At 48.2% G+C, this 109,245-nt stretch overlaps 3 protein-coding genes across 3 annotated transcripts; all 3 read right to left on the minus strand.

Annotated features, from left to right (window-relative positions):
* Window positions 1-6,858: 6,858 nt before the first annotated feature.
* LOC142774459 (uncharacterized) lies at window positions 6,859-10,104 on the minus strand. The gene is made up of 2 exons (XM_075874804.1): window positions 8,349-10,104; window positions 6,859-7,217 (listed from the first exon to the last, which is right to left on the minus strand). Exon 1 carries the CDS (start codon window positions 9,304-9,306, stop codon window positions 8,563-8,565), a length of 744 nt encoding a protein of 247 aa, XP_075730919.1. The 5' UTR covers window positions 9,307-10,104; the 3' UTR covers window positions 6,859-7,217; window positions 8,349-8,562.
* LOC142774310 (uncharacterized) lies at window positions 9,858-71,849 on the minus strand. Its single transcript, XM_075874706.1, has 6 exons — window positions 71,428-71,849; window positions 68,110-68,304; window positions 66,461-66,676; window positions 60,876-61,110; window positions 25,728-25,938; window positions 9,858-10,008 (listed from the first exon to the last, which is right to left on the minus strand). Exons 1-6 carry the CDS (start codon window positions 71,617-71,619, stop codon window positions 9,858-9,860), a joined length of 1,200 nt encoding a protein of 399 aa, XP_075730821.1. The 5' UTR covers window positions 71,620-71,849.
* Window positions 71,842-92,168, minus strand: LOC142774311 (uncharacterized). The gene is made up of 5 exons (XM_075874707.1): window positions 91,682-92,168; window positions 83,297-83,440; window positions 75,512-75,740; window positions 72,876-73,026; window positions 71,842-71,850 (listed from the first exon to the last, which is right to left on the minus strand). The coding sequence occupies exons 1-5, from the start codon at window positions 92,112-92,114 to the stop codon at window positions 71,842-71,844; spliced, it is 966 nt and encodes a 321-aa protein (XP_075730822.1). The 5' UTR covers window positions 92,115-92,168.
* Window positions 92,169-109,245: the final 17,077 nt, after the last annotated feature.

Below are 109,245 nucleotides of genomic sequence, written 5' to 3' on the forward strand. Positions count from 1 at the left end.
GGGGACGACGCACTATAAAAGCCGAAGGCATTTTGTAAATAGGAGCTTAATCATGGGCGGAATCTCTGTTGTACATAGCTGAATCTTCTGATTGTCTGTACAGTTCCCATCTTTCAACTATCATGTAAACAAAAATTTGTTCTATCTCTCTTACGAACGCGTCTCCTCACTGGCGAAGCTCGGCTATGCGGACGACGGCGGGGAGCCAGCTACCGCAAAGAAAACCCCCGTACATGCTATCGACCTCGAGCCCTTAACACCGTTTTGGTGGCTCAACATATACCAAAGTTGATATTACGTGACGTGAATAGACGACGAAGGTAAATGGCCCGTCCAAACACGATAATCGTGGCATGCGTGTCACTCAAATCTTGACCCCAAGCTAAGCTCATAGCACGCTCGCGGACGTTTCACTAGCTCAACATATACCAAATCTGGTATCAGGTGACGGGAATACGTGACAAAGGTAAATGACACGTCCGAACATGATAATTATGGCATGGAAGTCATGTGTGGCATAATTTACCTCCGCTTCGTTACGTTGTGCTCATTTTAAAGTGGCATACTAACCTTCCTCATTCGTGCTTCGCATATCATCGATTCCCACTGTACGTGGGATGTGCCAAGTTGAGTGGCCGTTGTGTAAGCGCTTGTCTCATTCTCGTTGCACGAACGTCTCGCGTGAAAAACATTGTGCGACGTTCTTCAAACCGTGATATGACGCACGCTATTTATTATCGCTTCATTTATCGTTATCGTTGCAGCAATAAGGATCAATTACGATCAGTTGCATCGACCGTGATTGTTACAGAGGCGACTCCACTAAACCTATTATTGAACGTGAAAAAAAAAAGAAAGACATCGTTATTAAGGCACTGAACGATACATAAATAGTTCTATCTTTATTAAAAAGTCCTATTTTTGTCTAACAATTTTTTTTTGCATTTCGCCTGTATTCTGCACACGTATTACGTAGTGATAACTTGTTTATATTAAGTTAGAACCCCGTAAAAGAAAACATGAAAGACGCATCGCATTCCCCCGTGAAAGCAAAGTCTGACGCGTAATTCGCTCGCATTCACTGGAGGGAGAAAACCCTCTTGCCAGCACAGACACATTTTTGTACAGACACATTCATAGAAGGCAGTGGCCCCTGGTCGAACAAAATAGGGTCGCGTTTTGAAAACGTTGAATATTCAAGGACTGACGGCGTCATGGCAATCCATCGAGTGCAAGCTGTCAAACCAGAAGTATAAACAATACAACGTACACCTTTTAGTGGCCGCCATTTAGCCGTGTACATCGCCTTGTATGCAATGACTCGCACTGTTAAGCACAGTGTGCGCTACGCGCTTTTATTTTGTTTAAAGAAGACGGCAAATGAAATTTTGGCATTTACCTCAAACAGAACGACAAGCAGCTAAACTCGAGACGCACATTTGGAATTTATGGCAGCACAAGAACTAAAATTCACCAGTCAATTTCAGATAACTTCTCCATTGTTTGCTTTTAGTGATAGTTGCCATAGTTACAGCAGATAGCGAAGAAACCTGGTAGCGAAAGTTTCATAAAACAACATAAAAATTGCAAACGACCTCATAAAATTTCATTAATGCCCGTGTATCGTTTTCTTCAAAAGCACCAAAGAAGGATTATTTTCTTTTACACTTTATTTTAACGGTGGCATTGTTTGTTGTAGTACCACTATAGGTACCGCGCAAAAACGTCGCCTTCGAGAGATGTAAATTTCTGCATCACGTATTCCGAGATGACCGTTATAAGGGGTGCGATTTAAGCAACAGATATATTTCTAAGCCGCTATAAAAAAACAGCAGCAAGCACAGGACCGGGTTGACTGGTGGAACAAGCGAGAGGCCTTTGTCCTGCAGTGAACGTAGTCAGGCTGATGATGATGATGATGATGATGATGATGATGATGATGATATATCTAAGTTAAAGCTGAACTCCGTGCCCTCACAAGTTTTCTTATTGAACTTTGGTTTTTTGTTATCTGACGATCAATGATGGACTGCAAGATAATGGTTGTATGCGGGAAAATTATTGTCCTTGTTCGGGAACTACTTCTATTGTAGCGCAAAGGCATGGAAAATAAGAACAATGTGGCCTCGTGGGCGAGTTCTATATTTATTTTTTGGTTGATTGTAAGGAGGTTTAAAGAAAAATTGCTGGAGTGGAAGCTATCGCAGTGCCTTGCCAGCATAAGTGAAGACAGCTTTTGTCACTGCCAGGATGGCGGAAACATGCTCTTTTCTGGTAGGAGGCTTACTAAGCAAAATGAGTAACATTAAGCCGCACTTGGAGCACTATGTGACCCGAAAAAGTTTCCACATTAAACTCGCTGGGCGTGCGAGGGAAACACTCCGTTCTTAATCGCTGAACGGCGACACTTTATAATGCCCCTAGAAAGATGGCCGCCGCAGCCGCCATATTGCCATAGGCACGGCTTCACTCCTGGGCAATCATTTCCGCTCCAGCAATTTTCACCAACTATATATAGTTCACGCGGCACTCTCCGTCAGAGAGAGTGTGGGGAAGCGGGCAGTTGCTCCGAATTGGCCTGAGGAATGCAGATTCTGGTTTCCGCTCTGCAACTCGTTTTCGCTCGAACTATAATGAAGTTTTCTCTGTTAGAGTGCATGAGTAAATAAACGTTTGTAGTTGTAACCGACAACAGCACGTTCGACCGAGCGAAAATGTCAGAATCACTGATGAAACTTTCAATAAGACGTTAAAAATTCTGAACTAACACCAGGCACAGAAGCTTGAGTTTGTATGGTGAAATTCAGTTATCGAAAACTCTGCTGATGCGTTTGATGGTACAAAAACTGCTGTTCTCATCTTCCCTTTTTCTCCCATAGTCGAGTACCTATAGTACTCTAAATCGTTACCCACTTTTTCTAAACACAGGATAGGGACGGCTTACTGCTCTTCCATAGTTGAATGACAAGTACTCGAAGTCGTTAAACATTTTTTTCTAAACAAGTGCTCACTGTAGAGAGTAATTAGTAGGCAATCTTGTTCGTGAACTCAGTCACGGAGAAATAATCGTAAACACGGCCTCGTGAAAAGTACTCGGAATTGTTATCCACTTTCTATAAACACACGTTCTGTAGAAATGTTCCGTGCAAAAGTTATCGAAGTCCACTGTTTGTGAATGCATTATTCTAAACACTTTCATTCGATCAGCGTTGAAGACGGCTTTCTGTTCTACCATAGTGGAGTACTTGTACCCTAAACCATCAAACACTTTTCTCTAAACACCTTTGCGTTCGGAGATGTCAGTGCTGTTGGTCGATTGCGTCCACGCAGTTCAGGTATTGGATACGAGGTAAGTAGCACGCTTCAGGGCATCCTTGGGCTCGTCGGCGCCCATCATGGCAAGACAGCCACCGAAGAAGGCGTTAGCCTTCGATGTCGTCGTCCCTTAGGGGGCAAGTCCTGAAGACGTTGTTGACGCAACGTCTTCAGTAGTAGGAATCGAAGTATACTGTGTGCACCACTTTGAAGGCCAGAACTACCAGGACGCTCTGGCCCAAATGGTGGACGCATCCCACCTCGACATCCGAAAAGAACGCGTCGCTATTGTGCCTCCGGGCTCTTAATTTATGCAAGTCACCATTCTCTTTCTGCCATGCCGCGTCTCTAGTGAGGCCCTCGTGCAGGTGTTGTCTCCCTATAGAAAAGTGCTCTACATTACTAGAGGACTGATAAGGTCCGGCCCACAATGCTCACTGGAACGCGGTACGTCCGCGTGGAGATGAAATCTTCGGCCCCAGTGTAAAACTACCTGAGGTGCCAGGTCACCGAGTGCCTTGCCGTGGTGGTCTAGTGGCTAAGGTACTCGGCTGCTGACCCGCAGGTCGCGGGATCGAATCCCGGCTGCATTTCCGATGGAGGCGGAAATGTTGTAGGCCCGTGTGCTCAGATTTGAGTGCACGTTAAGAACCCCAGGTGGTCGAAATTTCCGGAGCCCTCCACTACGGCGTCTCTCATAATCATATGGTGGTTTAGGGAGGTAAAATCCACATATCAATCAAATCAGGTCACCGAGTGATCTCCGACTACAAACGTATTCAACGCGTGTTAAATAGTAACAGCACTGTCATTTTCGCCACGGCCAAGTATTTACACCTCTGCATACAGTTCTATGTGCGAGAACAAATGGAATTCGTTCTTTTAGGAAATTAGTACTACCAGAAAGTAAGACACCATGCATACACACTTGTTCATATATAACACCAACTGTGATGTGGAATGCAGGGTAAAAAATTGGCAGATTCCACGTTCAGTGGGAATCGAAAATATGCGAAGCATAAATGAGAAATCCTGATATCTCACTTTAAAATCAGCACAACGTTATGAGGTGGAGGTAAATGACGGCGTACATAACTTCAATGTCATGATTGTTATGTTTGCACCAGTCATATATCTCGTCCTCTATTGACGCCACGTAATACCAAACTTGGTATATATGACGCTAGCAAAACGGCCGCGAGCGCATCAGAAAGGGCCCAATATACTGCAATGTAGCGTTGACGCGTGCGCACGATGGGCACAGCGACGCTACGTTAGCAAAACGCGAGCGCTCTATAATCTTAAGGCCAAACCACATAAGCGCGAAAATGCACGCGACAGCGACGAGCGACGCGACGTAGATCGTCTTCGCGCGATCAGTCGCTAGCGTAGGCAAACCTCATTCACGCGACAGCTTCGGCGAGCGAATCCCACTGTTGCTGGCATGAGGCCGCCTATTCGCACCAAGAAAACCGCGTAGCGAGTGGTATGCAATTTAAAAATAAGATATATTGTTGTGTAACGAAACGGAAAATGTTTATTATTGCCTTGCAGCACTTTTTAGATGCACGTGCGTAATAAACATTGCGTTATTTCTTGTTGCGCATCCGTGACTCGGGCAGGGTCACGTGCACCTACGTAGTCTTTGTCTTTTCCGGTTTTTCGCTATTGGTTGCTTGAGCCCAGCACTTCCGGGCGATGAGCGACGGTTTCCAAATCTGGAGAACCGAGCGATCGCGCGAAAACGAGCACGCGACACGTCGCGCGAACGCCCTGTTTCGTCGCTCATAGCGTCGCTCGTCGCTGTTGCGTGCATTTTCGCGCTTATGAGGTTTGGCCCTTACTCAGACAACACCGCGTTGCCCTCTTTTCGTGACGGAGGGAAGCCGGACGCGCCCAAACGCGCATGCATCAAAGCAACGCAGTGCGGCGCACGCCTGCGAGTATGTGGCAAAACCGGTGCCTGGCGTGGCAGCGCCGGCGTGACGCGACAAAATGAACGCCGGCGAGCACGCAAACCGCGTCTCGTCGAAAAGTATTTTCGTCTTGACTTTGGCATGTAGTCATGTTCTCAGATGACACGCATCTCATGATTATCATGTTTGCACCAGTCACATACCTTCGCCATCCATTGGCGTTGCGTAATATCGAGCTTGTGAAGCTAACGAAATGGCCGCGAGCGCATCATGAGCGTAGCATGTAGTCATGTTGTTACATGACACGCATCTCATGTTTATCATGTTTGCAGCAGTATCATACTTTCGTCATGCAACATGCCGTGTGAACTGCGAGCTACAGGACCATGACATTCATGACATACATATCATGATGTTCATGTTATGACTAATCAAACATGTTCTTCATACAGTCATGTTATGCCATACCAAGTTTGGAATCGATACCAATATTGAAACAGCCACGAGAGCTGTAAGTCGTAGGTGGATAGATAGATAGATAGATAGATAGATAGATAGATAGATAGATAGATAGATAGATAGATAGATAGATACGGTGAAACTCACCGAAGTTCACTAAGAAATGCTTCGCATTTAAAATTTAAATGACTCCATTACCTCTGGAGCCGCTTCCAGACTCGATTTAGACAACGTTATTGCAAGGTACAAGGTATTGCAAGAAAAATGATGCCATAACTCTATTTATGTGATCAAATGCAAATATCGTTAACAAAGTTTCAATTTAAAATATCTATTCACCCTGAAGACACTCACTTTCTATCTTTTTTAAAGAGAATCAAACATCGGACTCGAAACACGGTGTACACGTTCGTTTTCTGTTACGCTAATTATGACCAAGTAAAACAATACATTTGACGCGGCTGGCACATATCGGCACGGCAACGACTCGTGGAACATGGCGGAACCTTCACAAATGATCGTGTGCAATAATAGTACACGGCAAATTGACGCGTCGTCAAGACACGCTTATTACGGAGGGGGAGTTCATTTATCCGGCCCTCGCTGCGTTGTACTCTTTCATAGTTACTAGTGGACCTAATTAGCAAAAAGTAGTGTACGTACAAGGCGTCTGCCAGGGTTATTGTACACCCATGCAGCAAAAGTATACGCGGAGCACGGCAGGTCACTCCGAAATAGCCGTCTACGACGAGCTGTTTGTTGTCGAGAGCATCGCTTTGAGGGAATTTCTGTCGAGAGCTTTACCTTGACGTAATTTGGAAGCCAACATCTCCTTATATATCATATCAATAAAAAAAAAAACCTTGACGTATTTCGTCACAGAAATGTCTCGCCACTGTCTCGCCACGCAAATGTCTCGCCACGCAAAAGAAATGTCTCGCCATGCAAAAAGCGAAAGATTACAGACGGAAAGGGCTCGTATACTTTTGCTCGTGGGTGTACTTGCGTTCATTTACGTTGATTCAATGTTCCATCGACTTAAGCTAGTACGCCTAGTGAATAAGCATCATCTTATATGTCCCGTGAAAAAGCACGAGATGTTAAATAGCATTTGAGTTCATGGCGCCCGCAAATTTCTTGACCGGTGAGCGATGTAAAGCAAGTCAAGTATGTGCGTTAGTATTTATTTTTGTTCATTTTAGAGGTACATATCAGTCAAATGAGACTAGTCGAAAGTCCGCAGAATCACGGCAAAACACAGCTCCCCCGTTGCTAGACGGGCGCCACAGGTTTTGCCTGTGGCGCAGTAGCTTTTGTCGCTGACTTCTTTGGATCCGTTTTTGCCCCATCTGTCGTCGGTGCGACGGACGCGCTGCCAGAGGCTGCAGGGCGCGGAAAGTGCACTCTGACTGGGCCCCCCTTTTTTGTAGTTGCCGCTCTTGCTTTATCCGGCGGTTTTGCGACATCCGGCTGGGCTGCGGCTTGTTCTCCGGCTTCGGCTTGCTGTCCGGCTTCGGCCGCTGTCGGCTGCGCACACAAAAGATCGGACTTGGTAATGTATAATGATTTGATCACGATGTATTGGCGAACCACCTATAAGTACATGTCCACATTAGTGAACGACAGCAACAACAATAAACTCCCATGGTGTTCTCGAAAACGAAAGGAATCTTCTCTTTCGTCGCATTCCATGCATTGCGATATAGAGTGCTATCGCAGGGCTTCACAAGCTTTTGAGATGGAAGGCCGAGTCACGTGAAGGTGACATGGCGAGGGCTGCACGACTAGTTGGTGAGAGGTGGGTGGGGGGTGGAGCGTCTCTAAAAAATGACAGTAATGCAAAAACGGGAATACTGGCTGATGGCGGCACTGACTGAAGCTCCCACTTTCAATGCCCATATATTGCCCATAAAGTAAACGGGGGGGGGGGGGGGGGGGGGGGTAACGACCATGGTAGCTCATTGGTAGAGCATCAAACGTGTTATTCAAAGCTCACAGGTTCGGTTCCTGCCTAGGTCAAGTTACCTTTTCGACCACTTTTCTTTTACATTTACTAGTATTAACATTCTCCATACTTTTCTTGCCTTGTCTTGTAGTTCTCAGTTTTGTGCCTTACAAAAAAAAATAGCCTTTAAAATTTCCACTTCTAAACTATAGGAAGCCAAAGCAACACATGGAGGCACTGCAACTCTGAACAGGCAGCGCTATCTTTGGTAGAAAAGTAGAAATCGGGAATGTATACCACGCGTTTTCCCCTCCCTCCAATGCGCTGCCGCTCGCTTACGTGCTCGTGCAGAGAGCGCACACTCCGTTTGAGTCACCTCTCAATGTACTGCCTGCAATGCGGCTTCATAAAGATCTGAGAGGCGAGACGGTGGCGAGGAGCCCGGGGCGAGGTCTCAGCTTTATTTTGGGACGCAGGCGTAGCCGGAATTGCCGCTGCAGCGTGCAGCCAGGTTCCGAAGATAGGCCGTTCTCCAATTACTCGTGGCTCGCGCCACACGAGCCATGCGGCTCGCTTCTTTTTCGGCGCGGCCAGCTTGCCAAATCTAGCGTGGCGCTACATAGCCCCCCCCCCCCCCGTAGCACTTTGCGTGATCGAAAACACATTGACAAAAAAGAGAGAGAGAGAGAGAGAGAACGCCAAATACTATGTACGTGCACGGCAATCCGTAAGGTGTCCATTGGGAAGTCCAGGTTGTCAACGTGGAGTGGCCGTCGATAAGCTGTGGGTCTCCGGTGGGTGACTCTGGGAGAACTGCAGCGGGCGAGGCTCACGACAAAAGCACACAGTTCGTTGTAGCGAGTGCAACGAACAAGCTGCAAATGGGCACCAGGCCGTGAAGTTACATAGTGCAGCACAAGAAAACTTTCACCGAGACAGGCTGTGGCGATGGTGGCGGTTCTCGTGCGCAGTTGGGCACTTGGGGCAGGAGACGCAGGTGTCGTAGTGATGGTGCCGGAAACTGCTGTGAAGGCGGTATATTAGATGCTGTGGCTGCTGTCTGGTCTGCCGTGTAGAGTGCAGACGAGCCACGCGAATTCCGCTGGAGATGTATGTGCAGCGACCAGTCGTGCTGCGATGACGAGCCGTGTTGAAAGGACTGGAAGGCATGTCCACTGTAGTTGCAGAATTAGCTGGCCGAGGAGAGCGCACGTGTGAGGCGGCTGGCGGACTGTCTGCCTGAGTGCTAGGGAGGGCGTACGCGGCCTGCTCTACCTGTTGCGGGCCAGGCAGGTGGTCCTCGGGATTTCCTGTCATCGTCGCAGCATCGCGCACGGTCGGCTGCAGATGGCTGGTGGCGCAAACTACTTCTGTGGTAGACTTCGAGCACGATCGCTGTTTATGCCGGCAAGATGGGCAAAATGGCAAAGTCGGTGAAAGATTGGGTTGCTGGGACAACGTCGACGGCGATGCCTCCACGAACGAGGGGTGAATAGCGGGCGGGAGGATGTCCGTGGTCGTGGCAGACTCCAGGGCATGCGGCGATGTAGTGGTCGTAGAGTTTGACATGTCACATGAGTAGCGGGTCGAGGAAGTGAGGAAGGACGGCGAAAACTGTGCGGTTGGGGGCCGAGTAGCGTGCAGGCGTGAAGACGTCCCGGGTCGTAGCATACTCCAGGGTGTGCGGCAATGTAGCCGTCATGGAGTCTGACATGTCCGAGAAGTCGTGGTCTGTGGAGGTAGGAAAAGACGTGCGGGTGGCGAGCGTGCCTGAAGGACCATCGGCAGAGGACTTCGAAAAAACGCACTTCGTGGCAGACTGATCGTCAGCAGCAGGAACGTCTTGAACCTCGTCGGGTGGGCAGTTGGGCGCGGGAATCGCATCGCTCGTGGCCGGAAGGTGGTTGAAGGAGACGTAGCCGGACAATCGAAGGCTTGGTCAAGGCAGGGATGATGGCCGGTTGATACCGCTTGGTGTGAATCACGAAACACCGGGAAGTCGCGGGTGAACGAAAACGGGTGGTAGATGAAGCTGTAGGAGGCCAGCACCGCAGAGCGGCGGTCATCGCAAGGCTGCGGCTAGAGCTTGAAGTGGCAGAGAGATGACGCAGCTCTACCAAAAGGGCGTCGATAAGAATGGCGTGCATCAGCGGCTGGTTCATGACGCCATTCACCGCAAGAACAGCGTCAATCTGCATAAACTATACTTTGGGGTAGGTCGATTAGAACGGCGGCACTGGCGGGCAGAGTCGCGAGATCATGGAATCCGATGGCTCGTCGAAGGGCGCGTCCGTCAGGTCACCAGGTCCATCAGGTCCGGAACGGCAACAGAGGCGAGTTAAATAAAGTCCGGCTGCAAGAAGCTTGAGCTGGCTGGAACATGGCCGTGAAGCTCAGAGGCAGCGGTGCAGCGCCGGTCGCTTGTCCGTTGGTCCGGGGTCACCATATGTTGAGGAAGGAGTTGCGAGAACGGTGGCGATGAGTCCGTGCCGAGGTCTCATATTTATTTTGGGACGCAGGCGTAGGCGGAGTCACCGCTGCAGCGTGCACACAGGTTCCGAAACTAAGCCGTTCTCCTATTACTCGTGGCTCGCGCCACACAAGCCCCGCGGCTCGCTTCTTTTTCGGCGCGGCCAGCTTGCCAAATCTAGCGTGGCGCTACAATATCTGAGCTGGACAAGCATTTCAGAGAAGCGAATCGAACAAAAGGAGTAAAGCTCATTAGTCATGGTTATGATGTGGAGCAGACCACGAAAGACGAGGACGCCCGAGTCACTGCGAAATGTATTTCTCAGGTCCTCCGTGATAGTACCGTGTACAACGTATGCCTCGAGGTGAGTCTCATTCCACCGACATGAAGCTGCGCTCTCTATCAATGTGCTGCGCTGACGTTTATGGAAACCATATAATTGTTGTTTTGATGTAGTATCTAGCAGTAGCAGCCGTCTGCTGTCATGTGTAAACGTTTGCGGCGTGCTAAAAAATAAATAAAAGTAGAGTTATAAGGTCATGGTATTCAAATTTCCGAGAAGTTTTAGAGTCATGCCCTTCGTGCCGTGGGAGCATCACCCGCTGACGTCGCCGCGAAGCAGCAAGTTGAAGTTTCATCACGGTGAGTCAAGTTGAAGTTCTCGCCTCTTTTTTTTTGCTATCGTGTCATGTTCGTTCTAATTTTAGCGAACGCGGCTGTGTTCGCCGGCTGTGACTTGCTGGGAAACTTATACAGCTTTAGGCGTGGAAAGCACCCCTTGGTGTTGTCTGCATTGCTGTGGACAACACAACAAAACTTCGGACCTCGCCGACGCTTCTGTGGGGCTGCTCATTCCACCGCGAAAAGGCAACTTCGCACAGCGAGCGTCTCGTTTTAGCGCGCCAAGCTGACGGCACGGCACCTAAGTTCCCCGCGCCGACTGCAGAAAGCATTGCGCGCGTGTCGCGCGCGCTCTAGTTTCGGCGGAACACACTGACTCGCTTGCGACCTCTCCCGTGTCTCTCCTCAAGTTTTCCGGAGCTCGCCGCCAGGGCCTGGCGCGGCGTTGTCGTCGCTCCACAAACTTGAGCTTTAGTTCCCCATAGAATAGGCTTTAAATAGGAGCAACGTGAGAGGCTCCTCTCGCTGGCTCGGACCCGGAAACGGAATTCGCGCTCTTAGATGAGGTCCGCTGGGCGCCGAAAGCTAGCAACTCTCCGGCCCTGCGGCACTATCCATCAGAAGGGACAATTGGGTGAGTTGGTGCACTTCCATCTTAAACGAATATTAGCGCGACGAGAACAGGGACGGGAAAGAATAGACAAACTACAGCGCTGACTCGCAACTAAAGTTTATTCCTAAAAGAAGCGGAATATATGACATCTGAAAAAAGCAAAGCAAATACAAGAAAAGAACCATCGCGAAAGCTAAAAGTAAAAAAAAAAACACTACATAAATTGCTATGTATAGCTAATGAAACATGCAAGCTATCTGTGAGATATGAAACTTCGGCGCCTGATAGTGTTATGGAAGGCTGGCTGATGCAATTATCATCTTCCAGTGACATATAAAAAGCTTCCATGATTTCTCGGGATCGTCGGTCTCTGTGGCAACGCAAAATTTCAGTCTTATCAAAATAAGGATTACACCCATTTCTGTGACAATAAATGCCCAAATGAGAACCTGTGCCATTTTTTACATTACGCGAATGTTCTCCTATATTAACGCATCGACTAGTTTGCCCAATGTTAACCTTATTGCAAGAACATGGTATGTTGTATACTGCATTGGTTCGACACTCAATGAATTTACTCGTATGTTTTATTGTGCATTTGTTCCTCTTGTTGCAATTTTCTTCGTTTAATTTCCTTTGCACAGCTGGACAAACTTGCCGCAGTTTCTGGCCAAAGCTGAAAACAACATTAACTTTGTATCTACTGCCCACGTTTTTTGGCTCATGCGACAACCTATGCAGATAAGGAATCACGGCTATATTATTCATAGTTGTGGGATGGTTACCTTCTGTTTCCTTCTGCACACCCTTTACTTTCTTTGCCACTATTTCGCAGGCCCTCATGATGACCCATTCAGGGTAATCTGCTTCCTTAAGTCATGAAGCCTGCTTTGCAAAGCTCTGTTGCATTTTGTGGTGACAGGTTTTGAACAATGAAGACTGAATGCATGCAACACTTATGCCACGTTTCAAAATTTTTGAGTGATCAGATGAAAAAAACAAGCAACGGCTTATCGGCCCTAGGACAATACTCCCAACAAAGGTGATCTCCCGGAGCAAAAAAATAATCTTTCTCGTTCCTGTGTTCGTCGCGCTAATATTCGTTTAAAATGGCACTATACATGTTAGCTCTTGAATTCCTTTTATCCTCATCCATGGAATAAGGTTTTTTCTTCCTCCGATTGCGTCATTTATGTTAGAAAAATCGTGCTTCCACCAAAGTTTACTCCCCGAGAGTACACTTCGCTTTCTCAATTGACACAGTTTTTGCCATATATAATGGAAAAAATTCGCAGAATTCGTGCTAGAACTATTCCAATGCCACAGCTTGCGGTGGTCTGAGGGACGCAGTTGAAAACCTTCAGCAAATAATCGGCGGGAAAGAGTTGGTTTTTATTGAAAATAATACAATAGCAGGAATACTAAAGTTAGAAAAAAATTTCCCATGTTTATAATGTACGTCAACCTGAAGTGTGGTACATATCGAAGTATAGAACAAGTTACGGATATCAAATGTTAAAATTTGAAGTGCCTACACTTGTACACCACATAACTAGATAACCTAATATTCGAATATCTAGCATGTCACCTGAAAAACTACGATTGGTGTTTCAATAATGATGTAATGTGGCAACCGCCTTCTTTGTGCCTGCGTCGTAATCTTATTTTTAAAGCATATTATGATGCGTACTCTTCTTTTGTTCGATTGTACTTTGATGCCCACCTTCGGTGCTACCTTGTGTACTAGGGCGTTGGTGCTACAAGCTGCTGTCACAGCTTTTACTTACCCTCCTCGTCACATGTTGTTGCGGAATAAGTTTCAATTTCCATTTTATTGCGATAACACATATATGGACGCTCTCTACTGGTTTTGCCGTCGGCGTCAGCGTTGATGTGTATCGCAGCAAATGTCATATATATATATATATATATATATATATATATATATATATATATATATATATATATAATTGATTGATTGATATGTGGGGTTTAACGTCCCAAAACCACCATATGATTATGAGAGACGCCGCAGAGGAGGGCTCCGGATTTCGAACACCTGGAGTTCTTGAACGTGCACCCAAATCTGAGCACACGGGCCTACAAGATTTCCGCCTCCATCGGAAATGCAGCCGCCGCAGCCGGGATTCGATCCCGCGACCGGCGAGTCAGCAGACGAGTACCTTAGCCCCTAGACTACCACGGCGGGGCCATATATATATATATATATATATATATATATATATATATATATATATATATATATATATATATATATATATATATATTGTTAGGAATTTGCTGTGTCGCGAGGGTAGCAGTGGCGAAGAGCGGCGAGCCGTCGAGCGGACTTCGCTGAAGCCGTTGCCCGAAGGCGAAGCAGGGAGGCAATCTGTTTTGAAAACAGCAACAAGAAGGAGCGTTTACTGTAGCAGGTTGTCGTTTGTACAGAGCCAGCCAGCACGACAACGTCGGCTGGGGCAAAATCCTCTAACATGGGGCCGGCTCGGCCTTAAATAACGTCTTTGGTTCATTCTCTCAGACCAGTTCCCTGGAACGGCACAGTGGCTTGGCTGAGGAGACGCAGCCATACCCGCAACTGCAATGTGGTTCGGCGGAGGAAGCGACGTTATCCCCGGAACTGCACGGTTCTCCTGCACGGAAGGCGGCGCTGGGAGGGGGGAGGCAGTTCGTCGGAACAGCGCTCGATCTCGTGAGACGTGCTCCCGAACGAGGAAAATGTCTGTGGCATAACAATATATATATATATATATATATATATATATATATATATATATATATATATATATATTGTCGCGGTGCAGCGCGAACCAAAGGCAGATGAACGTTGACACAGCGACTCTCAGCAGCCGAACAGCAAGATCGCCTTCTTTATCTTCAATCAGCCAGAGCTCCACTACCTGGTGTCCGCCAAATCCCCTTATTGTCATTTTGGTCCACCAGTACACACGCGTCATTTGCCCCCCTCTTAATGAGCATCGCCCCGATGCTAAACCAGTAGTGCAGTTTTTTTTGCCTGTTCTTTAAGAAGTGTCTTGCGCAGTCACTACCTTTCATAAGGCTTCATGCGCACAACGTGAACTAGTTCAGGACGGTGCTGGCGAAGCCTCGTACTATATGAAGTGTCGGGGACGACCTCGTAGGTAACATCACTCAGTCGTCGCAGTACTAGATATGGCCCAAAGTATCTCCTCAGGAGCTTTTCAGAGAGTCCTCGTTTCCGTATGGGCGTCCAAACCCATACTCTGTCACCGGTCTGGTAAACGACTGTTCTGCGGCGAGAATTGTAGCGGCTCGCGTCGTACTCTTGTTGCTGGATTCGCAGGCGTGCTAGTTGCCTTGCTTCTTCCGCTCGTTCTGTAAACATCTCGGCGTCCGGTTCGATGTCGTCCCATTCGTGCGCTAGCATCGCATCTAACATGGTTCGTACTTCCCTTCCGTGAATTAGGCTGAACGGGGTCATCTGGGTTGTTTCTTGCTTGGCAGTGTTGTATGCAAACGTGATATATGGCAAGATTTCGTCCCAATTTTTGTGTTCGACGTCTACGTACATTGAAAGCATGTCTTCAATTGTTTTGTTCAGACGCTCTGTAAGCCCGTTCGTTTGCGAGTGGTAGGCGGTGGTCTTGCGATGGGTTGTTCCACTCAGCATGAGGACTTGTTCCAAAAGAGCTGCCGTAAATGCGGTTCCTCTGTCTGTGATTACGATGCTTGGTGCACCATGCCGCAGGACAACGTTCTCGATGAAAAATTGTGCCACCTCCGCTGCTGTACCTCTCTGGATAGCCTTTGTTTCAGCATAACGGGTAAGGTAATCAGTCGCGACAATAACCCAGCGGTTCCCAGCAGTAGAAGTAGGAAGTGGGACCAAAATATCCATGCCAATCTGGTCGAATGGTGTTCTTGGGACCTGCACGGGCTGCAGGAGGCCAGCTGGTTTAGTCGGCGGTGACTTCCGTCGCTGGCAGTCGAGGCAAGTACGAACATGGTGTTTTACGGCTACGGTCAGTCTTGGCCAGAAGTAGCGCTGCCGTACTCTGGCCAGCGTTCTTGTGTAACCTAAGTGGCCTGAAGTCACCTAGTTGTGGCATGCTTCGAGTACTTCGGAGCGAAGGGCTGCTGGGATGACGAGCAAATACGCAGATCCTGTTGAAGAGAAGTTTCTTTTGTATAGCACTCCGCTCCGTAAGCAAAATGATGACAGCGCTTTTACGAAAACAGTTGGTGCCTTCTGAGATCTTCCCTCCAGGTAATTAATTAGTGCAAGTAACTCAGGGTCACCACGTTGTTGCTGTGCAATAGCGGTTGAGTCAAGCACACCGAGAAATGCTGTTTCCTCCTCATCGGATAGAGTTGCCGATTGAATGGGTGAGCGGGATAGACAGTCGGCGTCCATGTGGCGCTTTCCTGACTTGTGTACGACATTCATGTCGTACTCCTGCAGCCTGAGACTCCAACGCGCTAATCTCCCGGTAGGATCTTTAAGATTTGTCAACCAACACAGTGAGTGGTGGTCGCTGATGACTTTGAAAGGGCGGCCGTATAAATACGGGCGAAATTTTGTGACCGCCCATACCACGGCGAGGCATTCCTTCTCGGTTGTGGAGTAATTAGTCTCGGCGCGTGTTAGTGTTCGGCTTGCATAGGCGATTACTCTTTCTGTGTCTTCTTGCAGCTGCACAAGCACAGCTCCCAAACCAATATTGCTGGCATCCGTGTGTAGCATCGTTGGGGCTTTCTCATCAAAGTGGGCAAGCACTGGAGGCGTCTGTAGTCGCTGGCGGAGGTTCTTAAAAGCAGCTTCCTCTTCGTTGCTCCATTGGAAAGCAACGTCTTCTCTCGTGAGGCGGGTCAACGGTGATGCGATGCGTGCGAAGTCCGCGATGAATCGCCTATAATACGCACATAGTCCGAGGAATCGTCGGACAGCCTTCTTATCAGTCGGCACCGGGAACTGTGCAACAGCTGCGATCTTTTCAGGATCAGGACGAACGCCTGCGTGACTGACAACGTGGCCAAGAAATTGCAGCTCTTCATAGCAAAAGTGGCATTTTTCAGGCTTCAACGTCAAGCCCGCTGACCGTATGGCTTGTAAAACTGCCTCAAGTCTTTTAAGGTGCTGGTCAAATGTTGCGGCAAAAACTACGACATCATCAAGGTAGACCAAGCAGGTTTTCCACTTCAACCCAGAAAGTACGGTATCCATAAGTCTTTGAAAGGTAGCAGGCGCTGAACATAAACCAAAGGGCAATACTTTAAATTCATACAAGCCATCTGGTGTCACAAAAGCAGTCTTCTCGCGGTCTCTTGGGTCTACCTCGATTTGCCAATACCCACTCCTTAGGTCCATCGATGAAAAGTAACGAGCATGTCGAAGTCTGTCGAGAGAGTCATCTATACGAGGAAGTGGATACACATCTCTCTTTGTCACCTGATTGAGTTTTCGGTAATCTACACAGAAGCGCAGGCTGCCATCTTTTTTTAACGAGGACTACAGGTGACGCCCAGGGGCTTTTTGAGGGCTGAATGACGTCATCTTCTAGCATTTTGTCGACTTGCTCTTGTATCACTTCGCGTTCCCTTGCAGCCACGCGATAGGGGTTTTGGTGAATTGGTCTCGCCATGTCCTCGGTAATTATCCGATGCTTGGTTAGAGGTGTGCGGCCAACTCTTGATGTTGTCGAAAAGCAGTCTTTGAATTCGGCCAGTAGCTCAAGAAGCCTCTTTCGCTCGTTCTTAGGCAAAGTAGTGCTAACGTTAAGAACTGGTGTCGAATCAAGTTTTGGCGCCTCGTCGACTACTGCCAAGCAGCCTTCTGCGTCTGTGATATCGTCGAAGTAAGCGACGGCCATGTCTTTTGGAAGGTGCCGGCGCTCATCACTAAAATGTGTCAGAAGCAAGTCCGTGCGTCCAGCGGCGACACTGACGATACCTCTTGCGACGGAAATGCCGTGTGTGAAGAGGAGCGAGGTTATTCGGTCTGCTACTCCTTCGCCGTCAAACTGGACAGCGGCTGCCACAGAAACAAGCGTGCATGACCGTGGAGGGAGAACCACATCGTCATCAGTTAGACGCAATTGGTTTGGTCGCGCTTGTGTACAATCAGGTGTGCCCGAACTGTTGCGGAATGTAATCAAACTGTCTGGGATATTGATGACGGCGCCGTACTCTCGTAAGAAGTCCATACCAATAATTAGATCCTTGCAGCATGCGTCGAGAACGACGAACGACGCAACAAAAGAAGAACCTCCTATGTCAATTCTCGCTGTGCATCTCCCAGAGGGCATCAATAACTGACCACCTGCCGTCCTTATTTGAGGGCCTGTCCACGGTGTCTTCACTTTTTTGAGGCGCATGGCGAGGCCCTGACTGATGATAGAAAAGTCGGCACCGGTGTCGACTAAGGCTGTTACTTTCTGGCCGTCAAGAAAAACACTCAGGTCAGCGGTCACAATGTCGTCGCTCTCACGTCTTGTCGTATTTAAAGCGTCGTGTAATGGGGGCTTTTCGTCGTCATCTTCGTGGCCTGCAACCTTACCCCCGGAGGTCGCCGCCCTCAGTTTCCCCGTCGCGGGCTGGGTGACCTTCTTGCGTTAAGGTCCGCGGAGGTACGTCGGTGTGACGAAGGTGAATGAGCGGGAGAAGGAGAGCGGGATTGACGTCCCAGACCTGGATGGCGGGTAGGTATTGCCTCCTCGTCAGAAGTACGGTATTCGTAAAAGTGAGAACGGGCTCCATGGAAAGAGGCGTCCTCCCGGCGTGGTATGTATTCTTCGTTCGCACGTCGATCGTCAGACCATGTTCGAAGCTGGCGGAACGAATCATTGCGGTGCCAGCAATGACGGGCAATATGACCTGCGCCTCCGCAGTTAAAGCATAGTGGACGTCGATCGATTGTGCGCCATGCGTCTGTTCTTCGGAGCGGTGGACGTCTGAGCCTCCCTTCTTGCGACGATGTCCATGGTGCTGCTGTGGACGCCTGGTGGTACGTCGGTTGGCTTGGCGGTCGGCTCAGGGTCTGCTCTTGCCGCGGTGACCAAGGGGCCGTCGGCACTGGGTGATATGGCGGCGATGTACCAGATGGTGAACGTCGCAGAGCATCGGCATAGCTCATGGGACGGTGCTCGTCACCAGGACCAGCGGTAGAAAAGGCGTGGCGGATTTCGTCGCGTACCAGTTCAGCGACGGACGCAACGGGGGTTTGAGCAACTGGATTCCGGAACTTTTGAAGTTCTTCGCGAACTATCTCCCTAATGAGGTCTCGCAGGGAGCTTTGATCCTCAGGTATGGCGGCAGCATTGATTGGGGCGCTGCTAGACATTCGATGATACTGCCTGCATCGTTGATGGAGCGCCCGCTCGATAGCCGTAGCCTCCTTGATGAAGTCAGCTACGGTACTTGGAGGGTGGCGCAGTAGCCCGGCGAAAAGTTGCTCCTTAACGCCGCGCATGAGGTAGCTCAACTTCCTATCTTCGCTCATGTTCGGGTCAGCTCGACGAAAAAGACGAGTCATATCTTCAGCAAACATAGTAACGCTTTCATTGGGTTTTTGAACCCGTAGCTCCAACAGCTGCTGCGCACGGTCGCGTCGATCGACATTGGTGAACGTATCGACAAGCTGTTGTCGGAAGTCGCCCCAAGTTAAGAGACTGGCTTCTCTGTTTTCATACCAAATTTTCGCACCGCCGTCAAGGTAGAAATAGGCGCGCGAGAGCTTTTCTTGTTCAGGCCACAGATTAATCTTGGCGACACGCTCGTAGTGCTCAAGCCAGTCGTCCACGTCCTCATGGGCGCCGCCACTAAAGTGATAGGGAACCAGCGGTTGAAAGATGGTTACCTGTGAAGGCTGTGTTGGCAGGGGGCCTTGGGGCGCCGGTTGCGGACTGGCGTTGGCCATTTGGAGAGGTAATCGGCACTTGCGAGGTTCCGTAGAAGGCGTGAACTCTGGAGCGAGGCCTATCAGCCGCCGACTGAACCGGTGCACGGGAGTTGCAATGGGTGACAATGCGTCCGAGCTAGATGAACGGCTCCCAGTGGGAGTATGGAGCATTAGGTAGGGTTGCGTCCCAGCACTTCCACCAGTGTCGCGGTGCAGCGCGAACCAAAGGCAGATGAACGTTGACACAGCGACTTTCAGCAGCCGAACAGCAAGATCGCCTTCTTTATCTTCAATCAGCCAGAGCTCCACTACCTGGTGTCCGCCAAATCCCCTTATTGTCATTTTGGTCCACCAGTACACACGCGTCAATATATATATATATATATATATATATATATATATATATATATATATATATATATATATATATATATATATATATATATATATATATATATATATATATATATATATATATAAGGGAGAGAAGTGTATATCTAAGGGCTCGTATTTCCGTGTTTTAACGCAATATTAATGAGATATAACAGACAGTAATGCCAAGGAATGTACAGGGGAAGTTATCAGAACCAATGGAATGTAAATAGGAAGAAAGAAGAAAGAAAAGTGGATGAAAAAATTACCAGCTGGGGGTACATATATATATATATATATATATATATATATATATATATATATATATATATATATATATATATATATATATATATATATATATATATATATATATATATATATATATATATATATATATATATATATATATAGAAAAAATAGAGTACGACGCACGTTGGTTTTGCACGGTATATTCTGACTGACGTTTCGGCTGGTGGACCAGCCTTTGTCAAAGTAACAAGTAAAAGTCAACGCGCTTGCGCTTGCTTATAAATACGATTGACATGGGATAATAAAGATCGGTGACGTATATCAGCGATCAGACAATTCATAGCGTGAAGCCCCGCCGCGGTGGTCTAGTGGCTAAGGTACTCGGCTGCTGACCCGCAGGGCGCGGGTTCGAATCCCGGCTGCGGCGGCTGCATTTTCCGATGGAGGCGGAAATGTTGTAGGCCCGTGTGCTCAGATTTGGGTGCACGTTAAAGAACCCCAGGTGGTCTAAATTTCCGGAGCCCTCCACTACGGCGTCTCTCATAATCATATAGTGGTTTTGGGACGTTAAACCACACATATCAATCAATCAATTCATAGCGTGAAGTGTTCATGACGGTACAGTTATATATCATGCAAAAACATAAATAAAATATATAAAAATATATAAATAAGTATATAAAAATGTAGAACACCACAGAACAGAAGTCACTTCTTCGTGCACACAGCATAACTCTGTAAGAACCGGAGATAGATAATGATAAAGCAACAATAAAAGCATGGATAGCAAAATATCAAAAAACCGCGTGATATTACAGTCAGATTGCGCGTCATATACACAGCACAGTCATTGTGATATGAATAAGATGAGTAGTTGATGCTTTTATTGCGCGTGCGCGTTCAAATACAGTCTTGCATCCACATTCGTGATAGCGGCGGCGATTAATAAACTCAAGTGACTATAAACATTAGATACACAAATATATACAATAACAGAAGCATTAGAGACGGTATCCAACAAGCTTAACCGACCACGCTATGGGCCGTGGGTTAAGGCTGATAATGCTTGGTGGGCACACTATAAAGCGTGCCTGTACTTTCGTTTATGCCTGATGACACGGTGTTGAGTTTGTAGATGAGGTACGATTCACGGATTTCCCGATCGTGGTGAGAATAATTATATATAAATATATATATATATATATATATATATATATATATATATATATATACAAAGTACGAACTTACTAGTGTCCCAGTTGTTACTCCACTGTGTATGAAAAGCGCGCTCTTTTCGCAAATGGGGCCTGTGCAGCGAGCGAAGTGAACTTAGTGTACTTAGCAACTACAACGCAATCGTTTCATTATGCCTTGAAAAATACGGGGTTCCCGTGGAAACATCGGCTGAATAAACAAGTTGTTATGTGAAAGTGCATCTACTTTTATACTTATAGATAGAAAGAAATATAATGTGTTTTCAGCATTATCAGCGAGATGGCCCAATTAGCACGCTCGGCACCCAGGTCGTCGCGATGCGCCAACGCACGCTCATCTTCCACGCGTACACTGCTCTGAAAGAAGGGGGTACACGCTCGTGTGCACGCGCTTATCTTGCGGACGGGGACAATCATGCGCCTTCGACTTTCACCGAAACGATTGCGTTGTAGTTGCTGAATACACTAATGCCACTTCACTCGCTGCACAGGCCCCGCTTGCAAAAAAAGCGCGCTTTTAATACACAGCGGAGTAACAACTGGGACGCTTGTTTGTACTTCTATGTACTAGTCATTACGTTTCGTGCGTCGTTTTTATTTAAACAGCGCGTCAAGTGTCGAACTGTAAAAATCATAGTGCACTCTCGTCCTGTTTGTGTTGTTTTTGTGCGCCATTTGTGCGTGAGCAGCACGCTGCACGTTTCGAACTGCTTGCCGTTCTCCAGGGTTACATTCCAAGTTCTTGCTATCGCAATTACTGCTTCGCCCTTGCAGCGAAACTGTGACTTTTTTTCTTCAAGTAAGTGATATTAGCTTAGAATATTGACACACGTAGGTGTCAGTGCCTATGCACTCTGTCTGGTATGTTTTGTCTAGTGCTGCAATGTGCTCGGGAAAAAGGGATACATTTACGTTAACAGGCAGGGCTTCTATGGAGGTTGCACAAAATGGGGAGAGACGAACTTCTGAGGTATGATTGGTTTTATTCAACGTTAGATGTCGTAGGCGTCTGAGCGAATGTTTTCCCGTGGCTGCTGCTGCTACTGCTGTTACCTAGCTGAATGCATGGACTTCCGATATACCCTACACAGAGCACAGCCGAATGCACTTCACCCGCTTTCAACCAAAGAAATCTAATTAAGGTGGTTTCGCAGTAGTGATGCTAAGCCTGAACGATGAGAAGAGCTGGGTGACCCCCTTCGTTTCTCCGTATTTGTCTCTTGGTTTTTTCTTGATTTTTATTAGTTTTGCTTTTGTTTTTATTTTTTGTTCTCCTTTTAGCTCCTTCTTCATATCTGAATCTGTTTCTCTATCTCTCGATCTCTATATTTGATTTTTCCTCTCTGTCTCTCTGTTTTTTTTTAGGTTTTTGTGTGTATTTTATGAGTTTCTCTGGCTCTTTTTTTTCTAACACGAAGCAGTAGGCGCTTAGTGGCATATATTTTTTTTTTGCTGCGAGTGAAGCGTTGCAAGTTGGACAGACTTTCTTGCGAATGTTGAGTAGTTATCTTATCGTCGTCGTTTCTGTGTTGACACGAACTGCGAATAGCCTGTGGCTCACACCCGCATTCCATGCATTGTGGTATACATGTATGCGCCACACGTGACTGAAGGGTTTAATGGCGTACTCGTTAACCCCCGCATTAAGAAAAATTTCTTGACTTGAACTTGACTTGAAACCGCCTTCAATGCAGCACGTTTAAAACGCGTCTGTGGGTTTGTGCTATCCTGGCACCACTACGGTCCCTAGAGGAAACAAGTTTCCAAGTTAGCGTCACTCATTGTTCTCGATCCATCCTCCTCACTCTCTCGCGTATCCTCCTTTTCCCTAAAATCTGCGTCTGTAATTGGTGCATTCCTTGCATGTGGTCTAGCAAGTGGCTGGTAGTGTTATTTATTATTATGCAAAAGGTTCAAAAAGAGCGCGCATGCGCATATGGCTGCAGCTGGATTCTCACCGTGACCAAAGACAAAATCGTAGCCATGACATAAAGTGGTGAGGAGGAGCGCTTCAGTTGGCGCCAAGTCGGTCAAGGTTATTTCGCAGTGCTCGTTCAGTGCAATATGCGAGTTTTTCAACCATGCTTGGGTGCCGTAAAACAACATAAAACGGTTTTGCTCTCTTCAACTTACCTTGTACTATCCGAATTGAAGCACGCCGTGTAGTGGTAGCTATGAAACATTTCACGCGAACGCTTTCGTGCAACTCTATCGTCGCGGATCTGCGCAGCGAGTTTATTTGTCAGTTCCTATTGAAACGCCAATAGCACGTCTAATCCGCGTCTAGTGCATGACAGTTGTTACAAATACTTGTACGCATGCACGTATACAGAGCAGCTGGAGGGTGTAATCAACGCACCTTCAGAAACATTTCACGCTTGACCAGTTGACCAGAACCACGGCCGGACTCGACTCCTTCTCCGGCGCTCCCCTAGCGTGCGGAAGGAGCGTCGAGTCCGGCCGTGCCAGAACATGGCCTAAAGGAGTCGAAACGCGCTGCTTCAGGACGCCTCACCAGTATAACTCTTAATTTTCATGAAGGTCCGCGCACCGCACCAGAATCACCTGGCATCACAATTCTCGAAATGGGCACATAAAAAAAAACCGTCATCGCAGTACTGCTAGTCAATTGTTCGTACAAGTATGGCCATGGTTTTTCCTTGCGTGCGCACAAGCCGACTGTAACCACTCGTCACAACGTCATGCCCTGTGGTCAGTGACAGCATCCAAAAAAGAAGCGTGTTCACAGTGTCACAGCACGAACAAAACATATTCGGTGAACTTGACTAGGGCTGTGTTCCAATACTCACCGTAGACGACTAAATAGGCAGCTAAACGGACGGCAGCACCCTTAAGCCCCATTGCAATTCTCACGTAGCCGGCAAAATAGACAGCTCCGAGAAGACCGCATCGTAGACAAATACGATGCAGGCTACTTTGCTGCCTAAACAAGATGGCGGCTCAGCGAATCGCTCAGATAGCTAGATCAGATATCACCGGAATGGTCGTCTGCACAGAAGCTAACGCTTTCCCAGACGCTCAATGTGAGTATCGTTTATTTGTTTTTAATTTCAACGCGAAATAAGCCAGAAAATACAGTTACGTTTGTTTATTCTAGCTTCTCTTCTCGACGCGAGGTGTCGTATCATCGCGTTAAAGCGACTCGGTTCGGACTGTCACGGTGGATGGACGTGTTTTTTGAGCGCTCCCGATTGACTGCGCAGATAAGTTGTTTTGCATGTTTTGAGCTTGTCTTTATACTTATAGGGTAGCAGTTAAAATCCCTGTAGCACTTATTTTATTGTACGGCTTTTTCGGGGGTCAGTCACCAGGTATTTATTAGTTTGTGTGTGTGTGTTTGATTTTTTGTTTTTTTGTTGTTTTTCTTTTTTTTTGCCACTCCGTGGGGTAGGTGCACGTACATTAATCACACCATTTGTTTGTAGTAGAGCTTAGACATTTTTTGTAGTAGAGCTTAGACTCGCGTAAAAGCCGTCTAAATGTGTTCCATTTCTTGGACAACATGGGCTCGATGCTGTATTCTAAGCAGTCTTCGTAGACTGTCTACGTGCTGTCTAAGAATTGGAACACAGCCTAGCTATAACTGGACGAACTACGATTTACGACGCGAGACGCCATGTCCAGTGGTGTAAAATATAGAACGGCACAGCGTTACCAGTTGAGTAACGCACATCCCGCTCGCTCTTGCGTTGTAGCGTTTGTGCTCATAAAGGCAACCGTTTATTCTACGACTCATTTCGTTCAATTTTGTTTCATTTACATCTATTCACCGTAGCAACTGAACCCAAACATTCGCTTTTCGATGAAAGTTTTGAACCTTCTAGGGGCCACTGCAGGAACATAGGCGACGAGATAAGGGAAAGGTGTCACTACCTTGGAAACTTGTTCAATCTAGGGACCTTAGGCACCGCCTAAAGACAGCGCATTCCAAACCCGTTTGTGCTGCACTAACGTCGGTGGCAAGTCAAGTTCAAGTCAAGCAGCGTTTCTGAATACGGGGATAAGTATCTCACACTATTACTCTAACGACCTGATTACCGTATTTGTCATGCACATATTGATACGTGCGAACTTAGGCAGAAGACCACGAGAGCGCCCAGCAGAATGCAGCTAGATATATAGATACGTAGATTTAAACTGTGCGACATGCTCTGGCAATGTCCCGCGTTACCTCAGGGACCTCTCACCAGTGAGTCCGACTGGGAGGAGGCACTCAGGAGCCCCAATCTCCGAAACCAACTTAAGGCAGTCCAGAGGGCCCAAGAACTGGCGGAACGCCACCACGTTCCCGCCCCGACTCGGGCGTCGCCTACGGTAGCGGCTGCTAGGATGTCCCACGTGGGCACCCTGGTGGCTTAAACTCCTCAGGACCATATATTAAAGTTCTTGACTGACTGACTGACTGCATTTGGTCCCAGGTTATAAGACGGGGAGTAAACAGCTCTTGGAATGAGACATCAGGAGCCTTCGACCAAGATTATTGCCAAAAACCTGCTTGGGCGTAACTGAGTGAAGAAATGAGGTAGACTTTGCGCAACTTGGGCCCCACGCCTACTGCCTCTTCGAACAGACGCATATGCGCGTGGACACAATTATTTAAGCTCTATGTATTAACCGTAAACTACAAACCGGTGGGCCCACACGGAACTCGGTCTGTGCTGCACTCCCTTGCTTACTTGTGCTGTCTTGTCAGTTGCCACGACGGGGGCCACCTTGGCGCGGGCCTCGTCCCTGTCGTTCTTGACGCCGGGCAGCCAAAGAGCGCCGGCGAGTAGTGAGAGACCACCGGAAACAACAAATATTACCCCGTACGACTGCGGGCCATCGTCCCGGAAGAGTGCTGTTAAATGCATAGGAACGCTTGTGAGACGCTGCGTACCACCACACACGCACAAAAACTTTACGCGAGTTGTCTTCCGACGAGACTCTCAAGAAACATTCGCTTCAACTTTTGCCTAGCCCATTGTTCTCAGTCTTAGCGCGCGGCACTTCAGGGGCCTGGCTATTTTATCATCTACTGTGTAACGTCACATGGTCACGCGTTGGTCAGTCACGGCCTAAAACAAAATAGAAGAGGAACGCTTGTGAGACGCTGCGTCCCACCGCATACACACAAAACTTCATGCGAGGTGTCTTTAGACGAGAGCCTGCAGAAACGTTCACTTCAACCTTTGCTTGGCGAATTGTTCTTATTGCACACCACATTAGGGGCCTGGCTAGTCGTTAATCTAATGTGTGACGTCACATGGTCACGCTAATTTGGTCAATCAAGGCCTAAAACAAGGTTAACCGTAATTCAAACCACCACAAAATAAACTGAAAAGGTGTTAAGTAATGTAAAATATTGAACTAATTAGGAAATAATTGCAAAAGTCAACTTAAAATGACGCGAAACGCTTCTGAAGTATCCAGCGGGGACTCGCATTGCGTAAGGGATGGCGTCGCCATCTTGGCAAACGCACGATTGCAGGTGATTGCGATTTCCCACGCTATACGCATTTCCTCGGGCTCGGTGGTAGTATAGCTGCATCAGGCGCAGCATTGAGAACTGTACCGAGACGTACACATTGAGCGCTTGAGGCTTAGAGGCTCTTCTTAGAGGCTCCTAAAGTGGCCCAAGTACTGTCATACATCTAGGAGCGCTATTACGATGATAATGTGAGGCTGCGTTTTTTACCAATTTTCTATTTTCTTTGTCTTTTTCGTCATATACTCCGCCAATATACATTCTGCGATTGTGACAAAAAATAAAGCTTTAAACTTTACAAGGCCATAAAACAAAAACTCTATATCTCAAGATCGACATTCACACTTCAGCCATTCTGAAGATCGGTATCAACGTTTCTCGAATCCTCAGTCCCTTTCACAAATGATCCATATATTGAATACGGGAAGTGCTCCTATTCAAATGGCAACGTTAACTGACATCTTACTAAAGCCCCTCTTCCTCATACCACTCCCTTCAATCATGTTAACAACTCGAGCGCTTGTGGGACTTACCAGTTTGCACCCTTAATGGTGGGGTTCTTTGCGGTTTCTATAACTAACACCTTTTCGTAAGGTGTTATACACACGGCAAGCACCCTTAGGGTGCAAATTGGCTTACAGAGGGTGTGTTCTAATAGTCACCATAGACGGCTAATTAGACAGCTAAGTGAACGGCGGCCTTCATAAGTCCCATTCAAATTCTCACGTAGCCGGCGAAATAGGCAGCTTCAAGAAAACGGCAACACACACACACGCACACGCACACATGCACACACACGCACACACACGCACACGCGCGCACACGCACACGCACACGCGCACACGCACACACGCACACGCACACGCACACGCACGCACGCATGCACGCACACGCACGCACGCACATGATGCAGAGATGCAGACTACTTTGCTGTCCAAACATGGCGGCTTAGGGAATTGCTTGGATAGCTCAGATCTCGCCGTAATGGTCGCAAACATAGAGTTTATACAACAAAACCTTAAAATCAGCACAACGTTACGAAGTGGAGATAAATGATGCCGTACATGACTTCCCTATCATCATTATCATCTTTGTGTGTGTCGTTTACTTACGTATCTATTCACGTCACGTGATTTTGAATTTAGTATATGTGGAGCTATCGAAACGCCAGCGAGCACACTATGAGCGTGGTATGTTGCCATGTTCTTACATGACACGCGTGTGAGGATTATCATGTTTGCACCAGTCATATATTTCGTCATCCATTGACGTCACGTAACACCACACTTGGTATATATGAAGCTAGCAAGACGGCCGCGAGCGCATAATGAAGGACCCAATATACTCCAATGTAGCGTTGACGCGCGCGCACGCTAGGCACAGCGACGCTACGTTAGCAAAACGCGAACACTATAGTCTGACGCCAGGCGCAACCAGCGTCCGTCAGCTCGGCCCGACGGCAACCAGCGCGAAATGCGACACGCTGCATTTCGCGCCGATGAGTTATCCAGACAACACTGCTTCTCCCATAGAGTTTCCTAAAATTAACTAGAGGAGACTGTCGCTGCAATCGTTCAGCGGTCATGGGAATGATGGGTAGTACACACATTTGCCTGGTCTTCGTACTTGCGGGCGGCGAATCGTACTTGCGGCTTCGTATATTGCTGTGTTTCGGTTTTGTTTCGAAAGAAAAATTCGACCCGTTTGAACTTCGTGAACTGATTTGGAAAGGTAACCTTAAAGGAATAAGGTGATGAAGTGCAACCACTGAACATTTGCTGATTTTTTGTTTCGCGAAAAAACAGCTCCAAGCCACACGAACACACACGGAGCCAAAAGCAGGTCAGAAGTACGAAGATTGGACAAATGAGTGTACTACCCATCATTCCCATGCTCGCTGAAGCACCGTGCGTTTCAGCTCTCGTAGACACTAGCTCCAAAGTTCCCTCTAGTATATATTGGGAAAATATATGGCGTCTCCCTTTTTTCGGGGCGGAGGGACGCTGGACACGCTGAAACACGCATGCGTCACAGCAACGCAGCGCGGCGCGCGCCTGCGAATATATGGCAGGACCGGCGCCTGGTGTGGCAACGCCGGCGTGATGCGACGAAATGAACGCCGGCGAGTACGCGCTTGGCGTCACATCGAAATGTATTGGCGCCTTGACTGTGGCATGTCGTATGTTCTCACATGACACGCACCTCTTGATTATGACGTTTGCACCAGTCACATACCTTCGTGATCCATTGACGTCACGCAATACCAAATTTGGCATATGTGAAGCTAGCAAAACGGCCGCAAGTGCATCATGAGTGTGGCATGTAGTCATGTTACATGACACGCACATCATGATTATCATGTTTGGATGTGTCATTTACCTATGTCGTCCGTTCAAGTCGCGTAATACCGAGTTTGGTACATGTGAAGTTAGCTAGCGCATCATGAGCGTGGTATGTAGTGATGTTGTTACATGACACGCATGTCATGATTTTCATGTTAGGGTCTGTCGCTTGTCTTCGCTGTGCAATCACGCCATATCATACCAGTTTTGCAATATGCCATGTGAACGAAACCAACGCAAGAGCTGCAGGACCATGAAATGTAAATCATGACATTCGTGACGTACATTTCATGATTTTCATGTTGTGACTAGTCATATATGTTCTTCATACAGTCATGTTATAAAAGTCGTAAGTGACTAAATAGATAGATAGATAGATAGATAGATAGATAGATAGATAGATAGATAGATAGATAGATAGATAGATAGATACGCTCAAAGTCGCCGAAGTTAGCTAAGAAATGCTTTGCATTTAAAGCTAGTAACAGAAAGATCAACTTTGAGCACAATATCGGACCAGAAAATATTGTCACGCACCATGAGCCGTGAAGACAAGACAGGAACAGCGGGGCAGAAAGACAGAAGCATGTATCTTTTTAACGAAGCCCCCCTAACACACACTTCTTCGTTCTTTTTGCCCTTTACGGTTCGCTAGGGCTTGCCGGCTCACAACTCTAGGTGGCATTATTCCCCATCCCATTAGAGCATCGACTCGATGCTCATACACAAGGGAACAGCAGGGCCCATGGGGAAAAAAAGAAAGAGAGAAACGATACTTTTAGTGCACAGGGCATTTGCAGGTGCGAAAAAAAATGTCTGTGGTTGGTCATAAAGAAAGAAAAAAACATTAACACAGTTCAAAGTTCATTCGAGACCCTACGGGCGACGTAAAAAAAAGAAATGTTTGCTGCCTGGGCACAATAAGGCGAGTAAAATACCGCGTAAAATAAGGTTTTAGGAGGACGACATGCACAGTCTCTGTTCGTGGTGAGTGGCGCTGGGTCGTTGCTGAGCCTCCGTCTAGAATGACTTCATAGTTGACCTCGTTCAACCACCGTAATACTTTGACGGGTCCGAAGTACTTGCTCAGGCATTTCTCGCTGAGACCTCGCCGTCTAACAGGAGTCCAAACCCACACTTGGTCGCCAGGTTGATAGGTGACTGGTCGATGGTGGATATTGTACCTTCGGGCGTCTTACATTGCTGCGATCTTATGTGCACGCGAGCTAGTTGACGTGCTTCCTCTGCACGCTGAATGTAATCCTCGACATCAGGAGTTAGCAGCTCGTGCTGGTCGATGTCACAAGGAATCATGGCGTCTAGCATGGTTTGCACGTCTCGACCGTAAACGAGGCGGAAGGGTGCGAACCTTGTCATTTCCTGGGTTGCGGTGTTGTACGCAAACGTTACGTACGGCAGGATCTCGTCCCACGTTTTAAGCTGCACATTTACATACATAGAAATCATGTCCGCCAGCGTCTTGTTTAGCCTTTCTGTCAAGCCGTTACTCTGGGGGTGGTATGCGGTTGTCTTACGGTGATTCGTGTAACTGAGCTTGAAGATTTCGTCCAAGAGTTTTGCCGTAAACGCTGTCCCTCGGTCAGTGATGATGAATGACGGGGTGCCGTGACGAAGCACTATGTGGTGCATGAAAAACTGGACGACTTCAGATGCTGTACCGCGTGGCAGTGGCTTCGTTTCAGCGTAACGCGTCAATCAGTTGCGACGATGATCCACTTGTTTCCAGAGTGAGACAAAGGAAACGGTCCAAGGAGGTCCATCCCAACTTGGCCAAACGGCCTGCAGGCTTTACAGGTGGTGACTTGCGACGCTGACATTCGCGGCATCCTTTCACGTAGCGTTTGACACAAGCTGCGAGTTTTGGTCAGAAATATAGCTGTCGTACCCGGTAGAGCGCCCGTGAGTATCCCAGATGGCCGGATGTCGGCTCATCGTGGCAGGCTAATAGGATGCCATCACGAAGGTCTTGAGGAACGACTGATAAGATCTGCTGCCGACACCGGTGTTTTTTCTTGTATAATATGCCGTGTCGTAAGCAAAATGACGGCAACGTACGGGAAAGTGGACGAGGAACAGACGTGGCGCTGCCTTCTAAATGATCGATGATGGGCCTTAACTCGGGGTCCGCTCGTTGCTTACTGAGGAGGTCCGCCCCACTGAGAGTCCCCAGGAAGGCACTGTCATCTTCTACAGCTGTATGATCGGATTCCAGAGGTGCTCGTGATAGCGTGTCGGTGTCTTCATGCTTTCTACCCGACTTATGTACGATGGCTACATAGAACTCCTGAAGTCGCAGACTCCATCGTGCTAATCGCCCAGAGGGGTCTCGGAGGTTAGCCAACCAACATAAAGCGTAATGATCAGTCACAACTTTAAATGGGCGGCCATAGAGATAAGGCCTGAACTTCGTAATCACCCATAACACCGCGAGACATTCTTTCTCTGACGTTGAATAGTTGGTTTCGGCACGTGATAATATTGCCACGTTAAACTCGCTGGACGTAACCTCCTTGGGTTTAGTAAGGTTCAGCGAGTGTTGGTCCGCAGTTCCATGAACTAGAGGCGGCGAAAGATGGGAAGTAGACATGAAACGCAGGTAGTAAGAAAGTGCGCACGTGCTTTCTTGTCCATCCGTGCCACCTCTCGTGTAGTCCTTGGAATGTCTGGTGGATGGTGGTACTTCTATATGATGAATATATGATGAAAAGATGCGAGATTGCGGTACTTCAGGTGTTCACTAGATGGACGAACGGATGTACAGACGCACGGATAGAGAGACAGACAGATGCATGGATTGACAGATAGACGGATGGACGGACGGGTGGCTGAAAGAACGCACGGACGGATGGGCGAACGCAATGACGGACGGATGGATGCACAGACAAACAGACGAATGGATGGACGGATGGTCGCACAGATGGACGCATGGATGAACGAAAGCAAGAACGAACGGACAGACGGCAGCGCAGACGGACTGACAGATGCTTCGCCTCACTCGTCATCATGCACTACGTTGATATGCTGTGATTTTTTTACGACCAGGCGACCCACCGGAGGCACAGGGCTTCCGAGGTCGCGTTGGAGTCCGCGGGGAACTTCTGTTTCTGCAGAGAGCTTCCGATTCGCTACTGGATATTCTGTGGCGTTTGGTGTCAGGGCTCTTCCGTGAGGATGGCACAAAGAATTCTACACTGTCTTGGCTGACGTCGCTGGAGGTGGCGTCGTAATCGATTTGTAGAAGTCACTCGTGGTGTCACTCGCGTGTCACTCGTGGTGCTGCTCGACCCCTCGTAGATGGAGACGTCGTGACCTCGGAATGGAGTCTCCTCATTGACTAGTGGACTTTTGCTCCACTTTGCATGAGCGTCAGATGTAGAATCTTCTGCTGCAATGAATTCGCCGAGAGGCACCTAGTTTGGCGATGGCTTGGCCTGTTCTGCGGCCATGATCACTAGACGCGGGGCACTGGACAAATCTACAGAACTTGTAGCAATTGTCGGGTCCGGGCGGGCCGAGGTCGCAATAGGCGTGTGGTGCAGCGTTGCTATTTCCAGAGAGAGAGATATAGACTTTATTAATTTCCAGCAGATTGCTGGGATGGGCTCCCATCTAGGGGCCAACGGAGAGACCGTGTCTCCCGGCAGCTTCCTTGGCCTGCTGGATCGCCCAAAGTTGTTTGTCCAGGCCCGAACTGAGCAGCGCAGTCCGCCAACGCGCCCGAAGGTCTTCATTGGAGGCCGCGACCCCATAATTTCTGACTAATGCTGGACATTCCCATAGGATATGGTCAAGAGTGGCTCTGGTGGTACAGTACTGGCATACATTAAAACTATAGACGTCGGGATATATGTGGTGCATGATGACAGGGTTCGTGTATGTGCGTGTTTGTAGCCGCTGCCACTGAACGGACTGGGCCCGATTTAGCTTGGGGTGAGGTGGAGGGTACTCCCGCCTTTGCGGTCGATAGTGTTGAATTATGTCATTAAATTTAGTGAGCCGATCGTCCCATTCCCACACCAGCGCAGAAAGGTCCGTTTGGGTGGCCGCTTCGTCTAACGTGACTCGGAACGTAAGACCTCGAGCCACGTTGTGCGCCACTTCATTCGGACTGGCCTCCACGTTACCTAGTGGTGTGTGGGCAGGGAACCACAAGATGTGTACGCATTTGTCCGCCTCGTGAATTTCGCCTGTACTAAGAATCCGCAATGCCTCAGGGGAGATTCTGCCTCTGGCGTAGTTTCGAACGGCTGTCTGCGAGTCGCTGATTACGCATGAGGCGTTAGTGTGGGCTATGGCCATCGCGATAGCCACTTCCTCTGCCGTTTTGTACGTTCCGTGTGATGATTGACGCGCTGCTTTTGCATTGTTATGTGTGGTCTACGACAGCAGCCACGAAGCGGTGACGTTCCTGGTAGCGTGCTGCGTCGACAAAGACTGCCTCGTGGTTGCGCCCAAACATTTTTGACATGGCTCTGGGTCTACTGACACGTCTGCTCTTGTTGTGTTCAGGGTGCATATTTCTTGGTATGGGTGGTACTGTTAGCTTAGCACGGATAGTGCGTGGTATGTCGTGTTTGTCTCCGTGTTGAGTGTGGTAAGAAATACGGAGATTACATAGAATCTGGCGGCCTGGCGTAGTCTTGGCTAATCGCTCGAATTGGGAGATTTGTTGCGCCTCCATATGTTCCTCAAGGGTATTGTGTGAACCAAGTTGAAGGAGTAGTTCGGTGCTGGTGTTTTGAGGCAAACCTAGCGCTTGTTTGTAAATTTTCCTAATTAGGCTGTTGAGTTTTGACTTTTCTGCGGTGAACCATCGGTGGTACGCCGCCGTATAGGTGATGTGACTTAGAACAAATAATTGGATCAAACGGATGATGCTAGCCTCTTTCATGCCTTTGTGTTTATTGGTAATGCGCCTAATGAGGCGCATCGTGTTAGACACTCTGGCTTCAATGTTGCGAACTGTCTCTCCGTTGGTACCCTTACTTTCTATGATCAAACCTAGCACTCGGATTTTGTCCACGGTGGGTATGGTGTGACCATGGCTTGTAGTGAGTTTTATATCAGCGTGTGCCTGCGCTTGGGAATGTTGTTGGGTGGCCGACCTCTAAGCGTAGGGCGATATATCAGTAGCTCAGATTTCTCCACCGAGCAGGATAGTCCAGTTCCTTGTAAATACCGTTCGACTGTGTCGATCTCCTCCTGTAATCTCTGTCCAATAGAACCGTCACTGCCGTCGCACACCTAGAGGGTGATGTCGTCGGCGTAAATGGTGTGATGATTGCTACTTCCACCCCTTGGTCTTTTTGGACGTTGACCGGAGCTAGCATTGACGAACCCTCAGCCTTGTTCTAGGACAGCGTTTTTGGCTGAAGTGGTGAGAAGTTCTTGGATACTATCTCAGAGTACGACTGTCGACTGTCGGATGGTGCAGGCAACGGTGGCATGTGGCTCACCGCCGCGGAGGCACAGCAGCGAACTACTCTTCCCGTCATGACCACAGGAGTCCTACCATCCACAAAAGGGGCTATGCAGTTCCTACGGAAATTCCCACTGTCACCACATTGGTGGCACACCCGTGGTGTTCCTTTGTAGTCACAGGTAACACGGTTCGGCTCAAGTTACGAGGTCTTCATTTCCACACGAATGTATCGCGTCCCAGTCGTCCCAGTCAGGCGCGACCCTTTCAGTCCTCTGCGGACATGCAGCCCCTTCCCGTAGGGGCACATTGCTTCTATGAGGACTTCACTGCGGACGCGTCCCAGCAAGAACAGGATGGTAATTTGAGTAACTTAAGGTCCCACGAGTACGATGACGACGCACTGTTCTCGGATGATGAGTTGCGACGCGTCCAGGACTTGGGCCAGCGCGGCCTCACTGTGGCCGTAAAATGGTAGTTCCGGCCTCCAGAGTGCTGAACGCAGTATACTTCTTCGATGTTTAGAACAACCGCTCGACGATTTGAGTACGACGCACTCTACTAAGGGAGAGCAGAACGCCGTCCCAGCTCAATCATCATTGTGGTACTAAATGTTCTTACATGGCACGCGTGTCAGTATTATGTTTGCACCAGTGATATATTTCGTCATCCATTGACGTCACGTAACACCAAATTTGGTATATGTGGAGCTAGCAATACGGCCGCGAGTGCATCCTGGAGGGCCCAATATACTCAGATGTAGCGTTGACGCCCGCGCACGCTGGGCACAGCGACGTTACGTTAGCAAAACGTGAGCACTCTATAGTGCTCATGCTATAGGGCTCACTCTATAGTGCTCATGCATACCCAGACAACACTGCATCTCCCTCTTTTCGTGACAGAGGGTTGCCAAACGCGCTGAAACGCGCATGCGTCAAAGCAACGCAGCATGGCGCGCGCCTGTGAGTGTACGGCCGGACCGGTGCCTGGCGTGGCAACGCCGGCGTGACGCGGCGAAATGAACGCTGGCGAGCACGCGCACCGCATCATGTCGAAATGTATTGGCGCCTTGACTGTGGCATGTAGTCATGTTCTCACATGACACGCATCTCTTGAATATCATGTTTGCACCAGTCACATACCTTCGTCATCCATTGGCGTCACGTAATACCAAATTTGGCATATGTGAAGCAAGCAAAACGGCCGCCAGTGCATCATGAGCATGGCATGTATTAATGTTGTTACATGACACGCATCTCATGATTATCATGTTTGCCCCAGTCGCATACCTTTGTCATCCATTCACGTACTGTAATACCAAATTTAATATATGTGACGCTAGCGAAACGGCCGCGAGCGCATCATGAGCTGGCATGTAGTCATGTTGTTACATGACACGCATGTCATGATTTTCATATTAGGGTCTGTCGCTTGTGTTCGCCATGCAATCATGCCATACCATACAAGTTTTGCAACATGCCGTGTGAACGAACCCACTGCAAGAGCTCCAGGACCATGACATGTAAATCATGACATTCATGACATACATCTCATGATTTTCATGTTATGACTAGTCAATTATGTTCTTCATACAGATATAGTGTGCCAAACCAAGTTGGGTATCGGAGAGCTAAAAGCCGTACACGGATAGATAGATAGATAGATAGATAGATAGATAGATAGATAGATAGATAGATGCAAGAGCTCCAGGACCATGACGTGTAAATCATGACATTCATGACATACATCTCATGATTTTCATGTTATGACTAGTCAATTATGTTCTTCATACAGATATAGTGTGCCAAACCAAGTTGGGTATCGGAGAGCTAAAAGCCGTACACGGATAGATAGATAGATAGATAGATAGATAGATAGATACTCTCCAATTCGCTGAAGTTCACTAAGAAATGCTTGGCATATAAAAGTGGTTAACTATTTATGCTATTTATGCGGCTTCATGCTCTCCCATAGTAGAGTACTAGGTACTCTACTATGGGAGAGCATAAAGCCGTCCTGTAGGCCTCTTGCGCAAAATAAGCGTTCATAGAGGCAATATGTGTTTAGAAAAAGGGGTCAACGATTTATTGTACTCGATACTCTCTATAGTAGAACAGAAAGCCGTCCAAAGTCCCAGGAGAGGTCACCCGGAGAAGTTTCCGAATAGTGTTAAAGACGTCACCACAGCGACATGCTTGAAGCCCACGTCGGTGATGTAATGTGCGACTGGGTCATTTTACGTGACCGCCGCTGGCTTGCTAGTTTCCTGCTTGAAACTTTTTCACTCGAATGGTAATGTATTTTAGCAGAGCGACATTGAAGTGGTCTGGCCGGCCGAATGTGTTTATACTTTACATCCTTTATCTCATATCTACACTATCTAAAACGGATATCGCAATGTTTTTTTTTCTCGAATGTGATTGTCCAGCCTTCACGAGGGCACCTGAGAAAGGGATGGTACCTTTTGGACCACCTGACTTCACGAGCGCTTGTGAAAGCACAGCGTGAGACCATGCTGTGTAGTCTCTAGCTGACTATTTATCTATCTCTTTCTTACTCCTCGTCTTTTCTATCTCTGTCCTTCCTACTATTCAACTTTTCCCCCACTCCAAGTGCAGGGTAGCCAACCGAGCTAAGCTTGGTTAAGCTCCCTGCTTTTCCTCACTATATTTCTCTCTGTCTCTCTCTCGTGGTCTGTTGTTGAAGCTGCATTCACATAACAGACGGAATCGCGATAGATCCCGGGGTTCACGTACTACGTCTTCATGCGGCGCCATTTCCTGCCCTCTTCCGGTCCGCGAGGAGTGATTCGTGAAATGGCGGAGCCCCAAATCACACTTGGAGTCATCTGGGGTTTTCGGCAAGAAATAGAAAACTCCTGGCGGCGAAACGCCCTCAGCTGGCAATCACGGTTATTTTGCAATTCAATAAAGGTCGCTTGTACTGTTCGGGATCACTGGCGAGTATAGTGAACAAGAACCGTACTGGCGAGTGTACTTGGCGACGACTGTTCTTGACATTGAAGAGGCAATGCAACTGGGGCAATGCTTCTGCACATATAGCGCTACGTGAACTAGTGCGAATCGGCAGACGTATCGTAACGTGGTGGAAAGTAACGGGGGTGCACCATCAGCGTTTCATGTAGACGCAAACGCTGTCTAGCATTTTAGCCATATCTCCAAGAAAAAGAGAGGTGCCGACCAGTGCGGACGCGCGAAGATCGGCTCCTGCTTTCAAGAGTGCTTTCCTGTGGTATTCACGAATTTGTCGCCGAGTTTTCAGTCCCATCGTGTGCCTAAGTTCTCAAGAAATCAGCAGATACCACCTTTGTGCTGGTGAGTGGACTTTTAAACCATTTTTCGGGCATTTTTACACGGCAACGCCACCGGGAGATTTAAGCCTAACAACCAAGGAGGAGATTGTCGCCGATGCGCCGACCCGGCGCCAACGTGACTAAACGCTCTGCGCGTTCCAGGACCTGCAACTGAGAATGGAATACCAAGTAGATGGAGAGGACATCTCTCCAGAGGATTGCACGGAAGACATGGGTTGGAAGGAAGCCGAAACGAGACGCTCAAGGAATAAGCAAGCCGCGGTTAGCGTTCCTGCTGCCAAGGGTTCGACCAAAGCTGGCGTTGCGGGAGACGCTCGAGCTAGTAGGTATGATACCAAGCATACAATCGTGCGAGCTGGACGCATGCCGCCGCTACCCAAGGACTTCAGCAAAATTGTGCTACGACCACGTGGAGGATTAAATATCTCGAGAATTGGCACTGGAGCCGTGGCAGACGCGATAGTACTGGCGGCCGGCATCAAAGAGGAGGAGGCCATGCAGGACATCATCTGTTCCAACTTGCAGCAGAACATTATGGTTGCAAGCACTCCGGACCAAGACAGAGCTTCAAGATACCTCAAGGTCAAGCAAATTGACATTGGCAAAGTTTTTGAGGTTAGCGCGTACGCCACGGCACCCCACTATACTTGTAAAGGAGTGATTCGCGGCATCCCCGTAAGCGATACTCAGGACATTTTGACCCGAAAGATTGTGAACGCGAACAACCCGCTCGCGCTGCAGGCCAAGAGAATCAAGGACACCGGGACAAACATCATAGCGTTCGAAGGACACAAGGTGCCCAGTTTCGTGAGATATGGACCTTCACTTTTGCAGTGCTCCCTTTACCGCAAGAACATCGATATATGTTACGTCTGTGGAAAGCTGGGACATCAGTCTGACGTCTGTCCAAACCCAGCTGAAACCATCTGCAGAGGCTGCGAGATCAAGAACCCAGATAGCCTGCACCAGTGCAATCCAAGATGCAGGCTGTGCGACTGTCACCATCCCACGGCAGACAAGGAGTGCAAGAACAGGTTCTTAGTGCCATACGTCGTCAGACGCAGACGTTGGGAAAGATCGCGAGCAGCCGCAGAAGCCCGGGACGCATCAATCACATCGAGTCCAGACATCAACGACAAGCAGCTTATTCCAGCCTACGGGACCCAGAGCATCCAGACTACACAAGAACAGGAAAGGCGGCCCCACTCCAGGGGGAGGTCGCGTTCCAGAAGAGGTTCTAGACCCAAGGCCCGCTCCCAATCACGGGGGCACTCGAGTTATCAAGGTCACCATCAGGGTAGAGATCAGCCTGGGCGGCACCCGAATGGCCAGCTGCCTTGCGTTCAGTTCGAGATCACGGCTTCACACCCGGGGAGGACGCCTGCAGTTACATCGAAAGGCAGCTGGGCTGAGCGAGTGCGCAACGGCGCGGCAGAGGTGATGACAGGTAAGCTGCCAGAGCATGATAGAATATCACATCTAGAGCGAGAAAACGCGAGACTTACAAAATCGAATGAGAGGCTATCAGCTGAGTTAAAGGAAATAAAAATTCTTCTCACTAAGCTAAGCAGCGCGCAGTCTTCACAGCCAATGCCTCAGCCAGTTGATGTCCCTGTGGCTGAAAACGTGGGGGACTCGAGAACCACAAAAAAGAGGGCAGTCATGGCAGAACACGTGGAAGCCAACCAAACGACCATGTCAGATATGAAAGAGGTCTTTTACACGCTCAGCAAAGTAGTAGCCAATCTTAGCGAGCAGATGGGTAGGCTACAGTCAAGCGTGGCGGCACTGGAAGAGCATATGACTTTGCGCATTACAAAGGTCGAAGCATATCTGCACAATACAGCAAGGCCTCCTCATGCACTAAACTCACTCCTTCGGCCACCAATACTAGTGGTACCAAACCTGCCGACAGGTGCAGCATCAGGCTCTGGCCGTCCATGTAATAACCATGATGGCAGCGCTACGTGAAGCATTTCGTATCTGGCAATGGAACTGTAGAGGTTACCTTAAAAAGAAGGCAGCCCTACAGCAGTATATCAGGAGCAGCCAAGAAAAGCCTCATATTATATTATTACAAGAGACCCTTTCACTGCAAGCAACGTTGCCTGGATTTCGACCTGTAATAGGGGATACTGAAGGGAGGGGAGTCTGCACCTTCGTTTGCAACAAACTAACGCACGTAACCCACGACCTCAAGATAAAAGCAGGCCGGTTGGAACACGTCATGGTAGAGATCGTGCCAGGCACCAGCAACCGTCAGAGCATTTTCATTCTTAATATATACAGCAGTCAAAAGGAACAAACGCAAGGGTTCAAGACGGTTCTAAAGAAAGCTGTTAATATCGGCGGGGAATGCCCACTCGTCATAGCAGGTGATTTCAACGCCCCTCATCATACATGTGGTTACAAGTACAACACTGGGAAAGGAAATCGACTTTCGCAAAGTGCCAGTGAACTTGATCTCACCCTAATCACAGACCCCATCCTACCAACAAGGCTTGGTACATCTTGCTGCAGGGATTCCACCCTGGACCTTACATTTGTAAGGAACATCAAGAAGGCCCAGTGGATGAACCTTGCTGTAGACCTAGGGAGTGACCACTGCATTCTTGCCACTACCTTCTCCGTGAAGCGTAAAAAGCAGAGAGAATTCCACTTCACAGACTGGGATAAGTTCAGGAAGATAAGGATGGAAAGGGAACAAAATGGCCACAGACAAGGCTTGGAGCAGTGGGTCAAACAGATTAAAGATGACATCAAATCTGTCTCCTCTACCATTACCACAGATTTTCCGGTTGAAAGAATGGATAGCCGGCTCGCTCATCTTCTTGAGGCAAAGCAAGCACTACTGAACCGTTGGAAGGGTCAGCGCCTGAACCGAAGACTGAGGAAGAAGATAGCTGAAGTAAACAGATCAGTCGAGGAACATTGTCGCGCACTATCCAGGCAGCAATGGGACGAAATCTGCAACTCCGTCGATGGTCAGATGCGCAATGGCAAGACATGGAATATGTTAAAGCATCTCCTCAACGAAAACACCACCAAAACAAATCAAAAGCATGTTATCGCTCGAATTTTGCATAAAGAGATAGGGCATACTACAGAACAGCAAGTTGTGCAGCGGCTCGTGCATAAGTACCTCTTAATCAAAAGAGGATTGGCACCACCAAGTAGACAGTACCAGGGCAGGCCCAATCCAGGTCTTGAGGGCGACTTTAACATAGACGAAATCAGAAGAGCCTTGCATGATCTCAACAACAGGTCGGCCCCTGGCCCGGACGGTATATCAAACAAGGCCCTTCGTAACCTTGATGACGATTCAATTGAAACCCTGAAGGATAGTATCAATGCAGCATGGAAAGAAGGCAGGGTGCCAGAGCAGTGGAAGCTGGCCAGGACGATCCTTATTCCTAAGCGAGGAAAGCCCCCTAACTTGGACAACATGAGGCCAATATCCTTGACATCATGTATCGGCAAGGTTGCAGAACATGCCATACTGCACAGGATAAACAAGTACTTGAAAGATAACGACATATATACACACAATATGGTTGGATTCAGGGCAGGGCTATCCACACAAGATGCATTGAAGCTTATGAAACACCAGGTCATCGACAACAAAACCAGAGACGTGAGAGCCATTCTGTGCCTAGATCTAGAAAAAGCGTTTGAAAACATCCACCACTCATTCATACTCGAAGCAATTTCCAAGCTTGGTCTGGGGAAAGCCTTCTATGACTACGTATGGTCCTTTCTTACAGATCGGAAAGCCGTGATGAAGATTGCAGATATCGAGACCGCAGCAATCGAACTAGAAGCAAGGGGCACGCCGCAAGGGGCAGTGATTTCACCAATGCTGTTCAATATTGCCATGATTGGACTGTCAAAGAAATTATCGAGCATTGAAGGATTGAAGCACAGCATCTACGCAGATGACATTACCATCTGGTGCACAGCTGGAAGCGAGGGGCAGATTGAGAGCGCCCTGCAAGAGGCGATTGACACCGTAGAAGAGTACCTTCGTCCTTCTGGGCTCAAGTGCTCCTCGAGTAAGTCAGAACTTTTACTGTATCGGACTGCACGCCGGGGACCGAAGCCCAGGGGATGGAAGTCGTTAAACCAGATAGACATCCACCTTCGTACAAATCAAGGGGATGCCATCCAAAGGGTTGACTCCATCAAAGTCCTGGGCATGCTGATAGAGTCTAGCGGCGCCAACAGCAAATCTATAGCCAAGGTAACTTGGAAAACGGACAGTGCGGTGCACCTCATACGAAGAGTGGCCAACAAAAGAAATGGGATCAAGGAAGACAACCTCATCAGGTTGATGCATGCGTTTGTTCGAAGCCACTTCACGTACGAGGCAGCAATGCACAACTGGTCAAGAGCAGAGTCCGAAACACTGAATGTGCTCCTCAGGAAAGTTATCAAGAAGGTTCTGGGCCTACCCATACATACCAGCACCGAGCGTCTGCTTGAGCTTGGCATTCAAAACACGCTCGAAGAAATAGCAGAAGCCCAAGAGAGAGCACAGTTTGCAAGGTTATCTACAACAAGGTCGGGGAGAATGATCCTACAGGAGCTGGGCCAACATCCAATGGCAATCAGACGCAATTACAATGATATCCCCGACCACATCAGGGAGAATATCACGGTGTCTCCTATACCAAGAAACATGCATCCAGAACACAACGTCGGAAGAAGAGTAGCGAGGGCCAGGACTACACTTCGTCAAGTCTCAAACGAGGAACCAGGGGTCGTATTTGTTGACGCGGCTTCCTACGCCAATGGGAAAGCGTTTGTGGCAGTGGTGGTCGATGGGGCTGGCCATGTCGTCAACTCAGCGACGGTCAGGACGAAAGACCCAATCATTGCGGAACAGGTGCCCATCGCCTTAGCACTCAAGATGAATAACATTGAAGTCGTCTACAGTGATGCCATGGCAGCACTACGGGCGTTCGCCAAGGGGAGGGTCTCTGAACAAACGCTGAGAATACTGCAAGGCAAGAACATAACGCATCATCTTCTGAGTTGGTTCCCAGCTCACCTTGGGCAAATCAACGATTCCCCTCCCAATCTCAATGAAGCAGCACACGAGGCGGTGCGAGAACTCTCCAACCGCGCCTCACCGGGGATGCGTTCTACCGGTGAAGGGGATAACCGGGAAATTCTTACAACATATAACGAGCTCAGTAAACATTTCTACCTGTCGAGAAGGATTTTCCCTCCACCTCACAAAAATCTAACCCGGCCCCAAGCACTTACATTAAGGCTTTTGCAAACGCGAATGTACCCTACTTTGAAAATGTTACACATCATGTACCCTGACCTATACCCAAGTAATCTTTGTTCACATTGTGGGGAAATAGCTTCATTAGAACACATGCTCTGGCAGTGCACCAAATTCGCTCATATATCGAACATCACCTCTGCCAGATGGGAGGCGGAAATCCGCAGCTCGTCCTTGGCAGATCAGCTCTGGGCTGTCCACCAAGCCCGCGAGGCGGCTGAGGAGCTTGGTATCTCAGTCCCCACGTGGGAGCTGCCCACAACACAGTGATCTGTGTTTTGGAGGACCAAATAAAAGTTTGTCCAATCCAATCCAAGAAAAAGGCGTTGATTTGAGGTACACGTAAAAAGGCGGTACTCGCACATTCGAGATCACTTTAAAGTTAAGTAGATACAGCTGTCTAACTGGTCTCTGCTGCGTCCTGTCTTAAATAATTCCACGTAGAAAAAAAATGGGGAACTTCTGTATTTTACGTTGAAAATACGGGCGTGATTGTGGAACGGCGTTGACTGCTGTAGGGTGCACGTGATTTGGCTCTGTAGCCTTCATTTCAGTGCCGAAAAAAAATCGACAGATCCCACGTACAGTGGGAACCAATGATATGCAAAGCACGAATCGATTTGTGGGGTTTAACGTCCCAAAACCACGATATGATTATGAGAGACGCCCTCGTTGAGGGCTACGGAAATTTTGACCACATGGGGTTCTTTAACGTGCACCCAAATCTGAGCACACGGGCCTACAACATTTCCGCCTCCATCGGAAATACAGCCGCCTCAGCCGGGATTCGATCCTGTGACCCTCGGGTCAGCAGCCCGGTACCTTAGCCACTAGACCACCACGGCGGGCCAGCGAAGCACGAATGAGAAAGGTTGATATATCACTTTACAATACGCACAACGTTATGAGGCGCAGGTAAAATATGCCGTACATGGCTTCCCTGTCATGATTACCATATTTGAACGTGTCTTTTGCCTTTGTAATCTATTCACGTCACGTAATAGCAAATTTCGTGTATGTAGAGCTAGTGAAACGGCCGCGAGCACGCTATGATCGTAGCCTGTAGTCATGCTTTACATGACACACATATCACAATTATCACGTTTGAACGTGTTATTTACCTTCGTCTACATTCCCATTACGTGATATCAAATTTGGTATATTTGAAGCTAGTGAAACAGCCGCGAGCGCATCAAGAGCGCGGTATGTTGTCATGTTCTTACACGCGTGTCATGATTATCATGCTTCCACCAGTCTTATACTTTCGTCATTCATTGATGTCACGCAACACCAAATTTCGTATATGTGGAGCTAGCGGAACGGCTGCGAGCGCATCATGAGTGTGGCATGTCGTCATGTTATTACATGACACACAGCTCGTGATTATCATGTTTGGATGTGTCATTTACCGATTTCGTACGTTTTCGTCACGTAATATCGAGTTTGGTACATGTGAAGCTGGCGAGCGCGCACGCTGGGCGCAGCGACGCGGCGTTATAGCAAAACCGACGCCAGGTGCGACCAGCGTCCGTCGGCGCGGCAAGACGGGAACCAGAACTAAATGCAACATGCTGAACTTCTCGCCCATGACGTTACCCAGCTTTACCCAGACAGCACTGCGTCTGCCTTTGTTCTTCATGGAGGGACGCCGGTCGCGTTCAAACGCGAATGCGTCAAAGCAACGCTGTTCGGGACGCGTCTGCAAGTAAAATTGGCGTGGCATCGCCAGTGCGCACGTCTGCTGGGTCACGGCGAAGTGTATTGGCGCCTTGAGTGTGGCATGTAGTCAGGTTGATACATCACACGCATCTCATCATTATCATGTTTGCACTAGTCACATACCTTCGTCATCCATTCACGACACGTAATACCAAATTTGGCATATGTGAAGCTAGCAAAATGGTTGCAGCGCATGACGAGTGTGACATGTAGTCATGTTACATGACGCACATGTCATGGCTATGTATGGACGTGTCCTTTACCCATGTAGTCCGTTCGCGTCACGTAATACCAAATTTTGTACATGTGAAGCAGGTAAAACGGCCACGACCGCATCATGAGCGTAGCATGTTGTCATGTTGTTACATGACACGCATCTCATGATTATAATGTTTGCACCAGTCTCATACGTTCGCCCGCCATCGACATCCCGTAATACTAAACTTGGTATATACTTGGTATATGTGACGCTAGCGAAACGGCCGTGATCGCATCATGAGCGTGACATGTAGTGATTTTGTTACATGACATGCACCTGCATTGATGATTATCATGTTTGCACCAGTCACATACCTTCGTCATTCATTCACGTCCCGTAATACCAAATTTGGTAGATGCGAAGCTAGCGAAACGGCCGCGAGTGCACCTTGAGCGTGGCGTGTAGTCATGACTAGCCATAACATAAAAATTATGACATGCATGTCATTATTTTCACGTTAGGGTCTGTCACTTATGTTTGTTATGCAGTCATGTCAGACCATGCCAGTTTCGCAACATGTCATTTGAACGAAACCACCGGAAGAGCAGCCATACCGTGAATTGTAAATCATGACATTCATGACCTACACGTCATGATTTTCATATTATGACTAGTCACTTATGCTCGTCATACGGTCATGTTATGGTATACCAAGTGTGGTATCGATACTATTATTGAAACGACAAGGACAGCTAAAAGTCTTAAGCGATTGGATGAATGGGTAGATAGATAGATAGATAGATAGATAGATAGATAGATAGATAGATAGATAGATAGATAGATAGATAGATAGATAGATAGATAGATAGATAGATAGATAGATAGATACATAGGTATGCTCAAAGTAGCCGAAGTTCGCTAAAAAATGGTTCGCATTTAAGACATGAACTGAATTTAAAACATGAAATATCCTGCACCGGCATACGACGCCACATCTATGCGCACCGGTGAGTGGATGACGCTTCGTTCAAACTATAGTGCCTAGTAAGTATATTCTTGGCACTACAGTTTAAACTGTCAAATACGACTCGTAAAGCTCGAACGTCGCAGCACATTAGGAGATCTAGTGGTCGTCAGCCTCTTGCAAGAACAAAGGCACTGTTTCAGCTTTTTTCACCGCACCCCACTACCCGGGCTGCGCGAAGAACGAAACTTAAATTGTAGAAAAAGGTCCGTGGACAGTCCGCTAGCTAACCCTATCGAATCCGAAGCTTGTACTTCCCATAATTCCCCTAGAAGTACACGATCGCAGGGCCTGATTCCTCTCTATGTATTATTGTGTGAAACTCAATGGTCTAAAAAGACAACCGTTAGGCTCGTTTACTTCAGCTTTCTCTTCTAGATGTGAGGTGGCATCTCGTCACGTAGGCGCCATCCAGACGCGTTCCATTTCTCGCACATTATGGGCTCGATGCTGTCTGCTAAGCTGTCAGCGTAGACTGTCAACGATGCTGTTTTAGTATTGGAACACGCCCAGTAAAAGCGGCCCGATGACTGATGGTGTCATCCATTGGCCGATTCGGAACACTTCCGGTAATACTTTCTTCTGATCCATGCGGGGCAGGTCTATTCCATTGGTGGATTGAGAGTGCTCCCTGTATGTTCCATTGGCAGATCTGGAGCAGCTCCGTCGCGAGATTCACTCCATGGAGCAACCTTTTCTGACCCGCTAAAATAGGCAGAGTCAACCGAAGTCGCAAGCACCCTTTGCCTCGAAACGGTGGCAACTTTGGACGCGCCAACGGACGCCGGCCGTCTCAGTTGCACCTTGCGTCGGATCTCACGTTTGCTAGCGTAGCGTCGCTGTGCTAAGCGTACCCACTCAAGTAAGAAGAGAGACGCACTCCTCGCGTTCTATTCTGGCCCTGCCGTTTGCTCCAAAGGGAGCACTTGTGTTACATTGGTAGATTCCCTTCCATTGCCCTCCGCCAGAGTGGAGTGCTCCGGTGCACAGTTCGCGTGTCACTCCGACTCCACCAATGAATGACGCCATTAGATAGAAGCGTTGCGCACGGGACGAGGTCGAAGATAAAGGAGTACAAAATGGACACAGTTATTTTTTGTTTTTAGCTTGTCACCGACTTTGATCCATTCGGCATGCTTTGCCGCACTGCCAGAACGGTAACGTTCAATGTAATGCTTGTGTGTACAGAAAATAATTTATTCGAATCCTTAACATTTCAACAAGACCTGCTTAAAAGCGTGATTAATGATTCAAAGTACTTCGTACTCTAAATACACGAAGGAAACAAGCCGTTTTGAATCCCCACGTCTAATTTTGTCGTCTGTGTGTTCTGAATAAATTGTGATCACTTTAGAGCACTGCTGTGCTTAGAAAAAGTGTTAAACGATTTAGAATACTTTTTTTTTGTACTATGGGAGAACACGTCCAAGTCTCTATGTTGGACATCAGACGAATTTAAAATAGATTGTGAGCGCTTTAGAGTGCTATAAAGAGTATTGCTTCGATCATCTGGAATTGTACACCCTTCGACAGATTCCATCGAGAGGATTCTACCGAGCCCACTTTTGACCTGGTAGGCCCATTTTTTGCCCTTTTTAAAAGACTTTTCTTCGACCGAGCATCCGTCTGTGCCGACGGAAGGGCATCATGCCGGAGGCGATGGTGGTGGACGGGGAAGTTGTTTCCCAAGAAGACGCTAACGCGCCTGGGTGGCAGACTGTTTTAGGCAATAATAAGCGTTCTCTCCGACGACAAGCGTCTGCTTCTTTTCAAAGTCGGGGAACGGCTGGCCATCGCACGGCCACCGCACATGGCGTCGTTCGGCGTCTTGCAGCCGCATCGAGGCTTCCCCGATTTCCGAGGAGCCATATTCGAGTCCTAGTTCGACCGAAAGGAGGCCTGGATCTCAAGAAGGTTAGCTTATTCGTCAAGCCCAAGTCCTGGAGACGGCAGCAAAACTGTCCGCGGAAGAAACACTGGAGGATATCGTCTGCCCGAACATAACTCAGAATATCGTTGTGGTTTCTACGCCAGCGTCCCGCAACGCAGGCGCGAACGTGGCGCTGCGGCTCATCCACCTTGGCTCGACTGAGTATCACATTTCGGCCTACACGGCTGCTTCTAACGATACCTGCAAAGTTGCCATCCGAGGCGTCGACGTGAACATCGATGAGCGACAGTTGGCGGCGATGATCGTCAACCAGCGCAACCCTAAAGCAATTAAGGGGCATCGCAACAAGGAAATGACTACCGTCGTCGTTCTCTTCAGTGGTCTCAAGGTACCCAACTATGTTATGGGCGGTACGAGCATGCTACGGCGTACTTTGTACAGGATACAGACTGACGTTTCTTATGGACGTGGAGCTCTCGCTCATCGTGCCGATGTCTGCCCGACACCGACGAAGAAAGTGTGCCGCGGGTGGGCTCTCAATGATCCCGCGAACGATTACCAATGCCAGCCGACATGTGCCTTGTGCGGGGGGGGGGGGGCACATCTAACGGCCGAGAAGCCCTGCCAGCATCGATTCCAAGTGTGAACTTGGTAAGCCGATGAAGACGGCGTAGAAAGGCCGCCAATAAACGCAGGCAGCACCAAGAGGGTCTGACGTCATAGGATTCGAGCGTGGCACCAACCTCGAGGATGCACTCTTCCTCGCCAGCTGTTGAGAATAGTCACATCCGCTCAAAAGGACGCTCTCGACATAAGAGGCGTGCCCACTCCAAGGGGCGCTCCCACTCCAAGGAACGCTCCCACTCTTGGCTACGCTTCCAAGAAGCTCTCAAGGCCTGGGCGGATCGTGCCAAGCCAAGCCTGGCGCAGCAGCCAGCACACGTAACGTATGCGGCACTGCCAGAACAAAAAGAAGACCCTAGGATTGCATTCTTACTTCAAGAGAATGCTATAGTTTAAAAGCGCAGCTTCAGCAGATGAGGGTCGAGTTTGAAGCTCTCAAAAAAAAAAATCACAGCATATCCATGGAGTGAATGATGATTGGTGGGGCGCAACGTTCGTCAGTCTGTCTGTCCATTGGTTCTTGCGTCCGCCTATCTGTGTGATCCTTGGTGCATCCGTCCGTTTGTTCATTCGTCTGTCTGTCCGTCCATCTCTTTTTGCGGCCATCCCTCTGCCTGTCCATCCGTCCGTGCGCCCCTCTGTCTGTCCGTCCGTGCGTGTGTCAGTCCGTTCGTCCGTCCATAAGTCTAGAGAAAACTCCAAGCACAGCTATCTCACATCTTTTCATCATGTATTCATCATATACAAGTGCCCCCATGCAGCAGACATTGTAAGGACCGCTATTTCGGGTATGTGCCACTGGTGGTTACGTACTACGAGGGACGCACAAGCCACGCCATAAGGAGCTTCGCCCCTAATACAGCACAGGCCCCGGTGCGGTCTTCGTCAGTAGAGCCACGGCCGGCTAAGAGAAAGATAGGTACGGAAGGAGAGGTAGCGGCGGCTTCCGACTTGGACGTCTTGGGCGCAATCAAATATTTACAAAAGGCGGTAGCACGGCAGGTGGAATCCTTTGACCTCGTAGCATGTAAAGTTGCCATGAACGAAAGCAGACTCACTCCAGGCGGGAACTTTTTTGTCCCGGTGACGCCTGTTTCACTTGTTCACTCTTCGCGCCCCGGCTCGCCAACGGATCAGGCTCCCGTCGATATGGACGTGCCATTAGGTCGGCAAACCAGTAGCAGCAGCCATGGCTCCCAACACAACTGAGTTCATCATTTGGCAGCGGAACTGCGCGGGGTTCAGGAAGCGTAAGGCCTCCCTCCAGCTGTTCATTGCTTCATTGGCGGTTCATCCGCATGTGATTGCTTTACGAGAAACCATTGACGCTGTGGTTGCCTTGTACGGCTGTCGATCTGTATCGTTTAGGGGGGAGGGTCAATGTGGTCTGGCTGTTTTGGTTTCGAACAAATGTGTGTTTTTATAGCACATGCTTGCGCTCGGCAACTCTACTTTGGAGGCTCAGCTGGCTGAAATTATTCTGAATAATTGGCTTTAGTGCAGCATATTCGTAGTGCATCTTTACAGAAGCCAAATCACAAGCAAGCGTTCTCCTCGGTGGTGCAAAGGCGGCTACCCTTGCAGGCAAGTCAGCGCTCGTAGCTATCGGTGACTTTAACGCACCTCACCCAGCGTGTGGTTATCCAAAGGCCATTGTTAAAGGGAAAACCCTGTTAAAGCTATGACGGACTGTCCCTTGAAGCTGGTCACGGATCCTCAGTTCTCAAACCGGTTCTCCGGACACCACTCTGGTTCTGGCATTCATTAGAAATGCAGTCGAAATTCCGTGGTTTAACTTGCAGGAAAGCTTGGGAAGTGATCACTTCATCCTTGCAGTCACGCAGGAAACCCGGGCGGCTCCACCTAAAGAGTACAGGGTGACGGACTGGGACGAGTTCAGGAAATGCCGGAAAGCTGATGAGACCGAATATGCCACGTTAGAGGAACTCTTTTCTCGACTCGCGGAGGATGAGCTCGTCGCAGCCAAGACTGTCCGAAGTGATTCACAGGTGGATATGATGGACTCGCGTCTTGCGCATTTATTCGAGGCTTAAAAATCGCTGGTTGAGAGATGGCGCACACAAAATCTAAATAGGAGGCTCCAAAAACGCATAGCTCTCCTCAATAAAGATAGTCAAGAATATTATGAGAAGCTTTATAGGCAGCAGTGGAACGAGGTTTGCTCAAAAGTAGGTGGGCAGATGCACACCGGAGGTAAATAGAACCTGTTGAAGGTACTAATCGATCAGACAAACTCCAAAACTAATCATGGGTTGGCAATCGACAGCTTAGTTCAAGCATAGCGGGGCAGTGAAGTTACTGACAACACTTTACTCAAGGAATTGGCCGAGCGATACCTTCCGTTTGGCTTCTCCGGGGCCTGGGATTACCCAGTCTACCAGGGAAGGCCGCTCGAGGAAATCGACTCATCCTTTACGAACCTTGAAATCGAAGAGGTGCTTCATGCGCTTAATATCCGCTCAGCCCCTGGTCCACATGGTGTTACTAACTGGTTGCTGGGCAATCTCGACGGAAATTGAATCGCTAAGTTAACCGAGGAGGTCGATATTGCCGCAATCACGTGCCATCCTTATCGCTTTGCTTGTGACGCACGTGGCTAGTGTGTATCTGCGCTCCATCATGAAGGCATGATCCGTGAACTTATCTTCATGCCGCGTTTTATCGGAAAACGCCCCTCGCGAATAAGCCGAGGGCACCCGTGGGCACCGGTGTAGTAGTTCGCCAGCTGTACGGCGGTTCACTTGTTTCTTTCGGGCGCAGGTCAGCCCAGTGAAATAAAAGATTGTTGCGGCTTGCTCCCGATCCTGTCGTGCACGTTTCTTCAACGTCGCGGCTACGTGACAACTGGTGGAGGTGCTGGGTGTGCACCAGGTCCCTGAGCCGACAGCTGCACGGAAAGACAAGGCCCCCAAAAGCAGCGACACGACTCGCAGTAGCCGCCGCCTACAAGGGTTGCCACCGGAACACGGAACACTACCGGAGTACACTCGACAGAAAAAAGAAGACTCGACGTCAACCATGAGCCTACCAGCTGCGCCCACCCCTGTCCTCTTGCAACAGCCTCGAGTGCCTGCAACCTTCCACGGCTCGCCTGCAGAAGATGCAGAAGATTGGCTCGATCAATTCACTCGGGGGGCTTCACTAAACAAATGGGATGACGAGATGAAGGCGAGTCACGTTTTCTTCGCACTCGACTGCCCCGCTAAAACGTGGTTTGAAAACCACAAGGCCTTTTTGACTACGTGGAAGGTGTTCAAGACTGATTTCTTAAGGACGTTTGCCAACATGCTGCGCAAAGAAAGGGCTGAAATTCTGCTACAATCGAGGATCCAAAAGCCTAACGAAACTGTGCCTATATACGTCGAGGAAATGAAGCTCCTCATTCGCCGTGTGGATCCGAACATGGCAGAGGAAAAGCAGGTTGAGCTTCTAATGCGAGGAGTAAAAGAGTCCCTTTTCGCTGGCCTAGTTCGCAACCCGCCGAAAACCGTTGCCGAGTTCACGCAAAAGGCATACACCATTGAGAAGACCTTAGATTCCCGAAACCGCCAGTACAACCGTACAGCGCACATGGCTTCCACGGACCCTCAAGCAACGTTTGCAAGTACCAGCAGTTTGCGTGAAATAATACGCGAAGTCGTCCGCGAGGACCTGCGGCTACTTATACCATCACCCTCGCAGCCTCCAGAAGCGTCACTCACGGATGTCATATGCGACGAAGTTCGCATTGCTTTGGGTGTTTCTCGGACGGCGACTCCATGTCAAGAAAACCAGGGAATAAGTTACGCTGCCGCCGTACGCAGCCCAAAGGGTACCGCCAACATGCACCGTGAGCATTACGAACCACCCCAGTGATCGCCGTCACCCGTCCACTCACCTGTTTTTTTGGAAGCGCCGCGAAAAGCAGACCTCTGGAGAACCCCCGACCAACAACGCCCACTATGTTTTCACTGCGGTGAGCCAGGCCACATCCTCAGATACTGCCTTTACAAACGCATGGGACTTCGTGCTTTTGCCCTCAACGCACCATGACTGCGACCCGGACAGTGACCACGTGAAGTTGAAGACTACTTGCGCCGTGCCGAGTATCCGCCCACCCGTCCATCACGATCACTATCACCGCCATACAGCTGCTACACATCACTAGGCCGTGGCAACGCGGCGGCAACGCGAGGACGGTCCCCGAGCCCTCGTAGGGGAAACTGAGTAAAGCAGCCTTTGGAGGCGAGGTTGCTTGCCGGCGAATAGACGAAGAACCTCCACTGATCATACCGAACGACGACGGCGCCCCGACGGAGACACCACGGCTGCTACGACGACACTTCGCACTAAGCTCGATGGCACACCCCAACCGCACTTTCAGCACTCGCAGAAGCCGTGATTCGACACCAAGACTGACGTCCAACTCGAGATCTAGAATCTCTGAACTAGACGTACTTATAGACGGCCGTAGTGTAACAGCACTTATCGACACAGGAGCCGACTTTTCTGTAATAGCGGAGCCTTCGCAGAGCAACTAAAGAAGGTAATGACTAGATGGGATGGTCCCGTGATCCGCACAGCCGGAGGCCATCTCGTGTTGCCAACGGGACGATGCACAGCACGAGTGACTGTCAGTGTACGTACTTACCCAGCGTGCTTCATAGTCCTGCAGCAGTGTTCCCGCGATGTCATCTTGGGCATGGATTTTCTGACCGAACATCGAGCAATCATCGACCTTCAATCAAGAAGGATCACACTTTCCATGGGCCAAACCATTCAGTCGAAGACCACCCTAGGCCACCACGCCATCCTGCGTGTTCTAGATGAAGAAGTAAGCATTCCACCAGGGTCAAGCGTCCTAATACCAGTGGTTACAGGCAACACCGAGGTTGTTGAAGGCGTGATCGAGAAAAACAGGCAGTTTCGCTTAGACCGACAACCTGGCGTCGCCAGAGACATCGCTTACTTCAAGAAAGGACAAGCTGACGTGCTCGTAACCAACTTCGGCAGGGAACACCGACACCTCAACAAAGGCAGCACGATTGGCTTCTTAGATGAAGAAGGGGACATTTCAGGCACGTTTGCCTTCTCCGACCAATCCCACCAAGACTCGTCAATGAAAAACCAGCCGCCTGTGTTCGACATCAACCCTGAGCTTCCCAGCGACAGGCAAAATCAGATCCGCAATCTCCTAGAAAGCTACGCTCACTGTTTCACAACCTCGTCCAAGGTGCCGAAAACACAAATTTGCCAAGCATGGGATCATAACCAGCGAGCACGCCCGACCTCTCCGCCAAAGCCCGTACCGTGTGTCTCCGCGAGAGCGTGAAGCAATTCGGAAACAAGTGGACGAAATGCTTTGCGACGGCGTCATTCAACCTTCGCAAAGCCCTTGGGCAGCACCAGTCGTTCTCGTAAAGAAAAAAGACGGAAGCCTCCGGTTCTGCATCGACTATCGCAGGCTAAACAACATAACGAAGAAAAATGTCTACCCGCTCCCAAGGATAGACGACACCCTAGACCGACTCAGTCATGCCAAGTACTTCTCGTCCATGGACCTCAAAAGCGGATATTGGCAGATTGAAATCGACGAAAGGGACAGAGAAAAGACGGCTTTCATCACTCCGGACGGGTTATTCGAGTTTAAGGTCATGCCATTTGGGCTTTGTTCCGCACCGACAACGTTTCAACGAGTAATGGACATGGTGTTGGCAGGCCTGAAATGGCAAACCTGCCTCGTGTACTCGACGACGTCGTAGTCCTTGCGGCAACCTTTGACGAACACATGCGAAGACTGAGGGCCGTACTCAATGCAATCAAGTCTTCAGGACTTACCCTAAAGCCTGAGAAGTGCCACTTTGCATATCATGAGCTGTTATTTCTTGGCCACATCATCAGCCCGGACGGTGTACGACCCGACCCCCAGAAGACGTCCGCTATCGAGCATTTTCCGCGGCCGACAGACAAGAAAGCCGTACGAAGGTTCCTTGACTTGTGTGCTTACTACAGAAGGTTTGTGAGGAATTTTTCATGCATAGCTGAACCTTTGACGAAGCTAACAAAGGCTGATGTACCAATTCAATGGAAAGCGCCGCAAGAAAAAGCCTTCAAGGACCTCCAGCGTCGTTTACAGTCCCCTTCAACCCTTTCACACTTCGACGAAGATGCCCAAACTGAAATTCATACCGACGCAAGCAGCGTGGGCATAGGCGTGGTCCTTGTACAGAAAAGCAACGGGTTCGAGAAAGTGATCGCATACGCTAGCCGTTCGCTGTCGAAGGCGGAGAGTAATTACTCAACTACTGAGAAGGAGTGTCTCCCAATCATTTGGGCGACATCGAAATTCTGTCCTTACATTTACGGACGACCATTCAAGGTTGGATGGATGGATGGATGGATGGATGGATGGATGGATGGATGGATGGATGGATGGATGGATGGATGGATGGATGGATGGATATGGCTGTACCCTTTAGATCGGGCGGTGGCTAGCGCCACCTAGCCGTAATACCTAATGAACCAAAAACTATATTTATTTTTTTCCCTTAAAAAGTGAGTTTGAGGACTCGTACTTTGCAGTGAAGAGTTTATTTTCACTCGTGCCTTGACTTTAGCCACCAATCAGATAACCTCCTTCTAGTTAAGTCTACCCGCTTAAAGTTTATTTTGCCCTCCCTGTCCCTAAACCCCAGTGCTTTGAAAACCTCTGCGCCATCATCCTGAACTATAGGGTGAAGCCCTTTACAGAACATTATCAAGTGTTCGGCAGTTTCTTCTTCCTCTCCACACGCACTGCATACTGTGTCTACCCCTTCGTATTTGGTCCGATATGTCTTGGTTCGCAGTACTCCCGTCCTGGCCTCAAACAGTAGAGAACTACCCCAAGTATTATCATAGATCCTTTCCTTGGCAATTTCCTGCTTAAAAGTTAGATAGATCTCTAGTGCGGACTTCTTAATCATGCCCATTCTCCACATGTCAGTCTCCGTTTCCTACACTTATTCTTAACCGATAGTTCTTTTTGGTTTGGCCGCCTGCTGTTTTCTAAGTATTTACCAGTCAACTTCCTGGTTCGCTTCCTCCATTTTGTATCGGCATTCTTCATGTACAAGTAGCTGAAAACCTTCCTAGCCCAACGCTCTTCCTCCATTTCTCTCAATCGCTTCTCAAATTTTATCTTGCTGCTAGCTTCCCTGCCCTCAAATGACGTCCATCCCATATCACCTTGTACTCCCTGATTTGGTGTATTCCCGTGAGCTCCTAAAGCAAGCCTATCTATTCCACGTTGCTTAATTTCTAATCTTGCTTGAACTTCTGATCTCATGCACAAGACCGCATTGCCGAACGTCAGCCCAGGAACCATGACCCCTTTCCATATTCCTCTCACAACATCATACCTATTGTGATTCCACAGTGCCCTATTTTTCATGGCTGCTGCATTCCTGTTACCTTTAGTCATCACGTATATTTCGTGTTCCCTCAGATACTCGGTCCCATTGCTTATCCATACGACCAGATATTTGTATTTATCTGTTATCTCTAGCATGACCTCCTGTATTCTAAGCTCACTACCTTCGTTGTCATTGAAAATCATGACTGCTGAATTTTCCTTACTGAATCTAAAATCTAACCTATCTCCCTCATTACTGCAGATGTCCATCAATCTCTGCAAACCTTCCTTGTTGTTGGCCATTAGCACTATATCATCTGCGTACATTAATGCTGGTAGTGCCTTATCAATAAGGTTTCCTTGTTTGACTAAAGATAGGTTGAAGCCCAGTCCACTTCCCTCTAATTTTGCCTCTCATCGTTGTTGTGAGTGACCATCACGCCCTCTGCTGGCTTGCAAATTTGAAAGATCCCTCCGGCCGCCTCGCTCGATGGAGTCTTCGTCTCCAGGAATTTGATGTCACCGTAACATACAAGTCTGGGAGGAAGCATTCGGACGCAGACTGCTTGTCAAGGGCCCCTGTCGATGAAGCCCCAAAGAACGATGACGACGATGACAGCTTCCTTGGATCTATCAGTAGCAGCACTTTTGCGCAACAGCAACGCGTGGACCCTGACCTCAAGCGTCTCCATGGATACCTAGAAGGCAAAACTTCATCACCCCCTGCATCATTCAAGCGCGGACTCTCATCCTTCTGTTTTCAAAACGGCACCATCGTAAAGAAGAACTTTGCGCCCAATAAGACTACGTATCTTATTGTCGTTCCTAGCAACCTTAGAGAAGAAATTCTACAGGCTTCCCACGACGAACCGACTGCTGGACACCTTGGATATGCGCGCACTCTTGGCCGAATCCAAGAGAAATTTTACTGGCCACAACTGCCCACCGACGTCGCGCGGTACGTAAAGACTTGCCGTGAATGCCAACGAAGAAAGAGGCCACCGACCAGGCCAGCCGGGCTGCTGAACCCCATACCACCCCCAGCAAAGCCTTTCCAACAGATTGGAATGGACCTTCTCGGTCCCTTTCCGACATCAACTTCTGGCCATAGAATGATAATCGTAGCAACTGACTACCTCACCTGTTATGCCGAAGCAAAAGCCTTGCCGAACGGAACAGCAGAGGAGGTCGCAAAGTTTTTTGTCAACTGCATCCTGTTGCGACACGGTGCCCCCGAGTTCCTCATCACGGACAGGGGAACAGCGTTCACGGCAGAGCTAATGCAAGCCATCCTGCACCACAGTCAAACCAGCCACCGGAAGACTACTGCGTATCATCCGCAGACAAACGGCCTCGTGGAACGGCTGAACAAAACTATCGCTGACATGCTTGCCATGTATGTCGATGCAGAACACAAAACCTGGGACAGCATCCTTCCATTCGTAGTACTTGCTTATAACACTGCAATACAAGAGACCACACGCATGACCCCTTTTAGCCTCGTCTACGGCAGAGAGGCAGCTACAACGTTGGACTCCATGCTCCCAGATGTCACAGAAGAGAACCACAACGTCGCCACTTACCTTCAACGTGCCGAACAAGCCCGACAACTTGCACGCCTGCGGATTAAGGAACAGCAGTCCATCGACGCTCGACGCTACAACTTACGCCACTGCCATACGGAATACAAACCCGGTGACCGCGTGTGGATTTCGACCCCCCTTCGCCGCCGAAAACTCAGCGAAAAGTTGTTGTGCTGTTATTTTGGACCTTACAAGGTCATACGTTGTGTTAGTGAACTGGACTATGAAGTTGTCCCCGATGGCGCGACGACTCCGCAATGGCACCGCGCTAACCCAGAACTTGTGCATGTCGTACGCCTTAAACCTTATTACACGCGGTAATAGACCTTCAAGTTTGCAATGTCAGCTGCGAGTTTTGATCTTCCTTTTTGTTCTCCTGTGTTCTTGTGACACTGTTCTCGGTTTTCAATGTTTGCTCTTTTAAGCATCGGGCCGATGCTTAAAAGCCAGGCCTCAGGTACGTGACCTTTGGCCAGAAGGTCGCGTACCTGAGGCCTGGCGTAACGCCTCGGTAATGATTCCCAAGCCGGGCAAAGTATACTCGCCCTGGAGAACCTCCATCCCATTTCCCTCACATCTTGCTTGGGGAAGGTGATGGAGCATGCAGTACACAACAGAGTATCTCGGTATATTGAGGATGAAGAGCTCTTTCCGTACAACATGGTAGGTTTCCGGCCGGGTCTCTCTTCTCAGGATGTGATGCTGCTGATTAAGAGGCAAACTATCGACCGACACACCCGAGATGTTCGAGGAATATTGGCCCTTGATCTCGCCAAGGCCTTCGATACGATTTCACATCAGTTTATACTGGAGCAGGTAGAGCGCATGGGATTAGGTCCCAAGCTCCACGCCTATGTTCGCGCCTTCCTCAGGGACCGCAAAGCCACCATAAAAACTGGCGAATTAAAATCGGAGGCCTTCACTATGAGTGCGATGGGCACGCCGAAGGGGGTGGTAATTTCACCCCTTTTGCTGAACATAGCCGTGAAAGGCCTCTCGGAGCGCATCTCCACTATAGCTAATACCAGCCATGCCTTATATGTCGATGACATTACAGTCTGGTGCATGGGCCGTTCGGATGCTTAAATAGAGGTGGCGCTCCAATATACTTTGTCAATCACAGAGCGTTTTCTGCAGGATACATGGCTTCAGCTATCCGCCTCTAAATCGGAGTTGCTTTTATATCGACCAGTTCGACCCGGAAGAAGGAACGAGTCACCACTTGATCAGGTGCAGATTACTATAACCACACGGGATGGGCACTCGATTCAAAGACTCAATTGTTATCAGGTGCTAGGCTTCCTTTTTGAGTCCAACGGCGGAAATTCGCTGGTTTTGGCTCGCATCACCTCCAAAACGGAGAACATGCTCAGACTAATATTGATGGTTTCAAGCCGCAGGGGAGGACTGAGGGAGAGCAATCTCCTTCGGCTCTTCCATGCATTCCTCATGAGCCACATTGATTACGTGTCATCCTCGCTAAATTGGTCTAAACGCGAGGAGGATGAACTCGACACTTCTGTGCGTGAGAGCATCGAAAGAGTACTAGGCCTCCGTATGAGCATCAGCACGGACAGGCTCATGAGTCTGGGCATGCACAACACCCTATTAACGGAGGTGACTGGAGCACTAACACTAGCAGAGGTCGCGCGACTCTCCTCCACGAAAGCTGGGCAGCGTCTCCTACAGTCACTGGGCTATCATCATACGGCAGGGGAGGAAAAGAAAATCTTATCACAAACAATGAAGGGCACGTACGAGGTGGCACTCTTCCTGCGTTACGTTCATCAACAGTACAATGTTGGCCAGCCGAAGGCACGGGCAAAGTCTCTCCTTGATTTCGTGGCCAGGTCCACGGGCAGTGTAGCTTTCGTCGATGCGGCGCAGTATGGCCGCTCCAATCGTTTTGCAGCTGTTGTCGTTGATCATCGCGGTCGCGTACTCAACTCAGCTTCCGTGAGGAAAGCGTCTGCCTCCGTAGCACAGCAGGTTGTGATAGCCTTGGCAATGACGGACCCTTCGCGTCCAGAGATATTTACTAACTCTAGGGCGGCTGCCCGGGCCTTTGCCTCGGGGCTAATCTCTAGGAAGGCTGCCGCTATGTTAAATTCCAGGGGTGTAGTAGGCTACCACACAATCACCTGGCTTCCGGCACTCATGGGCTCAGAGGTGCATCCGACTCTTCTCAACACCAATGAACTTGCCCATAACCGTGTGCGAGAAATCACATGCCGCGGCAGTCCAGGCGGGTACGGAGGTGGCTTCGCAGATAACTTTAAAGATTCACTTGACACCTTCAACGAAGTGACGTCCGATTATCATGCAGTTGTCTAGGCGGAGGTACCCGCTTCCGCATTCTTAGCTCACTCGGCCGCAGTCGTCGGTTCTTCGGATGCTACAGGCAGGTTCATTCCTATCTCGTAGCATATTCAGCCACTTTGTTGATGTCGTAACTCCAGGATGCCCTAGCTGTGAGGCGCGTGACTGCCCACTCGCTCACATGCTCTGGCAGTGCCCGGCGTTACATGGCAAAAAGTTCAGCACAGACGAAAACTGGGAGAGGGCTCTTAAAAGCCCCAAACACTCAGTCCAATACTCGGCAGTCCAGGAGGCCTGCGAATGGGCGGAGGGCTACGGTCGTCTAGTCCCGGCGTGGACGCGGCCAGCTACTGCGGTGGACCCTTCTTAGGGAGTTGTCTGACCAGTTCTCCAGGACCAAATAAAGTTCATTTCACTTCACTTACAGCGCTATATGCATTCTACTATGGGAAAGCCATAAGCTGTCCGCATGAGACCCTAGGATGTGCCTGGGCCATCGGATGAGTGGTACGTACTGTTCCAGGAGCCAGTTCGTGTGCGTTGTTCTTGCACTACGTCTTCAGTTTCGGACACAAAAGTGCAACAAGGTTTCTTTCATATTTTTCCCCTCTTTTAGCTATCTACGCTGCACATATATTTGCATTCATTCGATTCAGAACACCATATTCTCTAATGCAACATATAACTTTTTGTCGGAAATCCCAACAGCTGAGCCTCATCAGCATATAATTAACAAAAATAAAAGCCGAAGCTCTTGCACTAACTAACTTGCACCTATAAATTCATTGCAACGTAAAAAAACTGCACTGGAGCCAGTGAAGCTTCTTTTTGGTTTGAGGCCTCTGCTATATAACCTAGAGAGAAGTTAGTAGTGCGGGATCTTACGAACTCGCCGCAGCCAGTTATGGTGCTTGAATGCTTGGATATTGACATGAAATTGGCGGGATCGCACCCCTGCCATGGCAGACGCATTGCCATGGAGGCCAATCGCTAGTCATCCGGGGGCTTGATTGAGGCGCACGTTAAGAAACATTACGTTGGTCAAACTTTCCGAGTCATTCACTACGGCGTCGTTACTAGTCATATCATGCCTTTGTGATATGAGAACTCAGCATTTACTGTTAGGATCATACAACTGCATCTACTCACTGATAAGGAGCGGTCCGAACAGGCACGCTACACCCGACGCCACGCGGCAAGTGCTGAGCTGGTGTTCCACGTTATCGGGCTCCAGGAAGTGCTGCAGAACGGGCAACGACAGCATGTCCAGCGTGCTACTCATCCAACCCAAACCGAAGCTGGCCGGTGCCAGCAGGACCGCCTCCTTGGACAGGGCCATGAGGAAGAGCAGGCCACCCTGCAGGAACGCCTGCAACGCCATCACCTGCATACCACGTGGAAATTCGCATGTAATTGTCCTGCGCTCCAAGGATAAGTAGAAGACTATGAAAAACTCCATCTACTTGTTCGTCACCTGTACTGTAATGCGAACAGCGTACTAGAAGACTATGAAAAACGTCGTCTACTTGTTCGCCATCCCTGCTGTTCTGCGAGCAGGGTACTATAGATGTTGGTGTATACAGTTGGGACGCATTTTAACGAACACTGATTCAGTGAAATGTCCGTCATGGTAAACTGAATAAAATCCTTTGTTAGATACACTTAACCTTAGTTAAATCAATTTTTAAACCGAAACGCCTGGGCAGCGGAAATGTCAAATGTAACGAAAATAACATATATTGTTTGCGCGAAGCTTCTAGCTCGAAAGTTAGCATAAAAAAACGGCAGCATATCCACGGGGTGAATGATGCACTCAAAGGCAAAATTACCCGAAAAAGGAGTAACAGAGCCCAATAGACGTGCGCGCACGTGAACGGGTAGACCGTTGAGGAGCAACCACAGAAGGAAGCGTGCGGCGCGAAACCACTTAGTCTTCACTGGGATGAACCGCCCGGGCATTGCAGGCAGCGCGAAAAGCGTTGCCAAGGTGGCCAGCCCTCCTTCACCACAGAACACATGTCCTTCTCCTCATCTGCTGGTTCAGTATTTCCCCGTATTTTGCCGGCGGCGGTCGTGTAGCGTCGTGCTCGGAGTGCTGGACGACGGCCGCCTGGATTCGACGATCTAAGAATTACGACGTGGTGCTTGTGTGTACGCCTGGATGAGCGTGGGCTGCTTTCGCTGCACCTGTGAAGTCTGGAGCAAGCCTCGACAGGTTACCAGGCCACGCTGTATATCTCTGGCTTCAAGATAGTCACGACCAACACACGACAGCAACAGTTGGGAAGGCCAATATGGCGGCCGAGAAGTCAACAGGCCTATCGGATATATACTTCAGTCCGACTCAGGGCAGAAAACAGCGCTGGATTCTAAGGCAAGTAGGTTATCATTCTTTATTCTACTCACTTGTCGCGTGTGCGATACGGATAGCGCTTGCCGGCAACGGGCTCGGTCGTGTTGTATATCGCACGCTCGAAATGCATCGCGAAGGTCAGCTTCGGCGTCTTCAGTTCGCCTGTGCTTCAGTCCGCCATTGCCGTCGGCCTCCCTTACGCTCGCTCATCGAGTGCTCGCCTGTATTTGCAGCCGCGATGAGCTCCGTGCTGACGATATTGGTCAGGCACCTCGTCGCTGTGTTGGGAGTCGTCGAAAACACGTTGCGGGTTCTCGTAATGAGCTTGATTGTAGTGTGTCGCGCGCTGTAAGTGCACCAGCACGGGTTGGCGGGGCTTTTGCTAGTGTCGGAACTCACTGAAAATTGGTCGCCATTACACTTGGCTTTCCCGCCAGTCAGTTGCAAGCAGCTCGAAGCCGTCCGCTGGCCGCGGCGGCGGACGTGCGTCTGCGCGCTGCACTCGCTCGAGTTTGTGGAAAAGGGCCGCATTACCGTCGATTTCTTCTGTGCTAGCTCCAAAGCAGCTCGGCGCTGTTCGTGGCGGCGGCCAAGCCTACGCTCACTATCCTGTGCAAAGTTCGCTGGCGGCAGACACTCCGCATTCAGTGCCGTGTTTGGTCTCGCGTTCGCTTGCTCGAGCTAAACGACGTCGCTCGCTTTGTACTCGCCCGCTTGTTAGCGGCACGGTGGTTCACGGAGTTGTGACTGCGGCCGCCGCTCCTAAGCTGTTGCGCTACGGGGATCGAAATGAGTCTTTGACGATGTGTGACATTGCGGTAAAATTATTAGCATGTCATATCTCACATATGTTTTCATTTCACCTTTCACGTATTTCTCATATGCATTTGTATTCATCCTCTGTCACGTGTGACTCACTATTTTACATACTTATTAAGTAGCCGTGGGTACACACCGTACTGGATACTGTGCGCTGGCGTCTGCGATGCCCGTCATCCATCTCTTTTGTCAGAGCGGTTTCAGAGGACTGTGCGAGATGTGAAGGTAAAGTTATTTGTGTGTCATGTTTTAACACTTGTTTTTATATTAACGTACACGTAATTGTCATATGCGTACATCTTCATCTTCTTTGACGTGTGCCTAACTATTTTTACTATATTACTGTACGTGCAGCCGTGGGAACACAACAGGCAGGAGGCTGCATGCGCTGGCGTCTGCAATGCCTGTCTTCTATCGCTTCCGTCGGAGGAGCTCCCCAAGGAGTGAACAAGATTTGACAACGAGACTGGACTTGTACACTTCACCATGAATTCACCTAAAAGAATGGGGAAACTTCATGTGTATGTAGAAAAATAAAAGATTTCGATGTCTACCTTTTGTCTTTCGTTGTTTCCGTGATTGTGAAAGCAGTTACACATAGGTGGCTAACTAATTTTTCGCGTGTTATTTTCTGCAGGAATTTGTTGCTCACTGCGCAGAAAAACAGGCAAAAAAGTATTAGGCCTGGCGGAAAATAAACAAAAAACAATGTTTGAATTGGGGACAAAAAGTTCATCTGATTGGAGTATTTGAATGGATCAACTGTTTGTCCGGCAAGGTGCGACTGTGAGGACTAACGGTTGCCCGATAAGGTGTAAATGTGGAGACTAACAGTTGCTCTATAAGATGCAAATGTGAGGACTAAATGTTAGTCCTCTGGGGTGAACTGTGGGACTAACGTTTACTCACTAAGGTGTAAATGTATGGACTAAATGTTGGTCCTCTGAGGGGACTAACTGTTAGACCCGGTACCGTTAGTCCTTAAAGGGATTAATGGTTGTGGCAGCCCCATTAGTTCCCAAGAGGGCGAACCACATGCCCTTTTAACACGCACACGCTGCGAATTTGTTATTGTTGAACAACGCACAGGGGAAATCTCCCTCCGGCACCACCTTGCAGGTCAAAACGTAAGACATGTTACGCACTACTACGAGGAACGAACGGGTGCCGCTTCAAGAAGCTTCGCCCCTAGAAGCAGCGCTCTCCCATAGTAGAGTACCTTGTGCTCAAAATTGTTACCCACTTTTTCTGAACACACAGTAAGAAATACGAAAACAATTCCCAACAAGTTTTAGTTATTTGTAAATGTGGCGGACATTTTATTTGTTGGTGCAAAAAAGTGCATTTCACTGGTCACACTGTGAAGCGAAGCTTGAGATGGCACAAGAAACCGGTAAGGGTTAGTCCGTTTACAGTGGGTTCAAATTAGTGCATAGATTAAAGCGTTTTTGTACCTGGGACTGTTCAAGTGTCGAATTTCTATTTTGCTAAGCAGATTTTCATCTCCACTTCTGCCACAAATATTGAATATAACGAACTAATTTACGGTTACGACGTTATATCGAAAGTTCGATTGTATTTTTATCCCATGCACTACGCAAGAATTTTTCTAGAGCAGAAACAGCGTATAAGACACCTTCCAGCCTTCCATTGCAAACTGAATGACGTCGATTCCGTTGCGCACTCTACAACGTATCCGAGTTCACTGGTGCTTCCCATAACTCATCATTTTACAGTAGCACAGACCGATGCCTTTGCGCGTATCTGTCTTTTCATTAAGGCGAAAGCATTATGTGTCTCTTGAAACGCCTAAATTGACCAGCGTCTCACGTCGGCGTTCACAAGAGTGACGCAAAAAATCATTGTCACGTGACGATGACGTCATATGACTTCATCATGACGTCACATACATTTTACATAATGATGGCGTCATCATGACGCAACAGTAAGGTTACGGGATGACGTCATCGCACGACCTCATAGCTTGGTTAACAACAGGCAGGTCACGAAGGCAGTGCAAAACTACACCCACAATCAGGTCACACTTCATCATTAGCCTGACTACGTCCACTGCAGGACGAAGGCCTCTCCCAGGTTCCGCCAGTCAACTCGGTCTTGTGCTTGCTGCTGCCAATTCATACCCGCAAACTTCTTAATCTCATCTGCCTACCTCACTTTCTGTCTCCCCCTAACCCGCTTGCCTTCTCTAGGAATCCAGTTAGTTACCCTTAATGACCAGCGGAAAGCAGAAAAGTAGGTCTTAAAATTAATCTACAGAAAACGAAAGTAATGTAAAACAACCTCGGAAGGGAGCAGCGCTTCGAGATAAGTAATAGTTGTAAATAAAATTGTCTACTTAGGACAGGTAATAACCGTGGAGCCAAACCACGAGATTAAAGTAACTAGAATAAGAATGGCGTAGAGCTCATTTCGCAAGCACTCTCAGATCATGACAGGTATATTGCCACAATCCTTCAAGAGGAAGGTATATAACAGCTGCATCTTGCCAGTACTTAGCTACGGAGCAGAAACCCGGAAACTTACAAAGATGGTTCAGCTTAAATTGAGGACGACGCAGCGAGGAATGGAAAGGAAAATGGTAGGTGTAACCTTAAGAGACAAGAAGAGAGAAGAGTGGATTAGGAAACAAACCGGGGTTAAGGATATCACAGTTGAAATACAGAAGAGAAAATGGACATGGGCCAGGCACGTAGCAAACAAACAGGTCCCACTTAGTACTAGATATAACGATGACTTGCATAAGGCCCAGAAACCTGGAACATTAAAAAGGGTGTTTAACTTAAATTGAGGACGACGAAAAGAGCGGTGGAAAGGAGGGAGAGAGAAAAAATAAGGAGAAAGGCGGGGAGGTCAACCAGACCTGAACCCCGGTAGGCTACCCTGCACCGGGGAAGGGGAGAGAGGGAAGGAAAGTTATAAAAGAGGACAAAAAAAGGTTACTGACTGGGCCAAAGGAAAATGATAGGTGTAACACTAAAGGACGAGGAGAGCGCAGAGTGTATCAGGTAAAAAACGAGTGTTAAGGACACCACAGTCGAAATCAACAAGAATAGTCATGAGCAGGGCACGCAGCGCGGAGGCAGGATAGCCGCTGGTCAATAAGGGTAACTGACTGGATTTTAAGAGAAGGCAAGCACGTGAAGAGGAGACAAAGTTAGATGGGCAGATGAGGTTTCGAAGCTTGCGGGTGGATATAAAGTGGCAGCAGCAAGCACAGGACCGAGTTGACTGACGGGACGGAGTACAAGGCCTTTGCCCTGCAGTGGCCTTGTACTCCAGCTGATAATGACGATGACGACGAAAACGAGAAAACCGGACATTTTTCGGCTGGTTTCCTGGATATAGCCAGCACTTGACCAGGACATAATTAACAGTGTATACAGGAGAGGTGAATCAAATCTAGGGGCAACGGGAAATCACATTAAATACAGAGAGCTTTCGGGTAGTGGCAAGCACAGTCGAGTGGAAAGAAAAAGACAGCATGAATTTCGTCGTCCAGTCATCATAGGTGAATGCGCAACTGACTCTGCGAGTTTTTTACCTTGCGATGTTCGCCGGTGCTGAGCATGGTCTGGTAGCCGAGGCGTCCGAGCAGGTCTCCAGCGCCGTACGAGACCACCGTGAGGGCGGCTTGCTCCGATCTCTCCGGGTTCTCGTTCATCACGTAGTCGTAAACCACCACGCTCGCCGTCACGGACAGCGACGTGAGCGCGCAGTGCCATGCCATGATGGCGCCCACTGGCATGTCCGGCGTCTTCTGCTTGTATGCAAATGCGAGGACACACATACACTTCTTTACTCCGTGCGAAACGCTGTGAAAGCAGTGTTTACGATTAACTTTTAGGAAGCTAAGATATCTGGTGTCGATTTAGCGGTACGCGCAGGGTAATTGCGTTAACAGTGACTTTACTTCTAGCGACATCGAGACCTGACTTTACTGAGCAATAATAGCCAAAACGAGCCCACAGTGTTTCAACTGACTTTTGCGTGTGATAAGTACGGCAAGACAGCCTCAGAAAACAGGCCACCTTCATAAAAATTTGGTAAATAACGCTGCTTTTTTTTCTTTACCTCTCCCGTATTGTTCTGATTCTCTCTAGAAATGCCCTCTTCTCACATGTCCAGATAAAAACAGCCTTGCCAAGAAAAAACAAACAAAGGAGTGCAGCAAAAGAGAATATTATCGTTGAGTGATCATCACATATTCTCAAACCGCTTGAGGTATCTCAGTGAATCAGATCTTATACTTTACTCTTTTACGTTACGTATGTTGGTGCTTGCATTAGTATTTGTTGGTGTATATGTACCTAAACAAAACTGAAAAATTCTGGAGGGGAAGAGTGAGCACCCCGGAGCCTCCCTCGCTACGCCCCTGATTCACGGCTACGGTGGTCACATTCTGGCGGAAAACAACTTAAAAAGAAAGAGAGAGAGAGGAAAAAAACGCCAGTCTAATTTTACTTTGAAGCCCGCTAGGTAACCACAGGGGCGTAGTGCCAGAAATTAATGTGTATTCGCCTCGTATGGCGTGCCTCATACCGCGGTTTTAGCACGCCAAATCCTGGAATATACAATATTAAGTCTGGGCCACTTTACAGGCTCGGGCTGTCGTATTCTGTGATCGATTGCTGTAGCATAAGTTAATCACTAATACAAATGAAAAAAAAAGGAAGCAAGCGAGAGATAGAGTGAGAAAAAGGTAGAAAACAGGATGAAGAGTAGAAAGTGTAAGGAGGAGAACTGATGCGATAAAGATAGCGGGAAAACTAAATGAAAATTACTATAGAAAAAAAAAGACAGACAGTAAGAAGCGGCAAGATATATTGAAGAGAAAATCGAAAAGAGACAAGGAAGGCTGCTCAGTTACACATTTCCTTCAGACTTCGCACCCCTAGTGCAAGGCTGCCTTAATTATTTAGGTTTACTCAATCCCATTTGAAAAAAAATAAAGTGCGATTTGCGGGCTTGTTTTCCATTGTTAATGCTATAATAATGAGAATTGACTATCAGTTCCCAGCAATCCCATTCCGGCATATAGAGTTGGACGCAGCGCAAATATGCAGAGAAAGTAGATGCTCATGACATTGACGTCTTACGCTGTATTTGCTTTAAGGGGGATACGGACGTGACCAATGATATTTTTTTTATTTACCCCCTAAACCTTTAGAGTGGGGGAAGCATTACACTCACGGTACGAGTGGTTGGCGTGACCTTAGCAACTTCCACCACCGGGGCTTCTTTTGCCTGTAGTTGATGCTCGTGCGGTCGCTGGTTGCCAGCAGAGACGCTGCCTGCTTTGGAATCGGTGGGCTTGTCTCCATCCGGCTGAGTTGTCGCTTTTGTTACCCTCTCGGTGTTTGGTGTTCGACCAGCTAAGCTCGGAAGCTGGGCGTGCAGAGTTGGACAATAATGGCTTTGAGGCAGAAGTCTAACGCTTCATCAAACACGAACAATAACATCGCATTCACGTAGTGAATGATGATGAGTGGGCGAAACTCCGGAGGTTCATCGCTAAAGCCCTGAATCTTCCATGAATCTTGCCAGTACACCATTAGAGACGTGAAGAACGCTGTTTGTGTCTATGTACAGGAAAAGCTTCATTCGAAAATTGTAGCTATATTCGAAGCTTCCGTTCCCCCCTCTTTATGACAGCTTTATAATCGGTGAAGTGGAGGGATAATGGTTCTTGGATGGGTCGTGTGGGGTTGCTAACACCTCTTACAAAGTCGTTTGTGCCTCGTGACGTACGTGTTTCGCACATAGGCCACAATTATGGTTAACAGCCGTCGAGCGATAGGTGGCGTTGTGCTCGCGAGCGTTTATCACCACCATCATTATCATGGTTAGAATGGTAGCGCCGGCGGTGACGCCTGGCGTAAAGCACGTGTGGAGGCGCACGTGAAATGAGCGGCTCTCTTTGGCGAGTGGCGGTTGACGCGAATGGTTGTCTCTAACGGTGGGTCTGTGGTGCACGGCACTGCGGGTCTGTGTGCATGGGTCCTCGTGGACCCATGCCGCCTTGTGTGTGTTGTTGTGTTTGTTTTTTGAGTGTTGTACAATTTTGTGTACGGTTGTTTTAGCGTGTTGATCACGATTGTGTATAATAATTTGGCTGAAAATATCGTCGATCTTAAAGCAGCTAAATAAATGTGCGTCGTGTGGTTCGTTCCGCCCGTGTCTACTGTGTGCGTGTCCCGAGCCAGTGTGGGGTCTCTTATTGAGATCGTCACGCTGTACTTCCGCCTGGCGTCATCGCCGGCACTACCGTTCTAACCATGATGATGATGGTGGTGATAAAAGCTCGCGAGCACAACGCCACCTATCGCTCAACGGCTGTTAACCCTGACTGCGGCCTTTCTGCAAAACACGTGCGCCACGAGACACAAACGACTTCACAGGGTGTGTTAGCACCTCCACAGTCGTAATAGTCATCGTCACTAGTGTGGCTATGACAGAAAACGACTGTGGTGGACAACCCAACGCCTTAAGAAGCTTCGCCCCTAAAACGGAGTTTGGTTGCATTGACATTAACGTGACTTCTGCAAGAGGTCAATATGCAATGACGTAACAATATGCCATCATCACGATGTCACAGGTCCCCGAACTTTGCAACGCCTTCATGATGTCAATATAGAAGGTCCCATATGGTACCGTCACATCACGTCAACATAAGTCTTCATCGTTTGGTTAAAGGCGGGCTGGTCCCAGCAGCACTGCGAAACGACGCTAGGTGCAAAAAACTTTCGAGGGGGAGAGGGTCACTACAATCGGATAAGAAGGTGGTTTTCGCCTTCCAGTTAGACTCGCTTGGGGAATTCAGTGGTGAACGGTTGTGCCCCTTGCATTTTCCTACACCAGCGTAGCTATCGTTGGTCGGCCCGCCATCTGCGGTCTCCTGACGCCGTGTAGCTCTCGCCGAGTGGTGCCCCGTCCTCGGACTCCTTCAACCGTGTAACCGGTATCTTTCGTATCTCTTCTCTCCGCTTCACTCGTGTGCGGCCAGTGCTCCGTCTTTTATATCTCTGTGCTATTCTCCATATCTCTCTTCTCCCATCCACTACAAGGCACTGCGCCGTGTTCCCAATAAGGCAGACAAAAATTAGGTGCCTTTTCCCTTTTCAAGAACCACTTACGACTGCTACTTCCAGTTAGCCAAATACGTAAAGCAGCTTTTGCATCGCTCCTGTGTTTGCAGTTTTATTTAGTCGTATTTTCCGAGGGAGATGGGAGGCAACCAATGGCACACCAGCTTTTACAATAACAAACAGTTTTGCATGCTGGCAGAATACCTTTTTTTTCTACTTGGTTGTTATTTCTAAGCACCGGACTCTCTCTGTGTTGTGTGCCTTTATCCACGCCTGAAGCGCCTACGGATGGTACTCCACCGATGCATGTCTATGAATTATGTATGCGTGCGTTAAATAATGATGAACGATTGCTCTGCGCCTTTCCGCAAATACGGGTAAGTGTATGCATATAGCCTGTCAGATCTCTTTACCTTCTATGTTTTGATGCCTCTGAAGATACCCTCACGAAAATCAACAGATAATGAAGCTCATTATGGCACATATAGGGGACATTGCTTGAGTGTTTAACTGTAGTCACGTAAATACGACACATGTGCAAAATAATAAAACTGATAAAAAGTTAGCTTGCCGCAGGACCAAAACCTACAACCTTCGCACAATTCGCCCGATGCTTTGCCAATTGAGCTACAGTGGCAGCCGCTTTGATATCCACTTTATTGGGTATCTATTTTTGTGTTGTGATTGGAGTGTTAGCCAACACCACTTACAGCTATCGTGGCAGGTGTGGAAAACGTTTTGTTGCTAACTGGTTTAACGCAGCTCGTGAGTGAATATCGAGCTGGAAGCTGGCCGATGAACCTTCGTATATAACTACCCAAGACATCAAGTCTACCGGAACGATACCTTCGCTATGAACGAACGAAATAGGACGGGATGAATCGAGCGTTTGGGTCTTTTATTAGGTGCAAGCTAATGGGGTATGTTGAACGCCTATCTGTATAAAGTTGATTATTCACCTATTTTATTTATATTGTGCTTATGTCATAATTACTATACCTAACTCCTATACCACGCAAGCTTTGTGATTCTCATTCGTGCCTATATGTTGAGTACTATATAAATCTCTTATAAACACTCGTTTGTGCCTTTCTGTTTGTCCCCGTCTTTATTGCGTGCTACAGAAGTTTTGAACATATACAGATGCGCCCAGCTATAAGTTTTATTGCTATACTGCAGATAAAACGTTTAAAAATGTCTCTTATGCCATTCTTATGTTCACTGTCTGGTGATTTTAATTAAGTTACGTCTAATAAAGGGAACTAAGCATCAATCAATTTCTCAGACTTTGTTCGTTGGAGATGTTAAACACTCAGCTGACGTTAACAAATGCCCTGCATGTTGTCAATTTGTTGTCATTCCACTCCTGTAATAGCCCGTCAAAAAGGGCTGACAGTATAAATAAATGAAATGAATTCTTTACCGGTGCTGCACAGCTGTTCACCGCTGCTTTGCCAGTCGTGGTCACCTCTGGTTGTGCCTTGGCGTCTCCGCCGGCAGGGACTTTGTTCCCTGGCTCCAGTGACGCCGCACCAGACGGGAGAACCGAGGGAGCACCCGTGAAGACGCCTGGAGGTGCAGCACCAGATGGGCCGGGCATCTCCTTGGCGCCCATCGGGTGTTCGTTGCCGACTGTGCCAGGCTGGCGCAGAAACGAAATATGATAGCACTATTTTAACGCGACAGCGTCCAAGAACATGGTCCACAGAAATTCTGGTGTTGTCGGCGCCGGTGTCGTCGGTCATCAGCGAAAAATCATCATATTGTCCGTGACCGAGACATCGATAAAGATGCATATAAAATAAATAAAGAACTACACTCAGGTTGAGAAACGAAATTAGGCCGTCTGCGTGGCAGGCAAGTGTTTCGCCGCAGAGCCACTCTTTCAATTGAAAGTGATAAAAAATGCAATATGAATATGTTGTAGTGAAATGAGCATCTTTGAAACGTATATTATTGTATGCGTAAAATTGTGCCAGACACCAAAACGTGTGAAATGCGAAACGAGTGGGCTTTTCAAAGGCCCGTTCATTACATGGGGCTCAAACATAGGCTCACGCTTTGCCTTACGGACGTGTTGCGGGTCGTTCACTTATTCGCAAAAGGAACGATTATAGAGTGTCGTGCACTTAACTGTGCTTGCAGTAGGCATTTTAGAACAGTTTGAAATGGTCATTGTTGCGCGCACAGTCGTTCGTTTGCTTACGGTATGGCTGAGGCACACAGCGAAAACCTAAGCCAGCTATAGAAGTTGAACCTATCACCTCCGCCCACAAACAAACAGTCCAGTTCATGCTCTTCACATTGTTCTCTGAGGGTGGAGTGAGTCACCGGCCGTCCGACTCATGACGTCAGTCTGGAGTGCGTGCCCATTGGCGCATGCTTTTGTGCTATATCCGCCTTTGAGGAGGAAATGCCACGGTCTTTTAAAGTTCTATAGTAATGCAAAGAATTGAAATTATAAGCTCTAGGACGTACGTTTTATACTCAGCCACAGCGGCTGCAGCTAGATTGGGGCGAAATGCGAGAAGGCGCGTGCAATTCAATTTACGTGCGCAAAATCATTCTTTTGTACCCTACCTCGGTTCGCCCCATGGTCGTATGTAACGGTTATGCCACCTGAAGGCCCAGGAATTCTTATCATTGAAGTTCAAGCGTATAGCACTGTTCTTCAGGTTTCCTCTATCAATCTAGATTTTGCATCGCGCTTTAGTTTCAGTGGCATGGCGTTTTCTTTTTTACAAGTACCGTGCTTTGTACATTGACGCACGAATCCTGGTGAAAAAGTTTTGTTTCATTCGTGTCACAGATGAATGCGAATATTTCTGTGCTGCCAGCCATGGAGATAACCAAACGATGCCGTGAACAGACCTTCGGAACCTCTGGCTTATCGTTGACAACTTCCTTCGTGGTATTCCCCTGAGCAGTTGTTGCTGGTTGGATGGCAGCCGGCGCGGTGTTTTGTGAAGCCTCTGGTCTGTGGATCGGTGGAAGAGGGATGCTCGGGTTCATCCACACGGGTCTGTTTGTATGAAAGGCGAAGGAAAATTGAGAAGCCATTTGGCCGAGATAACCGATTCAATTCAACGAACAGTGAATGAAGCCATGGAAAGTATTGTGGGCGGCATCTGTAATCTTTAACTGCAGAGTAGAAATGAGAATTTAAGTCTCTTTTTATTATGTATTTGCAGGGTGGCGTGACGCCACAATCCAACCTCGATGTCACGGCTACGAGCAGCCCTGATTAACACTAGCAGGTTTACAAGCAAACAAAACCAATAAAGCGGTCAGGTGATTATGTCACATTTGCAAGAGTGCTGTTAAAACTACAGGTACAATCGCCTAAACTTTCGTTAGCTTTATTGTCCGTTGATTCGTTAGGTTTTATTGATTGATTGATTGATTGATTGATTGATATGTGGGGTTTAACGTCCCAAAACCACCATATGATTATGAGAGACGCCGTAGTGGAGGGCTTCAGAAATTGCGACCACTTGGGGTTCTCTAACGTGCATCCAAATCTGAGCACACGGGCCTACAACATTTCCGCCTCCATCGGAAATGCAGCAGCCGCAGCCGGGATTCGATCCCGCGACCTGCGGGTCAGCAGCCGAGTGCCTTAACCTCTAAACCACCGTGGCGGGGCGATTCATTAGGTTTCACGTAATCAAGAAACAAGCCCTTGCCTATTGCCTTTCTTTAACCGACGATAGACTCTACAGAAGCGAACAAAATCCAGCGGTTACCATTGCCACTGAGTGCTGCTAGCGTGTGAGTAACGGGGGCATACGAAGTTCTTCTTTCATGGAAGCGAATACAATAAGTTAGGACTGCCGCTCAATGTTAAGAGGGTGGCGGTCTACTCAGACACGCTCATAAATTGCAGTCACTTGTTTCGGCAACTTTACTGCCCTGCTTCATTTGCGCACTATTTGTGCAATATAGTTACTTGTTTGAGCACCTTTACCACCCTGCTTTTTTTTTCTCTTCACGACATGGCCAAGAATGACCTTCAGTGTAGTGGTCTGCTTTCTTTATGCGCGAGCTGCATGGCGTAGTTGGCTCCGGTGGTGGCTGTACTGTCACGAGTCTTTATTGCGCTGACTCCACGATAGAAGAACAAGGACTCGCTTCGCTGTTAGACGCAGCTTAACGATACCAACGGACAATAAAGCCAGGAAAGATATAGGGCCTGTTATTAGTAGTCTCTGAATACAGTAGAGTAATTAAGGCATTAAGGGAAATTAATTAAAGTGAACGCTAAAACAACTTGCCCATGGCAAGGGCCGAATCTACAACGTTCAGATAATTCGGGCATCACACATTGTGCAAACTGTCTGAGATAAGGACATGTGGCATCTGCAGCTGTCTGCTTTCTTTCTGCGCTTACTGTTTGCTGTCCCTGTTAGACACATCGCCACATGCTTTTTTCTGAAGATCTTGCCTAAAAATGCTCACGCGTTACAAAGACAACTTCACTCGTACAACAAAGCACAGAGAGCAAGAGCAATGTTTAAGCTAGTGCACAGATCCCTGCTCTAGCTATTCATGGTCACCAGATGTCAGTACAAAGAACACGCAAGGCACGTCAGGTAGAAGGAAAAACGTCCCTAACGTTCACAAGGCGCTTCGTCTGTTGTGAACGACACGTGAATATTTGAGAATGACAGAAAAACATGCATATTAGCTAACATCTTGGAGGAAAATGCTAGACACCTTCCTGTGCCTATTTTGTAAGTAGTTGGTGTTATAAAAGTAGTTATGGCATAATTACGGCTGTCTAAATTGTACAGACATTGTACAGGTTGCATAGCCAATTTCAAGTGCATATAGTCTGCGTATATGCACGTAATTGCACGAAGTACTTATGGTTCGCAAGTGTATCCACTCTATTTTATCGAGAACAAAGCCCTCAACGAAGTTTCATTAGACGTGGCAGTTAATATTTAAAGAATACAAAACAAATAAAGGCGACACAATTGATGCGATAACATCAAGTATTAGCAAGAAAATGGTGAGTTACTGTCGTATTTGAAAAGACATATCAATAAAGATAACCATCATAACATCGCAGTAGCCCTTTTATCGACAGTCGTGTTAGCCAGACCTAATACGAACAGTGTTAGCACTCTTTGTGTTAGGCAGCGGAATGTGAAAACCACTCAATTCTGACACGTGACAATTCTGCGTTTGGTGACGCTTGTGTGAGCAATTCATTTTTCTGTTACGCACTAGGAAAAAGAAAATGCCTACGGTGTTGCCGTGTGTTGATGCATGAGCGGAGGTTTCAATTTGGGGTTGTGAGAGCTACGCCTATGTGACGTTGTGAGAGTAAATTACTAGCAGGATAAGCGAGCAATAAACTGTTGTTGAAAGTTAGAGCTGTGTCGTCTTAAATGTGCCTTCTTTTGTCCCTGTCTTGTCTCTGCTACCGTCACTTATCATATGCCACTCAATTTTGGCTCGCACGGTGCGGTTACGGACGACACGACTCTGACGATAGATACCTCGACATAAACATGGAACCGATGAGGGCGTTGAGAGATGTGGCTCCGAATACCAGCAGGGCACCGTTGAGGTCGTAAGAGTCTAGGAGGAGCAACAGGAGCAGGGGGGACACGATGGCAGACATCGAGAAGGCAGCCTGGTAGAGGTACGAGGCCTGCTGACGCTGTGCCGCGAAATGCAGGTACAGCGTAGTCTCGTCCACGACCGTTGACAGCGCCGCACCCAGTCCTGCACGCAAACCCATCCTGTGGCACATGACTACGGACCTAAGCTGGTAGAGAATGCTGTATCAAGGAGGCTATGGCCTAGAACGAAATTCTGTTCTTCTTGGTGATAGCTCATTTTTGATAGTTCACAGCGCCATCTTCGCCTTTTTAGAACTTAATCCTCGTACATTTAGCGCTGTGAACTATCAAAAATGAGGTATGACCCAGCTCAAGCGAGGCAGCCAAAACCGCTTTAGCTGCGGGCCAAGCAAGAAAGTTATCTCTTTGTGTCCCATGAGGAAAGCTTTTCCTCTCTGTGCAGCCTGAAAAAATCACAGCATACCCACGGAGTGAATGATGATTAGTGAGGTGAAGCATGCGTGCGTGCGTTCGTCCGCCCGTCTGTCCGTCCGTCTGTCTGTCACTCGCACTAGCGCCACCTGCTGAGTGAGTCATACAACTAGGTGGTTACTAACCGGTCACACACATGCATAAAAAAACCAATAGTATAGGGCTTAAGAAGCTTCGTCCCTAAAATCCACTTTCCTACGGTGTTAAAGCAAAGAGACATAAATGAAAAACAGAGAAAAATTATGATACATAAAAAAATTGGCCCCGATTCTGAATGTTACACTGCAAATGTCGTCGAAAGACGTCAGTATTGCGTCTGGAGACAGTGAACAAAACGTTTATTTGATGTTCTGCGCGAGAAGATTGGCGAATGGTGTTCTGGAGGCACTGCGTTAGTGCCTCGAGCATGTAGCTAAGGTGAAAGAGCGCATCGAAGCACATTAGACACGAGCGCCATCTGGCAGTTCAAAAACGAAGGAAGGCGTGCGCGCCCGCGGAGAAAGACGCGCGCATGTCTCGGAGGTGATAAGGTGTAGAACGCAAAATGACAGGCAGATGCCACCATCGTGTCGTCTTAGCAAAGTACTGGAAGCACTTACCTTTTTGAGCATCGCGTCGTAGTGTCAGCGCAGCGTGATAAACGCTACGGTCATTAAAATTACTTGTGTGTTCCTTCTCCAGTATAAAGGCACACATTAAAAAACAACGTGTTGGTATGGTGCCTCAGATATGCGCAATAATTGCTCTTTAATTGACAATCGCACAACTATGAACGCTCAACTTTGAGCAATATTGGTGGGCGTTGCGGATGGGATCGGCCGTTTGGGGCCATTTGAGGTATCGTTAAGGGCGGACAAACAAACAAATGTACAGAGAGACAAACAGACATACCAAAATTGTGCCGTCGAAGGTCCCCAAGAAAGACTATCGTCTTTAAAACTTGTCGGGCTCAAACTTTAACACACAAGCATCTCGTGTGTTTGAAATTTCTGATGACGTGTGCATGGTGTGATTGTAGAATGAGGGCGAAAAGATAAAGTAACGTAGCTAGCTGCATATAATTAGGTTAACAGTTGTACACGTTAACTGTCTGACTTTCCTGGAAACCAGAAATAAATAGGTAACGGTTATTTTAGACGTCAGTCGTTGTAAAACGCGGGAGTGTACGGTGATGTGAGACAATCGTTTTATCCTACCATTTCACTTCATGAAAGCGCACATGTTTATTATCACGTAGAAAGTGGAAATAAAAGAAATCGAAGCTTGTTTGCTTCAATCTCGTCACAGAAGAATTTTCGGCTTCGATTCGGAATGAAGGTTTACACGAGAATAAGGTTCCTCAGACTGAATGCACAAAGTTTCCGTAACTAGATCTATCATTCTCAAAGGTACCTTGGCCTCGTTAAAGTGCTAACTTCAAATGGACTGCAGTCATTGGCGTACCGTCACATGGTATTCCCATCCGTACACCTGACACCACGCCAAGGATTACAAGACAGCTTCGAAAATGGTATACCCACGCACGAATTGACAAGGCAGCTGGTGTGGCTGAGGCACTTCATGCCTGTTGGTACAAGCCATAAGGCGCACGGTGTTTCCGTTTGTTGGCTCCAAATTAACTATTTGATATTGGTGAATATAATGCGGGATATTCATTACATGTTGGAAGTGTACTAAGTTACAACCTAAAAAAAATTTACGCATGGCAGTTCTAATACACCGCGAAACCTGAGGAAGTGCGTAGCCTGGATGTTGTGTCGCACCTCGGACGCGACGCCGACGTAGACCCAAGAGCTCGGCGCCCAAAGCGTCGACCGAGAAGGAGAAATGCAGAAACCGAGGCCCGAGACCCAGGCTGACGCTCACGGAACTTTTTTTATTCCATGTAGAATAGTTCATAATCAAAGGTAGTGCGCCCCCTAAGGGCTAGAGAACCGGTTCCCACACCGGAACTGAAATCAGTACATCACATCATCCCCCGCCCCCTTGAGTGGAGCATGCAGGGGTTCTACCATGCAATGCAATGCGTACGGAACCTACTACACAACATCGGACATCCCGCGACATCTGTTGGTTGAGTACCCACAGCTTCGTTCACCAAAGCGTTACTGCCACCATTGTTTGAGGTAAGCATGTTGGGGTTCCCCGGCACGAGCGGAATCTTGGATGGGGTGACTCGCAAACATCGGTGCATGACTTGTGCGCCATGACTTGTGGTCTAGTGGCTAAGGTACTCGGCTGCTGACCCGCAGGTCGTAGGATCGAATCCCGGCTGCGGCGGCTGCATTTCCGATGGAGGCGGAGATGTTGTAGGCCCGTGCGCTCAGATTTGGGTGCACGTTAAAGAACCACAGGTGGTCAAAATTCCCGGAGCCCTCCACTACGGCGTCTCTCATAATCATATGGTGGTTTTGGGACGTTAAACCCCACATATCAATCACCAAACATGTGCGCCACTTTTCGCTGCCATTTATCGACGGCTTGCTTGTTGCGGCAATTGAAATACGCGTCCTCTACAGCGAGTTTCGTCAGGTTGTTTCCTCTAGCAGATCTCGCTCGGCGAAGCGTTGGCGCAGTCTTGCTTGGCCCCGGAGGCTTGCCGTTGTTTTCGAAACGTTTTAAATATATCAGGTATTATTGCAATTATGTTTTGGTTATTTCAGTTAAAAATTGATACATTACACCTTGCTCCTTCCTTTTAATCCGGTTTTGAATACTGCTAAATTTGTTATGACTGATATTGAACGTGGGGCCCATAAAGTGCTCGGCACTTAAAACCTCACGGTGAATTTCGGTGGGAGATTCGGAGCAGCTGCCGAAATTCGGGAGCGAGCACTCGGATTGCACCTGGCCAAACCTGCCAGTGGAGTACGTGAATTATCAGTATGAGGTTTCTCGGGGAGTTGTTGATGCATACGCCACGTAAACCGGCTCTGTAACCTCTGCGACGTCGCCGATGATCTTTAGGCGTGTGCAGAGCCAGTCAGGGAACAATTGTTTCAAGATCGTCTCGTAGAGCACGCGCGGTTCGTCGGCATCATGGCCGCTGCTCCTACTGTCAGAACAATGCTCTCGCTATCGCTTAGAGCAAGAAGCAAACTAGCAGCTCGTCCAGCAGACACGAACGACGCAATTTTACTAATGTAAACAAGTGCGCAGGGTTTCAAGCAGTGTTGCGAGATGCTACCGAGCAAACAAGTGGATACTCGTCACAAAAGAAGCCGAAAATAAGCGGAAACCTCATGAACTTTCTCATTCTTTAACATATTTTCATTTAGTTAGAAAGCGTCACCCAAATAGCAAGGAGAGTTTGAAAAAAATTACACACCATCGGGCAACCATGGTGGGATGCGAAAACATCGCGGAAGCTGCGAATCGAGTTTTCGTTTCGTTTCACTTGACAACACAATCCAATGAAAGAGTGAAAGAATGTATCGAAGAGAGAGGTATGCCCCCTGAACGTCCCACTGATGTGACACAACGTTCGGCTTCCCGAGCCTTTCCTTGCTCCGCGGCACTGCCGCTGCGATTAGCGCCGATGTTGACGTTGTTCGACGCGTTGCATACACCATTGCACGGAGAGAATGACGAAAGCACAACGAACGCGAATGCCGGTGCACCCTTTCATTCAGTGGGTGAGAGAGTTATATGCCATTATTTGCACTATGCCGACTAAATTTCAAGGCCGAAAGGCTGCCGCAGTGACGTCAGAGGTTGGGGGCCCAGTTGCCCAACTGAGCATGCTCAGTAAGACTTTTTTTTTCACATCTTTTATTCGGCCCAATCTAGCCGCAGCAGCTGCGAGAGCGGGAGCGTTGGTTCTCCTAAAACGTGAACGAAACGCAGGCTTTCCGCCGCGTTCGCGGCGTAACTGGGCCCTCACCCTCTGACGTCACTGCGGCAGCCTTTCGGCCTTGAAATTTAGCCGGCGTTGATTTGCTGCGCCGCACCTTGGAGAGAGGAGGAGGTCGCGCGCTTGCGTAGGAGAGAAGACAGAGGGAGAGTTGCGCACGCGCAGTATGGGTGCGGACGCCGCAGAACGGGCACTGTCCCGAGCATAAGACGCTCTCGCATCTAAAATAATTTGTACAGCCAACTATGAGCCAAATCACAGCGCTACGTTTTAGTGTTGTCTCCAGGACAGTCACCCTTCTGTTGAACGCACGTTTGTCTGCGCGTGATTAACGTCAGTTATCGATTGCCCCAACATATCTTTGACGTCAACACTAAACCGCTGGCATGCGCACAGGAGATTGAGGCCAGAGGGGGTGGTAGCGAAATATGAGCCACGCATAGACTTAGTGAGGGAGGGGGGGGGGGCGCTGCGATGAACTCTCACTGGCTTTACCTTCACGCCCTGTGTTAGGAAACCCTGCACACGCCTATACGCTCAACTACTCAGTTTTATTGTCAAACAGAATTAATGAGCGACAAACGCATATCGGTGAACGTGGTGATCCCTGAAGTAAACATAGTAGCTAGAAATATGTCCATAAGCAAAAAAAAAAACGCCACAAGCGACTGCAAAATTTCACAAGTGACATCAACGAAAAGGGAAATGCGAAACCGCTTAAACGGAACTGGCAACTCGGCATTGACGAGACACCGCTTCAAAAAGCGCTCAAGACAACTGAGTTGCCAGACTGCACATGAAATGACGGCACCACCTTGCCGAGGTTCCAGAGAAATCTACTTCGCAAGATGGAGTAACGCGGCACTCTCGGTCAGGGAATGGGAAATAGGTGGGGGGGGGGGAGGGGGGGGCGGTTGCTCTGTATGGACTATAGGAATGCAGATTCTCAGAGTCGGGGCAAGAAAACTTGCTCCAGCTGGTTCTCGCTCGAACCATAAGCTATTTTTCTTAGCTGCTGTGCATGATTAAATAAGGGTTCTGAATCACTACCAACAACATCATGTTCGACCGAGCAAAAATGCCATAATCACTGATGCAACATACCACGATGTTCAAGATTTTGAACTAAAACCAGAGACAGAAGCATGGGTCTGTATGGGGAGATTCAGTCATATATGTGTCATCGCATTTGATCGCGTATAAATTTATCAGTCTGGCCGTCTTGCAAATCGCCATTCACTTCTTCGGATTTAACACGGGACGGCTTTCAGCTCTCCCATAGTAGAGTACCAAGTACTTTAAATCGTTAACCACTTTTTCTAAACGCAAATCGTTACGCACTTTTTCTAAAAACAAACGTGTCTAAGTACGAATCAAGAGGATTTTTCGGGACGGCTTTATGCTTTCCCATAGTAGAGTATACCAAGTACTCTAAATCGTTAACCACTTTTGTTTTTAAACACACAGTTTGTTCACGTAAGGAATGGCTCATTGCTGTTCCGTTGTAGGACACGAAGTATTCTAAATCGTTCAATACTTTTAAATGCGAAGCATTTCTTAGTGAACTGCGGCGACTTTGAGCATATCTATCTATCTAGCCGCCTACGACTTTTAGCTCTCCTGGCCTTTTCAATGATGGTATCAATACCAAACTTGATATGGCATAACATGACTCTGTGAAGAACATATCTGTTTAGTCATAACATGAAAATCACGAGATGTATGTCATGACTGTCATAATTTACATTTCATGGTTCTGCAACTCTTTCGGTGGTTTCATTCACATGGCATGTTTCAAAACTGGTATCTTGCCTGTTACGCGGATGCTAAATTAGGGTGGTCTTGAGCCATGATGCTAGTTGAAAGGCCAAGGAAGCGGGAGCCCATGTAGCAAGTCAGCACTTTACAGCCCCCTAGCGGCGATCGAGAGAGGAGAAAAAAAAAGAGGAAGGCAGTATCTCCTAAATAGTACAATAGATGGCACTGTCTCAAAGAGGTACACACAAACTGGAGTTGAGTGAGGATATTCTAAATGGTGCTGTACCACTTCTTTCTGATTGGCTGCTGCTCGGGTTGTGTCTGGGTGTGCGATGAAGGAGTGCCTTTGTCAGTCTCCTGGATCGTCGCAGTACGTGGTGGATCGTTGTTGGGGCATGGACGAAGCGGAGGGGAGGGCGCCGGTGGCTCGTGCGCATCGCCAGGCAGATAAGACAGACAGACAACCAAACGGACAGATGTGCAGACTGACTGACGAACGGACATACTGACGGACATTTAGCACAACTCATAATTGACTGCATGGATATGCTGCAATTTTTTATCGATGTAGCCTCATGATGTGTAAGGCCGACGGGACGGCTTTCAGCTCTCCCATAGTAGAGTACCAAGTACTCTAAATAGTTAACCACTGTTTCTAAACACACGGCTTTCGGCTCTCCCACCGAAGAGTACCGAGGGCTTTAAATGATGAACCACTTTTTTCTAAACGAACTCTACGTCTTACAAGTAAGCAAATGTCATGATGTTATGTTGAATTGTATTGTCGCGAACTGTCTGTGGTACACTCGTAAGAAGCAAAGGAGGAAAAGGGGTATCGAGGTGTCTCCTTTAGAGGAGTAACTAACGTGCCACACCCATTGCACCATTTTGAGAGTAACTGCGAAGGAGTAACCGCACTCTAGCGGTTACTCCTAAAAAGAGCAACAGTCAGCAAAAGAAAAATGAGGTTTTTAGTTGGCTGAACCAGCTTTCCGAAGCACGTGCTGACATTTTGTCAAATGTACAATCGATGTGCAAGCATGACATTCAGAAATAAATTTCGGAAAAACTTTCAACACATGGGATTCACACTCATGACCACTCTGTCAGCCTGCGGGCACACTAACCTTTGCACCACACCACGATACGGCACCGGTTGAAAGGAAACAGACTTGTGTAGGCACCAATTGGTCGTTTGCACACGGCGCGAACATCCTTGCAGTTACTCAAGAAAAACGGGCGCTTTACTCCACAAGGAGGAAAGTGCCCGTTCTTGCCGTGTTCAATCTTTTGCGCGAATCCCGTCTTTAGGGTGAGCAAAGGGCCCTTTTCGGGGGTAACTGCGCAGTTCCTCCACAAAACGTTTTAAAGGATATGGTTGCAGGTAAAAAAAAAAAAAACCTTGAGGCACTGCAAGGATATAACCGCGAGGGTATAATACACTTTTCTGAACGCAAATTGTTTGTCGGAGAGGTAGTGATAGCTGTAGGCGAATTTGACATTTCCTTGATTTTTATGTTGTAACCGCGTCTCGTTAGACCTAATTCTGCCTTCCGTTATTCGTAAACGTCTCGCATATCTGCTGCAGGCATAAAAGTTGCACAGGAGAAACGCACCGCAGGAGACTGCGATCGCGGGCACCACCAGGGAGAGGCTCCCGATTGCGAAGCAGGCTATCTGGCCCACGCCGATCAGCAGGGCGCCAGCGACAGACAGCAACCTCAGCGACATCGTGCGGCACAGCGCCGTCGTCACGGGAACTGCGAGTTGGATAGAACCATCAAGCGATTCCACTGGGTCGCTTGTGAAAGTCTGGTAACCAAAGCGCAATTTTACTTTGAATAACTCATTAATGACTCCCCATCGTCATCCATTACTCGTTTTCATTCCCGTTTCCCTCCCCAGAGTATATATATATATATATATATATATATATATATATATATATATATATATATATATATATATATATATATATATATATATATATATATATAGTAGCAGGCAAGAGCCTAGAGCATACTATCGCTCCGGTTGATCTATCTGATTTCCACTTTTTTACCAAAGATGGCACTTCGATGAATGGATGGATATGGCTGTACCCTTTAGATCGGGTGGTGGCTAGCGCCACCAAGCCGTAATACTTAATGAACCCAAAACCATATTTATTTTTTTCCCTTAAAAAGTGAGTTTGAGGATTCGTACTTTGCAGTGAAAAGTTTCATTTTCACTCGTGCCTTGACTTTAGCCACCAATCAGATAACCTCCTTCTAGTTAAGTCTACTTACTTAAAATCTATTTTGCCCTCCCGGTCCCTAAACCCCAGTGCTTTGAAAAACTCTGCGCCATCATCCTGAACTATAGGGTGAAGCCCTTTACAGAACATTATCAAGTGTTCGGCAGTTTCTTCTTCCTCTCCACACGCACTGCATACTGTGTCTACCCCTTCGTATTTGGCCCGATATGTCTTGGTGCGCTTCGTGTGCAGAGTCGTAGCGCCACAATGCGTTGCTTTGGCTTCCTATTACCGGTGCATCTTAACCAGTGTAGTGAGGCTACTGACCGGGTCGCGGGATCATATTCTGGCTGCGGCGGCTGCTTTTTCGAGGGAGGCGAAAATGATGTAGGCCCGTGTGCTCAGACTTGGGTGCATGTTAAAGAGCCCCAGGTAATCGAAATTACCGGAGCCCTCCACTGCGGTATCTCTCATGTTCATATTAGTGGCTTTGGGATGTTAAACCCCACATAAAAAAAAGGTCCACTATCTTGCCCACTGGGGCGTCCACATCATGCAGGAAAGCCACCCCTTTCGAATGTAGGAGCTGACGTGGCCCAGCAGATCCGCCCGCCACCGATGCTTGCATTCCCGTTCGTGATTTAGCGCGGCTCGGAAGGCTGCCCGATCATCGGTACGCAGTTGCTGCCGGCACTCGCCCTCGCGGGCCTGCTTTTATTGCGGAGCATTTTATAGTCGCACCTACTCGCAAATCGCAAATCTGGCGTCGGTGACGTCGTCGACACCACCACTGCACATGCACGCGTATCGTGCCACATGTTCGCCTCTCGTGCCAACTGTCTTGTGCCAAACATACCTAATTATGTGACATTAACGCTACACCCCCCCCCCTCCCCACCTCTCGGCGACAAATTCCCTCGAGTTACACTGTGGGAAGATGTGGGCAGCTTTTTTGTGCTCGGTGCCCTTGTAGAGTTGTCCTTGGCATACCCATGTGGAAAGTTTCAGGATTAAATAATGCGCCCGTGCTCGGCGTGACGGCTATGACGGGATGAAGGATGTCAATCACAACGCAGCCAATGGCGCGCGTGCTTGGGTACGGCGCTGAGAACGACGTAACCGATAGCCCAGTCAAGAGAGACGGCTCGTGACGCCACTGCTGGACGGATTTTCGTTGCTCCTAGCAGCATACAGCTTTCGCTGTTAAATACTATAAGGTGAAAAAAAGAATAAAAACGCGCGTTCGCCTCGTCGCGCTAGATTGCTGAATGGATGGATGGATGGATGCTATGAGCGTCCCCTTTATAACGGGGTGGTGACAAGTATGCCACCAGGCTTGACAAAAAAAAAAAAACCTTTTTTCTTTTTTTTTATGTTGGCCTAATGCCTCTACTTCGATAAATTCTATCTTAATGGAAAAAAAAGGTAAATTTTCAGCTTAAGTTCTCTGCCATTTACGGCACACTGTCCATATTTTATTTTTCCAATATTTATTTTTGTCCTTTCTCTCTAATTTTCTGCCACCAATACTCTAACCGTCTCTTACTTATTTCAATCGCGGGTGTGTTCTGCTTTCCATTGTTGTCCCTAAAACCCAAGGCTTCCTGTAGGCTCGTGCCCAAACGTACACCTGGGTGGATATCTCCACATTCAATCAGAACATGCTCCGCCGTTTCCTTATCTTTCCCGCAGCATGTGCATTGTTCTTCTTCTTTACTGAATCTTGCTTTATAACTACGCGTTCTAAGGCAGCCCGATCTCGCTTCAAACAGTAAAGCGCTTCCCCTTGAATTATCGTAAAATGCCTCCCTCCTTATTTCATTTTTGCCCTTTCGGTAGTTACTCAAAGCCGGTTTTTTCTCCATAGCTGCCATCCAGTAAATCCTCTCCGCCTCCCTGACTTTTCCCTTAACGCTCTTTGTTGACATATGGCTCACAATACCAGCCGTATATTTACTAGTGAGTCTTCTAGTTCTTTTTCTCCACTGTGTGTCCACGCTCTTCCTATACAAATAACGGAACACCTTCTCTGCCCATCTACTCTCCTTCATATTTCTTAGCCTTTCTTCGAACCTTATTTTGCTCTGCGCTTCCCTCGCCTCAAAACCTGCCCACCCCATATCGCCCTTTACAGCCTCGTTTGTCGTCTTCCCGTGAGCACCCAACGCGAGGCGTCCCACAGTCCTTTGATTTACATCCATTCCCGATTGCACCTCTGCCCTCATGCACACCACTGAGTTCCCAAAAGTAAGCCCTGGAACCATTACACCCTTCCACAGACCTCGAAGCACCTCATACCTATTGTATCCCCACAGCGCTCTGTGCTTCATTATTGCCGCATTCCTCTTTCCTTTTGCTGCCGAGGCTTTTTCCTGTACCTCCATGTATCTATCACTCTCATTTACCCATACTCCAAGGTACTTGTATTCACTTACCCTCGGTATTTCTTGGCCTTGTATGGACACCGTCTGATCACAGGGATCATTGAATACCATCAATCCACACTTCGTTACACTGAATCCTAGTCCAAGAGCTTCACCTTCCCTTCCGCATATATTCGCCAGCTGCTGTATATCATCTCGACTGTCCGCAAATAAGACGATATCGTCCGCATAAAATAAACCTGGAAGCTTCTGCTCAATCATCATGCCGCCCTGTTTGTGTGACAGATTAAAACCAATGTTGCTACCTTCTAGCGCTTTTTCCATACTCACCATGTACAGCATGAATAACAGCGGGGACAAAGGACATCCCTGTCTCAGACCCCTGCTAACCTCAACGTTCTCTTTGCTACGCATTCCTTCCCACTCTATGCAAACTGTATTTTCTCGGTATATCTCCCTCAAAAGCTGTATACAGTCGTCGCCCATGCCCATTCCTTTCAATATATCCCACAAAATTTCCTGATTAACGTTGTCGTATGCCCCAGTGATGTCTAGAAAAGCCACGTACAAGGGCCTATTCTCTATTTTAGATATTTCTATACACTGAGTGAGAACAAACAGGTTATCGTCTAACCGCCTGTCGACTCGAAATCCGTTCTGAAGTTCTCCCAAAATATCGTTATGTTCGGCCCATGTTTCTATTTTCATTTTTACTGCTTGCATCGCCAACCTGTATAGTACCGATGTAATGGTTAGTGGTCTATACGAGCGAATCTTGTCCTTTTCTCCCTTGCCTTTTCTCCCTTGCCTTTAAAGTTCATTCTACTTTGTCGCCAACTGTCCGGTATTTGTCCGTCCTTTAAGCTTTTTTCTACTGCTTTTAACAATGCTTCTTTAGTGTTTATGTCCTAGTTCGTTAATGAGGCTAACGGGAATCCCATCTAAACCCGCGGCAGTGCGCTTTGGAATTTTTCCTTCGGCCTTTTTCCAGTTGAAATTATCAAGTACTAGCTCTTCCTCTGTTGCTTTCTCCGCCACACTTTTACTCACCGGGGAGATCCCCTGGACGCTCTTTTGAAACGAATCGGCTGTTACCTTTTGGATGTAACCTAGCGCTTCGTACCCTTCCAATTGATTTCCTCCTTCATCTAGAATATGTTGTTGCGTTGTGACAGACTTCCTACCTAGCGCCTTTATGTGGCTCCAAAAAATCCTAGGCGCGGCCTCCTTTTTTTCGTGTATCTCTGTTATCCAGCGTTCACTTTCACCTTTAATTTTTGCCTCTACCAATTTCTGTACATGGGATTTTTTCTCTAAATATATTTCCCATATTTTTTTGACTTCGTCCTGCGGCCGCTTCTCCTTTTTTGCCTTTCTATGCTCCCGTGATGCTTCGCGTCGCTTCTCGATCGCCTCCCGGATTTCCTTGTTCCACCAACTTTTTGGCTTCCCTTTTCCTTTCCAGCAAACAGTTTTCTTCTCTTTCCCTATCTCCTTCGTCATTAGATGTAACAGCTCACTATACTCCCAGTCCTTGCCTGGTATTTCGCCTACTTCTTCCTCGACTCTTGCGGCTATATTTATTATTTGTTTGTCATTTAAATACGAGCTGCCAGACTTTGATTCCATGCTCATATTTTCAGTTTCGTATCCCATTTGTAATGTTATTCGTTTATGATCACTACCCAAGCTGTTAATGCCTTCCTCGTCTATCCTCATTTCTGTCAGTTTGTGGTAAATTCTTTCAGTCATGAGACAATAATCAATACTTGATTGCTTGTTTCCGACTTCCCATGTGATCTGGCCGTCACATTTAGGCCCCGTGTTAACTATCTCCAGACTATGTTGCTCGCAAAGATCTAGTAATAACTTCCCATTGGTGTCTGAATATCCGTCAAGGTCATGTATGTGGGCATTCATGTCCCCTAGAAGGATGATTTTGGCCCCATTACCAAATTCCTTAATATCCGCACTCATGCAATCCACTATCTCCTGATTCTTTTCTCTGCAGTTATTCCCCGTCCACAAGTAGGCTACCCCTAGCCACGTTTCCCTTCCACCTACTGTGCCCAGAACCCAGAGGTGCTCTGAACACGTCTGTTTCACTCTAATCCATTTGGCTCCGCGGTGAATTAGCATTCCTACACCCCCACCTTTCCTTTCCGATATGGTCCTGTTACACCCTTCCCAAACATAATTTTTAATATGTGGTGGCTCTTCCAAGTCTCTAAGGTGTGTTTCTGTAACCGCATACACGCCTATCTGTTCTTTGTTTAACTGCTCCTCAATCTCTAACCATTTTGCCTTCTTTCTGCCACCCTGCATGTTTATGTAACTAATTGCAACACGCGCCTTTTTCCTTTTTCTTTTACCTTTTTTCTGGTTTTTCGCAATTCTACCTGTCAAAGCGTCCTCCTGGTTGTTTTCCCTGTTACGAGCTACCCCGGACTCCGAAGGGCCCGTGAGCCCCCCAAAAAAGCTACTGCGCGTCCTGCCAGTCGCCAGCCCACCTCGTGTCCAAGCCTCTTATCGAAATGAATCTTGTCTCTTTGGAATCCACCCCACCTGTGCACTTCCCTGTTTAAATCCACTACCTCGAAACCCTTCTCTCGACTAATTCGCCATATCTCTTTGTTTGCGTCGACAACCGCTCTTTGCAGGTTGAAGTTGCGTACTGGTACTTCCGGTACTGTGCATACTACAATTTGCACCTGGGGGGACACGGTGCGCATGTCATCCACCCCTTTCGCCAAGGTCGTCGCTAGTCCTGACGATTCTTTTTTCAGGACGTCATTTAACCCTCCCGCAATTACAACGAGGTTACGATTGTTAGCTTTAGCTGCGAGTTGTTCACCCGCTTGACTCATTACTGTCCCCAGCGTTTGTCCTGGGAACGCTGAAGCCCCCATGTGGCAGCGCCCTCCACAAAACTGTGGCCGGCGCATGTACTAAAACCGAACATTATCTGGACGCGCTCTCCACGTCTCGGCGAGCGGAGAGTGTCCACTTCTAAATTATTTTTCTTACATCGTGATCTGAACCTTTGATTCCTTGCCCAGACACTTGCACAACTTTGAGCTTTCTCGGTTTTACAGGGAAGGCACCTAGTGGCGTCTAAATTCCTAGGCTTTTCAATAGTTATGTAGTACGTCGTAGAACATACAACTAAAGGGGCGATTGGAAATTCGACATTAGAAACGAGGAACAAATGTGTTTCAGGTATACTTCTTAATATGTGAAACCATCGTGCTATCTGAACTTGGAACATGGCGGCTGGAAAACGAATTAACGTTAACTAAAATAAGGTATCGCTTTCAAATAAAGTGCTCATTGTATTCTGGTGCAGTGCTTAGCTGAATTCTACGTGACGTAAGATAAAGACGAGGTTATTACGTACGATGACATGTGGTAAAGGTATGATGAGGATGTTTCAAAGAGCGCCGCAAGGACACCTTAAAAGACGACGATAAATAGAAGGCGTTGTTTATTCGTCACAGCGCTGTTAATGAAGACTTAATAAAATAGGAGGACTAGAGTGCTTACATAGGCTGATTGGTGCAGTTAAATTCCCACTTGCCTAGAGTGACCGAGCACGCGTGATGGTGGATGCTGGTGCCATCCATAGCGGCTGACTCGTGTTATATACAAGCAATGAATAATATCCCAAAACCACCATTATTACACGCCGTAGTCGAGGGCACTTCAGATATTGCGACCATCTGGGGTTCTTTAACGTACACCTAAATGCCAGGCCTCGACCTATACGCCCTTATCTAAAATGCGGCTGCTGCCGCTGGGATTCAATCCCGTGACCTGAGGGTCAGCATGCAGTTGAGCATCATAACCACTACACCACCGCAGCGGTCTTATCTTTACGATTCCGTTCAGGTTTGAAACAAAGCAAAAGGACCTAGCATGCAGTATGAGTATGTTTCATATCACGGCCCCAGTCTCTGCAGTTTCTGCGAGGAGGAGGAAGAATAAACGCTTATTTTTCGACCCAGCGTAGCGGTGTAGGTTCCGCGTCCACCTTAGCTGGGAAGTCTCTTCATTCCAGGAACCCACTGGCCTTAGCTGCCTCCCTGGCCCTGGCGACGAGACGTCGTTGTTGGTCCAGGTCCTCCAAAGCGAGCTTGGCCTTCCACATTTCGAGAAGGTTTTTCGTTTTCTTTAACAGCGTCGCAGGTATTCGGCGGAGGCGATAGATCTGTATGCGTATTGCATGGACACTCGAGGATCAGGTGGGCCAACATGTCAGGTACGGCACAAATCGGGCAAACATATTCATGTAATGTCGGGTACAATCTGTGCTTTAGTATGTCGTGTGTGTGTATGTGTTGCTCTGCATTCTTTCGCAGTTTCTGCGAAAAAAAAATAAAAGATGCCGCGGCTGTCGGACACTTCAGGCAAGCATGATGCAGACTGGACATGTCCGTCGAGGAAGAGAAATGGCGTGAACCATAGGACAACAGGACACAGACGTAGGCGCGTACTATACGCGTTTCTGCACTGCTTCTGGTTGGGACTAGATGCATTGCAAGCTTACTGCACTGCACGTGCATCCGTGTGCGGCCAGCTTATGAGTAGGCCCAAGCAGGATGTCACGCGTGTACATCATGACATGACGTAACTTTACGATATCATGACGACTGCCTATGGCCGGGGTGTAAGTCAGAATTTTTTTAGATACAAAACAGCTTTTGCTCAGGACTGGATTCGTCCCTCGGTGATCATCCGCTCCCCGACTGCGCGTGCGCGCCTCTACCCCCTCTCCTGCACTCGCTCGCGTCATTGCACTCTCCTAGTAGCACTGGTTGTTCACTTCGCGGCACACACGGTAATACACACAAATGGGAGAGCGGTGACATAAGCGGTACCCAACATACACGCGACTCCACATACAAATGCCACATACCCAGTAACCCACTAATGGAAAGAACAAACAGAACCAAATGATGCACACCAGTGTTGCTTCGCAGCCCCGCATGATTTTCTTTAGTGGGAGATTGTGTAATTTTTTCGGGGGGGGGGGGGGGCTCCTTGATCTGAAGTGGGGGTCAGAAGGCAAAGGTTCATTCTGAGCTCTGTATGTCATTGCAGAAAAAATTAGAGGCGGGGGAGACACTGGCTTTGTGCGCCACCCCTGTCTACGCCACTTGCACGGCCGCTCGATCCTCCATTTGGGGGTAGGTCGAGCGGCCGTGCCACTGGCGTGCGATGACGCTTCACGGTAATGATGCTATATATGGAGATATTCCGTCTCATTCACGTCGACCTCTGGTTCGCGCTACTGCTCGTTTTCCGAAGACGTAGGTTCACGTATGCTATAAAGACGTATGCAAAAATGTAATGTAGCTGCGGGAAATGCACCGCGTACTTACAAAGCGTGTATGTCATGCTGTAGATGAAGGCATTCGTCCAGGCAACCGAGCCCTTGTCCGTGGTGGAGAACGTCTTGTCCACGGCGTGGAACATGACTGGCAAGCCCCGATGCAGCAGCGAGCAGCAAAAGATGTTCCAGGCGGCGGCCCATGCGACCGTCCAGCTGTATTGGCTATCAGGGGCAACGTCCAAGTCATCCGGGTTCGACGGCTGCCGTTGCAGCTGTAGCTGAGCATACTGCGCTTCTGCGAACAGCAGCTGACGTTCCTGTTGCTCGGAGTGATGCTGGCCATTCGACGGCACTCCGGGTGGCCGTTGTGCCTGTGTCAGCGCTGGATGCTGTACGTCGTGACACGGCTGAGATGAACGCCGTCGATCGTCGGTGGGTTGCCCGGGCAATAGCTCTGGCGGAAGCGGATTCACTTTTGCCATGTTTCCTTGTAATCAGGCGGGTGACCTGCGCAGTTTTGAAGGCGAAAAGTTGAGATGCAGTGGCACACATAGCATTTTTTTATGACAAGAGGAGAGAAGATTAAGCTATATATCATGTATGTTTATTGCTACATTTTTTTGTGTGCCTGTCATATACACACGTAAAATCTAGAAATATTGGAGGTCAGAGGTGGTGAATGCTTCCCCCCTCCCGTACCACACGCCGTCACTCATATTGATTACCCTCCCCCACCTCGGAAACTTTCGAGGGGAGGATCAATATGATCAACTGAGAAAAAAAGGGGGCTTACATCAAGTGCCTTCGATACTGACTGCGACGATGGCGATACACTTACATTCATTACAATACGTGCGAGTAACGTTTGAGAAGGTTTCCACGATGTAGATTAGAGCTATCGGAAGGAACTTCTTTTTGGGAGCCTGTAAGTCATTTGACCTGATGCACATGCGTGTTACTGACGAAGGATTTCTGTTGCAAAAAGGCGACTTAAAAAGGACATTGATATGTGGGGTTTAACGTCCCAAAACCACTATATGATTATGAGAGACGCCGTAGTGGAGGGCTCCGGAGATTTAGACCACCTGGGGTTCTTTAACGTGCACCCAAATCTGAGTACACGGGCCTACAACATTTCCGCCTCCATCGGAAATGCAGCCGCCGCAGCCGGGATTCGAACCCGCGCCCCGCGGGTCAGCAGCCGAGTACCTTAGCCACTCGACCACCGCGGCGGGGCACTTACTTAAAAAAAAAACACAGACAGTGAAGAATGAAAATGTACTACGCGCAAGAAGACGATTTTCTTTGGGCCGGTTTGGGCGTGCCAGAACACTTAACTTGGCTGTGCGCGAAGACGCGGACGAAGAAAAGTAGTACAAAGTGTGGGTGTGTCCATCCTGTGTACTAAATTGCTTTTTACGGGTCTTTAGCGCGGCCGTGCTAAATTTTATACAGTTTTCAGTCAATAAAATAGATGCCGTAAGGAGCTTACATCGCTTGAACTACAATAATATTGGAATACAATTCCCGTAGTGAGTGGAAGAAAAGGGGAGGGATGCGTGCTATTCGCAAAGTACGGTTTTCCTGCTGCACAATGGGCGGCTTGTCCCCGGATTCACGCTTCATCAACTAACTTGCCTAATACAACCGTGTAGCGGGTACCCTGCCAAACTAGCTGCCAAGAGAACTAATGCCAGGAGATATTTCTGGCACATTTGTCGTTTGGTTCCTCAAAGAGCTGGCAAAACATTTTCTCTGACGATCGTCGTTGAACCCGGAGACACAAAGGCTCAGAAGAGTAGAGTGCTAGAATTGACTGATTGATTGATATGAGGGGTTTAACGTCCCAAAACCACCATGTGATCATGAGAGACGCCGTGGTGAAGGGCTCCAGAAATTTCGACCACTTTAACGTGCACCCAAATCTGAGCACACGGGCCTACAACATTTCCGCCTCCATCGGAAATGCAGCCGCCGCAGCCGGGATTTGATCTCGCGACCTGCGGGTCAGCAGCCGAGTACCTTAGCTACTAGACCACCCTGGCGGGGCAGAGTGCTAGAATTAGAAATGTGCTTACCATGAGCAGCAATGATAATGGTGATGATGATGGCCTAAAGAAATGGTTCACACCTACTCTGGGGGATAGGCAAGAAACGATTATTTAGGTAGTGGATCACATATTACTTTTAAATCTAATGAATTCTAAAGAGGTTAGAAGAAATTAAATTTTACTAATTTAGAAATGTGCAATCAAAACGACGTTGATTCAATTTAGAATATTTGTACAGCAGAACGAATATCCCGGTGACAATGGCCTATTGAAGAAACTCCCAAGAAGAGAATATATATTATAAATAATGAAATCCAAATTACTTATTTTAAGTGCAGCTTTAGGAATGTTTTTCCTCAGTGACTTGAAGCGAGTACACGATGAAAAATAATGTTCGATTGTTTCATCCTTGTTACAGGATGAGTAAAAAGGAGAAGGAGCCAGACCAGCTCTACGCCTGTAGTAATTTAGTTCTGGTACTTTACAGCAAAATAACTTCTTTGCGTGTTGAACAGAACTCCCTATATATACGGCAAGGGAACAAAAGGTGTCGATTCTCTTATTCCTCTTTTTCTTCGGCAAATCCTGGTTCACCGTGGTGGTGATGATTACCACTTGAAAATGATACAAACCCACGCAGTATCCGACATGCCATCCCGGCCAGTTGGAAAAGTTAAGTCTTGTTGGCAGACATTAGTGCAGAATTTCGCAGGGAAATCGCATCGCAATTTGGTAAGTTTGGCAGCAATTGTTTAGTTGTGTTTCTTTATTAGCAGCTTCTGCCACAAATTAATTTATTCTTTTTTTTACTCTACTGCTTCACGCTGTCTCCAGTAAAAGCGAGTCAACTTCGTGGGGCGATGGTGATGTAGGCTGTGCCAAGAGCGTAAAAAGAGCCCACGAGTCCTATTAAGACCACAGGAAGTACCATAAATCATGGAAAAGAGAATTCACATGGCTTACAAGAGTAATATCACCAGGTACCAGGCTTCCATTCAGCAAGTTATCCTGCAATTATCTCCAGCCACGTCCGGGCCCACTGACCAAACGTGCATAGGGAGCACATCACAAATGAGCTACGAAGGCTGCATCAACTCAGTTTGTCAGTGAACTCTTCCCTTGGAAGCACCAGGAGCCCAACCTTCACGAAGCTGTCGTTGCAAGGGTTCTGAAAGCGTTGCCAAGATTTTCTGATTGACCTGTTTAAAGAAGAGGAAAAGCGTCTTCCTTCCACTCACGCCATTTGTGATTGCATGAGTAGACTACACGCTTCACTAGTGTTGCCGCAACTGCACGACCTTGTTTTGCACCTTCCACTTGAACATTTCACTTTTAGAACCTGGAGGTTATTAAATACAATGCAGGAGAATCGCTATGCATGTCTGGAGTGACGAGGACGTCTTCGAAAGCATACTTTTGGAGGATTTCACACCATTCTGGGCAGGGATTTTCAAGTTGGAAAAATGGCGTTGGTGAGAAGCCCTACAAGGAACTTGCCCTGTACGCGCTGGCATGCCTTTTCCTGCCCAGCGTCGAATGCACTGGTTGAACGTGTCTTCACGCATGTCACTTGGGTAAAGACAAAGCACCGGAACAAAACTGTACTGAAAAATTTGCATTCCACTGTACGAACTCGCACAACGTTTGGCTTCAGAGAGGAGTGTGGTGGAAATTTCGCGAACACAAACGATAAGCTACGCAGGTTTCGCTCAGACATCTATGATGCTCGTATACCTAGCGATGCTAAACAACTTCTAATTATTACTGACAATAATAAAGTGACAGTTTGTTTAATGGTGGTTTTTTAGTCGTAGATTCGACGGGACACTGTCTAGAGAAGAGAGTTAACATTTCTCGCGAGCAAACTAACACTCGTCAAGGTTGCAGCAAAAAAAAGAAAAGTATTTTAGCAAGTGTTTGTTTGTCCGCAGAAATGTTGATTTTGGGTCGTTTTCTTTTGAATTTCATAGCAACTATAAATACAGGCAAAGTATCGGGAAAATTTAGCGAGTTTCTAGTGTTATGGTCACTGTACAGCCTTGCAACTCTGCCGGCAGGCGGCAAAGTGTCGCCGTACAACCACCGCCCTGTTCAAACGAGTCATTGATGAATTAGTGAATTCTCGCGTTGTGTGCTTCTACCTCATCCATCATCCCTTTCTGCGAGGTCTCTCTTCCTTGAACAGATTGATTCCGCCCTTGCAAACGAGTTATACGTGCTTCGTTAGTATGACACCGCGGGCAGTCGAGTGGGTGTGATAACAGGTGATGACTGATGAGCAACGTATACGCTTGCGACGCAAGCACATTCTGCTGTACTGAAGTTCCCACTAATATGACAGGAACCGAACAACGTCGCTTTAGAGGTTAGTAAAGAAAGTAAGAGACATTCAGATATTTATCGCGGAGTGCTTAAAGGAGAAAAAAACTTCAACCATCTCCCGCTGAAGGGAACCATGTGTAGATGCGAAGCAACGTGCGCTAACGCTTACACTGGCGACGACGTTGACGCTGGCGCGCATCAAGCAAGCGAAAGTGAGGCGCTCTCGACTGAATTTCGTGAACGCGAGATCTAGCGCCTGACATATACGGGGTGGCCAGTGAACGGTTGTGCAGCGCGAACAGCCGGATTTTACCTTTAGGGCAGTGTGAGCAGTCGGATTTTAGTCGGCCTTGCGAGGCGAAAGAGGGGTAGGGGAGTGGCAGTTTTGCGGGTGTCTTCCTGGGCCGGCACCAAGGAGGATTAAAAAATTTTCTTTAATTTTTTTTAATCTTCCTTGGCCGGCACGAGACGCGAGCATTCGCATTGAGGGCGTACGGAGGAACAGCGTTGCACAGGCTTGCCAAACAGCTGCTTCGCATCTAATACCCGTGTCAGGCATGGCAACTTAAAAGCACTTTGAGTGAATGTGCTTACGCTCACGAAGTGTCATTTTTGCGTTTCACTGCTTCAAGAAAAAAAAATGAAGTGTACTTTGGAAACGATCACAGTGGCGATTGACGAATCTATAGGGCAACATATATTTGTTATTTTTTGCACCGGTGTGTCATCATCAGACCACGTAGTCTTCGTGGAAGTAGTACCATGCAGTGGCACACGCCACCGCAAATGACTAGAGAACGATTCACCTACACATGTGCTAGTGTGCAAGGAAGTAAACAACGCGACGGACGCAGCCATTGCACAGCGTGTGCTGCCGCATCCCCCTGGCACGCGTGGCCTCAAACTGTCCGAGGGTAAGAGTAGCGAGATTTCCTGTTGTATCATGACTTTCTTTTATACACAGCAATATTCCTTAGAACCAAAACAATGGCCTTAAAATAGCGTGATCGCCGCATTAGACAATACCGTATTTCTGTGCAAGCCACTGGTACCGAGGCTACACATTTCGTTGCAGCGAAGTGAGGTTGGGGAACATACTTGCCGGCAAGTGTACTTTGCATAGCGTACTCGCTCAAAGTCCACTTGAGTTACCACATGTGACAGGGGTATAATAAACGCGCCGCCGTAACTGTCTCTCACTCGGGAGGGCCCCTCAACAACGAGCTATACACCATTACTGACCTGCTAGTAAGTTTTGAACACTCCGACAGTGTCGGCCGCTTCCGGCCAATGCATCATGTGGTCCCGTGAACCAACACATCAAAATGCACATGCAAATTTAATGACTGCGTGCGTCTGTCTTGTCACGTACCAGTCGGGGTGTGAAGGCGAAGACACTGTGTACTGTGCGATGTGAGCGTAGGTTAAAAGAACGTGATACGGTTGACATTTCTGAAGCCATTCACTACGGGGTGCCTCTCAATCATATCGCAACTATGGCACGCCAAACCACATGTTGTTAGTATATAGTTAGTCGGTGAAGACGGCGCAAACTTGTACCTCAATTGCTCAAAGAAGAGAGAGAGACGGCCCCACGTCCCGACAGGAACTGTGTATTAGTGACGTCACGCGAATAGTATACACGTGAAAAAGACAAGCACGCGAGAACAACTGCGTATAGGTGACGTCGTGTGAACACGCCGCCTGAAATAGATGTACAAACGCGCGGTAATAACTGTATCAGTGAAGTTGCACGAAGTCGCAACGCGAGAGATACAAGCGTGCGACAGGGACTATGTATCATGAAGTAACGTCACGCGAACACGTCACGCGAGAAAGACAAGCGTGCCAGACTTGTCCCAACCGCAACTGAAGAGCGCTTTATATCTCGCGCATACGTAACTACGATAATCGCGTTTCTCCTACTTTCCACCATATAGTCTCCATACAAAGGACATCAAATGATGAGTGCTCAACGGTACAGTCAACGTGACCTTGACGCGACGTCGGCACTACGCGTTCGTCTTTAGCGTTCATAGACGTCACGTGCCAGGACGGCGTAGAGCGGCGTTCTTTGGGTGGGTGTCCCATCGTCCGGAAGACACCCTTACATCACTACACGTGCCCTGGTCAAGCAGCGTCTTCTGCAGAGGGCCGAGCGTGTACAACTTCACTCCTCAGTTGTGAAGACAATGCATGTCGGACTATCCCTGCATGTGGTTCACCACCTGCACCAGGTAAGGCAGCGTGGTGCTCGGCTCGACCGGCTTGCGAAGCGTCATGTTCTTGATTGACAGTCTCTTCTCCGGCTACTTCTGCATTTATCTGCAAAGAGAGACACACAGATGTGTAACAAAATGACACAATACGTTATGCTTTTGCGCAAGACGACTCGAAAGCAATGACAATATGCTTCTTTTTATTCACAGTGAACATCCTCTTACTCCCAAAATAAAAAAATAAAGTAGAATAAAATGTCTCCAGGATAGGGGGGAATCCAAAACTTTTCAGGCTGCCATATAACTTTGTTGCCTGCATGTGAACGCATGACCATCGTTGTAGACTGCGACAGCTGAAGTGTTGCGCCGCAATAAACAGGTGGATAACGCTCCCGGCATGGATGAAAGAAAGTCGAGAGGAAGCATTGCGCAATGCAGTAGAAAAAAAAAAACAAGTAAATAGTACTTCAACGCGCACACACCAAGCCTTCTTTGCTTGCACCCGTTATCGGTTACAACCCCCGCCCCCTCCCACCAAAAAAAAAAAAAAAATGTCAGCCCACTCGCTGCCCCTTCCACAGAGTACTTGGATAAATGTTGCATGCAATAGCGCTTTCTCAGTTTCGTGCGTATAGCATCAATCACTTGTCCAGCGTTTCAGATAGTTGATTTTCCGACACGGACGCACGTTTGCGTCGGCGGTTTTAGGTCTCTGACATCATTGTTCACCATAACAATGTTTCAGGGAGTAACGAAGCTTACTCACAGTAGCAGAAGAAAAGTGCGTAGTTCGAGCGGTATCAAACTTCCGTTTATTACAGGTGACAGGCAGGCACGCCGGGATTTCGAGGGCGAAGTTCACAGTCACGTTCGCATTTAGTTACAACCTAGTATATACTATTTTACGAATAGGCTTCAGTGCCGTCATATTAGGCTGTTAACCTTTTTGTTTGTTTTGCATCTTCAACTAAATGACCAGAGTTATGATAGATGCTCACGGATGAAAACGGCTGAGTTCGCACATGTGGTGTTTTATTGCCTTATTAATTCACGTCTAAGTATACAAAAACATAAAAAAACTGGCTTAACAACCCAAGAAGGCGGTGCCCATATACCTTAGGTAAAATAGTTTACAGTTCGTCACGCACGCAGCCGAAAAACTTCATTTGCCCGCCTTTCCCCGATAGTGCAATAGCTGCTGAATGATTTCCCCGTACGAGAAACACACGAAAAGTGCCGGCGCTTACGTCAACTGCGCGGACCCTTAGACGTACTCCCGGGATCGCCGCCTTTGCTCGAGCCTTGTCGAACTCTTTCTTGAGGCCCGGCAGCCAGAGGGCGCCGGCCAGGAGCGACAGGCACCCGGACACGACAAACATCGGTCTGTACGACTTGGACCCGCTGTCGCGAAAGACCACTGCACGCAACAATAAATTCGATTTGAAGCGAGTTGGTTCGTGCCGAAAGCAATCCTTCATTTTAAGAGGCGGGGTTTCTGAAGAAAGAAAGCAAGAATACAAAATCATTCATGTGCGCAGCCCTTTCGGGGCGCGGCTTGCCCATCTACCACAGACTTGCCCTTTGGCGGAATTGAAAAGGCGCCAGAACTCAAGCCAACTGTCGCCAATGTAGTCGTTCATTTATTATTATCGCCAATTTGTAGTGGTATTATGAACGGAGTCCTAACTATTGATGAATAAATAAAACCATTTTGAATTAGTAAAACTCGAAACGTAAAAGTAACTACTAAATAACCATGGCACCTACTGGATATTTTCGTCGCCAAATGAGTCAATATGTAATCAATTTGGCGCGAACCACCCAGCAACTGCAGCCGTCACCCACCGTTTCATGTCGCATGGTTCAGCAGTGGTCCATACAAGCCTTCAACAGGACTAGCAATGTTCAGCAGAGCGAAATAAACTAACAAGGTTTAAATGATGCAAACTACAGAAATAACCGAAAATGAATACCGATGACTTCCTCAAATGGGCGGCCCTGCAACACTTTTTGAGCATGGTTAGAAAGCGCTGCCGATCGATAGTACAGGCTCGCGACAACACGCGAGCCAAATATTATAGCACAGCACGCAGTCTCGAATTCACAATAAATTATCAGTCAGCTAAAAAGTTGCTCTCTTTTCTCTCGACAAATCACGTTATATGCCCAAAAATCACACGTCAACGATCCATCTATCACTCATTGGCGGATTCGAACACGGCGCACTCGCTTGTTATAGAGATCACCGCGGGAGGCCGCTACTTGTCCACGCGTGCGCGCGCGATCACACTGAGAAGGCCGCGCATTCGAAGAAAAAAAGAAAAGTGCTCAAGGTCGCAAAGCGCACGTGACGTTTTTCTGTGGCCCTGCCATCGCTCCCTGCTTAGCTTCCAGCGCTTACATCGGAACGAGAGAAGAGAGAATGCAATGCCAGCATGCGACAAACCTTTGTACCTTCACTCGCACTGGACGGATTAAAATTTTTGAGCCATTAAATTCGTGAGGCCATAAGCTCTTCCAGGAGATTCATTGCATAGTTACTTGAAAAAGTGGTTCAGGGCTCCTTCAAAATGGCGAAAAACGCTTCTGACAAATCCGACTTTTTCGTGCGCCGCGCAAAAGAGCGCCACCGCCTTGGTAAGCAAGCGCTTGATGATTATGGTGATGATGATATCTGAGGTCTTGCCCTTTGAAACGGACTTACAGCCCGGATCAGGACTTTAAAAGCTAAAAAGAAAGTCTTAAGAAAAGAGAATTAGTCCTAGTTGGCCTCACTTTCAGGAACAGCTGGCTGATTTTTAGTGCGCAACCTGCAGTGTTCCAGCATGCAGCTAGTTCCATCACTTTCCAGTTAGGCTTCCCGAGAGAATTACTGGATTGCCTGTGCTACTCACTTCCTCGGATTTCGTGGTAGCGAAGCTGCATTGAGCATCAGGATCTAGGTCTGCCCCAGCGCCTACACAAGGACTACATAGTGCAGGATGTATATATAACGGGGGATATCGAACTGCACCAATACCTACACATGAACATACATACATTAGCGCTACATTACCTGCGTATTTTTTTTGTCAGTAAGACGAAACGCAATCTAAGTCTTAATGAGTCCAAGTGAGTTTTACTCATGAGTTTATTCGCCAACTCGTGTGTGTGTGTGAATGCTTCTTTAGTGCGCTGGTTCACCTGTACCATAGTAACTAGCATGGGCATTTTCATTTTTCGCATTGATGCACTGCGAAACCTTTGTTTCCGATTCATCGCAGTGGATGCAAAAAACAAAAATGAAGCGATGTCTCACTTTTCACAATGTCCTCCTGTTGGTCCCCGCCTTTCCCGAAGTAAAGGTGGACAGTAAGAAGTTCCATGACCATAGTTAAGGCAGTGTGAAAGACGAAAACACTAGCCAAAGAGTAGTACATGACAAGGCGTTGAACTAACAACTGACAGGTCTATTACAAAACCGAAAGAAATACACGCACCGAAACAGCCACTTGCGAGTGCATCCAGTATTGCCACTATGTGTGAAATTGTGTGTATATATTTCTTCCGATTTGAAGTAAAATACCTGTCAATCGTCAGTTCAGCGCCTTGTCCCGGGGTCATCCTCGTCGCGTGCTTCCGTCTTTCGCGCTGCTTTAGACTACGAACTTCGACCAATTCGCCCAATCTTAAAATTTTTGAGGTTCCTAGAACGCAACTCCAGATGTGCTCGGCCACCGTTAGTGTCAAAAACCTGTGTCAGTTCACGGCTAGGTCTCATTGAGTAAAAACGTGAAACAGACTCTTCGCTTGCTTTTGGCGGTTAGGGGGAGGGGGGACCACTGTCTTCTACCCTGCCCCCTCCACCCATCCATGCGCGTACCTACGGTAACAAGTTCCTGCTATATACTATTTTCCATAAGACATCTGAACACCGCCAACTTGGGCACTTAAGCCGATGTTTTCTTGTTTTTGTGTATGACGACGTGAATTAATAAGGTCATAAAATATCGTATGCACTAACCCAACCGTTTTAATTCATGTGTGTCTACCGTAACACTGCTCTGTTAGTTGTTAAGGTCGATACAAAGCACAAAGGTTAACAGCCCAACACATGGTGGCACTCAAACCCGTCCGTAAAAGAGTCAATACTGACTGACTAACACCGGACCGAGTAGGCGGGCGACGCCCGACACGCCTCGGCATAGACCCAGTCGTTTCCCCGCGACGTCTGGCTCGACGAAGCGCTGCATCACGGGAACGGGCAGCACGTCCAGCGTGCTGCTCAGTCAGCCCAGGGCGAAACAGACTAGCACCAGCATAATGATCTCCTCGGCCAGAGCCATGAGAAAAAAGCACACCGCCCTGCAGGAACGCCTGCACCGCCATCACCTGCAATGTTCAATACGAGAGCAACAGAACGAGGCCTTGCCACTCGGCTCATGTACAAAAAAAACGAGGTGATCACAAAGCAATAAGATTAAAAAAATACACGTAAGCCCCCTTACGCATCCCCCCCCCCCCCGATACTGGGTGGTGCTTCATGACCTCTTAACTAGATGTGCGTTTCAAGGTAGTTCTTTATGATGTAGTTATAGTTATGGAATCTGCGAGACGCCTCGACTGTGTTGCAAACGACTGTGCGAAATTTTTGGAACTTGCCGCACTGTCAATTACAACACCAATATGCATACGGTTGATTGGTAAATAAATTATTTTCTGCTTGTTTGATTATGTAACCATTGTCTGCAGCATATGATGCTGTAACTTTAGTATATATGCCTGTAATATATGCATATTTTCTATGTTTACATGTATGTTATCAGTTGAACTTATCTATGTTAAGTCACCGAAGAATAAGCTGTACCTCCATTGCCCTGTAAGATTTTTGTGTCTATGCTTGCCTCTTGACTCAAAGTGTGCCCACTACTGTAAGAACTCCATTTGGTTTTCTGAAAACAGATACAGCGGTACTTTGCGGTGTTCCCCGGTTGCGAGCAGACTCGTACCCGACGCGTCCGAGCAGGTCACCCACGCCCAGGAAGACTAGAGCGACGGTGGCCGGAATGGATCGGCGACGGTCTCCCTCCATGGCGTAGTCGTAGACCACTGCTCCGGCAGTGACTGACAGCGACGTGAGGGCGCAGTGGAACACCAGGATGACGCCGACCGAGTTGTCCGTTTCCTGGTGTGGCCAAGAGGGGAGCGCCGCGCCAATTTTGATATCACTTTGTCTTTAGCGGATTTATAATACTAGCAAACACACGCTACAGAAAGGGTTAACTGTCAATTACCCTATTGTAGCACGAAGAAAATAAGTATAGATTTCTCAGAAAACGAGAACTTCTAGACAAAGAAAAATGCACCCTGGTCCAGGGGTCCAACCTGGTACCAACGCCTTTCCAGGACAGCCTCTCTACGCCCCACCGTGGTGGTCTAGTGGCTAAGGTACTCGGCTGCTGACCAGCAGGTCGCGGGCTCGAATCCCGGCTGCGACGGCTGCATTTTTGATGGAGGCGAAAATGTTGTAGGCCCGTGTGCTCAGATTTGGGTGCACGTTAAAGAACCCCAGGTGGTCTAAATTTCCGGAGCCCTCCACTACGGCGTCTCTCGTAATCAAATCGTGGTTTTGGGACGTTAAACCCCACATATCAAGCAGCCTCTCTACTGATTGAGCTCACCAGTACGCTATAGTAACTGCAAGCGTGAGGTAAATTAGTCAACAACTCGAAGCACACACACACCCACACACATCATTCATTCGAAATGCCCTACGGGCTACACAGGACAACCACTCTGTGTGTCGTTTTCTGTAGTCTCTACCGTCTGTAGTCTATATTGCGGACTAATTAGCTCACAAGCAGCTAGTCCACCTAAATGCATTAACACTCTCCTCTTGATTGAGTCTGGACTGATGTCATATCATCGTACAGTACACGCCACGCGCGAGGTCATTCATGACTGAAGTAGAGATTGAACCAACGCCCGACGGTGCAACCAATGGCAAGCCATCGTAGACCGCTACCCGTAGGTTGTGGGATCAAATCCCGGCTGCGGCAGCTGCATTTTTGATGGAGGCGAAAACGCTGTAGGCCCGTGTGCTCAGATTTGGGTGCACGTTAAAGAAGCCCTGGTGGTCGAAATTTCCGGAGCCCTCCACTACGGCGTCTCTCACAGTCATATGGTGGTTGTGGGACGTTAAACCTCACATATCAATCAATAAATCAATCAATAAACTGTCTCTGGGATCGAAAGCAACATGAGCTTTCTGCACACCATGTGACTTTGCATACCCTCCGTGATCCGGCCACCTTTAACCAAGCGACGATTTCCTGCGAGAATGGCATCACTATTATGTCATAAATTTAGGCAATCTGTGACTTATATAATAGTGTCATGCTTCATTGATGTGGTGCGAGTTTCGTTACGCCGAATACACTCAGTGTCAGTTGAGTGGCACTAGACCTTTGACCGACTTCTATACAACTTACACTTTATTGCATTATTCGCATCAGGGTTGCCGTTGGGTGGATTCGAAAAAGCACCAGAACTCAAACCAAAAAGTACCCAAAGTAGCCAAGCCAATTATTATTATCGCCAAATTTGTAGCCCAATAGAATCGGAGCGATAATATTGTCACAAAGACACAGGCACGCAGGTACAAAATAGGGCGTTTCTCTTTCGTAACCCAAGGGCCAGAAACGCGAACACCAGAGCACGCGCACAGAGAACTACTTCGTTGTCCTCTTCAGAGGCTGGCTACTATAGTTGCCAGCCTACCTTGCGTCAATTCCCCCCTTTCAAGAGCAACCATCCCGGTCGATTGACTGAGATGCTAGAGGTGGCCACGAAAGAAAAAAAATGATCACGTCAATGAAAAAAAGCCCACACTGTTGTGGATAATAAGGAAAATGTTCGAAGTGTTCATAACTCGCGGGCGTGGTACGGTTTCATCCGTACTACATGAACTACTTCTGGACGTGGACGTCTTCGGTTTAAACTGGTGTCGGAGCTTTGGTGAACTACCTCCGGCCAAAGTAGCGCCGCAATAGCTTCTCCGAAAGCCCACGATGTCGAACTGGTGTCCACACCCATTCATAGTCACCTGGTTGATAGTGGACGCTCCTTCGGCCTTGGTTGTAACGGCGAGCGTCGATATCTTGCTGCGCGCGAATGCGGTTCCGTGCAAGCTGGCGGGCTCCCTTGGCTTTCTCAACGAAGTCATCAACGCTGTCATTTCCGCTGTTGTCCTGGTCTACGGGGAGCATAGCGTCTAACGGTGTTGTGACACGACGGCCATAAACAAGCTCGAATGGTGTTAGGTCTGTGGTCTCTTGCACAGCGGTGTTATAAGCAAACGTGACGTACAACAAAATTTCGTCCCACGTTTTGTGCTCTACATCAACATACATAGATAGCATGTCGGCCAATGTTTTGTTTAACCTCTCCGTCAAGCCGTTTGTTTGGGGATGATAAGCTGTTGTTTTCCGGTGGTTGGTGTGCGTCAGCTTGGTGACTTGTTGCAATAACTCTGCCGTAAATGCTGCTCCGCGATCGGTTATGAGAACAGCAGGTGCACCATGGCGCAAAACAATGTCGTGGACAAAGAATCTGGCGACTTCAACTGCAGTTCCCTTAGGCACAGCTTTGGTTTCTGCATAGCGAGTCAGATAGTCGGTCGCGACAATTATCCACTTATTTTCTGAGGATGACGTAGGGAAGGGACCAAGAAGATCCATTCCTACTTGCTGAAATGGTGCTCGAGGTGGATCTAAAGGTTGGAGGAAACCGGCGGGCTTTGCGGGTGGAAATTTACGCCTCTGACAGTCACGGCAGGTGCGGACATAGCGCTGAACGGACGAATACAGCTGTGGCCAGTAGTACTTCTGTCGGATGCGCGCTAATGTCCTAGCAAAGCCTAAGTGACCAGCCGAAGGATCGTCGTGGCACGCCTGCAAAACTTCCTCACGCAGTGCCATTGGAACGGCGAGAAGGAAAGTTTCCTGGCTGCTCTCAAGATTTCTCTTGTAGAGAACATTGTTCCGCAGGCAATACGTAGTCAAACCACGCGAGAGTCGGCGTGGCACGATAACATCTTCTCCTTGAAGATGCTGGATGACAGGAAGTAGCTCAGTGTCCTCACGTTGAAGCTCAGCCATCCGCACCACATCGACGATGCCAAGAAATGGTAAATCTTGATCAGTGTCAGATGACGTCGGGGAAATAGGAGCACGAGACAGGCAGTCAGCATCTGTATGCTTATGTCCTGATCGGTAGACCACCGTTATGTCGTACTCTTGAAGGCGGAGGCTCCAGCGGGCGAGGCGGCCTGATGGATCCCGTAGATTGGCAAGCCAACAGAGTGAATGGTGGTCACTGACCGCTCGAAATGGCCGGCCGTATAGGTAGGGTCGAAACTTGCTGATGGCCCAAAACGACTGCTAGGCACTCTTTTTCGGTGGTAGAGTAATTAGCCTTTGCTTTTGTAAGACTGCGGCTCGCGTAAGCGATCACACGCTCTGCGCCGTTCTGCCATTGAACTAGAATGGCTCCGATTCCCACGTTGCTGGCGTCTGTGTGGATCTCGGTGTTGGCAGTGTCGTCGAAATGTGCCAGCACTGGAGCTGTCTGCAGTCGATTGCGCAGCTCTACGAAGGCTTGTTGTTGTTCTTCCGTCCATACAAAAGGCACATCTGGCCGTGTCAGTCTTGTAAGAGGTTCCACAATTCTCGAAAATCCTTCGACAAAACGGCGGTAGTACGCACAGAGTCCGAGGAATCACTGAACAGCCTTTTTGTCTTCAAGACGAGGGAAATCGGCAACGGCAGCCAACTTCTCCGGATCTGGTCGAACACCCCCCGGGCTAACCACGTGGCCGAGAAACGAGTTCCTGATAGCCGAAGTAGCACTTTTCGGGCTTGATAGTAAGGTTCGCTCTCTTTATTGCAGTGAGGACACTTTTTAGCCTTGAAAGATGCTCGTCAAACGTAGTTGAAAACACAACGACATCATCCAAGTATACAAGACACGTCTGCCACTTTAGTCCAGCTAGTACAGTATCCATCATGCGTTGAAACGTGGCGGGAGCGGAACAGAGACCGAAAGGCAGCACTTTAAATTCGTAGAGCCCGTCAGGCGTCACGAACGCGGTTTTCTCACGGTCGCCCTCGTCAACTTCGATTTGCCAGTACCCTGACTTGAGATCTAGTGATGTAAAGAACTGGGCGTGGCGTAGACGGTCTAAGGCGTCATCAATCCGTGGCAGGGGGTAAGCGTCGCGTTTCGTGGCTTTGTTGAGCCGTCGATAGTCCACGCAGAAGTGTAGTGTGTTGTCTTTTTTCTTTACTAAGACAACAGGTGACGACCACGGACTTGTCGAGGGTTGGATGACGTCATCATTCAGAATTTCTTGAACTTGACGCTTAATCACCTCTCTTTCCTTCAGGGACACCAGGTATGGATGTTGGCGAAGAGGCCGCACCGACTCCTCGGTAACAATGCGGTGTTTTGTAACGGTGGTACGCTGAACTTTCGATGCTGTGGAGAAGCAGTCCGAGAATTCCCTCACAAGGTTTAGCAGCCGCTCTTTTCGTGAATCTGGCAAGTCTGGATTAACGTGAATGCGGCTTCCCGGGTCAGCACAAGCTTTTGCATGCGGTGAAGTCGTATCCAATGTGCCGATATCGAAAAAGTCGGCGATTTCACTGAGGAAAGCGACAGTAGTCCCTCTAGGAACGTGCCGAAACTCATTGCTGAAGTTGGTCCGCAGAAATCGAGAGCATTTATTCTCTAACCGAACAAGGCATCGGGCTATGCATATGTTTCGTTTGAGCAGCAGCGGGATATTTGCCTCTGCAATACCTTCATAGTCGTTGAATTAGTCAAAAACGTCGCAGGCTACCAAGGTGAACACGCTACTCTTCGGCGGTAACGTGACGTCATCGTCAACAATTCTCAAAGCATTGACGTAACTGTCGTGAGGGTTGCGCGCTAAAGCGTGTGCCATAGAAAACGTCACTTGCGACTGTTGCAAATCAATCACGGCCCCATTATCGCGCAGAAAGTCCAGTACGAGAATTAGGTCCCTCGAGCAACTCGGCAGTATTACAAAATCTCCGAGATACGTAAATCCGTGAATACTGCCTCGCGCTGTGCACCGCCCCACCGGAGTAAGAAGATGGCCTCCTGCCGTACGTATCTGCGACCCAGCCCACTGGGTAGAAACCTTCTTCAGCCTGCAGGCAAGACCTATGCTCATTGGGGTAAAACACGCTGGTTGAACAGCACGATGGAGGACGTCGCACTGCTTCCGCGTAGCTCATCTCGACGCAGTGCCTCTGTTGTGGCGCCTCGGATGGTTGGGGAGCGTGAACGGCTTGCCGTAGCTCGGCGCGTACCATCTCCGCAATGGAGAGCTGCTCTGCAGGTGAAGCAGTCACCTGCATCTTTTGTAGCTCTTCGTTAATGAGAGCTCTGATAAGCTCTCGCAACGCGCTGATGTCATTGCCGAGAGTGACAGAAGTGACCTCACTTGGGTTTACACTACGGTTATACTGCCTGGCACGCTGTTGAAGGGCCCTCTCCATGGCAGTGGCTTCCTCGTGGAACTCCGCAAGTGTCGCAGGCGGGTTTCGAATCAGGCCGGCAAAAATCTCTTCTTTAACGCCACGCATTAGGTGGCGAACTTTCTTGGATTCGGACATAGAGGGCTTCGCACGCTTGAAAAGCCGATCCATGTCCTCTACGTAGGTCGTCACCCTTTCGTTAGGGCCTTGAACCCTTGTCTCTAAAGCACGCTCCGGTGTCTCTTTCCTGTCCTCTCGGGCAAATGCCTTGAGGAACTGCTGTTGAAACTCATCCCATGACGTAAGCGCTGCTTCATGGTTCTCAAACCACGTTTTCGCGGAGTCCTCCAGGAAGCAGTACACATAGCGTAGCTTACGCTCTGGGGTCCAATCGTTGATGACGGCGACCCGGTTGAAATGCTCGAGCCAGTCGTCGGCATCTTCAAAAGCAGCTCCGTGAAATGTTTTCGGCGTCTT

Source organism: Rhipicephalus microplus, chromosome 10 (assembly GCF_043290135.1).
Source record: "Rhipicephalus microplus isolate Deutch F79 chromosome 10, USDA_Rmic, whole genome shotgun sequence".
In the NCBI taxonomy this organism is placed as follows: Eukaryota; Metazoa; Arthropoda; class Arachnida; order Ixodida; family Ixodidae; genus Rhipicephalus; species Rhipicephalus microplus.

Bases quoted from the DNA above. Each gene is read 5' to 3' on its own strand.
- LOC142774310 (XM_075874706.1), bottom strand. From the start codon at position 71,619: ATGGGCGCCAAGGAGATGCCCGGCCCATCTGGTGCTGCACCTCCAGGC. The intron at 66,677-68,109 runs GTGAGTGTAATG...GCATACAAGCAG, and splicing joins TCACGCCAACCACTCGTACC to AAGACGCCGGACATGCCAGT. The intron at 10,009-25,727 runs GTTTGTAGTTTA...GCCATGTTCCAG, and splicing joins AGTTCCGTGTGGGCCCACCG to CCAGCTCAAGCTTCTTGCAG.
- LOC142774311 (XM_075874707.1), bottom strand. From the start codon at position 92,114: ATGGCAAAAGTGAATCCGCTTCCGCCAGAGCTATTGCCCGGGCAACCC. The intron at 83,441-91,681 runs GTAAGTACGCGG...TCCAACTCGCAG, and splicing joins CAGCATGACATACACGCTTT to TTCCCGTGACGACGGCGCTG. The intron at 75,741-83,296 runs GTGCGTTTCTCC...GTTTGCGTGCAG, and splicing joins CGCGATCGCAGTCTCCTGCG to GACTGGGTGCGGCGCTGTCA.
- LOC142774459 (XM_075874804.1), bottom strand. From the start codon at position 9,306: ATGCTACGACCCGGGACGTCTTCACGCCTGCACGCTACTCGGCCCCCA.